Here is a 104,301-nt window from a genome sequence, read left to right on the forward strand (position 1 = left end):
CGAGTAATTTACGCGCAAATACAGTTTACTTCAAGTTTCAGTCGATCGATTAATCAATTTCCCCTCTCTCCGCTACGTTCCCCTTTCGCTGTCGTATTCAAGGTTAATTATACAGATATCTACACGCTTAAATACGTGCGCACAAGGAGACGTATAGGTTTCTCAAACGTCTGTAAATTATAACGAACAGTTTTAGAGTAAACAGTTTTCGATTGAATTTAAACTGGAATTGGAATTCGGATCTAAACGAACGTTATTCGTTTAGTGGGACAAAATAAGAGCTTTCGGTCAGGATTCTTACGGAAAGTCCAATTTTATGTTATTTCTGTATAGATATGTTTCGATTTAAACGATTGTCGATCGCACTTTAATCGGGCTATAGCCAAATATTTTTAAATTTATATTTAACATATAGATAAGAAACAAAACAGTTTTTAGTTTATTTTGAGCTTAACTTGTACGGAAAATAACAAGAAATAAAGCGGTAGAAGTAATATTTTGCTATGAACGGATGTTTCTCTTGGCGATAAATCTTAGATTTCGTCTAATTTGATATATGAAGAAAAATTAGTACTAAAATAATTGTCTAATACGTGTATATGATCCGAATCAAGGAAAATTGAACACCTTGTTCCGAACGAACATACCTTGATATTTTGGTTCTTTATAAATCCCATTTATCGCAGATTGAACATCGTTGTATCGAATGAAAAATAACGATAATAATATTAAAAAACTATTTATACACAGGCTTGTAAAATATACGTATGTCAAAAGATACTTATTATCGTGAGAAGGCATTCGTTTTACGCGGAGATCTCTGAAAAAAAAAAAGAAAAAGTGGAAGAAGAAGAAAAAGAACGTTCTCCTAAAAAATGTCGTGAACGATCGTCGAGTCGCACACGGGATGTTCATTCATTCTCAAAGACCTTTTTATCGCAGGATTATCAAATAAAAGAAAAAGAAAGAAAACTCTAGATCGTCGGTAAATTTCATCGATGATAAAACCTATTAAATCACAACAGTCTTTATTTCTTTTCTCTTACATTCCTTTACACATTTAGATTGTGTTGTAATAAATGTCAAGATTCGTCGATTACATACGCGTACGAAAATGTTTGTCGATTATGTTTGCTAACAGTAAAATTTCTTTTCATCGAACCGAATCATTTTATCTTATTTATCTTATAATTATTCATTTTTATCGCAAGCATTATCCAAGCATTATAATTCCTTGGTCACGTTAAACGCTAAAAAGAACGAAAGTTAGGACTTTTCGTTTAAACAGATCTAAACTTGAAAATTCAGAAACGATGCCACGTTTCTCCACTATTTCGCGCGATTTCGTATGATTTCGTATATGCGCATCGTTAACTACAACGTAAGATCGCGACAAGATTTCACTTTCTGAAAACGAAGCTCGTTGATAAATTGCTCCATCACCTGCTATCGGAGCTTTTACTACGCAAAGTCATCTTTCTCGAACTAGAATCAAGATGTCGGCTGACGCTTCGAAGCAGAAGACACACCGATGCTCAGATACGTTTCAAAGTTTTTTAATCTACACGTTATATTATACGGTTTCTGTGGCGATGTTGGACGGTAAAGAGAAGAAATAGGGAACGTTAATTTAACTTTTCGCGATGACTGGGCATAGAGAATTGTCGAATCACAAAGGATCGTTAAGTAAAGTAATATCAAATAATATTAACTCGACGTATTGGCTTGAAAAGAGAGGATACCTTCCACTCTTTTTCGCTGCATTCCACTATTTGCGACCAGCGTGCAGGAGTGAGAGAGGAGTGAGAAAGTATCTCGGTGTTATTCTCTTTTTGTTTTGATAATAACGAAATTTTGCAATTCTGTGTCGGTATTCTAGACCGTTTGATTCGGGAAAAGAAAAAAATTAAAACAATATAGAAAAGTTTCTTTTCTTCTTGCTTAATTTTTTGTTACCCCTAACCCATAGGGTTATTATCTTTAACGATCGAATTAAATTTAACGAACGTTCTTTCTTTGCTTATATTATTATCATCATCATCGTTATTATTACTATTCTTATTATTATTCTTATTGTTATTATTGTTATTGTATCGAGGACAGATTTTGTCGGAATAAAGCAGTTTTCCGCATTATCCTAAGTCTTCCTCTGTACATTTTCTCCGTTCATTTTGTAGCAACAACGAAAAATAATCTAAAATTAATATTGTGATATTAATACGCTTTTTAATCTCTATGAATCTAGCTGGTACGATCGATATTCGATTCTGATTGACGTTGCGCCAAGTTTCTTTCACGATTTTATCCAAATTATTCTCTAACCTGTTTATCTTATTCGGATATGGGAGTGAAAATAATAAGACAAAGGGCTTGTTCGTCAGAAGATAATAACAATCATCGCAATTGGCCAGTCGAAAACACTTCATCCAACCCCGTCTATCTATTTGTCTACGTAAGATTTGAAACAACCCATTGTTTCTGCTAAACGATCTATGTAGGATTTCGAACAACCGACCGTGAATGTACGAACTAAAAATCTGATCTGAAAAACAACGCGTCGTGCTCTAAATAGACATAGTTGGCGAATATACCGCGGATGAGCAGAAAATATCGGAAATAAAAATATCAACGATGACCGTGTATCTGCGAATAAGAGACGGTATATCGTCAAGCTAACCTTGACCGTTGCAATTTCGCAGGTTCGTTTCATTTCGACCTACGTACACAAACGCATACCCGCACGTACGTTTTCCATGATCTCGTCAAGGGAGCCCAATCACCTTTTTCCATTTCCCTGTTCGAGTCTGGAACTTGATATACAAAGATATAGAAAGTAACGGAATAAAATACAAACGAAATGCGAAATGCCTGCTAGAGAAGATCTACAGAGAGAGAGAGAGAGAGAGAGAGAGAGAGAGAGAGAGAGAGAGGTGGAACAGGGAGAAAGGGAGAAAGGGAGAAAGAGGTCGCGTCCGTGCCCGTTCAAGGGGAACGCCTCAAGCCTTCCTCTCGGTTGCGGTCTCCTCGAGGTCTGGGTCTTCGTTGATGATGGAAATGTCTCGAATCGAGGGTCTGCGTGCTTTCCAGCCCTCGGGAGATGCCGTAGGAACCGTGGTTTTCTTTAGAAGTTTCGGCCCTGTCAGCGAGATAATGATCGCACCGGCTGGAGCGGTGAGGAGAATCGACAGGACGCACATGGTCACCATAGTCTCGGCATAATACACCTGTTCCGGGTCATTCGGGTCCACCTTATCGAGAGTAGTCGGTGCAAGTGCAGCTTGCACGGTTGCCTTCGCCATCCAGGATAAAGCGATGAATACTTTTTCCTTGAGGTTCAGTTTCGAGCCGATTCCGACGAGAATGGTCACCATGATGCGAATTACTATACCTGCTAGCAGGCAGCTTACGCCCAAGTACACCGTTTTCCCCTCCAGTTCGTCGATCTTGATTTGAGCACCCGTTACACCGAACAGAATCGGCTCGCAGATCATCCAAAAGATCTCAAAGGCTGTTGCCACTGGGTTCTGCAAACAGAATGTGCGACGATTAGCGAGGTTCACGCGGTGCGACAGTAGCTAGCGGTAGATATTAGAATAGCTCGTATTCCGTTAATTGTATTTCTACAATTAGATTACAGCAAAGAGCAACAAGTAGATTATAGTAAAGAATAATTGTCGAAGTGGGACACGTAGGGCGAGCCACGATATTTCAGAGATATATTTCCATGGCTCTGTAACGTTTAAAACAGTTCTTTTTCCCGCTTTATGCGTATAAAGACATTGGCGCAGTGAGAAAACAAAATATATATAAGAGCGCGGAAGGAGAGAACCACAAAGAGACAGAGATACAGCATAAAACCGGGCATAGCTCTAACGTAAGAAATACAATAGATATAGAATAAAAGTACGCGTCGTTTTAAAGATATATCGTAAGTTGTATAGTTATCGTACTACGCATATCGCGTAGGTTATCGTTTCAACCAATATACGTATTGCGTGATACGTGATATACGTGATATACGTGACGTACGTGATATACGTGACGTACGTGATATACGTGATATGCGTGATATGCGTGATATACGTGATATACGTGATATACGTATATTAAATCAACAATTTTTCAATCATCGATCGTTTAAAAGCGTACTCGTGGGAAAACCTTTGAATAAAATAACGTAGATCATTTTGAAATTTCAGGGAACGACTAGACGGCTTCGAGTTTGTCGAAATACTCGTGATGTCCGCTGTTGGAGTTTTCGTTACTCGATCAGCGTTCGTTAGGCGTTCGCCGATCGTATCGTGAAAATGCGAATGGGAGAAAGAAAAGTGCGTCGAAAAGGCCAAGAGCTTATAGGAGTATCCTTTTACAGAATTGCGTTGCTCCTTGCGAGTCAGGCCCTTGGACTTTTCTACCATCGTTCCGAAGAACCGCTTTCAACTCGACGTATGTTGGTGGGACAGATTTTAACGAAATCCGCTACAGTCGAAGAGGTATATCAAATTAACGTTAAAAGTAATTTCCCCTTCTGTGATCAACGAGAGAGTCCCTTGATAAAAAATGAACTAGCACGGCAGTGATTCGGGCGTAATTGCGCCATTTGATTTATGTACCTGGTAACGACCCCCGGGATCTTAGCGTGTCGCCAGTTTCTATATTATATCGTATGGACATTGATATTTTTCACAACGCCTTTAAAACTTGCATTAGCCCAGATCCAGCCCCGAAGCTGGATTATCGTTGTCACGAGAGTCGAATATTTCATAAAACCAACAACCGGCCGAAGAGCTTTCCAATCTTATGCGATAATTAAACTTTTACAAGAAACGATACACTTTCTGTAATTTAATACGATGAATAGGATTTTAATATGATGAACGTAATAAACGCGAAATATGTACCTATGCGAGCCAGAACTGATATAGTAGTTGATATATTAGCATAAAGCGGAAAATTATCCTCTCTCTCTCTCTCTACTTTACTCTACTCTTTTCGAATCTTTATACGCTAATTTTACCATGCATATCTTACACACATAATGCGTATAAATATTGGCTCATTTTAATTATTTAAGTCTAAATCGTTGAATTCTAACTACTATTGGGGTATAGTCGTATATATCCCAGCTAAATCATTCGACAAATACGACCGTGATTTGCTAAACAATTGTGACAACCGTGGCACGATTAGTAATAAAGCCAAGTGGAGACGATAACATTAAATATTAAATGTACGTTTAATTTGTAAATATTAGAATATCAGAGTCAGTCGACACAGTTGGAATAATTTACCATATTGTAGTACCGACATCTCCTTGGTTGTAAACGTCCTTAATCGAAGTAAGACTTTTATCGAAGTATTTGGTTATTATCGTCGTAAATCCAATTTTAACAAACATAATGATAACGCACTTTCCTCGCTCGTCTTTCTCAGAGTCATTTTGTTACTTTCACCAATTAGCACGGGGTATCGTGATCAAATTCTTTATCGCGTCTTATATATGGATCGTTAACAGGAGTTTGAAATTTTCACGATAAAAGGAAAGGACAAGTATATATCGCTGGAAAGCTGAGCCCGTTGATAATTAAAGTTTCACGTTACAGGCATTTTCCTCGAGAAATCTCCGGCTAAAATAGGCTTCGAATCTCTCATGAATCACGGCTTCTCGGTACGTGGCATCGCCACGATACAATTAGCTCGGTCTGGCTGGCGTCGTAATTCTTCCATTCTCTGTCATGATAGATCGTCAATATCATTAATATTTCGCCTTGGATATTGCGGCTCTTAATAACGTCGACTTAACGGCTTCGCTCTTTCTCGCTGTAAATCAACATCATTAATACAGCAGCCAACACGCTGTTGGCTTTATCGTCTCACCTCCAGTCCAACCATTAGAACGACTAAATAATTTCTCTGCATCGAATAGCTTCGGTAGAATAGCCGTACGACGTGTAGCGGTGGTTGTTTCCCCGTTGGAAAGTTTCCGTTCAAGTACGTATCGATATTTGTGATTTTCAGCGCGATATTGAAATTTTCGACACGACGCGATCCCAGCCAAGGATCAATTTTGTCGTACGTCATCGATAGAAGTCGACGCGACGCGACGCGATCGTAGTTGATTTCGTGTAATTGAATCGCGTCGCCTGTACGCCCGGTATGCGTTAATTAACGCGGTCCGATCGAATAAGTTAATCAGCGGGTGAGCGTTGCCATCGTCTTACCAACAGCTAGCGTCGCTTTGGCGAGAGGCTTTTGGTATATCGATATATATCGGTATATATATCGGTATATATGGAATAATCGATCGTCGGTGGAAAAAGGCGAACGTCGTTGTATAACCCGTCGCATTCTTTTCATCGCCGATTCAGCGTCGCTTTGCCGTTTCGTCCCTTTTTTTCTTCGTGCGCGCAAAATCGTTCGTTTACTTGAGCTTCGTGGGACAGATAGCCTTCCGTATTCGTAAAACCGATACACACGCGCATTAGAACGTAGTGAGAAATTAGTTGCGCGATCTTTCTTATCTTTCTTATCTTTCTTATCTTTCCTTCAAAGACAGTCCGCTTCGATTTATCGTTTCAAAATCGCAAGCTTTGTCGAGAAAATGTCTCTCCGTGTATTATATACGCGTTGCTCGAACGAGAAATTGCTTTCGCGTACAACCTTGACACACTTGTACCGTACCGTTCGAATACCCATCCACCGAACATGGAGCCAAATCGAGAGCCGAGAACATAACTAAATCCAAGGGCTTCGTCGAACTCTAAAGACAAACCTTCCTCCTGTAAACTACCTTGGAAACCAGCAAACCCATCCGCAATTTCATCTGCTCGACGACAGATACGCCGCAAACCCGTGCGTTTCTCTGCCTTTTACCTTAAACGGAAACAAACTTTGTTACTGCCAACTGCCAGCTGCCGCTGAGTTTAAGCTAACGGAAGGGGAAAGGGTTAGAGGTCGCGGTGCACGGGCAACTGTACGACGCCTGACGTTCCTTCTTGTCGCCAGCTTCCGGTTGGTCATTCCGTAAGTTTGGTCGCGATATTTCTCCCACGCGGACAGGTGATTCGTTTGTTAGCGATCCGCGTCTTTGTTTCCGATCTCTTTTAGAGATCGACGCGTTGGCTCGTTGGACGGAAAGAGGAACCACCGATCGAGGGAAGAGAAGTATTTTCTAGGAGTTGGCAGCGCTTCCTGTCTTCTTTTTAGCGTCGTTGGGCAAAAATTCGATTCAACTGGAGAAACTCGTCGTTGTTTGATCGTCGAGCGCGTGTTTCGGATAACTTTTCTAGTCGGAGCATTTTCTGGTTTAGTGCAACGCGTCGAACGTTAGTCGAGCGTCGGTTGAATCGTTACGAGCCGCAGCTTGGGACAGCGCGTTTTATGGAATACGTTTACGGCGTATTAGCGGATATACGGAGGAACCTGGGACGAAGCTAGGGAGCCACTAGGATAGAGATACGCGCGGACGTACTCGGCGCTAGATTAGCAAGCCGTAGAACATGTTCGCAGAAACACTAAGAGAGATAGAAGTGGCGTAGACGATCGTCGATGCGAAATCGAGGAGTTGCTAGAAAGTTGGAAAATAGCACGTACGAATCCGATGGGAAGCCAGGGAGCTGTTAGGAGGTTGAGAGAAACGAACGAACCTGATGCGAAATCGGAGCGTTAGGCTTTCAAGTAATTCGAGTCGAATTTATATGAGAACGGAAATATGTATATCGTAACGGAAATCGAGTGTACGTATACGATTGTAAGAGTGTAAGATTGTAGACTGATCTTCCTGCGATCTAATGTCTGACCCAACTAACGCCCGTAGAGAGAATAAACGAAGAGATAACGATACGAAAAATTAAATCTCTATAAAGCTGTTTCTCTGTATAAAAGTGAATTCGTCTTGCAAGAATGGAGAATTAAACGAAATTTCGGTTAAATATCGGCGTTAGATCGAGCGCTAGAAGCAGTGGAAAGTTTCAAAGAATTAGAACGTTAGCGATTTTCGCAGCGAAAGGGGCGCGTCGTTCTTTGTTCCGTCGCAGACGAATCAAATTTTCGCTGGCAGCCTTTCTGCCGAAAGCCTCTCACGTTGAGAAAACTTCGAAATGCAGTTTTCCCTCTTGCGTTTTAGCATAGACACCGCGAAGACGACGTTCCGTCCTCTCCAAACGTCGTTTAACGCAACTCGTAATTTTCTCGTCGCTTTTCATCGAGGGACTGGAAACCGTTCAGGACCGTTTGTCCTTTCATTAAGATTTAAGCTGTCGCGAGCGAATCGACGCAAGCTGAAAGCGTTTCGCGGTTCTCAACCGGACTCTTCCACGCGTTTTTGTAGTCGCGATCAACGCGAGGAAATATTATTAAAATGCTCGTCGGACGTCGAACGAGATCCGCGCACGTTGGAATCTTTTTAGTCGAGTTAGTCAAAGTGAGAAGTAACTTAACGAAACGAGAATCTTAGATTGGTTACGAATTAGTTGATAACTGCATGTATTAATATTCATCTTACAACCTGTTATTCTTGTCATATCGCTTCGAATCGCTATAATTATAGAATATTTTATATTACCATATTTTCACCCTGATAGTGCTCGATGCTTATTCGTAATCATGTTACAAGTTTTGCCGACGAAAGACCATGAATTTATCTCGCGTTTTCAAAAATATTTCATTAGTACTAAAAATTCAATTATTTTGTCCAAGAGAGAGAGAGAGAGAATCATTTTCATCCGATACTCGATTCTATACATGTGGTCTGAAGCTTCGCACAATTTTTTCGAAAATCGGGTCGAAAAAAACTGTCAAGTACAGTTTGTGTTACTTCACCGCTCGTCCATCTAATTCAGACAGAAGATTCACAAATCACATTTCCATCGTTTATCGATCTCGTTGCCGCTACGAATCACTGGAGCGTCTTTAACGATCGCGAAATGTCCATGGAATATCGCTGGGATTACCGGAACGTCGTAAAAGCATCACGTCGCTCATAATACCGAGATTGTGCGAAATTAAATTAAATAAATCAATATGCGGCTGTGTTACCGTTAGGTAATCTAGATTGCAGGTAAACAGCGACGGTAAATATCGAGACTGGTGGTGCGACGTGCGAATTCCACGTGCCGTTTGCGAATGTGCATCGACATATTTCCATATTATTTGGATATGGAACGGGAAGAGTACGGGAGGAGTACGGGAGGAGTACGGGAGGAGTACGGGAGGAGTACGGGAGGAATCGGTTACGCGTAATGGTAAAACGGATCACGAAACTATAACTATAGTAGTAGTAGTAGTAGTAGTATTGAACGAGGATCGCGCATCCGCGAGTTGGAAACTTGGATGGATTTCAATTTCCACTCGTACCATTGTAAAATTCGTGTGACTGGAATAAAACAGAAGCGATGTTTGGCGATAAAGGCGACGGTCGCAGTTAACGGCTGACGATTTTCGTGAAAACGTTGTAAACAAACGAGAAAATGTACGAGGTGAATCGCGGTAAATATAAAAGAGGTAAATTTGCTTTATTTTACGAAAGAATAGACGCAGTTGTAGATGGAAACGCGAAAGCGGCGCTAGACGTGGAACCACGCGAGAACACCGATGGATTCGGCATCGACGTGACAGTCCGCGGCAAGAAATCGTGGTATATTCGTCAAGTTGAAATCGCATTTCGGGCTGATGAATTTCGCGATCGGAGGATCAACGTTGACAGAACGGAGACGTAATCTGTGCATAAAGCGAAATCGTATTTCGATATTGACCGTGGGACCGCGACACAGGCTACGTGCCGAGCCTTCGAGTCGAAGGATTTACGAGCAAAGTGTGAAAAATATTAACAGGTTCGCCGTTACGGAATCGCCGGTCAACGGAAACGGATTTTTCCTTCGAGTTATGGGACGTGGCGATAAGCGACAGCGTACTTTTATCACCGTCCCACCCTGCTGCTGAACCGTTGGTGCTATTGAAAATAAAACGATCCGTGTAACGATAAAACTAAGTAAAAAGTAGAATTATCGTTAGCGCGTTATTGTCCGACGTTAAGAATAATTGTTTCAGTGCCGTCGAGGGAATAAAGGCGCGCAGTTGTACGACTGTGTCGATTGCTACACGCATCGGAAATATTTTCTTATTGATCGTTGCGGTTGTTTGAATTTTCTGCCGAATGATCTTGCCTCAACGACGATAGATATGAAAGATCGCACCGGTTAGCAGCGGTGTCCGCTAACAACCAACTTCAACTTGGATTTTCAAGATTCGCCATGGCCGATCCCCAATACAGCGGACGGTATACATATTTAAGAAACAGTTTGAGAGTTTCCGCTTTGAATCGAGAGCATAAAGACGCGATATATTTCGCTACACTTTAGTTTCCAGCAAACTACGTTTCATCGCGATTACCAGTTGCGAATTGTAATACTGTAAATTTCTTATTTCACGAATCAATTATCATAGATGCTCCTTTTCCTACGCGTAAAACCGTTGTCACGTTTTCTCGTTTTCTTCGCTCGTTTTCTTTTTAAGAGTCGCCCGACAAGTAGCAGCCCCTTTCAAACTTTCCAACCCGTCTAGCAGGACGGTAAGTTGGAATCTGCTGAAATTTCTAGAATTTTTAAACAAACGTATCGTTCGCACTGCTTAATTTATACTGCCATTTTGTTTAAGGCCGTATAAAGCCACGTTATTTAGACTCTTGGCTCGTTTGCCTTTTCGATCGCATTTTTCTCAAGTATACGTAACAACAACAATCGTCAAGTACTCACCTACGTATTTACTGTACAGATGTATTCCCTTTCGTTACTTTTACTCTAGTCGACTGGGTTTTTCTCTCGGCTATCCGAATTGTAATAAAAGTTAACATTTAAACTTAAAGTTCTTTCGCGTTCTATACGTTTAGTCTTTTTTGAGTCAGAGTCTTCTCGCATACGTATAACGATTTCCCTGGGCTTTGTCAATACTTTCTTTATTTTATTAATGCCAAATATCTCATTCAGATAGCTAGTAACGAATTAAGAAATCGTAAAAATGTACAGTCATTTACCGATGCGTGGATTCCGAAATTGTGGCGGTTTTGCACGAAATAAAATATAATTCACGAATTCACGAATACAATTCACGAATAATCAGCAATACCGAGAGCCCGATAGGTTGGTCGTGTATACCTTACGAAAAATGTATCAATTGTACGCAAGTGTCCGTCCAAAGGATGGATGCGAGCATCGAGAATCATAATTTTGAAATAATGTAAAACACGAATGTCGTCGTTTTGTCTACTAATTATCGATCTTCCATTACAAGTATTTAGCCCAACCGGCGATCTCGAAAAGCTTTTGCTGCATCCGTAGTTATTAACACGGTATTGTTCCCATGTTAGTCACTTTCCATGCTTTAACCATTTCCACGCAATTTAACGATCGAACGAAAGCTTTCTACTCTACAGGTTGTCAATTGTGCTGAAATCATTTTGTCCCAGATAAATAAAATAATAATATCTTGTTTATGTGATTGACGATCTCTTCCCCGAAGATATCATCGATTTGAGCAAATTTGGGCAAAATGTACGTAAATGTAATATATAATTGCAGAATATTTGTAACGTGCGTAAACACTTGGCAATTACATTTAAAAATTTGCGAAGACAGGAATGAAAATTGTTCCGAAAATTGTTTAGAAACAATCGTCGGTTGTTTTCACGTGATACGAAAAAATGTATGGCGATCGATTTAAAATTATAACGTGTTATCATTGCGCGAAGACGATTGATCATGGATGGTGGCAAAAATGGCGAACATGGCGAAAAGTAACTTTGAAAGAATAACTTAAACGTATAAGAGATTGACCATGCCGTTATTCAACGCCTCGACCTTTAGATCGATACGGTGAAGCCTATCGTGGATGATTGTCTTAAAATCTATCGGCACCGGAATATGACTGTTACAAGGAGAACGTTTATGATCCCGAAGACGTATTTTCGGTGAAAAATCGTGTATTACGATATTCGAAGGACAGTTTTTATCCAGCTGGCATCGGCGTACCGAAAAACGATCGATTTTTAGTCGCGCTAATCGTTCGAAATAAACGACGAGGACAGCATCGGTCATAATGCGCTGGCAATATCTGGCCACAGTCGCGTCACGAAGAATACGTGCCAGCTGGTGAGCGCGACATACCGATGGCTACGTGTCCAGCAACCCCGACGTTCGAAACGAACGCCGGCGCCGTCGGCTTGAATATTTCACGAACGCCAGGGATTATCGCGACCGCCTCGTGAACGCCGACTTCTCGACTTTCCAATCGTTTTGCGATTCTACGACGGTTTTTCGTTTCTTTTCGTAGCGTTCCGAAGTCTGTTTTTAGGTCTAGCCGGTTGCTTGGCCTTTGCTAAGAGTGGAATGGTTGCATTGGATCGGTAAAAAACGTTTCTTCTATTTCGAGGCCGCATCAGGAGAAAATATAACGTTACGATAAAGCAATAATTGAAGTTTAGCAGAATTTAAAGATACATTTTTCACCAAAGTTCTTTCATCCTGACGAATTTTTCCCGTCGATAAAGAAGAACAAATAATCGAGTAGATTGGAAAGTCTCGACTCTTTTTAAACGTATCGTATATGGTATATCGTACGATATAGCAAGCAATATTTTTCTGTAAGATTTACGATACGATATCGAAACACGTTCTTCAAGATATTTTATGTATCTGCTAAAATAAATCTGCGTGGAAGAAATTAATAAAACGAAAAGTTTGACAAGTTTGCAAGAGCATTGGGATCCGCCGTCGCGAAAGAATTTTTCTTGCCTAATTTCTAACATTTCTAAATTGATCAACACCTTTCGCGGTAAAGTCTCGACGTTAGCATTTTTACTTTCGGCGATTTAGAACGATCCAATCGTGGAACGTATTTATTTGATTGTTTTATAGAATCTATTTTCTCGAACGTGATAAAATTCGATCGAATAGAAAATAACAAAAGAAGAAAGAAAAGGATAGATATCCTTAGAAAAAACGACGAAACGTAGTAGTAATGAAAAAGTGGGTAGTTTAGTTTTAATTATCGCAATTATTGCGTCGAAGGTAATTGATTTAACGATGGCTATATCGGTCTGTCGATGCTTCATTTTCATTTAAAGGAGCAGAGGGACATCTATAATATTTAATGAAGCGATTGGTGATAATCGAGTTTACTATTGTAGTTTCGTTACGATTCGATTAAATTGAAAGCAAATAGCACGCGCAAACTGAAATTGTTTTATTTATGAAGACTTCGGGCATACCAATGTATTTCGGAACTGAAACTAGTTCATCCGATATACTTGCATACAAGAACATACTTTTGTATTTTTGTAGGTTTGTCGGAAAATTGATAAAACCAATAAACGTGAACGTATTTTGTGAACGTATTAAGCTATAAAATAGGACTTGGAATCGAATACTGATTTCGATATAACAGTCACGTGTGAAACATTGATTTTCTAAAATTGAAAGTTAATGTATGAAATACGTACGGTAAAAAAGTTCGCTATACGGAAGAAACCATATTTTAAATAAAATAGTCTGTTTTTATGGAATCGTATCGTATCGTATACGTATTGTATCGAGACGCGAAAAAGATTCGCACGAAAGAAAGATTTGGGATAAATTTTACGCGTCACTTCCACCAGCATCTACAGCGTATAAATCCATACTTGCGTTTAAACCTAGCAACAGTATGTTTTAAATCGTAATAAATGTGTAATTATTTTCACAAATTTTTCCAAGTTGTGGATAAAATAATTAAAATTCACGAGTAAACAGAGGGGCAGAAAATAAGCAGATAGAACACACATTTCACACAGATAGAACAAAATTTCGTTGCGTTTCTCTAAATATGCAAAATGTACTAAGAAATTTTGATCGACACGTTTTAGAACATCGTGCGTATTTAAAGAGGAGGGCGCGATTAGAAGCGACACAACACTTGCTGAATTTTCCTTGTAAATATGTAAATGTACTTACGTCGTCAACTTCCCAGCCTTGTGTCTGCCAAAAGTAGCAACTGACGAAGGCCGCTGCGACTACCGCTAAAGGTCCAGCACCTCCTAGCTCGATCGCCTCGCTTCCGAATACTGCCAGTAACCCACCTCCTAATAACATCAGTACTCTCATAGGCACCATGAAAGGCTGAAACATCCCGAACCAGCAGATCGATTAGGACCTTCGATTAGGCCTTCGAAGATAGTTGTTTTCACGTTTCAACTCTCATTAAGTTAGACGAGTTCATTTCTAAAGTTTCCGTACTGCCGATGCGTCAAATCGCGAATATTCGCTTCCGTTTTTTCAACTTGATACTGTGAGAAAAAGAAAAATCGTCGAAGATGCGACGCGTTTGATAGGTCGATAGCCAAATCGATGCTCGCAATCGCACGTTCGAGTATCCGCCGATCGATGACGAACGAAGCCTTCGTTACAACGAGTACTAGAAAATGTCTGGGCAAAATCTAGAGAGTGTCTACTATCGAAAGGTGTTCGATAGTCTTCCCGAGAAGAAGAGGAGAGGTTTGAGCGACCGTCGGCTACCGTATTTGGAGAAAAAGGATAAATTTTGGACAATGCGGGATCAAGGTTTGGTAAGGAACAAAGGGAAACGAGAAAGAAAGCAGGCAACTGTAGAACAGTTTTTTTTTGTCGGACTAAAAAGTAATTTTTATAGCATAGATGCTAAAAAAATCTACAGAAAGTATTGGAATAAATCCAGCCGTATATACCGTATACTCTATGTTGTAAGTACGTTTTACACGACTGATAGATTTTTGCCTGATTTATGTTACTCCTTTTGTTCGGGAATTACTCTGCTCCGGTAAGATTATTCACAGATTCATAGGCACGTACGGAACGAAACGGCCTTTGTTTCGGAAACTTCTAAGAAATTTATCATGTAAATTTTCATCGAATAAACGAACTTTCAAGTTAATTACTTGTACGTAACTAACTTGTACAGAATGTATAAAATTAGTTTTACTGGAACCAGAACCCGATTAATCTCGTCTACCAAACAGATCGAGTCGCGATTCCGTTCGCGTCGACAATTAGATTATTCACCTTGACCTGCTCGAAAGTGCTCCACTCTGTTTCTTACCCACGCTTCTTTTCTCTGCTCGATTCTTTCGAGCTACACTGCCGCTTCATCTCCGGGCAATTTCGTCGGCGACGGTAAATCCGTCCGTTTTTAACGAGCGAGTCGTTAAGGGTAAGCCACAGTTTGCGAAGCTGCACGGAATAAGACGCTAACTCCCCGCCTCCCGTCGTCGCCACCTCTATTCGTTTCGTTCGTTTTTTTTTTTTTTTTTTCACAAACCGTCGAGAGGATCGAAGATCCACTTTCGTTTGGAATTTAATTCAATAACGCCGCGGATTCGTCTCCCTACTGTTCTCGTCGTTGTAGACCTTCACCAAGGTCGTTTCTTTTTCCACGTAGAGAGCGAAATTAAGTTTACTCGTGCTCAATTTTCGTCCGAGTTTCGAACGACGAATATTATTTTTGTCGCGCGTTAGGGGCGGTGTACACGCGAAAGAAGGCGAGGCGAAATGTTTGTTGGAAATTCCATTATGTCACTTTTAATTTACCTCGTGGAAGCTAGACGTTATAAAGCTACCGTCAGAAAAGAATGAAATATCGTTACTCTCGATAGTTGATATTCTGATCCATTTGCGACCGTTGTAAGTCCGAAGAAAGTCTCAGGTATTTGTTCGTACGTTGTCCTTTGAAACATCGATTATTTATGGAGATATAGAGAGAAATATTAGACATAGAGTAGATGCGCGACGATACGCAATTTTGAAAAGAGTATCGGAGCAAAGAGTGATAAACCGCGTCTGCCTACGATGGCGAACTACGACGGTATTGGAAACGGGGTACGGGATTTTGGTGGCACCACGATAAAGCGCATTTATGCCTCTGTGTAGCATCGTTTTTTTTATTTCTACCCAAGGAACGTTACTGGTGAAGTTTGATCGTTGAAGCTTTGGACACCCTATACGGATATACATGTATATGGATGTACACAGATATATACGGTTTTAAAATATCTATTTATACAGATGTTTTTTATTTTTTCATTTAACAAACCCGAACGATTCATGCTACGTACCGATGTCTTATCGACCTTTTACATGGCTGTAAAATATTTTGCTATTGATTCCAATTATTTTCAATTATACGCTGTACGACGTGAATAACGGTATTCTACGATATTTCAAATACGACGTAGTGCTCGACACTTAATAAGTATTTAGTAAAATCTTTCTCTTTAAATCGTTCAAGCTGATTTCGTATTGTAATTTAAAGTTAAAGTTAAAGTTTATCCTAGTGGCTTTTTCCAATTATATTAAATTGTATTAAGCTTAAAAATCTTGAATCGTAAAATCGTAATCGTTCTTGGTCTGAAATAAATTCGCAGAAATTGCACGAAACTCGCTTCCCATTTGGAGCGCTGAAATTTAAGAATATACAGGGAACGAGGCGAACTTTTAAACGGTCGAAAGCAATCTGAAATTTTTAGAAGCGCCCAGCATCCACGGAGAAGCTCGGTATCTGGTATTCGATGGAACCAAGAGTCCCACTACCGTTGCCACCGTGCGAATGAGTTTCACGATACGATGCGACGTCGTCTTCGTTCTTTTTTCTCTCTCTTTTTGTTCCTTTTCCTTCCGTTTTCCCCATTCGCGATCGATCTCCGACAAGAAACGTAGTCAAAAGGATTCGATTCCAATATCTACCAACTATCGTCACGATTTTTCTCGCTGCTATTTTCTATGCATACGATTCTTCTCTCTGTCTCTGTTTTTTATTTTTGTCGAACCAACCTCGTTTCGCGAGTACCGAAAGAATTTATCGGTTCTCCGAGAGAGCGATTAAAGATCGATATTTATATCGACGCGACGTAAAAGGTTATTTTTCTAGAGAAACACGGGGCGAGGATTTCGTACTCATTCGATACTCAACGCTATCGTGGCAAAATATTCTAATTCTTGCGTGTTTCGGTAAGGTTTCGGTAAGGTTTCGGTGTTATGTAAGTAAACGAAACAGGAATCGTTTCTTCGGAACGATATTTCGTTTCCGTACTGACGCGTTCCGAGACGCCGAACCGATAGAAAAGCGAACCAACGTCGTGCCGCTTTATTTCTCCTCGGCCAAATCTATCAAGAGCTTTCGAAACTCTGCGAAAGTACGGATGAGAAACCGAGAACAGATAGGAACGCCGGACAAAGAGAAGAATGGAGAAATCCTTTAAAACGCGAATGTATCCTCGAACAAATCTAACGAACGTCTTTGAAAATACGTTTAAGTACGGTTAAACGCTAAATCGAACAATTAGTCGACAGAGTGGAATTACAGTTTTTATCGATATGGTAAAACCTTGATTGTTCGAACCAAAACACGACACGGCTGTTTCGACAGAGATTCGGACGAGAAGGCGAAAATATTTTTCGCCAACGCCAACAGCGGTGCGAAATATCGGGAAACGCGACAGGGACGTCGGGTTCTCGAAATTGTCGAATCTTGCGATATTCTCCAGCCTCGAAATACTACCAATTTCAAGTTCTCGCACGCCTCTGCTGTTCGAATAATCGAATAATCGAATAATCGAATAATCGAATAATCGAATAATCGAATAATCGAATAATCGAATAACCGTCTTTGTACATAACAAGGTTGCTCATTGTAAAATACGTATGTACGTCGTGTTACGGATGGAGTATATCATATACAGCCTTCGTTCGTACTTTTTCGATTCTTTCGAACGGAAATAGTACCGTCATTGTTTTAAAACGTTTCTCTGAAATCTAAGCAACGAATCTTAGCCGCTGCAGGTATCTGCCAGGATATACCTTATCCGTTGGCAGGTGACACCCGGAAAGTACCGTTGTTCTTGGGAATTTTCAAGCGTTACGTTTTCCGTTTGCGCACGATAAACGTTTGATCTTCTTCTACCACGAAAGTCCATTTTCCATAGTATATAGGCAGCCGAGAAACGAACGGACAGAACTTGCGGCAATTCTTCGAGTTACTCTCAGTGCCTCGTATAGCCAACAACCCGTCGATACGACCAAGCAGTCGTAAACTAAACAGTTTAGACGGTACGCGAAACAAGGAAAAGAAAGAAAAAGGGAAAAAAGAAAAAGAAAAAGAAAAGAAAAGGAAGAGGAAACACGCAGCGGGAAAGGTAGCGGTGGTCTTTGACAAACGGATTGCGAGGGACCACAGTCCTTCAAGCAACAAAGCTATCCAAAGCAATTTCGAACATATACATGTAAATCCAACTCTTTGAATCGATTATTATTCGATCGTCGCTTCGCGACTATCGAGAACGCGTCCTTACGAAGTTCTGCTTTTCTCTTGCAACGTTTCCCATCGTCTACCGTCAGTCCCTTTCACGATTTGCCATCGGAGACCCGTTTTTTCGAGTCTAGAATTGGTCAAGTACGCGATTCAAAGCGGATCGCAGGAAGAAAGAGGTTGATCGCACGGGTGGCGGAAGAGCACGGGAGGCAATGCAGGTGGCGATGCGGCAAGCAAGAGCTGGCCGGCTTTCCGACCGAATCCGTACACAAACGTTTAATTCGCGCGAATCGATAAAACGCCGTTGGCAGCGTCGCTAGCTAACCCTCCGGCTTCGATTCAATTTCGAACCTCTCGCAATCGATATCTCGCGGACAGCGGCGCGTACGCGTCACGCGTGCAAATTGAATATCGTTCCGGAGCCCGATCCTCGGCCGGATACCTTGTTGCGTACGATCGTATTCGTGGACGGGGAAAGGTTCGTTGCACGCGTTTGTTTGCACCTGTCGCGTCTAACCCGACTTCTCGTCGCAGAAATGATTCGTCACGCGACCAACGTTCGCGTATCGCGTATCGCCTTGATTATCTTTCTTTCCGGGGGAAGAATGGGATTTAAAGGTAGCTTTTAATCCTTAACTACGCAATGGTCAATACGGTTACGGTATGGTTTCGCGCCTCTTGCGCACTCCGCTGTTTTCTTCTTTTTGTGCGCACCTCCTATTTATACCATGCAGTTGGTTAGTCGGTACTAATCGAACAACCACTTATTCGACGGACGACTGGGTTGTTGTATTTTTGTTCAACGTTTGCGTAAAATTCGATATTTGGTACGTTGATCGTTTCGTGCGCAAGCCTTAATAATTTTTCTTCCAGCCGATCGAAACGGTTCCAGTAGCAAGTAGTAAAAATCATGGAACGAGTGTCATAGATGGATCGAACGGTCTTCCTCCGATCTGAACGCGATACGATTCGTTTGGAAGGCCCAGTATCTCCTCTGGAACATTAACGAGATACTGTTGTTCTCCAAGTCGGTGTTCGAAGATTTTTGCGCCGCCTTGGCGCGTTTCGATATGAAATGCTACTTGGGGCACACAGAGTCAATGTAACACCGACTCTAGAAAACGATTGAGATTCGATATTTAGATCAAATAGATATTTAAGACTAAACGGCACGTCAAATTTGGACGTAGCAGCGATTAATTTTGCCGATGGATCCTAATTCGTGGAATGTAGGATGTAATTGTCTCGTGAACTTTAGAACCCACTAAACCAACGCTCTTCTCTATCTCTAGCCGATTGGTTACTATTCGTAATTAGCCGTTAACTGGTATAATCTGAAAATGGCCAGAAGTAGAAATAAACGTTGGATACGAGCAGACGATAAAATTGTTTCGTTAGTTGGATAATAAACGAAAAGGGGAGACGTTTTATTCACCACTGAAACGTAAATCACGGCGTATTGGTTGCCGGGGCAAATATAATTACTTATCCCGGTGAACGTTTGACCAAAGCTCGGAGTCGTTCGACCGTGGAATACGTACAAATTTAATCAAGTATCAAAGTTTGCTTAGGTTTAGGCGCGACCGAGGACTTTGCGGCGAGTAGCCTCTTAGGGATCTAAACTATATTCTGCGCGCGTATTAAGTATGAATCGCGTAACTGTCCGCCTACGTAAACCGCATCCCATTCTTGCGAGTAGCAACGATGCGATTCAAATTGAGATTTGAAAAATGGAGCAGAAATTGCTTCCGCTCTAATGGCGACACTGTGCGTTCATGGACATTCCAGATGGCATAATATGTACGCAACTGTACGATAGGTAAGTTGTCCTCGTCGTACAAACAGATTGATTCGTCTAGCTAGCAGGACAGGAACACGTAAATCTGGAACGATTAATTATATCGTACGTAACGGTGGTACGCATCCTTAACGAAGTGACGTTTAATATTCGAAGGACGACTGTTTGTAAAAATCGATCGTGTAATACGAGAACTCGCCGTGTCACGTGTATATGTGTGAGCAGTTTTCGATCGACACAACAAGAAGACGTACAATATTTTTCTTAGTTATTGCTTTTTTTCTTTCCATTTTTGTTAATCGTATCGTTACTTTATCGTAGATATATATATATATTTATATCATTGAAACGCTACACACTATTTAAAATGGTCGTTACGTCGATAGGAAAGGATAATTGTAAACCTTGGAAAATATATAGGTTTGGTAGATAGCTTGTCTATTATAAAGATATGGCAAGGAAAGAAATTAAAACTATCTCACGATTGTAAGAACCTTATACAATGAAAATCAATGGAAGGAACAGAGAAGAGAAGAGAAGAGAAGAGAAGAGAACGAAACATAGATAAACGAACCTGTTTTCCAATTATTCGAGCAAAAGAAAGGATTTATCCAGCCACCTTTGTCTAGCGACAGCTAGCGGATCCTTCGTCAACATCGAGAAACGAACTTTTGCCAAGTCCTACTTAAAATTGGGTCTTCGATCGTTTACTTTTAGTCGGTTCGTAATTTTAGTTGGGATGGCGATTAAAAGTTCCAGAGGGTAGATATCTTCTTAAACTCGTGGTAAATTTTTCGATCAGTTCGTGCGACTGACAAAGTTTCTTCGAACATGCGATCAAACGTAACTCGGTTTCCCGATTATTATATAACGATAAAAACAGTTGGAAAATAGGTATTTGCGGATAATAGGAGCTATTTTGTATTATTTTATGCTCGATAGAGAGAGTTGGACTGGTAGGTCTGCGAACAGTGATATTCGCATTCGTTTTTCCCGTCGTTGAACGAGTCGTGTTCTAAGAAGGAAAAAAGTGTGCGAGAAATCTGCAAAGATAGGGGAGAAAGCCGGTCGGGGTAACGATCGAAAGCAGGCTTACAGATCTAACGGTAGTTGGGACGCGTTCGTTCAGCCTGCTGGAGACAATCGGTCCTGTTGGAAGAGGGATCCAGCCGGTTAAATAGACGTAAAGCAACGTGACTCACGTGCAAACACGAGATACGATCGACATGATTGCGCGATACGATCACGAAAGAAATAGCCAGAAACAGCGTGCTTTTTCTACGAGCTTGTTTTCCACGTACTTTTCTACGTGCTTTCTACCAGCGGATTCAGCTTCGCTCGTGGTTAAGGCCGGATGAAAGCTAAGCGAGAGCATCGCGAATCGGACATCGTGGAAACATTGTTTTCTTCGCGAAGAGCAAGCGATCGATCGGTGTCCTCGCGAGGCACGATCTTTTGCCAAGGGAACTGAAATTTCGATGAGCAACGTTTCGACGAACAATTTCTGTTTTTATTCGATCATATATCGATCGTATCGATCATGTCGATACATTGGTACATCGGTGCGTGGCAATTAACGTTAGTTGGTAACAATAGCAATAAACGGCAGCTCTTTAAGTGGTGCGTTAATAATAGCCGTATAACATCCGTGAGGCGGCCGGATATCGATCCAACGTCTAACCCAACCAACCTACGATTCGTTGATTTATCTATTTTTCATTTATATATGAAAGACGATCGGTATCGGTATAAGTTTGGACTATATATAAGTATAAGTGGACTATATAAAAATGCGGTCATCTATATGCCAGAACCAAGTGTAGCCGTAACATAAATTTAATTGGAGCTTTTGCGAATATCTCGGAAACGAAGGCCGAACGGGGCGGTTACGTGTATTGGAAAAAACATATTTCAAGGTCGTAATATAATGAATTTTGAATTTGTCAAACGAAAAAATTTGCCCTACTTGCCCGCTGAAAGCAACGAACAACCAGTTTCTATCCGCGAGGGTTAATCGAAATAATTTCATTCGTCTCGCCGTCGTATCGGTCTTTTAATTTCTTCTCAAGGTGTCGTCGGAGCTGGAATTCGCTACGACAGATTCCAATCCCGTAGCCTCGTATCAAATCTCGTCGGTGACAGATGGCGGTGACGCGGGTTTTCATAAACTTTGACACCAATCGCGTTATCGACGCCAAATTCAACGGCGGATGTTACTTTAAAATACAGTCACGATATTTTGCCTGATAAATATCCTCGTCACCGTGTCGATTTTCGTTAAAGCTACGCGTTTCTCGTCGGGCAAACATCTTAAGCGACGCGCCTTTCGCTTGCTTCCTTCGATCTTGACGCGTTCCCGATTTCGACGATGTCTAAGTACGCCGCAGAAATTAGCAATCTCGACAACTTTTTCCTACATACGTGTAGGAGATGGCAGGCCAAAGTACCGATTCGTTATTTCCCCGCTATCGATAAACGTCAGCTACGTCTAACCCCTGAAACCGGAAGTTATATAAGCAGTTCTAGCCTTCGTCGTCGGAGAAGTTTCGATTACAAGAGCAACAAAATCTGCCCCAACCTAACCCGATATCCAACGATATCCAACGATATCCAACGATATCCAACGATATCCAACGATATCCAACGATATCCAACGATGGGGAAGTTGACGCGCTACCGTTACGCAAATCAACGCATTCCCAACGAAACATCGAGCCATTGTTCATCGGGACTAGATTAAACGAAACGACTATACCGTCGACTTGTTGTCGGAGAAATCACTGATCCCGCTAATACACCTTTCGCTTTTTAACTTACGTCTTTACCGGATCCAGGCACGCTTTCTTTCTTTCTTTCTTTCCTTCCTTCCTTTCTTCTTTCTATCTGCGCTACATACGTATTATCTGTACACGCGCATGTATATAGACGAAAGCCAAACCTGTAAACAACCTATCGAATCGTTATTTACCGCTACGACGATGAATAAAATTCAACGCGGTAGCAAACAGAGTCGTTTTCGAGTATCGGAGAATTGTATGCTCGGAGAATCGTTGCTCGAGTTCTTACGAGCGTCGCGCGTTCGATTCCTTCAAGATCGTGCAACGTTTCCCCGTACTTGTCCACTGTTACGCTGTTCCGCTGTTGCGCGATAGACCGGCGATCCGCGTCAATGTCGTTTTCGCGAGATCCTGCCCCTCGACACCTTCGTACGCGCCACCGAAAGATGTACACTCGTCGCTTGAGATTCTTGCCACGCGGCGAGACGGCGAGCTCGTCCTTTTCCAATCCATTTCACGCTGCAACGAGCATACCCAGTCGACTAGAGTTTTCTTACGATTGTTCGGGTTTGCGGGATTAAAAGAATTTCAGTTTGTCGTAATTTTATGGCGAATGCATTCGTACGCTATTCTAGGATTTAATTTTAGCGAATTTTATGCACTAGCTGTTTGTTCTTGGAAGTGTAGCTGTTTGACATGTATCTTATGACGTTAGAATTATGACGTTAGAAGAAAATTTGTATTTGTTAATTTAAGCTAAATGGCTGGAAGGGGGGAAGTCTGTACGAGTGCCGCACTCGTATCTGATATATCGGTAGCTCGAATCGTGTCCATAGGCGATTCTATCGATGTCGATAACGATAACGATGTCCACTATTCCCTGTGCAGAAACGTACTCGAACAGAGACACCAGAGACGATCGTGTGCGATTCTGCCGATCGACCTATTGGTCCGTTTCTCGCATTTTCCACTGCTTTCTCTTGGCTTTGCCTCAAAACACCGTTGGAAATCGCATTTCTTACCGGACTATTTGCCCTGCCTTGCCGAGATGAAATTTATAGCAGCACTCGATCTATTCGAATCTTGGTCTGTATTTATCGTTTGTCGCGAATTCTCGTATCGCGTGCTTCGACCCTCGTGAGAATTACGATACACGCGTCCACTATTTTGTCATTATAAATTTACGTTCTGTACGATCGAGCCAATTTTATCTCGTTGCACTTTGATTTCGTTAAAACGGTTTTTGCGGAACGGAACTTTTATCCTACCGGACAAGGGGATCGGCAATTTCCTATTTTTCAACATCACCGTCCAACGAATTGTTTGATCGTAATTTGGAATACCAAGTAGTTGGAGAGAAAGTCGATTTATTTGTAATATCTAATATGTCTAACGTTCGACTATCTCCTCGATGGCCTTGAAATACGTTGTCAAGGTGGTCATTCCCATCAACTTTTTTCCACGTACGTACGTATACGTATAACCGCTTTTTTCATTTCATCGATTCCAGCAACTTGGTGGTTAGCGTCGTGTCTGAACGATTATTTATCGAAACGCTTTTTCTTTCCGTTTGGTTGGATTAAATATCGTAGAGTATCGACGTTCATCGAACGTTCGTCGTGAATTTTCGTTACAACGGGCTCTAATTATTTTCAAGCTGACTCTGTCAGCTGTTTCCAACAACGTCACCAAGTCAAATGTCACGAATTTACCACATAGTAATTGGCAGTGTTTAATTAGTGGCAATTTCAAATATGTCTGACAGCAGTCTCGAATTAAAGCGTGTCTATTCGCGATTAACGAGCGTAATTAATTATTATCGACAAATTCGTTCGCTACGAATCGCTACTGTAATTATAAAATAGTCATGCGTAGTTGTAAAAATTGTATAATTTCCGGATACTGTAAGACGTTTCTTTCTGTCATTGCGTTTACGCTGTATGCCGTTTCTTTTTCTAATAGCCGAAAGGAAGATGTTTCTCTATCTTTGTCTCTAGTCGATAAAATAAACAACAAATATGCGAAATTGTTTCGACTTGTAAAAATAGAAACGAGCAATTATCACCCAATTATTATCCGTTATCCGTTTCAAAGGATCCAGCAGTCTGTGAATTTTAACCAATATTCCATGCTCCGAATTATAGTCTGCGAACTCGTACCGTTGCAGAGGCAAGAGAAGAAGAAAACGTGATCCGTTAGCCGTGTTAGCTGACAGAAACGAAACGACAGAAAGAAAGAAAATTAGCGGTCCTTGGATAAAGACGATCCGAGTGACAAATTACTTGGTCTTGCGTACTCGATAGTTTAATTATAGACTTAATTATAATAATAAATACGTAAGAGATAAAGCGATAAGCCGATTTTTCAGATTTAAGCCGTATCGTCTCGCGGAGGCTGAGACGAATAAGCAGATTTGATGTACGATCGCAAAATGGTTGTACGTGGTATGCCAGGTAGGTTATACGGAGGATGGTACAGGAGGTTACACAGGTTCCTAATCCTGAGAAACTGACCTATAAATCTTCGGGTACGCTTGTCCGTGTCTCGTATCCACTTGGCTTTACGATACGTTAATTGCCATTCGCTGCTATTTGGCTAAGGTAAGGGTTCTCGGAGCGAGTTACTGGGCACCTTTTGGCCATTCGTTGCTTTACCTTGATTACTTTAAAGAATTAACCTTTACCTTTCCGTTTTAGTACATTAAAACTAATTTCTTTTTAAACGTTAATATTCGAATTGGTTTGTACGATCGAGTAGATTTTCCGCTCCAATTTTTATTCAACGTACTTTCTTCTTTTTCGTTACGAACGACGACGAAAGAATATTTAAGAATTTAGGTTAGGTACGCGTGATTCTTTCATCTCAATGTTGTGTCAAACATCCTTTTACACCGTTACGAATTCTTCTTGTTCTCGTTCAACCTTTGCTCGAAACATTCTTCCACCTAAGCACCGAAATACTATCGAAAATATCTCGTCTTATAGCTCTCGGCTCTATACTTATACCTGTATCTATATGTGTAAATTTTATTTGTTTTACTTGCGAACACAGGACAAACAGCGTTACGTTTCTCAAATACAGAAGCGACGAAAGGAAGATCGAAGGTTCGGTGAAATTGTTCCTTCTTCTTTCCTTTAGTAAAGATACTGAAACTCAATCGAGATCCAATACTATGATAATTCGAACGTAGTAGGCGAATTTCCAAGCGAAACATCCTGAATTCCAAAGCCAGCCGCGTTCACGAGGCCAAGTTGTTCTCGGTATCGTCAAATTTGACCAAATTTCTACGTCGTACGATCGAAAACGACAGCGTTGTTCGCGAGAAACCGAGTCGTAAGTCGGAAGCAACTGGTCGAGAATCCAGCTCTGTTCACCTCCCTCGACAAAGTATCCAAACGTAATAAAAAAGAGGCTGAGAACCGCGCTCTTTCCACCGTTAACGAGCCTCCCATCCGCGCAAAAACTTCAATACGAATCAAGCTCTCGAGACGATTCGGCTCTCCGGTTATCATACGTCGAAAGGACTCGGTTCTTATTGGCGAAAGTTGGAAATAAGGAAGAAGAAAGGAGAAAAATCTTTCCGCAGCTTCTTTTGCTTCTTTTGCCGTATAGAGATGGCGCGGGACGAGTATTTCTTGGCGAAACGTTGCCAAAGTTGCGAAAGGGGCAAGAAGAAGGGGCAAGAAGAAGGGGCAAGAAGAAGGGGCAAGAAGAAGGGGCAAGAAGAAGGGGCAAGAAGAAGGGGCAAGAAGGGGCAAGAACGGGCAACATCGGTGAAACGCCGCCTGTTCGTCGATCGACCCAACGGCCCGCTTTTACGTTTCTCCTCTCGCGTTTTTAAATCATCTCCACCTCGGTTCTCTGAAATTCGCGGCGAACGAGCCACTTTGCCGAAGCCGGAAGCAAATTTCAACGACTCGTAGGAAATCGATCTGTTCCTTGTCTACTTCTCTTTCCACCGGTTCGTTCTTTCCTTTCTTTCTCGTTTTGGCTTGTGGCTGCGGAAAAGTTTGTTACCGTTTCCGTTTGTTCAACTCTTAGGAGAAACGGGTCGCTTGGTTCGATAATTTTCGAATACCTTGTACGCGATATCGCTGTTGGTAGACGCAGCAGCGATACCGCATCACGTTTCGTGACATTTATACGCGATGAAAATCGCGCAGCCGATTTTCGGTTGTTGGCTGTTTACTGAGAGGGTTAAACTAATCCAAGCTAAAGATTTGCTTCGCGAGCAAATAAAAGATCATCAAAGGCATGTTTATGATAGAAAACGATGGAACGAACGACTAAAGCGGTCGAAATCAGTGGAAGAAACGGCACAGAATCGTCTAGGTTTCGGAATCAAAGTTAAATGAAATTCCTCAAAATTACATGGCTGATATCTGAGGCTCGTAGACGATACCCGTTATTTCCGAATGATCTGCTTCGATCTTTCACCTCAAAGGTCTAACAATCTCGCTGAACAGCAACGACCAACAGAGCGGAAGATATTACTAGCCAAACGGCAAACGGTAATAATTATCGGTAGGGGAAAGGTAATAAGCGCACGGTGCCTACTTCCGCCACGGAATTGATAATTTAGCCGCGCCGTGGCGGGCCAAGATGGATAACGTGCGCATCGCGTCGGATCGTGCGTCCGCGTGAACAACCAGCGTATATTACGTCGGAACGCGAGGCGAATAATAAATTCTGTCGGCTCCTTCTCGCTGGCTCAGCCCGGTATCTCGCGATATAAGCGATATAAGCGATATAAGCGCGGCTGGTCTGCAGGGAATCGTCAACAACCGCGAACGTGCCACGTATCCGATGAAAAACGGCACCACCGAGCCAGAACTGGCATTAACGAGCGTAAACGCGAGAATGCTTCGTGGCAAGGTCGACGATCTCCCGATGTCGTACCGCGCGAACGAGAATTTCACGCGAATCGTCGCATCGAATCGACGATACGATAGCACACCTAACGAGCGTGCCGATCGAACGTCGTTGCGTTCGATGGAAATCGATCGGCACGCATATTCTTCGCACCAACAGTCACGCTTTAAGCGTCGAAACTCGGTGGAACGTAGCGAGGCCCGAAGAATCCTTGGAATCGTCGAACAAGCACGTCGAGTTGCGCGAGTCGTCTTCGTACCGATCGGTCCTATCGTTTCTTCCATCGTCGGCCAGCCGGAATCGTTTGAATCGTTTGAATCGTCGAACGCTTAAGAATCGCCCGATCGCGAGTAGAAGCAATCAACGTTCCACAGTTTGCTTTGTCGTAACGTCGTTTCGTACGCTCGTCTAAATCGAACCGTACAATAAATAATAAATTATTATTAAATTATTATTAGAAGAGAGAAGGCGTAGAAGAGAGAGGCGATTTTATTTTTCCCGATAAATCATTGTTTTCGATATCGAAGAATACGAATGAAAATTGTATCTTTCGTAGCTTATCGTTAGTGAAATGAAACGGGCTTGAGAAATTACTGCGCGATAGTCGCGCTCGGGCTGACGTTCGTTTACGTGGAATTAAAGTTGGGAAGAAATTCACGCGTCTATCGAAAATTTTGAGCCAACTTTAATATTTCTAACGCTAAACTAATACTTCTAACTAGCTGTTAAATCAAAGAATTTTGGAGTGGAGATAGATAGTCTTACAAAGTGTTTCTACTTTTGCCAACATCGTGAAAAATAAAGCGTATACGGCGAGCAAGTTGGCTTAAAGATACTTGCTCGAAATAAAAGTTATCGTTTCTTAAAATGTCGATCATCGACCGTTAATATTTCGCCTACCACGATATTGCTCGTTCCTTTCCAAGATCGTTACAGCGCATTTTTCCCCCCTGTTAAAAGGGTATTAATCGCGTATATCGAAGATATTCCGACGATAAGTAAAAAAGAAGCAAATCTAATATCGAAACCGTACCGAGCAATTATTATCGCGAAACGATGATATTGGAAAGACGACGTGGCGCGAAATATCACGCCGATGTAGGAATATCGTTTTTCAACCTTAACGCGTTAACAGCACAGCCAAAACTGTCGTTACGCGATGATCTCGGCCATCGATAAGTTTCTAATCTAAAAGATGGACAGATGGTACGTGTTACGAGTAAGCTTCGTATAGATTCGTCGCATCGTCGTCCGCTTTCGGTACTGTGAAAACCACGCGAGATCAAAGAGTCGAGAAATAAAGAATCGGCCGAATTTTCCTCAAGCCGGCCGTGTCTCTAGACCGGCTTTCGTTTGGAGAGAAAAGCGGGGCTCGGCTCGTTGATCCCGTTCCCGTGCAACCAGTTCGCAACGGTCTATCGCCAGCCGTCGTATCCTATCGAGATGGTTCGCGAGGCTCGTTTCGAGCACGGCGTCGCCGTTAAACAGCGGAATCGAGGGTCGCGTGCCAAAGCATCGTCTTTTATTGCACGGGGATCGGGTCAAGCGTTACGGCATCGTGAATCATCCACGCGAATAATCCACGATTCGTAGAATTTGTCGAACGAATGGAAAAGCGATGCGAGGACGCGCTAACGAAATCGTTGTACAGTCTGCGTCGCGATCTAGCGATCCAGCGAAATCGAAATCAGGCGTTTCGATAGGGGCCAGTGTCGATCGGTGTCGGGACCGTACGATCAGATCTTTCATTCGATATATCGTCTATATATCGTTTATATATCGTCTGCGTATACAGCGGGGACGATGTCTGTTTGTCAGGCCTTCGGTACCATGGCCTTGTGTGCCGATCCTTTTAATTTACCACCTGGTTGTGTCGCGTTTGTATCCGTGTATTACCCGTTATAACAGATCGTTCACCGTGATACGTTTGCAGATACGGCAGAGACAAGCGGTCGCGCGCTGTCGTGCGACGTGCTCGAATTTCCTGCGAAACTCTAGAAAACTAGAGTGTGGCCGAACGTGCGGCGGTTGTACGAGTAGAAAAAGAAATGGTTCGGAACGATGGGTTTATGACGTGTTTAAATTTCATGAAAATCGAAGGCGCGGAGCCCCTCTTACGCGCGATCATCAAACTTTTATGCATACGTTGTACGTGTCGTATAAAACCGGCAATGTACCAGTACCTGCGTCGAAGTTACGGTATATTTGTCGCGAACGTATATTTAGAGAAGAGTCGATATACAGCGCGAATAGCGATCTGAAAGATACGGTAAACGTTAAAGACGATCCCACTGATCATCGACCGAGTAGCATTACGATCGACGTAACGAAAGCGAGTAAAATTTAGCGTACTTACATCTCCCTTCTCCGGAACATATTTAGCCAGCCAACCCCATAGGACTCCAAATCCAAGACCTCCGAGAATGGCAATAGGACCCTGGAGGATCTGATACCAGAGCGCATCGTGGGAGAACATGATGCTCTTTATTATCCCGTGGATCGCCACTGATGCTGCGTCATCGATTCCAGACACAGCGATGATCAAAGTTGGAATGCCCTGAAGGGAAACCAATAACGCAGATCGAATAAGTACCTCGATGCAGTGATTATGGACTGTTGATCGAGAAATAAATCAAGCAACGATTAAATTTAAATGTGTAAACGATTTTAGCGATTCGGTGAGACGCGGAAACAACGATTAATACAAATTAACGATTTACGTTGTAAAAGAAAAAGAAATATATATATGATATATATATATATATATATAATGAGCGCAGCTTTGAAAATAACAATAACTCTCGAGTGCAAAACAGCGAATCGTTGTTTCGTAAGAAATCAAGAAAAATAGCGAAACAGAGTGCGACTAAATCTTGTTACCGCGATAATCGGTACCTTTGCTCTGTGATATGCTGGAACGAATATACGAGCGAGAGTCAGAGGGAGAGAGAGAGAGAGAGAATTTAAGCGACTGTCGTCTAATAAATATAAAAGACTGTACGCGGAGTTCCTGGATGCGTCGTTTCAAGCGAATGTTCCTTTAGAATTATTCCTGGACGTTCATGTTCCTCGATGTATCGTTCAAGAGTAACAGCCGCCTATCGTTTGTTCTTCGGCTCTCTTATGCCCGTTCGAGTAGACGCGGTCGCACCAATCAGCGACGAGCGTCGCGCGTCGTGTTATCGATATCAGGGTAAAAGATATCGAATCGTAAATATTAAAATTACAGAAGTAAAATTTAAATTATATCCACGCCAGGAGATAGCGAAATAACGAAGAGAAGGATTATTAGCTATCCCGGAGGAGCAATTTTCTTACCGAGTTCGATGGCACGATGAACAGCATCCCGACAGAAATCGACGGTTTCCGTATTTTTCATCTCCTACCCCCATAACTTTCCTTATTTTCCAACGACGGCTACAACATCCGCGACTCGCGGAAACCTCGTTATCGGCTGCAATCACATTCCATCGCGGTAACTTGGAAAACCATTAAGGAACTTTAAGCCGGAACGTTCGAGGTCAATGAAAATAATCCGCCGTTTGATAGATAGAAGGGAAACGGAGTTGGAGGAATCGGGGAAAATGAAACGAAAGAGAATTAAGAGGAGGAAGAAGAATCTAACGAGATCACGCTCTCGCGATTCCTTCGAAAAGCCATATCTCGTATGGGATTTAAGTTTGACGATCGTTCTGGCGACTTCTTAAATCACGTTGAGTTGCTCCGTCGACAAAGGGATTTCGATTCGTCAGCGATTTCTGCGAAGATTTGTTTCGTTGTACGTTCTTCTTTTGCGCGATCGTTTCGAAGGTTTGGTAGGAGGTTAGATTCGAAGAATCTTTCGTCGCGTTGCTTTTTCTCTTGTTCGACGGTGTGTATATAAACGTTCATCGCGTTCGCGCATTGCCGATCGAATGGTATCTCGGCCCCAGGCTTTTTCGCAGCCCTATCGTGGACCATTGACCCAGCGGAGATCCACTTTGTGGAAAAACAGGGCAAGTGACAAATTATACTTGAAAATTAGTTATCTGTTTTTTCATTTCAGTTGGCACTTGGAAAATTTGTTCGGCTGTTTGGTAAACGTGGATGGTCAGTCAAATGGGGTCATTTTCGAATGGCCAAATCGTATTTCAAGACGTTGATGATTGCGAATTTCCGAATCCGCGAATAAAAATAGCACGAAACGTGGCTTAAACGATCGGCGGCTTCGCGTGTCGCAACCGGTCCGCCATAATTTTCATTAAATTATTTAATTTTAGAGCGCTTCGTTTTAACGTATATTTTATATTTTACACGTAATACGATACGCTGTCAGTGGCGCGTATCACCGGTACCGGTTGAGTACCGGTTAACGAGAAATTTAGAAAATCTGTTTAACACGCGACGAATAATGCACGAAACAGAATATTAATTTAATCGATTAGTTTGCCCTGAGTCTAGCCTTTTAAGCCTGTTACGTTCTCTCCTTAACTAACCCGATCTACGATAAACCTTCGACTTAAATAAAAACTCAATGGCCTCTAATATTCTAAACGACGCTAAAATAGCATTTATACGATCGCGTACGCCAACTATGAGATATCCACCATGCGTCTTGCCTCGTCTCCGCGATTCTAAATTACCTCTATCTGCGCCACATCTTCCGTTAAAACGTTTGAAATTTATTTCCAGAGCGAAATACAGAAATTACGTCCAGAAACACGATTACTTAAAAGTACAACGAACGTGTGTACACGTAGCACACGGGAAAGGGACGAGAGAACGAAGAAAGGGTTCCCTCTCTTTTCTTTGTCTCGACCTCCTCTTTTTGATTCCTCGGGAACCTTTTTGATCTCGCGGTTAATGCGAATTACTCGGCACATTCTCGACAAAGCGTTTAATTTCTTCTCGCTCGTGCGGCTGCTTCCATCGCAAGAGCGACGAATAAACAAAAAGTCTCGCCTAGATTTTTCGACTCATGAATATCACATTGCCAGGAATGGCCTTTGCACTCTTCAAACAGCTTCCACTCCATTTTCTAAACTGAATTATTTAAGTCCTCCCACTGTTTCTCCTATCTGCTTCTCTCTCTCTCTCTCTCTCTCTCTCCTCGTTTGCGCTCTTCTTCATCGTTCAGTTCGTTCTCGCTAATGTTTTTCACATTATCATTTTAAACACGACCGTATCGTTGCGACGCGTCAAATCTTCTGGACGTACCAACTTTTGTCCCTGGACTGTAAACTTCGCATCCGAGCTGTCTTTAATGATTCTGTTTGTTTGCTGTTCGGTGACGGCGATGGCGTTTCGTTGAATTTTTCTTCGTAATATGTACAATCTTGGGGAAAAATAATTCGATGACTTATATATTTGTAAATGACGGATCTATAATTTTAGAAAATGTCTCTATATCGTGTCGCGTAAATTAATCGCGCATTTCTCGTTAAATGTATCCTTCTGTTTCTAATCTTTGTCGAAATCTAATAATTTACTTTCGCTTATAATTCGAACAGTTCGAGTATATATATATATATATCGATACGATAGAAAAAGTCTCGTACTCTCCATAATTTTCTAATCGTAAATTATCAATTAGAGCTTTACTATAGATTCCTGATATTCAAAGTGTCTGATTTCGTGTACAAAGTGTTTCGTACGCGTACGATGGTCCCGGGCAACGGTCATCTCGATTATTTTCAATGATAAAGCAATCTGAAGCGAAATTTGTGAAAGCAAAGTTGCAACGTGGGACAAGTAGTGACGGGGCGTTATGGTCAGACCCCTGCGGTACTGAATTAGCCATTCATGGGAATTCGACGAATACGTCGATTCGTCGATAAGAACGGTTACTGACAGGCCGTTCCCAAGGCAAAGACTACCGTCTGAATATCGATCACTCGGCCATCCGCAAACGATATCTTCGACAACCTTCGTAGCATCTTTCCAAGGATGCACGATCCGCGACAGAAATTGTCTTTCGTGATTATTCGGACGCGTTCCTTCGGCGGTTTTATATCAATGTCTCGAATAACTGGCTGAGTAACGAGCATGTATACGTAGTTACAGTTAATCGAAACTCTTTTCGTATAAATTCTTCGTTTTTCCAATCAGAAATAAATAATCAGGTATAAAATTAGTCTCGGCATCGATGTGCACTTTATGTATCTCTGTTTCAAGCTATTTGGGCTAGCCGGCAGGATTGCTTGTAACTCAAACGAATACGCTAACTACGGATAAATTTCATTTTGATTCGATTTGTTTACGAGATAACGCGTGTAAGTGGACTAGCATAGAACAATTGTTAATCCAAGTTCGACGAAAGCAATCAGTTTCTCGTAATTTCGTCTGTTACGTATCGTGCAATAAGCATTTTATACCGCGGTACTAAGTTTTCAATTTTCATTGTTACCTTGGCGATACCGAGCTACTTTATTTTGCATATTTTTCTTCGATGGCAACTATTGTTACGGAAGTACAACTGACAGGAAAACATAACCTATGTGGTAAATTCCATCGGTAAAGATCCGGCTAAATCCAGCCGCTAGTTTAATCTGCCGCAATTACGGAACGCTGTTGAACCTGTAATCCTATCTGATACGAGGTAAATAGAGATCCTTCGAATTTCAGACCATCCTGCTGCAATCTGCGCAAAAGTACCGCCGCAACGTTGATCTTTTTAATCTAATTAATTTAATAACGTCTTTAATCCCGCATCAGAAGCATTATAGGAGCGGATTAACTATCACGAGTGTTATATAAATTTCTATTTTAACGCGTATTTACGCCTATGTTATTAATTGTATAACATTGATTTTATTAATAAAATGATTCTTTGTATGTAACAATTTTGTCGCAGATTTTGATCGTTCGATCGTCCTTTTCGAACGACAAACGAGAAGAATGATCATTTTTGACGTTTCGATGGAAAAAGTCGAAAAGGTCGGAAAGGTCGAGAAGGTGGAAAAACGAGACGAGAAGTAACGCGAATAACGTGTAATTTCGTATTTTATTCTATTCCGCTGTATTGGGTCCTGCTCCAATCCCGCGTCGAACAGGATCTCGACCATGCAGATTTCACGGCATCTAACGACCACTGTACAATTACAGGCCGGTGCTGTTTCTATCTATGATGAATTTATCGTAATCGGCGATTCTAGGCGTATTCGATTTCCAGCAAACGTTTCTGCTCCCGAAAGTTTAAGTAATCCAACGACGCGAACAGATCACGATACTAAATAGATGTAGCTTGAACGCAGCCGACTGTTCTTCGACTTGCTTTTCGCCTTGGCGTTGAAGAGATACGCGCGTTTGCCGTTGCAAAGATCGTTTATCTATTAATTACGCGCGAGGGCTCTCCAGAGACGATGACGAAATGTATTTATCGAACATTGTCCGCTACAAGAATATCGTGAACGATATCTGAGATTAAACAGGTCGAAACCTGTTGTTACTGGGGAGACAATTTTTTATTAGAACGTTGGCTGCGCTACGGATGGGCTCGCACCGAACCAACAACCGTCCTGAACCTTAGATAATTGCCAAAGACTGACAGAAAATTAATATATCTAGAACGCAATTATGAAATTACAAAGAAATGATAATGTTAAATAGTTGGAAAAAGAATTTGCGTTAATCGGAAGTGCACCGCGTATAGATCAAACGTCGCTTCTTCGTTCTCTCTCACATTCGTCGCTTATATTCAACGATATTTTGCACAAATTGGAATCAACGTGGTTTTATGATCTCTCGAATAGCACGGATGCAACTACAAAAAGTCCTGCTAACCGTACGAAACGCGTTTTTATTCCTCGATTCAGGAAAATTCAATCTACCAAAGAAAATGTAGCTGCAATTTCGCTAGCGCTGACTGTATGTCGCACGGAATCGTATGGGAAAGCTAGCTACGTACATTTGAAATGTATTTCGAAAGAAACTTTCTCGGTTACTTTGAAACAAAGTAGAGTTGGTAGCATCGGTTCGCGAAAAGACTCGTTCGCTCGACCACCGCCACACCACCACCGAGCTAGTTGCGAATTTTTCCCGCGTCTCGTCGTGCGCAATTGCATCGCGAGGAAACGCGAAATTGCAGCGGTGGTGCAGAACCGGTATCCTAAAGAAATTTAATTAGCATTGGACGTGCATTCTGTAAGTTTACGACACACGAGTGTTCCGACCGTATCGCGCTACCGACTAACGGATGCAACTTGGCGGGCATTATCTGTGAACACATCGCGTCTGGCCGACGCATCGCGACGCGGCTAATTCGACGCGCGAAACTCCGCGAAATTGAATTTTCGCTCTTGATCGAACGAAACTGCTTCGACGAATACGGGAAGAACGTTGCGGATTTTTCTCGCTCTTTAAAATGGACCATGCGGCAAGAATTTTCGTATGGTTGCTGATAGAGATGTTAGAAAAAAAAAAAAAAAAAAAAAGATGATTTAATCTCACCTTGGCAACTCCGTAACCTTTGGCACGTAACCTGAAGAGGCAAGGTACTACAACGGCCGGCGAAACAGCAGCTACTACGCTTCCAAGCAAGAAACCCCATATCCAGGGCAAATTAAGAAGATATTTCGTTAGTACAGCTACGACGAGTGCTTCGACCACCCATGGAATTAGACCGAGCTTCGGCACCGTAACTTTCAACCTCTTCAGGGCGTTTGGATCCAAGTCCAAACCGGCTCTCGTAAGGATAATAACTAGAGCGACCTTTCTGTAACAGAAAACACGAGGATTAGCGACCGATTTTTACCGTGAAATACGACGAATTCTTTTCCAAAGGAGTCTCGACGATGTCCTTAAGTTTTCGAAAAAGTCTTTCGTTTAATCAGCACGTTAGCCCTTACGACGTTACCTACTGGTTTATTAATTTACTAATTAAATTCAACCGGACCTTCGATCTCGTCTAAAGTAAAGCAAGCTGACCTGAAACTTAGCCTCGTTCTCGCTCGTACGGTTAACTCGTATTAACAAACTTAACGAATAATACTTCTAAACGTTCGAGATAATCGGGGCCACTCGTCGTTAACGTTATCTAAATTCAGAGCGGTAACTTTAAGCGAAAGAATGTCGCGAAACTTTCGAGAAAACTCGACCGACGATGCGAGTTAAACGGGTTTCGCGCTTTAAAGTCGCGTATCCTCGACTTATTTAACCTCTTAACTACTTTCTAATGGTTTGCTCGCGAACCAACCAAGTTAGAGGAGCTGTTGCGCTTTTCAGCCAGGTCACTCGTGTTTCAGCTTCGAGAACGTATCCCTCGTGAATCCGTCTCGAGGCAGAGGGACAGCTTATCGTTGGAGTTTGCGTCTCCGTTTGCACAGCGCGTCGAAAATTCGACGCGTTTTCTCGAGATTGCCGATGCCTCGCAAAGGCGCTCGTTCGCCAGACCGAAACGCGGCTTCCTTTTCTCCGTTCCTCTTTCGCCGAAGAAACTCGTAATAGGATAAGTTTTGGACGGTCCGACTCCGCAAACTCGCATCTTTAACGTCGGTGGTATCTTTAACTATCCGCGAGACTCGACTTCGCGTCGAGTACGTTCTCCGGCTTTTCGAAATTCGAACAGCCTTGCGTTCTCTGGGCCTCGTGCATTTTCATTTACATAGCGACGAGAATTCGGTTTCCCATTTCGTTGGGAATTCGTAAGGCTTTGATAGTTTTAACGTGGTTATATTCTCTTTTCGATAGAGTTACAATTATCCTTCGTAACGGACTCTTTCTAGGTGCGTTTGTATCACGAAGTAGGCCGTTCAACGGCGTTAGTTCGACAAAAGAAGCTACAGATTAAGTTTTATCGTGACGCGTACGTAAACGTTTGACGTTTGATAGTCGTGTAACGCGAAATGTTAATCGTACGATAATTGAGATCGAACAGAAATTGTTCGATCGTCTACTGATCGTACGTTATCGCTAAAAGAAGTAGTTTTCAAATTTGAATAGATTTTTCGTATTAATTCGAATTTTAATTCGTCAACCATGGATTCGCAAGTGTGTCGAACGCCTGATAATAGTTGAAACTTTGATTTCAGCATCGTATGCCGTTAAGAGGTGATGTTTTTCACGATTATTTTACTCGGAATACCGAGCCCCGCTGAAAAACGTCCATTGCCGGCCTTCAGCCACGCGGTTATCTAAATAGTTGAAAATTCCGACTGAAACACGCGCGGCACAATTCTATTCTTCTTGTTGTGCCAGGTCCGGCCAAGATGCCACACAATGCAACTTGATTTGAACTATCGATCCTTAGTCTGTAGCCATGTTTCACGTAAACGACGATTACAATTAATCCTCTATAGCATCGTGTGACTTTGAAATTACGTACCCGAGTACCGTCGTATGAAAATTTCATTTTATTTATATCCTCGTTGCGATCTGATCTTATTTCTTAGTATATAATTGTATTAGTACGCTCTTCGTATTATTAATTCTTTGATCTGAAATTACCGAAAAAGTTGTTATCCGAATTATAATCTTTTTCCTTCGTAAGCGCATAAAATTCAACTTGTAGAATATCGACTCGACTATCTAAATAACGATGGACGTTAATTTTTCCAAAAGTTGCACGTGCTCTTGGTAATTGCGAAAAAGTAAAGAGGCTCGTTGTTTCTACGGATAACCGACTTTATACGGTTAGAATTCAAGCGAATTACTAAATACGATCGATAAAAAAACGTGTTAAATTTGACGCCATAGCGAACTAAAATGAATTTCGTTTCGATGTCGATTAAAGAGAAGGTATAATCAGGTAAAAAATATAGGAATTTTCATAATCAGAGCTCGTCGTAAACAGAGTTTCAATCAAAATTACTATCGCGTAAATAATTTCACAAAACTGTTACGTTCCTCGAACGTTTCCTACGATTAGCTTTTTCGAGATACGTTTAAATCATTCGGGGATTCGTGCGAAATCTTTCACGAGTTGGCAAAAGGTTAATCTTTTAAGCGACGTATCGATATCGAGAAGAGGTATGTACCTATTTTAGTTTGTAGAAATAAGAATCAAGATATTGGAAGGAAAAAGAAAACGTAATTAAATTAATTGGATTCGATTAAATACTCGTCGTATTTCTTTCTGTCGTTTCATCTAAAGTACGATCAAAGTTTAATATGGAGCGTAGGATTGGCAGTTGGAAAATTTCATTCTTCGGTACGGATTAGATGTTACCGGGCGTCGGAGAGAAGCTGCGAAAGAAAAATTTCCATCGCCTAAAGGAGAAGCTTCTGAGAAAATGTATACTTTGCTATACTATTTATATTTTTTTATTATCACCGGCGCAATTAATCGAAAAGATCGGCTCGACGAAAGCTTAATGAAAACTTTACCCTCTCTCTTGCTCTTTACTGCCTTGCCTCTTCTCCACCTGTCCCTTTCTCTCTGAGGAAAAGAAGATAACCGCGGTATATAAGAGGAAGAAGAGTCGTTGCCAGAGTACAATAGCACGTGGACAAAACGTTGCTTGGCAGCAACTATTATTTGGCGGGCATTCGTTGGCCAGTTCGTTGTTCCGCGGCCAAAATGTGTCGCGCGAAGAACACTTGACCTACATCTATGCCGGGCTACCGGTGAACCAGCGAAACGTGCTCTAATTTGAATTAATGGTTCGCTGTAATGCGCAGAAAACAACAACACCCACCACCAGCCAAACTTTACGCCCCAGTAGATCCAATCGTTCGTTGTTCGGTCGTGGTTGGCCCCGACCTCCTTTTTCCGGGACTAGACTTACAAATCTGTTCTCCGTGTGTTTCACCGATCATCTTCCTCTCGCTACTCGTCGCATCGGTCCGAGCGCGTTATCGTCTTATCGAATTCCAACCATCGGCTACATTTTGCCGAAAATTTCATCAACCCTATGGAACGTACGCTGCACCTAAGAGGCCCGCGTATCCTATATGTTTTGCTTTGACCGTTTGCGCGTGCAACGTGCGCGTGAAAAGACAGACGCGCGTTGTAGCTCGGCGTACGCGTTATCCTATTTCGATTATTATCTCGATCAATTGGTTAGTTACTCCGCGTTTAAACGGAAAAGTTACGTCGAAAAGTATTTTTTTAGACTAAAGCAACGATCTCGAAACGTACGATTCCGACGACCATTTCGAACGAATAGTAATCGATAATGGAATAATCGAAGTCACAACGGCGGCCGCAATGGACTCTAAATTCGCTTTGGACAAGGTGTACGGAGAGCGTGGCAGGCGTTATCGATCGAACCAAGTACGGGTCGCGTACCCTGCATGCATTCGTACGAATTGGCCTTAACGCCTCTAACCCAGAAACGCCAGGATTCCTGGCATGCCGGCGCGACCCTCGATAATCTCGATCCGAGCGATCGATGCCACCCACGTTTCCCGCGTCTGCGATCTGTTCATCCACAAGCTCGCGGACTTGGACCCTGGTCGTGCCACTTAATCGACGATTACGACGAGTCGATTACACGTGCAAACCGCGTGCGTCCGCAATCGCAGCCACTCTTTACTTTTATATCTATTTTTCTCTGCAGGTTATTAATTCGCCTTTGTTAGATGATCGAATGGTATTCCGTTTCGAAGGCCCGACATTTCCTTTCCAAGTCGCGTACGGAGAATTACTTGCTCCGGCTTTTTACAGATGATCAATGTTAAAACTGGTCGAGTTGAAGTGGCAATAAAAATATGGGGCATTCTCTAAACGTTAATATTTTAATCGATTTAAAGGTTTGACTTAAAGAGGAAACGCTCGCTACGTGGTACGTGCAACCAGTCAGCGTGTGTCTGTAATGCGCGTATACACGCGTGTCAGCGACGAAGCCATCTACTATTACGTAACGTTACAAGCTTATTACCGTTTATACAATGGCCGCGAACACCGTTCATCCGCTGCCTTCAGTAAACTATGACGGTCCAAGTTTTCGCGAATCGCGATTAATCGACGAGAGAGACGAGATTTCGTTGTCAGTTATTTGACGTAAGAAATTAAACGAGAACAAAAAATGAATCTCGCACGTTCTATAATTTTCGTGTTTGCAAATTTTCCAATGGTCGTACATGGACGAAGACGGATTTCTGCATTTTCAGGCTCTAAAACTTTCGAACGTTCAAACGCGATAATACACCTCTATTCTATAAAGCTAGAAAATGACAAGTTCGTGTTCGATCTTGGTGCGCACGTAATTCAACAATTTTTCCAACTGACATCGCAGCCAAGTGTATATCGAGATAAGTTTCCCTGTATAATTCACGCTACGTTTTCTATACCGAACCTGTGAATGATAATACCATATACGTACGATTCGCGTGGTCGAACGCGGAAAAATACGAGAAATCTACGAGTGTCATAGACAATGGTATACGACGATTTTTTGGATCTCCTAGTATAATAATCACTTCGATAACATAATCTTCCAGATTACCAACTTCTGTAACCTTTGTTCGTACGCAGCCGATCTAATAAAAAAGGAAGGCATCGTCACTTTTCGCTTTATCGCCAATATACAAGCGATACTTTTACAAACCGAGTTGCAACAATAACATAACGATAAGATACATTTTTTTACGGTAAAATACGAATAGATGCTTAACGCGAAAATTTCTTTCCTCGAAGATGACTTTAAAGGGAAAGAAAATCTCGAAAACTATAGAATATACGTGGAATAAAATTACACAGCCATATGTTTTACGCAAAGTAAGCCTACGAGGAAACTTTCAATCTCAAAGTCGAACGTCGCTTTTGTGTCACGGTTTTAGCAGTGACAAACCTTGCACGCTCTATCGATAGTTACCGATTTACGGCCCCTCTGGACGACCGCAGAGTCGCGGAATTGACCATCGTGGAAGAGCCAAGAAGTCCGTTTAACGAGCATCTTCGACGCGTCATTAGGTCTCGGAGGATGAAAAGAATACCACCGGGATCGAAGGGAATCTGGAAGGACGTGATCTAGGATTTGGTAGTTCGACTTGTTTCGATCGTCTCGCTACGAACGTGCGAACGAGATCGGCGATTCTTCCGTTCACAGAAACTTGACAGAATTTCTGTATTCTCCGTATTATATTGTATTTTTACCGTTATTTGAGCGAATTTTAAAACGCAAGAGATGAAGTCGGGTCTTGACGCGATGTCTCCCGTCACAGGAACCCTGGGAACCTGTAAACTGTAAAAAAAGGTCGCGATGACGTATAAGCGAACGCAGCAACGGCACCGGCGAATCCAGCGTTTCGATTTATCGACTAGCGCGACGCGTCCACGACAATTCGAAATGCCTACCGGTCTGACACGAATTGCTGAAAATATTTAGGCGTTACCAGATCTACGCACACCCATACATGTATATATATATATATAGCGTTGTTGAATTTCTTTTAATCGTTCTGTACGAGCTTCGGTCATCGGTGTGGTGGCTGAAAAATTAAACACAAACTGAATTATATCGTATCGGAAACGAACGAGTAAATGCGGGTACGTTCGAGGGAGAACGCAGGTTTGTATTCGAAAAATCGAGCTTCGCTGTTCGACAGTTCGGCACTCTCGATTCCACGAGATTCTCGACAATCCCTTACTAAAAAAAAAAAAAAAAAAAAAAAAAAAATAGAAAAAATAAATAAAAAAGAACCGATAGCTCGAACCACGTCAACTACCCTCCAACCTGGGCGTAAACATGCCAGGACAACTAGAATACCTTTGCAAACAACCATCCGAGGGAAAGAGTTGGCTCTCCGTGAATCAACGTTTCCGACAACGGAAACTTCGTACACGATGTTTTATTCCACCGTTTCGATTTATTTCCCTCCCTTTTTTTTACACCAACCGACTCTCCACGCGTGTTGTACCGCGTGTTTCGGAGCACCCTTTATTAATATTTCCCCGAGAGGCTATCTGAAAACATCGTTCCACCGCAACACTCCATCGCACAGGTGAGATTTCTTTCTCTCTCTCTCTCTCTCTCTCTCTCTCTCTCTTTCCCTCTTCCCGTCGCGCGTATAGTAAACGAATCTCGATAAAATAACCGATCACCTGATCGACGAAGCCTGCCGATTACCTACCACCCACTACCACCAACGTATCTTCGTCTATTCGTTTACGAGAGGAGAGAGGACTCGTAAAAGAGGAACACGGCGAGACCATCCATGAATACCGAATCCATGAAGTGTAATACACGATGGAGCACAGCCACGAGTTGTTCGATCGCGCATATACGTTTAACGAAATTAACGCTTGCGTTTGTTCAAATTCGTCTACTTTAATGCGCACTCGTTTATTTTCATCGCATCGATCGGATCCTAACGTTTAACGATTAGGTCAGTTTATACGAGTTGTTTATATCTTTTAATATAGATGGGTGGCTCTCTAGCGTCGAGAAAAGAGAGAAAGACGAAGAAGATTGGAAATGGTTCGCTCGAGATAGAAAATGCGGCTTGTGAAACGAGCGACCAGCTAATGAGCTGCTGCGGTATCGGTTAGGCCGTGCAATTTCGAGGTCGGCCATTCCCCGACAGATTTACATCACGGCAACATTTGCGTAGACGTAATAGCTTGGGTCGGACGCGGTGCGGATACCTCGATGCAATATCGAAGCGCAACGCGATTCGGCTTCTGTATTGCTCCACGTTGCGAATCGAACCGCGAACGATTGTCTTTCGGCTTCTCTTGGGACTGCTAGATTCACGTTGAACGTCGTGATATACGAGTTTCAATTGCGACAGTTGCATGGTAATTTAACAGTGGAACGTAGAAGATCGTACAGTCTGTACGAGATAGTCGTTTTTGGCTGTTTTGCTTTAGACAACGCGTTTAGAAACGCACGTAGATGGCGAATTAATTACGCGCAGGAAAGCGTACGTAAAGAACTAAAGTTTCACCGTTTTCTGTATTCAACGTAACAACATTGCCTTCTGTATCGCAATGGCTTTGAAAGTATCAGATCGATTATATTATCGCGAAATTAGTGAACAAATTAGTAAACAAACAACGGCTTAAAAGTATTGCACAATGTTAGAATATCTAGTGGCAATTGTCGTTATCTTTCGCTTAAACTTTTTCCTCGTTTATACGCGTATCTTGTAACATTGTTGAAAACATGACGATTAAAATAATCTTCGACTATGCGTTTGTACGACTGAATGTTTCTTCCTTTCTTCGTATTTCTTCGTCTCTCTATTTTCAACGACCTTTACGCGTGATTTCGATTACGCTTGGCAATACGAACGCACCATCGAGACGAAACAGAAGATTTTACTAAAAACTTTTCTAATTCTCCAGCGTCGATGTCTAACGAAATGTCGTTGTAAATCGTTGTAAAAGTCGTTTCGGATCTTCGAAAGAATTACGTTTATTATACAGAGTGTGGTTGGTAACTGGTGGTACAAGCGGAAAGGGGGTTAAACATTTTTTTTTATTTCTTTTTCTTTTTTTTTAATTTTTCCATCGAGACAACGATCTACAGTGAGATCCGTTATACCGTACTGCACGCGTACCGAGCGAAAATTTAAAGTCGATTTTCTCGAAAACAAAGCTTCGAACGAATAATTTTTATTCTATATTTTCGACTTCTTTTTTCGCGTAGAATCAGCCCCTTTCTGCTTGTACCACCAGTTACCAACCACCCTGTATACAACGATAGTTGTGAAATGTCGGATGTTCACGAAACGTGAACCAAAGCGTTTGTCGTCTAATTCGACTGGAAGAAGGGGAAAGTTGCCGCTCGGTTTCCACGCGATCGGATGTTTTCGTCGATTTCATCACGGTCGATCGACCTTACAGCACGTCGAATACACCTTAGAAGCTCCGAAGCTGTCTTGCCGTGCTTGGACGAAACAAACCCGAGACGCGCGCCGCTACGTACGTAATATCATAAATATGTAAAAGTTGCTTCTACCAGTGCCTTCTTCTAAGATATTTTTCTGCCGATAACACACATGTGTGATTTTAACGTAAATTTGTCATATTATACTAGATAATGTTCAAGAGTAACACCGAGACGATACGTATTCTTACGATACGTGTATTTTCGTCGTTCTTTCGAGGACTACTCGAAGTTCTACGAGTATGTGGTATCGGGCGTAAATCTAGCGTCGCGTGACCAACGCAGAAAAACGCACTACCTTTTAACGTGCTTGGACAAACACAGAGACAACGATCTTTTTCGACTCTGTCCATTCGTCTATCTGTCCTGTCCTGTACGTACGTATAGGTTTTTCTAGCTTTTGCCCCGGGCCATGTAGCTTAAACGTTGTTAATTAAAAGAACTCGTAGACGACGAGTAACTAGACGCTTGATATAACAAAGTAGCCGTAATAACGGAAGACTGGCGAATATCGGAAGAGAAATTTTTGTAAGAAGAATAAACGCACGATTATGAAGCGGATTAACGAAAGAACGAGACAGAGTTCTCGATAGCCAATTTTCTACGGCGTACGACTTGTACGGCATTTGGTAAGGATATTTTCTACGAGAATATCAAACTATAGCCAATGGCTTTTTCATCGGAAGCTTTAAGAATATAAAATTTCCACTCGAATGCTAAAAAGATTTGCACTTGTGCGCACTGAGAGTAACAACGTTGAACGAATTACGCGAATTCTCATCCTCGACCGTTTATTAATTCATCCATATGGGACCATCGACCTAATATGTACATTAACGTGGCCAATGTTCTCCCTTAAACTCGCTGTTAAACCCTCCCTACCCGTGCTTGCCGCTGTTGTTGTTACAAACGTGGCTCGAAGCTTTTGAAAAGAAATGATTTCGAGGAGCGACTTGTGACGAAGCCGACGAAGCCGACGAAGCCGACCAAGCCGACCAAGCCGACGAAGCCGACCAAGCCGACCAAGCCGACCAAGAGACCCTCGAGTGTACGTGTATCGCTCGTAAGTGCGTATACACGTTACATGCTACGTATGGATAAAGTAGCTGAATTTTAAAATGGATTAATACGCGCCAGTTAAACGGGGACAAGTGTTTCGCGGCACGTTGAACCAACTAATACGTGCAACGTGTCCGCCCTGGTTCGGTAGATAGACACCAACTTTTGATACGAAAATTGCGACAATGTTCTAGTGGCTGCTCGACCCTGTTACTTATATCATCGACTCGACAACCGGATCTCCGCGAGGAAATATCCTAAGATCAGAGTGCGCGATAATTAGGTAATTACGCGCTTCTATAGCGATGACCTTTGAACAAAATTTCGATCGTCCTACGTATACAAGTAGCATTCGTTGCTACGTGTGTATACAGAGTTATCGGTATTCTTCGTACGGCTTTTAAACAACGATTCGATCGATTGGTAAAGTGAAGTCATAGGTGAATTTGAGAATGGGAATTTTAAAGGAAACATTAATATATGTACGTATACTTTGAGATTACTTAATTAAAACATTGCACAGTAATGCATTGGTAGAATAAGAAATGGAAGTATACAGAACAAAAGTTTACAATTACCTAGAACTTATTACTTTCGTAGAGAACCGAAGAACTAACAAGCGTAATAAAAAGATTATCTGTTGCTAATCCCTAATGATAAAAGAACAGGTACACCGATACATATGCAGGTGTATTAGACGCTTTTATTTCGATAAAGGAACTGTTGTAGACATTTTTCTAGTTTCTTGCTTCTTATCTTAGATACACGCGATTAAGGGTTCGGCTGACGTCAACGTAAAAATAATTTTATACAACGTAATAAGCGTCGTCGTAAGTCTAGCGTAAGTCAGAAGTGTAAACAAGTAAAATTTCGATATCTCGATCGATGCTAACTGTCGTTTTATTTCAGTTTATATGGCGAAAGCTCGATCGATCGCGCAAATTTGAAAATAGATGCACACTGTACATATTCGGAATACGCGTGATCGCGTCCAGTTATCGCGATATTGTCATTTTCCGAAATATGTTATTCAGCCATCTTTCCGGAGTACTTGCTTCGATAGCGAGTCGTTTGTTCGTATTTTGAGGAATTCGCTCGATGGAAGAATATCGTCGTCGCGTTTCTTTCTTTGTTGTTGCTTCTCGATCTACGTATCGCACAGTTGTAATTGCATAAAATGTACGAGCAAGAAGGATGATGTTCGTAATTTATGCTGATTAATAATCGGTTGAAAGTTGTTCAAAATATGGATTTCTACGACACATTTCTACGAACGGTAGCCAGTCGTTGTACAATTTCGCTCGGATCGAACAGGAGTAAATAATCGACGACAGGTTCTCTCACGTGTAAGAATAAGTCGAAAACGTGGAATAAAATTTGTCGAAAAGAAAATTTATCACACGCGTATACTGGGTCGTTATTGTTCGAAAGTTGGAACGTTGGAATTGGTCGAGGAAGAGGCATCTTCGTGTGGACGACGATGTTGTCAACGAATCGGTGAAAACGAATTCGTTTTCTTCCAGTTTGGAGGCAAAGGTACGGCGACTAGGGAAAATCGAAGCATTTGGGCTTCCTCTTTTACCATAATAAACCCTCCGACCGGATGTTTACGCCGGGTAGAGGATGATAGGTAACGCGGGTAAAGCTGACCAAACACGTAAGCGATTCACCGGGCACGCTCGCTTAGATAGACCAAGCCGCGTTCTATACCTGTGCAATGTGCAAACATCCATCGGCCGATCTGGCAAAGCGGTCGGAACCACGGTCGAACGCTTATCGACTCGAGCGATCGACTTTGTTGCGACGACTCTGAAAGTACGCGTATAGAGTTGGATTCTTCGATGAGAACGCGAAAGCCTCTGTGTCGCGAACTAATCAACTGGATCGCTTTGTCGATGTTTCGTTTCGGCAGCACGGAATTTCAAAGGGTGTATCGCGAATAATCGACGTTGTAACGATTCTGTCGCGTTATGCACGAACGATGAGTATTTCAATGGGTCTCGATCTATAGGCGTATATCTCGATCGTAAGTTTTGTCTTCCATATAGAGTTTCAGACGAACTTTTCAGGTGAACGAAATTTTGGATAACGCAACTTGTACCGTATTTGTACGATCGCAATGTAACGAACAAATCGCCAACAGGCGGCGAGCTGAAACTTAGATTTCCTTGATTCTTCTACATAAAGCGTCTACGTTCTATGCATCGATACCTATCTAAGTAGAAAAGCTTTTTTCGTCGTAGGGATCGTCTAGTGATCTTTCTTCTAGAAATTTTTCCATAGAAATTACGCGCGTATCGATCACCTTTTACGCGTGAAATTAAGTTTCCGTGCTTTACGAAAATAAAAATTAATATTTATCGAATCGATACGAAACGGATAGATTGGTGGTTTTTTTTTCTTGTTAAACAACTGTATATACTCGTCGAATTTGACAGATCCATTCAAATCAATCCTAGCGTCGTTGTCGACTCGAAGTTGAACGCTTGTCGATGTTTAGACGTCTACCGACGATTAAACGTCAAATACAGGCCGATGTTTGCACCAATTTGCAAGACACGCGGTTAAACGTTCGAACACGGAACACAGAGCGAAAGACTATATCGAAGTAATCCGTTTACGCATCTGATTAGAAAAATTATCATATTGTCGCGTATATCGTTTTCCTAATCTTTATGATAAACGGGTAGATTTGTAACGTAAGAACTTTGCCGCGATATGTAATAAATAAATGAATAAATAAATAAATAGAAGATTGCTAGTACATAATCTATTAAGCGATATAATTCCAAGGGAGGATTCTACGAAACAGCACTGTACAATTTTCTAGAATAAATTCCAGGAAACTCGTGCTGATAATAATACGAAGCTAATCTTTCGTTTAAACTCGTGTAACCTATCCGTAATTTATCGTATTTGCAAAAGAAATGTAGTCCAAAATGCATGTAGTCGATTTGAAGGCATTTACCTTTTATTCGGTATTGCTATCGGTGTTCCCTTTCGATATTAGTCGAACACGAGAAACAAACATCGTCCGTAACTTCGTTATACATATAAATAATTGTACGTTTTTCAGAAAATTGGCGGAACAATTGCGAATTAATTTCTCTGATTTCGATTATTCTTCGTAAATTATTCTTAACGATTTTATTAATCGGCTATCTTGCTGGATACGTTAAAAGTTATTCGAGCGGCGAAAGATGCTACTTTAAGAATAAAAAGTGAGAGAAAGAAACGACGCGACGGGAGCAATCGCGTTAAAAAATTGAAGATCGATTTTACAACTATCGAAGGAAAAAGAAGGGAAAGAAATATCGTAAATCACGAGGCTACAAGCTGCACGACACGGTGTAAATGTTTCAGTGACACGTGGCTGGTCGGTGGAGGAATAAAATCGCGAGAAGCCAAACCGGAAGCCGTAGGTTGACGGCTCTATGTCTTCGTCGGCCGCGACATCTTGTCGTCGCAGACCACGTTCCTGTAAAAAGTCCACGAGATAGAAGGAAGCGGATGGGTGTCTCCCGGGTGCGCTCCCGAAGGAATTTTATAGACTGCTGCCGGATGTCGCGTTCTATCCGCTCTGCTACCTACCAGTAACCCCTATGCGTCACGGATCTCGCAAACTCCTTACGCGAGAACGAATTCTGACCAACGGTCGCCGAATTACGGTTACGCCGAATTATCAAATACGATTAATATCGGTTTTCAAATTTACACGTATTTCAAAAGTATGAAAAATATTTTTTCATCGAAGAAATTAATTTCGAGCAACGATTTATCAACGATTCAGATATTTAATAGAAAGCGCTAGAATAGAAATTTTCAAGTGCTTCTATACTTTCTTGTCTTTCGATTCAAATATTTGAATATAATTCTAATTTTACGATTAATTAATCCGTATACCACGATCGCATATTCTACCAATGTGCTTATTCCTGTATTTCCTATTTTCTATTCCCTGTTCCCTTATTCCACGCGAACCGATAAAATATTAATAATCGGGTCGCTAGAGATGTCTTGTGCTCGAAGCAACGCGAACGAAAGCAGGTCGTGAGATGTGCGATATCTCGTGCAAATCGTCAGGAAAGGGTCGTTCGATCATCGAATATCTCGGCTGTAACGCTGCGTAGGAAACAATCGGTCTACGATAATGGTTCGTCCAAGAACGTGGAAAAACTAATCGTAGCTACCAATACGCACACGCGTACATAGTATTCGCGATAGTATCCGTTGCATGTTATATCCAAAACGTACAATTTTCTATCTCAAAGTAGGAGAATTTCATGCAAGATGGTTCGCTCGAAGGACGAGTCAATGTATTATTTGCTCGTAACCTGTTCGCGAAAAGATGTATCGCTTAAAAAAAGTGACGTTTTATCGTCTCAAAGCAATCTGACGGCGATATTTTAAATTCACGTCCTATCTTTCCGGGGTGTTTCGTACGGAAATTCCCGGTGGGTCTCCAGCGTCCTGACAGTTTTCCGAGGATCTGCACGACACGGCTTCCCTTTCGAGCCAACCTGTGTCTTCCATGTACCATACAGAGAAATACATCGAAACTCTCGGTTTTTAGAAAATTTCGATTAAAATTGCGAATCGTGGAGCGCCGCGCTATTTCGATAAAGTTTAAAATCAATAAACGTACTTTGCATTAGATCGTCGATAAAATATATGGAGAGATATCGTTTTCTGGTCGAGAATGCCAACTCTCGAGAGGCTTCGAAAAGTCCGATCGCATTCTTCGTTCCGATCGTTTTCATCGTATTTTGTAAATCTATCGTTTCTAACTTTCACATTTTCCTGTCACACATATTTTTCGTATCAACGAAATTGCAGAATGTCGTGAGGTTTGTGCGCTTAACGCGAATTCAAAATTGTACATACAGAGGTATGTACTTTATTGTCGCTCTAATGGAAATTGTTACGACGAATTTGACGTACAGACAGAGAAAGTGACGTTTGAAAGTCGTGTTTCGTCTTAAAAACGTAGGATAAAAGTCCTGTTGTAAATAGAACTTGGCCGCCACATCGAAGATGCAGTAATTTTCTGTACGGCGATGCAAACGAGTCTATGCCTATGCCTTTGTTAAATATCTTTTCTAATTCGCGCTTGCGAATTCTTCGATACTCGCGTAGGGCGTTAAGAGTGGAAAGACCTACGCGATTGGAACGGAAGAAAAAGGGAAAGTACGACGACGAGGTGCGGCGCGGTGCGGCGCGACGCCCGGCGAGAATTTCCTCGTAACTCCTGGCAAGAGGACGCGACGCCATGTCGTTCGCTGAGATTGCAGCTCGTGAAAACGTCTCGGTCTGCGCTGTTTGCCTTGTCTATGCCTTGGATAATGTGTTCCGGTCTGGCCTGTTATTAATTTCGGTATGAATCATATCACGTGCTTGGCTTATACGTTTGCTTTGTTTTACTTTGTCGTTACGACGTTTCACTGTATGGCGGGACTTTTGTTTTCGATCAAACTACCGAGAATGCGACCAGCCGTGATTTATGACCGGATATAAATCTAAGACCGCTAGATCGCCAATTACATCGCTAAATGACAAAAAGCTGGATTAGAATAACATCGAAGGCGATATCGCTTTCTTTTATTATGCGGCGATTATGCAACGTCTTGATAGTTTAATTCAAAGTAAGAAGAATATCGTCGTTTCTCTTCGCGTTATCTCGTTCTTTAGATAAGAGATTATTTAACCTGTACACTCTTTTATTACGTATTTCAAACTCGATAAGAAATTATTAAGAATACAAAGTTGTAACTTTCTTTACGAGAAAATGTAGAACGTCGAAAGCAAATCGGAAGAAATTGCTACCGATACACTGAAAAGTCTGTATTTTTTTTTTTTTTAGGAAACGTAGTGTCAAAGCAAACGACCGTTATAAAACTACATATTATATTGTCACTTGTGGCACAGGCGTAGCCTGACCGTTATCGTAAATGTCCACCGTAAACGGTGAGAACAAGGTCTGCCGATTATTTATAGTCTGCAGTATATTTTATTTCTCGCTTTTAACAATCGTTCGCATATTAGGTATCTCTTACTCGTGTGGCGAGCTTCTAAGCTTGTAAATAACGAAAGGAAGAAGAAAGGAGAACGGCTGTTTCTTAAAAGTAAGAAAAAAATGATTGCTACCATTAAGGTGAACATCGTTACCGCGACGAAAAGAATGAAAACGCGTAGCTAATGTTAGCGAAACGAAGGCCCGTAACTTTACTATGATCGTAAACGCGTAAGAATTTTGTCTTTTTATTTATCCTTTTATAGCTTCTTTTAGACCTACTTTACTTGAAATTTATATTCGCTCGTCGAGCTGTTACATTTCCTATCTTTCATTCAGTTACGTTTTTCCTACCTTCCGGCTGAAATTTATCGAGATCGCAAGCGATTATTTTCTATTCTTCGACTATCGTACGTCCGCTTGAAATATATGTACTCGCCAATATTAAATCGGACGAATATCGTTGGAAGATATTTCTCAATAATCACTCGAGAAAAATGTATACGTAACCACGGTATTTTCGTATTCTTCGAAATTAAACGAACGAACGAATCAGACGACAAGCGTGAACTGGACGAAAGTCAGGCGCGGCGGACACATCGCTGTCTTTCGAAGAAGAAAAGAAGAAAAGAAGAAGATCGTTTACCGCTTAACACGCTCTATTACATCGTTACATCTGTTATACGTGTATGCTACACGTCGAAGCTTAAAAATACCCTGGATCGTTCGAATTTCCATCGTTGATCATCCCGTTGCAGCGATATTACTGGACAACAGGGGCGATTTCGATTTTTCCACTCTCGTGGACCACGCCCACCGCTGTTATCAGCACTCGCGGATTCTTGTTGCGTTCTGAAATGGTGGTAAGTTTGGGGAAAGGGGCTTGAGAATCACGGCTCGAATATCGATGCGAATATCATCGCGATGCAATCGGATATACGCAGCTAGGTTGCGGTATGTACGTACACAGAAACGCGTAATGCAACGCGTTTCCATATCCAAGCTCTGCCACACGGTGATACAGCAGTGAGGAAGCGATGTACGAATATCACCCATGCGTCAAACATATCCTCGCCGCCCCCGTTTTTGACGGTTAATATTTTACGAATTGTAAAACCTAGAACAGCCTCGTCGTATACGTATTATTGAAAACGTCCGTCATTTGCGCTCTTTTGTCTCTTTCCGCGCGTACTTTGCTTTAAAAATGTATATCTCGTTGCTTGAAATTGTTTTATCGCCAAATGACACATTCGCGAGGAGAATTTGTCGATCGAACCCGATCGCGGTTTAGCTTTTCTTAATCTTTTTCGTCGAACGTCCAATAGCTCGCTATAAACGAACATTCGTCGAACATACGCTAGGTTTTTCTACGGAAGGCCGATTAGCGCACAAACTCGTCTATTAAGGTCCACGTGCAGCCGATTGCTAAAGTTACAACCGGTTTCACTTACGACGCGTAACATCTGCTATTTACATTTAAATTACATATTTTTTCTTCTTTCCTGCTTGATCGTATATCGTCGCTCGTTAAAAAATGTTTCTACATCTATTACTTCTTTGTTTTCTCCCGTTTTTGCCGTGGCCACGATATTTCCATTAAAATCCTGATCTCCTACTGTCGCTAGACATTGTTAGACAATGACTTTCTGCCGCTGAATTTGTCAATCACATGTTCTACGATATCTCGATTATGTCGCGGTATATGTGTGGCATTAGACAGAGTACAGCTGTACACACGTACATACACGCGTACAAATATAATTCAATATGCGTAAACGATGATTTATGATTTATGATTTATGATTTATGATTTATGATTACGAATATGAAATTAGATAGAAAGATAGAGAGATCGTGTTTTGCGACGTACCGTGTTTTAGAAAACTCAGTTGATCAAATGTGTACGAACGATATCGGCAACTTGGACGAATAATTATATCGAGGTATTTGTAAAAATAAGTTGTTCGTAGTCTGGTTAGGCTGCGTCCGGATCGCTGTTGGCGATCAGTGCGGATACTTTAGCGAGTAGCGAACGCTATTCGTTCGAGAGGCGGCATACGAAAGGGTTGGCCAGCGTACGAGCAATAAGTTTCTAACCGTTTAGAAGCTGTTTGCGAGTTGTTGGAGAACCGCGGTGTGGACACGACGCTGTTCCGCCGTTTCTGCTGGTGAGCAGCTCGCGAATAGTTCTAGTCGGTCTGGACAAAGCGTTACGTATCTTGCAATTAGTTAAAATGTGCGTTCAATGTGACGATGCAAAACGTTCATGGTTTTGTTATTACGTGAGACGAATAGCGCGAATGATAAGCACCGACTAACGCCGACTCAGGCTATCCTATGGCGTACGAAAAATAGCGAAAGTTTCTTTTCTCTTTTATTCGTCTCACAGACCTTTCGCTCGTGAGAAAAATGTTAAAAAGTAATGCTCGTAAACGTTCCGTATATACGGCGTAAACGATGAAAATTCGAACAACAACGAACGCGTCTTAGCGTTGATTCGGAATATCGTTGTACATATTTCTCTCATCGATGAAACGGGCAACGACGTAGCGTGCTACTCGTTTCGTGCGAATTTCGCAACATTCGGTTCACGTAATACGTATCGTAGAACGCGTGTGTGCGTATCAGACAAGATATCCTACGTTATTAGACGTGCCTTTAATGACGCCACGCTTCCACGCGCTGTTATTATGTCGTCGGACCGAGCTAGCCGACATTCTGGTCAGTGATGTATCGTTGTGAAACCGGAATGGGGGATACGTAGTTGACGCGAATTATCGTCGCGTTGCACGTTCGGTGGAAAATTTTTCACCGTAGTGGATAATCGAGGTATTTGTAGAACCATTTGTATTACACCGTTAACCGTGTAATAATCGCCCGAGTTCAAGGAATGGATGTTCTTGGAGTCGGATCTCTTTCGAGGATAATTCCGCGGCATATTCGATCGATAGCGAAACATTGCCGCGCACGGCGGCATAAAACCAACAAGCATAGGAGATGGCGGAAGAAATTTTTGGATAGATGCAGATATTCGTAAATCTTGACGGATCTTTAACGCTTCCAATGGATGCGTGAAACAGTTGGACGGTATTTTCCCTTTAGTTTCCCGCTGCTCGATGCTTTTAGTAGAAACAACGAGGACAAACATTTCAAGGATACTTTTGCCAAGCCAAAGTAAGAGAAAAATGAAAAATATATCAATTGCGTCGGAGATTTCGTTTATTGGTCGTTGATATTTCAAAACGAATCGGAATATTTCCGATTATCGGCGAGATTTTCCCTGTGCAAACAAATATACTTGCAACTTAAGCGATGTAGGACACGGTAATTGTCAGACTTAAAGAAGCATGTCCGGCAGTTTAGCTCGTACAAATTGTAGACAAAAAGACTATGACATTCGCTTTCATAAATGGTGCGGAACTTTGTATATACGCGTATACACGCGAGTACTCGCGCATACTCGCGTATACCTGCCTGTGATATACTCGTTAGATAGGACCGAGGCCAGTGAGTACTTTACGCGATTTAAGAAACTGTTTCATCTAGCGATTCTATTCGCGTATTCAACGCTAGCGAACACGAACGTGCACGATCGACGATAAAGGATATAAAGTGGATTCGAACGATAGCCTCGCGTTCAGCCTAATTTTCTTTAAACATCCATGACTCGAAAACTAAAGTATACGTAGAACAGTATATGTTCGTAGGACGTTATTTTCGTTTGTAGACATTTATCGACACGCGTTCCGATCGAATCGGCCCGTGCGAGTACCTGATCCCCGACTCTGGTTACTCTATGTCGTTCCGTGTAATAGCTGGACAGCTATTAACAAACAGCTGGATTAAAAGCGATTTCAATTGGGAATACACCTTGAATCCTCCGTGAACTCCTTCGGAGACCGTGATTACTATGCCGCGCGTGACATTGTCGCGTATGACCGTAACCAATCGCCATTGGTTGGCCTCGACATTAAAAAGGGGCCACCTTATGATCGCGATGAGTCGATGGTTGCTTCGTCGAGTCTCCTGTCTTTCCGCTCTCTATGCGACACACGCGCGAGTGAAAATAACGATCGATCGCGCAATCGTCAAAGAAAATATCGTAATCGGATCGTTCATGGAACAAAGTTAAAGCGGAGTACAGAAGTTACGTCGATCTATCGAGGACAGGATATATCATCGCGAAATCTTAGGAGTTCGACTTACCTGTCTATCTTTTTACGAGAGTTTGTTCAATTTTGTTACGCGCCCCAAAACTTTCGTATAAACATCACGACGAAAGGAAATTACAAACTTGACTATCCACTTGCATGTTTATAGCTGTTAAAGCACTTTAGTGGCTAATTTATTAGTTACAGTAGCGAGAGTATAAGGAGACGCAAATATCGTCGATTATTTAAGTGAAATTGTTTTTTATTTACACAGAGCGCCCGATTTCAATGCATAAATGCGAATTACTGGTAAACTATCTGCTGTATGAAAAAAAAATAAAATAAAAAAAGGTTCAGAGAGGAATCGAATAATTATTTAACTGGAATCGTATAGCTTTTTATACAGTAACCGATTCGTCATAACGTTCTCTATAAAAAATTGTCAACCTATTCGTGTCGAAAGTTTAGTTCGAATTAGTTTAGCAGATATTTTCGCGCTTATTTTGTAAAATTTCCAAGGAAAAGGGAAGAAGTAGAACGAAATAGAAAATAAAATGTACCAATTTTTCTTTGCGGGAAAACTGTGATTTAAAACTTGGATATCGCTCTCGGATGATCGATCTATCGTCACTCTCGCACGAAATAGCCGACGAACTGAAAATCTCTCTGTTATATCTTATCGCGAAATGTTGTGCGCTGGCCAGAATTTCATCCAGTTTCCTTCGTGTTTTTCGCTCGTTCCTCGTGTCTCGTGTCTCGTCTCTCGTCTCTCGTCTCTCGTCTATCTGTGTAATTCCATGTAATTCTATGTAATTCCATATTGCCATTTGTAAAACGCACTCGTTAACTCGATCGTTCCCAGTCTAAATAAATAGCAATAAAAATCAACGGAGGAAGAGAAACTCGGAAGTTTCAGACAATATTGTCAGATGTTATCGCGTCAAGTGCCCCACAGTGTTTGAAATACCGTGAATCGGGTAAAGAGTGGGCCAAAATTGAAAGCACTTTTCGCCCGCTCTCCGCCATTTTCGAACTGAATTTCGCGTCGAACGATACCTCGTGATAGGAAATTAATCGGCACGGATCAACGAAGTAGCTCAAAATTTAGATTATAAATATTTATTCGCAAACAGTGATTATCGAGAAGGTGGAAGTTTTTTTTATTTTATTACTCAAAATCGCGCCAAATAGACGCTTAACGTTGGTTACCGACGAATCGAAGATACTTATCTGTTGGCAGCGAAAGAAAAGAAGAGAGACGCTTCTCGTCGTTTGACACGAAACACGTATTGCAGGTGGTTTTGCTACAGAAGTTAAAATAGCTTGCGTGTACGACGATACGATAAATAACGCGGATACGTATAACGTGTATGTAACATTATGTAGTCCGAAATGTATACTTATTTTTAATCGATCTAAAGATACACTTCCACATCTATTGCCATTTTTTTGCTATTAGGTGGTATTGACAAAATCCGCAATCGCTTAGTTGCCAACCCAATAGCCGTATGGATATATAAAATATCGTACAATGTAACGCGATTGATTGTTCCTTGTGACAGTTTCATCGTTGAATCGCTGTCGACAAATACGATATTTCCTGCTTCGAGATACGATGTAACCTATTGTTAATAGAGTTGCTTACTGTGTACGCTTTGGATGCAAGTCGGCAGATTGCTTTACTGTAATGTCGATTCGGATGCGACTGACGAATCGAAAGCCACGAGATTTAAAAGAGAAACTTTTACAACGCACATAGCCAACGAATTTAGAAAATAAATAAAGCAAATATGTAATTTTGTCCTGTACTTTTGAAATCCTGTTCACACTCCTTTCGATATATCTTTTAAATCTCTTGGTTTCTTTATTTTCCAGGGTAAAATGATCGAAAGCTGCCGGCCGCGTACGTTTATACAGACATACAGCACATTCATCAGCCCGATATAATACATTTCCGACACGGCAGTCATGCTAATAATCGATTCCGGAGAGGCACACACGAGCAGAAGGAACAAATATTATCACATGATGCGGTGGAATAAATTTCAATTACGAAATGATGAAGTTCCATTTACAAATTCAGCCAAAGAAGTAATGTGTGCGTAACAGCACATGATTTTAATCACGTGCTCAGTTAAGTCTAACTGTAGTCACGCGCAACAGCGTAATAATTAACCCCTTAGCTCAGTTGGGTCAACGATGTCGTTCAACCAAGTACAAACATTCCGTCTCGGTGGCTCACACTTGTAAATTGCAACGTTTCATGGCACGCATCGATTCTCTTATCATCCATTATCCCTGCGTTATCGCAGTGCCGCGTCACAGATCGCGTTAAACCTTTCGTATCGGATTTTCGCCAATATCTCCAGATAGAAAAATTTCATTTATTTTTCAGCTTTTATTTTCGTTTCATAAAAAATTCGCTCGCGTACGTTAATTGTGGATAAATAGAACCTTCGTTGTCTAAATGTTCCATATTTCACTGTTTTCTTTTTTTTCTTTTTTCTTTTACATTGAACATACTCGATCCGTTCTCTATCTTTCTACAGTCAGCGTATCATAAAATAGTAGAGTAGATGGTGAAAAACAGGGTAGAAAACAAAGACGTTTTCTCTCGATCTTTTCTCGGACTTATAATCGGTATTTGTATACGCGTATCTTACATATACGTACATAAGAACGTAGGTAGGTCGCAAACAGCCTGACCTAAGAGAATTACAGTTTAAGAACTTGCTTCGAGTATCGTAAATGCGATGGACGCGGACAATCGGGGTTACTTTATATACGATCTCGAAATTTGATCAAAAAATGCATAAATGGTAAATTAACGATTTGAAATAGTTTCAAAGGCAACGTATCTTATTGAATCACATGTTTATATAATTTGTCTTTTTGTCGCCTAAATTTAGAAAGTTCTCGAAAGAACTGGAGATACGCGATTAAGATATTTTATATATCCGTTATTTTAATAGAAACGCGAAAAGCGATTCGGTACGAAAGCCCTAAGCCCTAAGGCGATCGTAATCGCTGTTTCCAGTAACTTTTCGGAAAACGGTTGAAACTAAGAAGGAAGATAAAAGTAAGAAGCAAAGAAAGACTCACCGCAAATTGGAGACAACGGTGACGTAGTTGCCTTCGATGGACACCAGGCCGACATTCTGCAGTATAATACCGGTGATCAACATGCCGATTAGAGCAGGAAGGGTGGTCAAGGAGAATAGCCATCCGCCAAAATGCGCCGCTAAGCAAAGGGTGGCGAGACCGAAAAGCTGACCACCGGGGGCGGCGTCATCTTTTAGTATCGTATACACGATGCCCCAGAGCAGCAGCCCTAACAGGAACAGGCACAATAGTCGAGCGAATTTTCGGTAGGTCGGACAAAACGGTTGCGGACAGGCTTTCCTCCAACCCGTCGGCTCCCATGATGGCGTATCGTCGCGACCGTGGCATCGCGCGCAAAACAGGTACAACCATGATCTGAAAGAAGCATCAAGCCTGAACAAAGTTAAAGTAGAATTATCTTTTTTATGCTTTTGGTTATGTTTGCTTATGACCGAGAATTACGAGAAATTCTCTTTCTCTTTGCTTTCTTATTCGTTTGTTTTAAGATAGCGCAGGCAAGTACCTTGATAGAAAGACAACGACGATGTGATGGTAAGCGTTCTCGTATGGTTGCGATACGTTAGACGTCGATTTTTTTTTTTTTCATTTTCAAAGTTTTACTCGCAGTTTTATGGAGTAGCTATCAGGGGAGTAGCTGGGGCAACAAGTGGAACGGCGAATAGGCGATAAAGGTAATTTCGAAATTAAAATATATATATATTAAATCGGAGCATATTTTTATCCAAATATATAGATAGATAGATTAGCTATCGACGCAAAGATAGATGGACGCTTTGCGTGAATTCTGCTTGCGAAACGCGTTGCGATTCGCGTGTCGATTCCTAAGTACGTTTGACGAAACTTCGTAATCTATGATCGGATGCTGACATATTTTTAAGAACGTCTGGATATCATTATCGACAACGATATTACGGTCTACGCGTTCAAACCTACATCGTTGTTGTTGCTGACCGATTAAGACGGTATACTAATTCCTGTATCGATGAAACCGCAACTAATATCGATATACCGGTACGGTACGGAACCTCGGAGACGATGCATGCATCGCAACCTATGGACGATATGGACAATGCAGCGCTGCTTTAAATAAAGCTTTAATTAAAGAGCGTGGAAACGATTTTGACTGAAATTGCAGATATCAAGGTGCGTACGACTATACAATGACATATTTACGTATTTATCGAAAGTTTCATTTTAGCAAAATCTCGTAATTGTATTTTCGCGATAAGAGCGAAACAAAGCAGGGGACGAACGGATCTCGGTATTTCGTACCGATTTATAAGTTGGAAGTAAAACGCGCTATCGGAAGAGACGGAAGAAGAAGCAAGGGAAGAAAGCGGAATAAGGCCAATGTGGGAGAAGTTTCAGAGCGAAATGCGCACCGCATCTCGATCGTCGACGTCGATGTTGATATTTTACTGTAAGATTCGGTATCTTGAAATACCACCATCTGTAAGTCACGTCTTTTTAAAGAATTATCTGCACCTGTTTGATGGAAACTGCATTCACTTTTAGGATTTTAATCCGTCCGAGATTGGAATTTCGTTATAAAGCCATAAATATTTGTACGTGCGTTTTGAAGTTTTACCACCGAACGATCGATTTCCGAAGTAAACGAACAAATTTGCTTCGCGGTTGATTTCAAGGACGTTAACTCTCTCTGTTGGAAGATACGGTCGCTCGCGAAGTTATACGCGACGGCTTTTCGGCTTTTCGCCGATCCGATCTAATTCTTCGTACTAACTTTGACTCTGTCTCTGACTCGGACTCTGACTCTGACTCTCCTAAAAAAGCTCGTCGAGAATTCAGAAAGCGTTAACAGAAGCAGTGTAGAGTGCAGGCGAACAGACGATGTAGGAAACTTGGCGTAGAGCTTCGTTCAATCTCATTAGACTTTATGATCTTTATGATCTTATCAAGGCGATTGGAAATGACACGCTTTGTAACCGACCGTTACATCACGAACTACGCTTCCTCGATCCGTTACAATTCCCCCGATTAGGATTGCCTGCTACGAATAGTTTTCATTCGTTGCCTCCGTATCGCTTGTACGCGGATCTCGCTCGGGGAAAAACATTGACCAGTAGAATCGCGATGATGGTGCGAACGATGTACAGGTACGCGCGTTAAACGCGCGCGATAGACGGTGCGCGTTGGCGTTTCCAAGTTCCCGACTCTGTTTCTATTTTCTTCCACTCACTTATAACCGATCAGTACGTTTTTACTACGTTAACAGGTATTTCTTATTGTTAATATCGTCTGATATATAAATATTACGCGATATCGCGCGATCGATGATCTTTTAGTATCGGTATTGAAAAATTATGTACGTTTTTTGCTGTAACTACGAAATTACGTCATCGACTTTAATACAATACGTTACAACGTTAAGAAACGAGCACGGTGTTAAGTACGGCGGTTAAGGAATCGACAGCTTAAACAGTTGCGCGAAGAGCGTTTAAAGCTTGGATGCAAGGCGCGAGATGCCATGAAAGGGACGATATTTTTTATCCTCCATTTACCATTACACGCGCGTAAGAGTGTTCAGGTATTACGTTCGTTGAAATTATCGTTGTATTAAAACTAGAAGATGTTTTCTGCGATATTTAGCAAAAAAAATTTAGTAATAAAAAACAAAAAAAAAAAAAAACGTTCCAAGTTTGTTTTGTTCAGGAAAATGTCTTTCGTTTAAACATATTTTCCCCGTGATAGATTTATGCGGATACGTCCTCCTTTTATCGGTCTCTCGAACTGATTTCGCGATATGAAAAATGAAAGAGATACTTGTATTTATCATAGATATTTCTTCTAATCTTATTAAGAAATATAGCACTGTACGACGTTGTCTCATTATCAACGTGCAATACCGGACAGTGCTTATTTTAATAAAATGTCATTAAAAGTCTTATATAACTCGAGCCTTGGAAAGCATGGATTAAAATATTACGTTACCGCGAACTTTGCTTTTAAAAGCTGAACGCGATCTATTTTTTCTAGATTCCCGCGTACTCTGTATGTACGCTATCGCTATATCTATCGCATCGGGTCGTCGTTTTTAAGAGAATGTTTTAGAAAAATCAACATCGATCGTACCTGTGTGTATCAAGGATCGAGATACTTGCGAGATTCGTTATGCCGTCGCGTTTCATATAATAACAAAATACCGATTTTACCAAATACGATCGATCGACGTTTATTAATAATAAGCTCGCGACGAAAATTGATTTCGTTGTTTGTGTATCTACGTGTATTTAAGGAATTTCGATACATTTCGCAAGATAAGGGAAACTGATGTACGCGATTCTTTCGCGCGAATAATATTTACGAACGATCGAACGATCTATAACGCTCGGGTTCAAACTGTCCGACGATTCAACGTGGTCTAATCGAACGCGAAGACTGTTACGGTGAAATTCGCGACAACGCGTTAAGAACAGCTAGAAATCCGACTAAAATCTTCTCTGCCAGCAACGATCGAAGATCGACATCGAGAGGATACGCGTTTGCCCAAACGGACCAAACTACGACATTGTCGGCGTTTCGAAGCTGTGTGAAAATGAACTGTTCGCGTAATTATTAGGAAAAATATCGAAAGAAAAATGGACGGAACGAAGGAATATCGGACAAGGAATTCTTCGAAGTTTAACGCTTTAGAGCGGCTAACGATGGGGAATCGACGCAGATTCGATTCCGATAGAATGATTCTGAAGATTCTTACCGTTCCAACTCCTCCGAGTACTCGAGCTTGTCCCTAATGGAGCTGGTCAAGCTATGCGCCGACTTCTTCCTGTTTCCATTGATCCTGCCGTTCTCGAGATCGAACTTGTGCTGCGGAATATTCTCCGCGCTACCATAGTTACTACTTCCATGTTGCAGTATCGATTTGCCGCGACCCTGATCGGAATTATACTCGGAGCTGGCGCTTATGCGCCGATGATGATCAAAGTTGGGATTATCCATGCCGAGGATCTGATCGCTAATGGAGACGCGTCGCTTGGCTAACTCCTCGGTCGACCTGTTCGTTCTGTTACTCGTGTCGATTTCCATATTGTATTTCGGTGCTCTCGAGAACTAACCAAAACGTGCCCTTTAAGAAACCAATTTCTATATATATATATATGTATATGTATATAGGCGTGCGTGTATACGTATTCGGTGAAATCGGTAAAAGCTATCCGATACGTGGAGTCGTGTCGTTATCGATTCACGATGTTTCGCTCGATCGATTTCGAACAATCTCGATCAACGGAGATTTAAATCGTATGCAGACGAATCGAGCTGTGTTGTCATCGGTTGTCATCGGCCGAATGATCGACTCGCAGTTGGCAAGCTTTCTCGATAGGATAGACACCGGCTATGCGAGCTTCTCGATGTTTCGCAGGACAGAGGCGAAAAGGTCTAGTTTGGCCGTAGGAATCCAACTGACTGTCCCGTTTCTCGTTGGAACACAGGGATATTCTTGATACACCGAGTCTTGAATTCGACAGGAGCAACGCGAATCCATGTACCCAACGTAGAGTTCGAGTTAGATTGGTGGAAAGAGCGTTTAAGAAAGTTTCTAAAAATCTTTGCTATTTGGCCGAACGCGACCGAAATTGTTCGACAGGCTTGAGTGTCGCCAAGCGCAGCTTGGATCACGAGCAAGGAGAAACGAACGAAACGCACCGTATCGCGTTATAGCGAACGCTAGGTAACGCAGTCGTGTTGGTTCGATTCGCGATCGAGAAAAGAACAAAGTTTGCCAAGTGGAGGAAAAAACCGACGGACGATCGTCGGAGGATCGTGTAGAAGAAACGGCTTTCCTCGATCGACTGCCGATGGAGACGACAGCGGTCGACGATCACAGCTCGACGTTCCCCTGTCGACCGTTGACAGTGTACGGAGTCGCGTGACGATGACTCCGAGAAAGTCCAAACACGATGATCCCCGATCGTTGATTAACGATCACGCGCCTGATAGGGGAGCCAGCAGATCGTTAACAGAGTCGCGTGACGCTTTGTTTTTCCAGGGAGACTCGCTAACACCTCGCGCCGATATCTCGACGACCGCTTGTCGTCTTCGACACCTTGACCCGCTTTTACCGTCACGATCCTCTCCACCGACGCTCTACAACGCCAGAGAGCTTCCTTCGTTCACCTCGTTAGACGCGAGATTCAAGGTTCGCGATGCCGGTTCTAACTCGCTTCCCCTTCGTTCCTACTTCCTCTGTTCTTTCCTCGTCGATCGCTTTGTCTCTTGCTCCACCGTGTCCAGCAGCTACACTTTCCAACTAACCGGCTATTATCTTTCAACTTTGCCGATAATTCTCTCGCCCGTTACCAAAGATCGTCGACACGACAGAACGCACGATATACCAAATACACGCGATAAAAGGTAAAACTCGAACGAAGAGGACTCGTCTCGTTCATTTCGTATCACCGCACAGATTCTTCCGTTTCGACGAAACTTTTAACACTCTTCGAACACGCGTTTCCATTAATCTCGTCTGCAAAGTATAGAATACTCGTTAATTAGCCTCGTTGAATCGTGGCAGCTTGGCTGAAAATCTACGTCGATCGTCGCACGAAACGCGAAGCGTGGAAACGAATATGTACTGTGAAACGAGCACGGTTAACTAGCGACTAAACGCCGCAAAGTGTGCACCGCTACGCTATGTTTATACGAATGGTGGGGCTGGTAAAAAGTGCTGGAACACGGCTAAGGAGGGACAACGTTACGGCTGACGGAATAATTGTTACCGCGTTGCACAGGATGGGCACAGCTGGACACCTCATTGACAGTCTATTCGAGCCTAACCCAGCCGACCTGTCGTGCCCCTGATCGCAACCGATTCCTCGACGCGACGCGACGCGACGCGACGCGACGCGACACGACGCCACGCGACGCCACGCCACGCCACTCCACACCACTTCACTCCACTCCGCTCCACTCCACTCCACACCACTTCACTTTACTCCACGCTACGCTACGCCACGCCACGCCACGCCACGCCACGCCATGCCGCGTCGCGTCGCGCCACGCCACGCCACGCCGCGCCACGCCGCGCCACTCGTTGATTTAGCAAGATCGGCGAGAATCGCGAAGGAACGGAGGAACGAACGGCCTCGGAATACGAGAGCAGACCGGTGATTATAAATTTACCGAGCTTCTGGAGCTGCTCCGTCGGAAGCTTCGTAAAATTGTTCATTGTCAGAGTCACTGGGCTTCGCGACAGTTTGGCGTTTTACGCTCTTCCTTGTACAAGGGCGAAGATAAAAGAACGGACTGTCTTAAATGTCCCTTTTAACCACCGAGTACCGATGTTGCGTTAACGCAACTCGCGACTGTCTCTCTCGGTAACGCTTTAACGTCGATGAATTCTCGTTTTCTTGCCGCACTGAGATACGTACTTTTCTTTTTCTACACATATCATTCTCGTTTACTCGTTAAACGTCGTTACGATGTAATACGAATTATTTATTTAAATATACGAATATTTGTATTTTAGTCGCGCCATATAATATCCGCGGATCTGTTTTCTTCTTCGAAGGTTTAAGGGTATCGAGAGCGTTTAACACTTCGAACAGCTAGGAATATTTCAAACGGAACATGGTTATCCAGACGAGTCCCATTAAAATATCTTCTACACCACTTTCAACGACAAACCTTCCGATTGTTGTAATTTCTCGTTCTTGTTTTTCCTTTTTTCTTATTAGATATTAATTATAACGCAATCCGGCGTTATCAGATCGTTTATAAGTAGACGATGGAATACTTTCTCAAGCGTAAAGCGTCTCCCCGATACGTTATCGCTTGTCCTACCGTATACTTCCAAAAGGAAGGATTTTTCTGTGCAAGAAAAAGAAAAGAAAGAAAAAGAAAAAGAAAAAAAAGAAAAATACCGTCGCAAATATCATGTTGCCGCAATTCGAATCTAAAACTATATTATATATATTAATGAAATTTGTTTTTTTTTTTTATTCGTTCGATTTACAATCGATTTAAAAAATTATTTGTCATTTAAGCGTGTCGCTTTCATCTCGTTAATTCAAGAATAAGCGATTTCGTTCTTATCTACGAAATACGTTCGTTTTTCGATAACGATGCGGTTTGACGCGCTGTAAAGTATTTCGTTATTTAACTATCGAACGAGATAATTCCTTGTTTCATTTTTTATTTAAATAAATCGCGTTAGAAATACAGACTTGCTCGCTTCGTACACACGTTAATCGCGTTGAATACACGGTAGAATTTCTTATATACGCAACGAACTTTTCAAACGATTCGAAATTCCCCTCGATGAAAGAATCGTTACGTCGAGTTTATCGTTGACTTATCTTCGATATACACGTCTTATCCATTTATTCCAAAATTCGTCTTTCGAGAGAACAAGTCGTTTGCGCATTGGTAGAGCAACGTGAGTTCGCTAATGCCGTTACAGTGGTATTCGTAATATGAAAATTGTTTGCTGTGCCAGCTTTCAGAGGTAAGTTAGCGCTTGCTTTTCGTTAAAAAGTATAGCCATAAGGTTTTCGCTGGTCGATCGTATAGAAATGTTGTAACGGTCAAGGGTCGGAGACGCAAAAACTGTTTTCTTCGTCGACGAAAATGGCGCTCGAAACGTAACAACCTGGCCGTGGTAGACGCGCGCCTTTTCAAGGACTTCAGCACCAAATACCACGCTCGAATATCGTTTCACACTCACGATATGTACGTATATTGCGAAACGCGTCGTTTCGACAACGGTTCGATCTACTCCGTCCGTGCCACTACTCGTTCGCATACTAAAACTTTGCGTCGAACAAAAGTTCGAATTCATCGTTGACGATACAGTTGTGTCGTTGCTTCTATATTTGTTTACATGTCGCTCGGTTCTGATTCAGGAACACAGCTACCTAAAGCCAGATACCCAAGTACTCGATGTAACAGTCGGCTCGAACCAATTTAAGGTATATCGTTTTAATTTCCACTCATTTAATGGATAAATGAAACGCATGGAACAGAAATTCAAATGTTAACCTATTTACACCGTTATTGACAACGTACTGCCCAATCACGATACCGATCGAGATATTTTGTTTCGATCGTTGATTCGAACGAGAATCATTCGACAGACGCGTAATATGGTTGCTATTGGTCCCGTCGTTTGTTCTTCGTTGATGGAAAAGAAAAGCAGGAAGAGAGAAAGTTGGCAAACTTGTAAAATCGTAACGGTTTGTAAAATCGAATCTCTAAGAAGAAACGATTCGACGATGAGAATTAGCATGCGCAAACGTAAATGCGAAATCGTAATGAGCCGACTCGATGAACCGTGTGTGTGACTCGACTGTCGACCCTTTGTCTCCTCTAGCAATAAACGGCAAGATCGTTTGGAACTCGACCGAACTGGAAGAAAGCTGGAACCGCGTTTCGCTCTAGTCCGCTTCGATCGTATCGATGATCAGCAACTCGATTTCTATCGGTATCGTAATGAGCCAACGATAACCTAGGTCTCTCCAGAGGCAAGTGTATCTCCCACGTCGTTCTGATTAATTGCGTTGATTACGGAGGATAATTATTGAGCAGCGGAATGTTACGCGTGCTGTCGCGTGTGGATTAGTCACGATGCCTGATTCGCTTGTCACGTCGTCGTGTGCTTCCTACTCTCACCGATCGTTCGATCAACATTTTGACGGCCACGCTGAAATCACATGTTTCGCTGAGGAACGCCACACACTGTGTTTTAACACGGTGCACCGTTAGGCGTCACAGGAGAAACCGTGGCCGTAAAAGCGTTAAATCGGGCAAAATCGACGCGTATATTATTTTGGTCCGATCCTTTGCTCGTTCATTCGTCTATTTGATTTCGATTGATTTATTCCTTTCTTTCTTATACGTTATTCGGATTATAATTGGTAATTTTTCCTTTCCCATCCATCCCATTCGAAAAAGAAATTTGTTCGTTCGTTATTTTTATATTATTTTTCCATCATTATTATCTTATATCGGTATTCGCAACTGTTATTTCCGTTTTATTTTAACAAGAAATTTATCTTACCATTGACTTTGTTTTATCATTCCACGACTGACAGGAGACGGAGTAATACCTCGAACAAATTTCAATAAAATTTATCGAACAGACGACTCTGTTTCTCCGTTTTGTCCGACATTTTTTAAATAATTAACGACGACGATTAAACGATTAATGGATTTTCTAGATAATCTGTGAAACAATTTCAGTCTCGATTATCCGGGATTAGCGCATACAAGAGGACAAAATTCCATCGGAACAAGCATCGAAGCGGCGAATTTCTTTATCTTGATTTCACTGCCTTTGCTCGAAATAAGGTTAAAGTACGAAATCGTTTTCATTCGCACGACTGACAAACGGTCATGTGCTTATGGTTTATTGCGTTATCGGAAAGCGCGTGCGATAGATTTTACACAGACTTTGACAAAAATACTTTTTGCAATCGTAGAAAACGTACAATATCGTTGGAGAGATAAAATCCGGAATCAGATAGTCGGCTGCCGCGTATACATTACGATAAGAATTAAATTATTCGAATTTGTAATCGGATCATCTTGAAAAGTTGCGTGACTGTCTGCAAGTTTTTGTCTGTAATACGTACTAAAACCGTAATACGTACTACACGTGTATTCGAAGAGTTGTATAAATCTCGCTGGATGTACGTACTAGTACCACTATGTTCTTCGTAGCTTTTGTCTCTCTCTCGGTAAAAGCTCAGAGGCGTAGAAAATACGATTTTAAAGAATCCGCGTCAGGAATATCGTCTGCACAGGCGATCAGAAATATCGTCGACAACGTCAAGTATGTATCGTCAAGATGATGGCGTTTGAAGGAAATATAAACAAATAATTGCATCGTTCGATCGTATGGTATCGGTTTCTGATTTTTAATCTGTTGATTTAATCGTTGCACGTTCTGTATGACGTTGGAAAAAAAAAGATGATTACAGCGAAGAAGACTCTTTTTGTAGCTCGTACACCGTTCAAAGTTATCCGTTGTTTATTAATTTTAGACCAAATATATGTACGTATAATCCGACTAGGAATGTAATCTACATAAAAAATCGATTCGTCGATCGTATGAAAATGAGCATTACGATATTCTCTCCGTATGTTTTCCCTGTCCTTGGCTTCTCTTATCTTTCACCGCATCTCTTATCCCTATCACGCAATGAACCATTTTGGATATGTTCGGCGATCGAGTTGCTCGCGTCTTCTTCTCTTATTAAATCACCGTATAAACAGCGTGGTTTCGTATGTACGTACGTACATATGTATACTTACACCGGTTGAAAATAAACGATTATCTATCAGAGTATGTAATCGGTAATGTATTTTCTCTTATCTTCCTTTGGAATTCCTATCAACTATAGAACACGTTACGATATAACGAATTCCATAGTCTTTAAGTTTTAGCCCAAAGTGTATCGATCCTCTCCCTCTCCCTTTCCTCGTTCCGTTTCCTCTCTTTTAACCGTTCTCTTAATCGAAAAGTGCCAAGAGGAAGCGATCGTTCGTTCCATGCCGTTATCGATCGATCGATCGATCGATTCGCGCTATTTTTTTTGTTCGTAAGTTTCAGTCTCAAAAACCGAATACCACTCGAAACAGTGTGAAAACAGTCTCGAAATGGATCGATCCGATCTTCGACTTGGATTTGTTCGTTCGTTCGGCAGCGAGCAGCACCGAGGAATTGGAACGATCGTACGATGCGCCGATCGGTGAGTGATTCATAAACGTTAATTCGGTTGTTTCGAATAACGCAAATCGGAAGTACGGAGGCGTCGCGTGTTTGGCCGTGGTTGATCATCTTGCTAAACGCGCCCGTTACGCCAGTGCGATCCTAACGCGACTAAAGCGGCTATCGTTGCCTAAATTCCATGTCTAATTGCCGGAGGGTCGCTAGCAAGTGGCACCTAGTCGACGGACCAGGCCGTAGACCAGGCACAAAAAATGGAAGCGTCGAAAACGACGATGTTCGTGTTGGCAAACGGTCACGACCGATCTAATCCGGTGACGCGATTCATCTTCCCGCCGAACTGGAACGCGATGCGTGTTCACGGCTCGATCGCGCACGATATTACGGTCAGCGTTGAAAATTAATTACTCGTCTTTTGCGCTTGCTGCGTATCTATCGTACAACGAGTCACGAAAGTATTCGCGAACGCTCGCGATTAAAACTTGGCGTTCGTTACCAAAGTTTAATTTTCCCGCGCACAGCACCGCACTTAGGTCCTTTACTTTTTCTATTTGATTCTAACGACGTTTCTAACGTCGCATCGACTTCCGAGTCACTGTTATATATGTAACACGATATACGTCTCTTATCCGATGGTAATCACGTTACGCACAGAATCGTCTTGATACGGAAGGTTCAAGTATGACGTATACCAACTTCTGCACGATAGGATCACGTCGATCGAACAAAGAGTCGAGATTCGGAGCAGTAAATGTACCTACTTACTTGGCGTAGTGGATTAGAGGCGTGAAGAGCGTTGTAAAACAGTGGTTCTCAAACTTTTTTCAGTCACAGCGGACTTTAGAATATGTAGAGCGTAAAATTTACAACAACAGATACAACTGTCGAAAGCAACTAGTTTTATCGCGGGGCGTGATCTTTGGGAATCGCTGGTTTAGAGTATTTACGATTACGTGATCGAAGGATGCAATACGATTCGGGATTTCACGGATTAACGATCACGAGCTTTATTGCTTCGTTAAATCCAAGCTATCATAGCGGAACAATTTTTCGATGACCACGTTAAATTGGCTGGTTCCATTTTTCTTTTGATCCTATAGTTACCGATATCGACGTTACAGCGGAATAAAATGAGCGAAATGCGGCTCAGACGGTGTAGGAGCTCGTTACAATATGCGTTTCGTCGTTGTCACGTTAGGCAGCGGGTACATATGTCTTTTACGCTGTTAAATAGGTAGGCAGCTGCTATAACTATAGATATGCGGCGAAATAAACTTCTTAAATATTTGCAAGTGGCAGAATCGTTGTATCGTCCGAAATATCGTTTCTCTTTCATTCTTTCTTTTTTCAACTTTATCACTCTGTTCGATTCGCACGAATTTTATACGTATAACTGACGAAATAACCGTTGACGAAAAGACCGAACCAACGATTTCATCGAGTCGAATGAAATATTTTGCGTCATAAATCAACCGCTATAATAATACAATATAAATAAATGTACAAATTATCTACAATTTACAAACTAAATATACAAACTATCGCTGGAACGATAAAATTAATAGTAACGCGTAATATGTAATTAATTCTTTGTTTTCGAGCAATTTCTAATTTCAAAGCGTCGATTTCGTTCGTTCGGTAAATTCTATACAGATAGAAATTAATACAGCGTTCGTAGCACTACGTATAACGGAGAATTACGATCATGCTCGTATTGCTTTTGTTTGAAAACTTACTGCATCGAACACTGGATATGGATCGATATAAAAACGCGATAAGTTGAATCATATGACCGCAATAATCATTTCTTTATCGGCTCGAAAAGTTCCTCCGGAGGTACGTCTTACTACGATTGAAATCTCAATTACACGTTTTTCATCGAATCGATAGCCGTCAATGTGCAAACATAGTGAAGTGCCATCGATATCGGGGAATTTAACAAATCTATGACTCTGTAGAAAGTGTTTTCGAAAAAAAATTTGATATATTCGTAGATTACTAACAACAGTAGCGAAAGCTTAAGAGACACTCGTACGACTGCTCGTCGTTTTTCTTTCGTTTTTCCACGACGGTGTAAAAGAGATCCGAGCGATACCTATACATCTTGATCTTTCTTCGCGCATCGAACGAAGTTTCGTCGATTTTTCCTTTTTCGTATCGTTCGTTATTCTCAAAATGAGAGACGTTTCTGCGCCTCTATAGCAACATCGATAGATCCTTAAAAAATACTAAAGATGTTTTCTATAACAGGTTCGAGAACCGGAACGACAATTTTTCCAATTTCCCCGAAACTATGCTTTCTCATTTTTCCACTCCTTTCTACGATCCATATTCCCCGACCGAGACAAACGCATCCCACTTTCAAACGCGTATTTCTCCATCGCTGTCGGATGGAACGAACGTATTTCATCGGGCAACGAGTGCACGCGTCGCGAATCGTCGTTCTCCTAATCATGATTTCGCATACCCGCGCGACTGCAGCTCGCGGAAGTCTCGAATTTTCATTCTTCATTAGCCACGAACACATGCGATCGCTGACGCGTATCATCCGCCGATCGAATATTTTACGTGCATCCTGACGACGTGGATATTCACAGAAGGCAAGTCGAATTTTCTGCACGAGGTTAAGCAGCGATTTTTAATTAACCAACGACTACTTGGCATACGTGTAATTGGACGATAATTGGGAATACCACACAGCGTAGAGGAGGTGATTTTTTCACGCGGTTAAGACGGTCTGCTTCTTCGTTTGCAACATTTTTACGAGTTATTATATACTCGAGAAAGCTATCAGTCGTGTATGTACACGTACGAAACACGTACTTTATTCTACGCTATCTACGATATAGTTTTTTTTCTTTACAAGGAATCGCTTTCTACCTGTCAACGCGATGCTTTCCCATTTTCGGCTTTACCATGTACAGTTGAGAAGTTCATCTTAGAATGGATTATAAATTTACTCGCTGACTCGAGTATTTTTCCCCCTTTACGGCGATGCATACATTCGCGAATTTACGTCACTGTACTTTTTTGCACGATGTTTGAACGAAAGGAAAATAAAGAATTGGGATGTTCCGTGATGAGATTGCGCGAGAAAATATTTTTTATTTTGGGTTACAAAGTCAAAGTGACGAAAACAACGCTGGATTCCGTTTCACGAGTATTGATATCGTTGCTGATAAGTTTCAATAGCAAAGTAATCCGTCGCACTATGCTCGAAGAGAGAATTCTTCGTACTCGTTGAAAAATCCTATTCTCAAGTTGCGTCACTTTCGAGACAAGAACGTTTGGGAAAAACGAAACCGCAGGCAGAAAGTTTATAATATTTTAAATCCGTAATTTCGAGAGCGGATCGTCCCTAAGGTGGCAATAGTTTCCATATAATTCGCTGCATCGTTACAAATTGCTCTACGAAAGATAACGACATACGTAAATTCTACCGGTGTTTAACTTTCACCGAGGGAGAACTTCCGTCAAGTGGTATTGCTGCTTTCGTCGACTCGAGATGTCGTCTGGAAACACTCGGATGTAGAACGTGGGTGCTGTCTGGACAGAGTTCGTTCGATCCACGAACTTGTCAATTGTGGCGGCGGTCCTAAAGAATTAGGCTTCCTGACAGGCCGTCCGTCGTCTCTCGCGTTCGAGCTTCGGCTCGCTAGCAAGCGAATTTTCGTCCTTCGTCGGGCATTCCACAGTCACGACGCCGATAGCCGACGCGGTGCCGCGACGCGACCGTAGCAGTCACGCGAGAATCGCTCGTCGTTCGTCGTACACACGGCCGAACGGATGAACGGATGAACGGATGAACGTGGACGGAAGATGAGACGAGGGTAGGAGAGAGAAAGAGAGGGACGAGGTCGAAGATGGCATTGGAATTGCAAATATCCCTCTCCCACGTTTCTCTCATCTCTGTGATCTATCTTTTCGCTGCTCGTCCGGTCGCTCGGACCGACCCTTCAACGCACATGCGACTCGTATCGCGAATGATCGCGGTCGGAACAATTACCGATACGAGTCGACGAAGTTATACGATGTTGCTTGCGTCGATCGATCGTAATATCGGATGACTTAATCTTGAAAACGAAGCCTCGGATGAAAAAATCCTATTCTACGTTTCCTTCCTTCCTACGTTTTCCCGAATAATCGCCTCGTTCTATCTGCTTCTGTCTGTTATTCGTTCGGACCTTGTATGTAGTTTCCAACACGCGCTACAAAACGGTTTAGAAGGAAAATTTCTTTTTATTCGATCGTTCTCGATGGTACTTTAATCGCGTGTACGATGATTATCCGTTCTTATCCTAAGGAAAATGCGTGAAAATCTCCTTTAAATTATATCTTTGGCGGATTATCCATCTCTCTTGAGCCCGTCTCTAGCAGAATCACGAAAGTCGTCGATAAGAATCGAACGCAGATGCAAATGGAAACAACTCGGTATCGTTTGACGTGAATTATCGACATTTCCGAATTTCTTCGCAGGAAGCATGCTTAGTTTAGTTTGACAAACGCGATCAAATGTTGGGAAACTTTGACTTCGAAACTACGAAACTCTCGTAATACTTTTAGGTGAAACGTATCTTTCTTGCCAGTACTATGCGAAGACGTGAATTTATTTTTCAAAATATTCTTCCGGAATTTCAAATAGCTTCGAACACGGAAAGAAAATGTTTGTCCATGTTTGCGAAATAGTCGTGAAAAGTCTAATGCTCTGATTAAAAACCGAAGAAAACGGAGCGATTTTTACTTTTGAAAATACTTTTAAAGCGAAAGGTTGCATAGAGGGTTGCGAGTGTGACGCGTAGCAACGAATATTACTTGGCACGTGAGAGACGTCCCACTCTAAATAGAACGAAGCTCGTAGATCGAATCTTATTTCGTTACTGTAAACTTTATCGATGCCTGCTTGATCCTCGTCGCCACACAGATGGCTCTATATTTCGAGCTAGCACCGTTATATCGTAAATTTTTGCACAATGCAGTACACGTTTCTTGCAGTTTAAGTATCGACCTTTTCCTCGAGCATTTATAAACTCTTAGCGTCTACGGACGAGACTTACGGTTTTTCTCTTAACGCTCGTTGTAAACGTACTGCTTCCCGTGGAGAAGAAGTCTTCTTCTTGTCACTCATACTCGGAACGAGACGAACCGCGTGAAAAAGATTCGGAAGGTATGCGTGCATTCGTATCCTTACAACTGTCATATAGAATATAACAGTATCTGGACCTATTTTATTATTCTTTTCTTATCCACTTTACTTATCCACTGTAGTGTATTTACACTAACTATGTCTTTTTCAGCGTAGAATCCTGCATCCGTCCAATTTATTCGTAAAACAAAGAATGCTCTTAATAATGGTATTATTAATAATGGTAAAATTTAATCTTCCAACGTTCGCGAACTACGATCTTCAACTTCAATTCTACGAAATCAAACAGACGCGAGTTACAGCGCGATCTAAGGAAATGGAAGAGGGGAGATTTTGCGCGATAAGCGCCAGACAATGCGATTAGGTACGAAATACTGTACAATTATTGCTTTTATAACAGGTTCGGCAACAGAGTTGGAATAGTGACGACTATACTGCCGAGGTCGGTAACTTCATTAAGAGGTGAGCACCTCGACATCGTAGTTGTTGCTAACAAGTTTCAACACCGAGCAACTCATCTGTGAGATTGAAATTGCAGCGAGACTGTAGCCGAGGGAGAGAGAGCTGGTCAATCGAAGACTTTTTCCAACTTCGACTAACTGGCTCTCGTTCGCTCTTCCATAATAATCGATATTCCGACGAGGCTAGATGGCTATTAAAAAAAATGTCCGAATTAAATACTCTTCGGTACGAATGTATAGAATAGTATGTACGTGTGTGTTTTTATTTTTTATGCTAACGGAGAAGAAAATTAAGACACACAAGTATCTCGATACTTAATCGTCTACGTGCCTTTTAACGTTTCGTCAAATCTTTTGGCAATCTAGATTTTTGTAAATTTTCTAACAAATTGTATCAACGTTATGTCGTATCTCGTCGTGTTTCTGTAGAAACGAAAACGATCGAAACTGCTAAAATTTCATCTGCTGCCGCTATTTTTACTTTCCGTCGTACAAATACTTCCGAAATTGGACAGCAACGCCCTTTACACCGTGCGAATGTTCGCGTTATTCGACGAACACCAGCGCGCAAACAAAAATTTAAACACGTAACAGCATTAGCACGCTGTTTATCCGAATACCGAACAATGTGCTAAAACTTGTTCCGATAGTGTTAATTAGAGATCATCGCGATCTTTCAAACATGCGTTTCGCGAGAAACGGATACTGCATATCTCGGCGAAACGCAGAGGACGCCTAGTATCGAATTGGAAGGAAAATGTGCGAGTAAGGCGACGAGAGCGAAGGTGGTCGGCGCAGAGTGCAGTTGCGGTTGGTTCGCCTGGAATTAGCCTAAAAGCCCGGGGCAACGGGCACGCGATAACACCGGTGGAGCGCAGCTCGGCCTCGTATATCACCGAGAGATGAAGGGCTGGCCGGACAGCGACGGAAAGTATAGCGGTTTCGGCGACGACCTTCGCGGATAGCTCGTGTGTGCAGCTGCCGCGCACCACGATCGTTCGGTCTGTTCGCAAGACGGACAACCGAGAAATATTAGGGATGTCGGTCGAACACTCGCCTGCGTACCCGTCCCGTCTCTCTTTATGCTACGGCTACGATCCGGTAAAGGGTCGTACGGCGAGAACGAGCAACCCGAGTTGCCAGCGAAATCACTGTCGTAGATTTCGATGGATTTAGAGTGGAAATGTGTGTATCGATAACGATATACGATTCTCTTTTTCAGGAAATGCCCATGAATTACGAGGCTCGATCATCGTCGCTAGAAATACGTAGATAATCGAATTAAGAAACTTCGATTCGATTCGATAAAAAGTTTAATGTTTTCGAATCGGAACGAGTGGAATTGTTCTCAGGTTTCCTTATATACCCATCGAGTCCGGTAGTATATTCGATACGGTACTGTATCCGACCGAAAGATATAACCACCAATGGCGTAAATAAATAAAAGTTCGAAAACTACCGCAGTTTGATATTTCTCTTCGAGAGAGCGATCGAGTGGCGACACACGATCACCTACCTTCTTTCAGACGTTGCACGAGTAGAACACGTACGCCATCAAAATAATTTTACCCTGAATTTCAAGATGCAGGTGAATTAGGCGCTTTCATAAACACAGGTTTACACAGACCTTGGTCGATTCAGAGACGCAGAGTCACGCTGTAGCGGTGACGGTGGTTCGAGACAAATCATCTTCGAACAGCCAGTAAATTAGAACGAAATAAAAACGATCGAAGTCCGCGAGATAACCGACGAGACGCTTTGGTACGTGATAAATTAAAGTCGCATTATCGTTGTAACGTTACAACATCGTTTTCACAAAAACCCTAAGCGGATATGAAATTATGAAAGTTACGAACCGTGAACTTTTATACAAACTTGGCGTAACGACCATGACGCTTTTATCTACGTCGTAACTTAAATAAATCGTTGCTTTAAACAAGAGACAAGAAATTCATACAATGATTTACATATCGTACAGTGAAATATAGAAACAATTCAGAGTGTCATTCGCACATAGGTAGGTAGGTAGGTAGGCTCTAAGTATTTATTTTTAAATTACTTCAGACGTGTGCAGAAAAAGAAGAAATCTTCATGCAAGATTCATCGTGGACACAGGCAACCGTTTCATGGTCGTTTGCCAGAATTTAAGAGATAGAAGGTTCGACACAGCCGACCGTGTTAATTAAGTTTTCCTTCAAAATTTTATATTTCTTTTCGATCAACCTCTCAGGGAGCGCGCTGCACGCCCAAGTTAAAACGTATTTGCTATTTCCACGATTCGTCCGGTGCCTTGGATTAGTAAGTTTCCAAAGAATACAGTCGATATTATTTTATGTAATCCGTTAGCCACTGGCGTTAATTAATTTCTCGATATTCGTTCGGCCGCTGATTCGAAACGTCGTAGTTTCGTAAGTTCGTGCTAAACCAGGGTGGCTGTTGGATATTTCACTGTTGCAGCTGTTGCGCTGTGTAATTATTCGGCAGATAGGAGAATCGGTAAAAGAGAAAGTACAGTAAGACAGATCGTGGAAAACGGAGCTGGAATTTCTCCTCCGTTTCGTTGCAGGCCGGAGAGGAACATTTGCAATTAGTAAAGTTTGAAATAATTGTCCGGAGAGAAAGCGGTATTTTGTTGCGAGAAAAAGAAAGAATTTTCTTTCTTTCGTTTCTTATTTCTTCGCGTTGAGAATAAAACAATTATAATATGTTACTTACGGCAGATAATTTTGTTTTTTCATTTGTCGATGAAAAATGGCTCGGCTTTTTGTTCTTGTCTTTTTGTTCAAGCGTACGTTACCGCGACTCAAATGCCAAGCATATGCGTATATCGCTTCTCGTAGGCAAGCGTCATAGTGATTTACGCTAGCCAATCGTTTAACGCGTATACAACTTTAGGGTATCTTTACTCGGTAAGTAAAGTGAAGAATTGGGATATTAAAAATTGTTGTTGTCACGGGTTCAGCCCTTTCATCCGTTCAAATCTCTATAAACGCGCGAACGAATGAAAAATGAAAATCGGCAGAATACGCCGAAAGAGGAAAAGAAGAAGGAAGAAGACAGAGAGGAAAGAACAGAAAGGCCAATGCAACGTATTATCCCGTTAATCGACTGTCCGTGGTTCTCGTGACGAGCCGAGCGATTTAACGAGCCACGTCGTTATACACATGGCGGAGCCGCGCACGCGTTCCACCGATAATCATGCCCGGGAATTATTCCTTCTCTCGCGATCGTTCTGTCGCGGACTTCCGCTAACGTCTACTACCAATTATTATTAGTACTCATTATCGCGACCACGAAAATTTTCCCGACAAGAATTATTTTTTACTCGGTCGGATCCGCGCACACGGCCGGCCACACGATTTTTTTTCTTCCTTCCCTCGCCTTTAATAACCTATATTTTTTCCAGCGATAATGCGACGGAAAAATATGCTTGCAATTTATTTGTTGAAGCACGAGCGCCAAGTGGCGGGCAAACATAAGGGTACGAGGAAAAATGGACAAAGAAGACGAAGGGGAAGGAGGAGAGGGATAAGGATGGAATAAAGTATACGAGGAAATATTACGTACTTCAGAAATTCATTCGTAATTATATACACGCGAGAAATGTATAATTACCATGTACGTGATAAACGGCGTGAAAAGATGTTTGAAACAGAGCTACTCGAAACTTGGAGATTTATCGGTAATCGTTGCGTTGATCAGGCCATTTCTGCAGGCAGAAACGAGACTACGGGAACAATGAGTATTTTCTGAACTAATGATTTACGAATAACGATCGAAATAGGAGAAATCAACGCTATTAACGCATACTGAAATTAACGCATAAAGCCATAAGGTGAAAACGCTGTTCGCAACAACGTAATAGAAATAGCGACGTTGCGTTATAGGAAAAACTTGCGAACAAGTAGAATTATCGGTGGACCGAAGAATCCTGCGTAAAAACAGCTATCCAAGGATGATATATCGTAGGAGCAACTAATTCCCTGAACATGTCGCGAAATCGTTTGGATCGTTAGAAAGACGATCGGAGCTTCAAATTTTGAATAAGATCACGTTTCCTTGTCACGTATGGTCGCACGTGGCTATTCGCGCATCGGTTATTATCGGAATTATTATTTGAATACCGGAAAGACGTGGTTGTCGAGTGGCGTGTGTGTGATGTTTTAAATCGAATTAGAAAACATCGCAGTTTGAGTTGTTAGTTAGGAACGTTTCCGATTATGCTAACCAGCTGGCGTTGGTCACGTGGAACGATGATATTGTTTTGAAGAAGATCGTAATGTCATTTGCACGTCAGATTTCGAGAGGAAGAAAAGCGTTTTAGGTACTGGAAAAAACTAGTTTCACGAAGGCCTTGTCACGAGACTACTTAGATCGCGTTAGAAACCCGCATAGTTTGATCTTCTAATTTCGAACGTGTACACTGGTGACACAGGTGGCAACGTGAATCAGAAAGGAACATTTTTAAATAATTAGTAAGAATGTTCGGGAATGGAGTTGTAGCTGGAATATAGAATTGTACGAATGCTGGAAAAAAAAAACGAAAAAGTACGGTGTCTATCGAAGATATTTATTGCTCCAGTTTACAGATATACGACGTAAACAGACGATTACTCGTCGATAACGTCATATAGAAATAAGGATAACATCGTTTAATCGCTGTTTCGATGAAAATTCCATATAGTCGATATTATTAATGTATTCGTTTCATCGTCGTATTCGTTCGAACACATCTTCGTGAACAATGTAAGATAAAAGCATTATATTTTTCTTACATAGTACCTGTTACAAAATAATTAAGTACAATAATGGAGATAATCTCTGTAGCGTTAGACAAAATTGTGTCTACGTAATAAACATTATAGTACATTTACAGCACATTCTTTTAATATTGGCATAATATTTTTAATATTTAATTATTTAATTTAATAATTTTTTAATTCGAACGTAATAGCTACAGAGTTTAATGTTACTTTTTCGGAACGTCGTTAGCACGGTTTGGACATTGGATGTACACGTTGATCGAAACAGCGAAAAGTAATTTTAAGTCAATATCGCGAGCCACCGATTAGATACGTGACAATAACTTCGATTAACGCGGTAAATTCAATCACCGAACCAATTCGGGCAGTCCCCGTCCAAATACGGGCTCGCTTTATGGACGTATATCTTTTTTCTAACCTATCGACGCGTATGCCGGACGCGGGGTCGAGGTTTTTTAACGAGAGTTTTGCGGGAAATTCTGCTGCGCGTTCGAATTTCTTTGCGGCGCTTTCTTCGTAAACGTTACACGTAACCTGCGGTGGAGATTGTTTCCCCTACGAGCCAGGAGATTAAACCCGCTTGATAAAAAAATGACAAAAACGTTCGTCCTTTGGAAGGAAGGTTGCGAGAACGTTGAAGTTTACCGTATTACCGTTTACCGAAAAAAGTTAGAAAAGATTAGAGAAGATTAGAGAAGAAGCAACATGGGTAACTTTCGTTTCAATTTTCCGATTAGAAAGTAACGACTGTGAAAAATATGGTAATTATCTGGAAAAGATATTTACGAAATATATCAGAGAATAATGGAGAGTATCCGATGAAGCGGCGAAGCGGTCGGTATATCGCGATATTTCATATATCAAAACACTGTCGCATCGAAGCGTCTACTCTGACATTCTAGGTGTATACGTAGGTGTACGTATACCGTATACCGTATACACGCGTATTAACGAAGCACTGATATAGTTACATTGTTTATTATAATAGGAATGGCGTATTGTACGATTAATCTATACGTACATATATAGTAATAAGAATTTACACTTTCCAGTATCCGAAGGATTTTCCAAGGATGCTTGTATTATTTAACTCGAACAACGATATAATGAGTCAGCTTTAATCGTCCTCTCCTTCTCTTTCTTTCTCCTTTCCGGAATAGAAATAAATAAGAGTATTCGCTAGTACAAATTTTCCCTAAATACGTCTTCGCTGCAAGACACGCATAAAAGCGTAAAGCGTAAAAGTGAGCGGAGCAATTAATGAATTCTTCGTTAAACGGGCAACGCGTTTAACCTCTTAAACGAGAAATTATGCGAAGCGAGAGGTACGCGCATAGCCGACCTATGCACCCGTTTCATTTTTTTCTTCTTTCGTATTTTGCTCGCGAAACAGTCACCTTGAATGCTCTAAGAACGAAGGAGCGTGCTTGGCAGTTGTACGTACTACTTACTCGTAATGCCGCTCTATTTTATAGGGCCCCGACTTTCTTGTCATTTTTTTGTGACGAGAAAAGAAACAGAGAATAGATACGGAATCTTGGCGTTAAATTAAAAAATGCAAATGATTTTTTTATTCTTCCGATTGCCTCTAAAACCCAAATGGAAAGTTAAACTGTGTGCAGGTATGATATTTCTTTGTTCGCATCTAACGTTACACAGCGTGTCTATAAATTTCTGCCATTCGAAATAGCTGTCAGGCGATAAATGATACTAGAAATGTTTATTGTTTTTTATGTAGATGGCGACGATGCAAGCAAAAATATTCAAGCTTACTTGGAGATCGTTGCGTTGTTTAAGTAGGGTCGTCATATTTTTGTTGATGTGTAAATCACACGATGAAAGAGCAACAAAATACGAATTGAAAATGCTACTTTTCAGTGACATTGAATCGATACAAGGTTGCGATAAAGAAGAGAGGATGAAACTGGACGAAACTGATGGAAATGACGTGTACCCTGTTGCTACATACACTTGGCTAGAAAATCAAAGGATGAGAAAATTTTCGTCAAAAATTGTTAATTTTTGAACTGTTATAGCTTGGTACGGAAAAATCACACGACGATTAATTAATTATTAGTTAATTAAAAATCAAAAACTCTGGTCCGTGATAATTCTTTAAGGCTTGTTTCGAACGCAGAGATGCACGCAACCTAAAGTACACCACCAGTTGGACAACGAGAAGTTGCACGGTTAGACTTGCCTTTCCTATGTATACGTTCAGCATGTATAATCAATGTATGTACCTAACGCGAGCGCGCAAAACATACGCTTCTGGTTCTGTAAAATTTTGGACAAAGAAACTCGTCTTTATCTCGCTGGATACAAATTATGCACCACGCTTCTAAAAAACATGCCTCGAAGAAAGTCAATTCAGCGAGGCGAAATTCCGTGTTTCTCTAACTTTGCTATTTAATACATGTGCTTCGATTTTTGCTTAACGAATTAAATTCTGTTTGTCGTTATAACGCAGAAATACGCGCAACGGACGATATTTTCTTGGAACTATACTTATCGGCGAAAGTTTATAACGTAGGTTGTACGTAATGAGATGCAGCTGCATCTGGAAAATTTTCCATCGAATATTCGATAATGTATACCAGTCGAAGTCTGGTAGAATTCGCACCATACCCATCGTAGAAGCACAAGTGTCATACGGATAATTTCTCGTATAACTTGAAACAACGCATTATCATCGCGTGTATCGTACAGTGTGAAATATCTAGCGCGTGATTCCGATCGATTGCAATTTTTTCACAATTTCTTTTACGCCTTATCCGACAAACCTTGGAAAAGAAATAAAGCGAAATTTATATTTGAGGCTACGCGTATTATTTAACGATTTATTTTACAAATTTGTATTCCGCAAATTATTTCCCTAAATAATTATTTATTCCGTAATAAAGCTTTCGATGACGGTAGGTATAATTTTGTTACATTCTTGACCAAATGGTCATCACTCTTTCACCGATGAGTTAAGCTTAAGTTGGTCTATATAAAAATATCTCCTACCGTAGACCGATTAGCGTGATCTTAACCTAAATTTCATTGAATTTTTTTGCCAATATCTTGGAAATTAAGACGCGGCACGTACGAGAACAAGTTTTTCGGAACATCGAACTTGACGACATATTTCAGGATCGTCGAAATCGACGAGATCGTTCCTATTCCGAATAACTTGATCGGTTTAACGAATTCTTAACAGCGTAAAAAAATTACACGGTAAGAGCTATACCAGGAATTTTTCGCAGCTCTCGGACCTTTCAAAATGTTTCGCTAAAACGGTTTACAACTTGTCACTGGTGCTAAATACACGTAAAACATATAAGAAAGAAATTAACGTTACGCGAGAAAATTGTTAATTGCAATTTTTACGCGAATATCGATACATATTTTAAACGTTGAACGAAACGAACGACCATTGCCGTATACGATATACGTTCGTCCGATTGGCAAAACAAGAAAAATAGTACATTTACCGGACGAATTTCATTGTTAGGTATAGTTAGATATAGTATTATATTAGACCTAAGACTCGACAAAATACGTATCCAAAATACGTATAAATCCATCATACGAGTATAATTCCATATTATTTCGTCATTTTTCTATGTACGTCAACAACGAGAGCATTTAGAAAAAGCATACGATGACGTTTTGCGTTAGCAAGTTCGAAGGACAATTATCGTTCGCTGATTCGCAACGTCGATTTCACACGACGCTGTGCTTGTAATACCGAATAAAGAAGAGATTCGTGACGGAGAGAATCTCGGTTACATTTGTCACAAATGTTATCCCTCCCTTCTTCCGTCAGTGCGTCTCGAGTTCTCTTCTTCCTGTGAGTTACGTCGAAACCGCGATAATGACGACTAATTGACACTGACGAAGGCTATTCGCGGACCAAGTCGAGAATCGTACAAAATCTCTGTGACGCGTTCGTTCGAAGCATTCTTTAACGTATTTGTTCTGTTGAAAAAATGACTTTCGATGAATTTTATCAAGAGTATGCGAAAGATATGAATTATATTCGCATATAATGTATCCAATCATACAGGCGCGTTATACCGTGGACAGGGTGGAAAAAAGTAACTGCAAAAACCATCGCAACGTGATTCTATCTACACGATTTCGGATCCGCGAAGATTTGTAAAAACAGTAGCTTGAAATTCATGGTCGAATCTTTCTTCGTTCCATCGTATTCTACTTGTCGCGAGGATAAAAAGTCCGAAAGGAGACGCGAAACTCGACCGTTCTCTCGAAAAAGAACGATAAAGTTTCAATAATTTGGTGATACGACCCGGCGACGCTCGACCGTCGCGTAGTCATCCGACGAACGTCAAATTTCTTCTGCGTTATCTCGTTCGTCGTTTCTCGCGTAGAAAACAAATTTTTATATATCAACTGCTAGATTATCTCATTTCCCTTGCTATTGCGTACAATACAATGGTTTTGCAATGTGCCGTTGAACGTCGTAGCAAAAAAAAAAAAAAAAAAAAAAAATAAATTATGCAAGTCTGGAAGGTAAAAGATTGATAAATCTACGAAAACTCTTTCTTCGCGTCCGTTTCGGTTTTATTAGGCATCCGTTCGTTAAACTTCGCCGTTGCGATGAAAATGCAAATACAGACCATTAATTTTAATTTTCGGATAATCTTCTACGCACTTTCATTGAGATTTACTCTGCAACGGAGGCGAGGCTGCAACGAATAATCATCTCGCGAAATGCACCGCTGATGCTTCTGAATTTCGATCGACGAAATTCCTGGAAAAATTCATCGTTTTACGCCACACTTACCATTCGTACGTAAGCGAATATTAATAGATTGTTACATAATTTACGGAATTCTACGACAAATTTGATCGAATAACGAATAAAAGATACAAATAACATCGATGAAATCAAAAACGCTTACTTCGATAGAATTCAGAGCCACGGTGTATATGTTTACCTACGACCCTTAACGATCATCAAAAATTACTTTTTAGAAGTACCGTAAACTCCGTATCTCGGAAATTCTAACGTAACGATACAAAAAGTTGGCGGCGAATTGCAGCGATGCAACATAGAAAAAGATCGTGCAACTGCGTTAAAAAAAGCCTACCGTTATATTTCTTGCTATCCGTGGTCCTAGGCTACGTTCGTACGCAGTGCCAATATTACGAGATGAAGTGCAGATACCGTCGAAAAACATCCGATTCGTACGAGATCGTTCGCGTCGCTGACGTTGCAGCCGATAACGCGTTTCGAATTAAAGCGCAACACCCATCGTTTGCAAATCGGTTGGCACGATTATAAACTTCAAATAGATCAGAGATAAATGATCGATTTGGTTGGCATGCACAGATATAGGTGCATATACGTATTGACGCCTTGTACACGCGCATGTATTTACGAACGATAATGGCTGGACGCGTTATTTCGTTTATCCTTCGTATTTATTCGCCGTATATTTTCGTTTACGCGACCATTACACGACGTACTAACGGTGATTTCTCGTGCTTTCGTTAAGAAGATTATGCTAAGAATTAGCCGATTTTTTATCTCGAGTTCATCCTTCGAAAAATAAAGGGGATGGCGAATAGGAAAATCACGCGGAAATACGGAGAAAGTCCCTATCGAACAAATTCACTTCGCGCACTATTTATGGAAACTAGACGTTGATTACGAACTCCACGTTCTCGCGTAGTTCGCTTTCGTGAAAACTAATTATTAAAATCGAAGCTCGATAACTGAAGTCGATGATCGTCGATTGAAACCGAAAGACCACTAATTGCTGGTCGAAGCTCTGTACCACTTCCCCAAAGTTCACTCGAACTTCGTTTAATTTGTAATCAATCGATAAACTAATTGTAAGATCGCGAACTATTTGAATGTAATTTTAATTCTATCTCGGTCTCGTACAAATTTTCAGTTAATTAAAAATCATAACGATTAGCACAAGTATTTTAACGAGCCTGTCGCCAATATCAATGGATAAAATTAAGAAAGGTGATAAAAATAAAAAAAGCATTTAAGACTTAGCGATTACTTATTAGAAAAGGCTGACTCCTATTACGATCGACTAAAATTAATTATTCTTTCGCTAATTACAGAAGTTTCGTCTTCCTCTGCGATTACAAGCATACCGCGACATACGAACAATTAAAACCAGCCATCGATCTATTTTAATTGAAAAATATCTAATAAAATACATTGCTATCGTCAAATTAAATGTATGCGTGTGCGTGTTTACATATTTTTAAAAATAGCCTTCAGTTATTCGAGTTAGGTCCAAGCTGGATGTTTCACAACGGTAAGACCGATCTCGTTTTCTTATATGCGGACGCAACTGAATCCGCACCTGTAATAGGTGATACAAGTAGAAACACGTTATACGTAAAATTTACGCTATAACAGTGTAGACGCAGCTTTAGGCTGTGCGCGCACCAACGACCACCAAAAGTGTCGCTTTGACGTTTATATATGACGTTAGTAGAAAAAGAAGAAGAAATTGAACTTTCGATCGATGAGAGGGAGAGGCAGAGGGAGGGAGAGAGAGAGAGAGAAAGAGCAAAAAATAAAGTCATCCTGCAGTCGCGTCGTCAAATGCGCGCACGTCCATATAAACGAATGGCCTTTCTGTAAGCGACAAATTGTCGCTGGTGCACGGAGAAGCTTGCTATCATTAACGCTTAAATTAAACGCTTAATCCGAATGTCGAAATATCTTATACCAGCAAGCTGTTATTTATCCAGCTCTGTATCTATCGCTAGAGCCATAATGTACACGTTCTTTTCGTCGTACATCGAAGGACGATCGTTTTACTATCAAAAGTAGAAAAGTTAGTCTCTATCTGTCGTTATTCGATTTCCATTTTATTTTCCATATACGCGTCCCGTTGATCGTCGCCCGAAAGCTGATCGTCGGGCAGCGATCAATCACGCGGAATCGCGATTTTTTCAGTTCGTGCGAATTATTGATAGCGTATGCGAATGGTACAGCTGCGGCTTCGGAAACATTTTATCAAGCGTCAGAAAAAAGCCAATACCACGATCGTGGATTAAAACTTGCCGACCAGCTCGCTCTATTTGATTCGGATGGGAATTTTTACTTACAGAAATGATTGCGTTTTAAAACTGATAACCACACTTTTTTTCATTCCCTCCCCAATCAGCGGTCGACGAATTTTATATTACCAATTCTTTAATCTCTGATCTTTTAAACAATTTCTTAATTTCTACTTAGATAAACTCGCAGAGAAGCTACCGGTTATCCGATTTCGACGAGTTTGAAATGTATCGCGGACAGTTTTTAGTCAGCTTAGTTTTTGGCTTAGTTTTTAGCTTAGCTGTTTAGGGTTTAAGCTCGCCCAACCCTCGTTTATACATATATGTGTAGAGGATACACGCTATAAACGTAAGATAAGGTGGCGGCATACACCGCCTACGGAGACGCAACTATACGCAGAATACGTATCTCGGAAGCCAAGGCCGACCGCTGGTTACATGTACAGGGAAAACATGTTAAAGATGGTAAATTTCATAACATATTTCAAAACCACCGAAATCAGAGAGGAGGTAGCTTCTCTGTGCAGTTTCACGAAAATAAGTGTCGATAAATCTTCATTGTTTCCCGACTTGTATATATATAATGTTAGCAGCAATGTCGCGTAATTCTGAGATACGTGTTTCTTTCGCTTCTAGCCCATTTGCCAACAATTTCGTAGTTTTTCTAACTGAAATTTTATATAAAAAAAGGTATTAATTTTTTCCTTATTTTTCTTCCTTATTTTACTTTCTTCTTCCCTATCTCTCGTTTCGTTTCTGTTTTCGACACGAAGCAAATGGGAAACACAAAATATTAGATAGAATTGGATGTTTTTTGGATCGATCGTTAGCACATGGACGAGAATCGCTACCAAAGTGACATTTTTTCCGATTACTTTACATTTCATTAGAATGAATTCTGGCTATAATTGCGTCGGTATTGGTAGCCGGCCGCCTCACGGTGGCCGAATAAAGTAACATTTAGCCCAAATCTAATTCTTATCTTTTGTTTATAGTTGAGGTAAGTTTGCAGTTAGCTTTCGTTTTGTCTGGTTGCCGTGAGACTATCGGAAACCAATACTGACCCATACGCTGCCATAAACGCGCGATTATAGGCACGATTTACTGTAACGGTATCGATAGACTTTTCGTTCGAGTATCTTGGAACTATGGACGTCCGCGCGGTCACTATACGTATAGGAAAAGCTGTTTTTGTTCGAAGCGTTGAACTTTACGACATATTCAAAAATCATGGAAATCAAAGGGGACGCGTGGCGTTGTTACAGTTTCACCAAAGTGTTCGCTATTGGAAAAGTATTTTAAGACAAAATACTTTCTTTTAATTCTCTGCGGACGAGTACCGTGATATCAGAGTAATAGCACTTTTGTGATCTTAGTTTCCATGCTCTTTGCGAACAAAGATAATTCCCTAATCCTCGTTATTATCGGTACAAGATATTACGCGTAATAACGCGTAGTTCTTAGCAATTTCTCATTCGATTCTGACTCAAAGAATTTTTAATCCATCTGGTTTATGCGTTATACGCGATATTGCTCGGAACTGCGTACATACAAAATTAACAGTGGATCAAGAAAAAGACTCGTTCTATAAATATTACTTCGTGAAGATTTTTATTCGTCTCGTATTTTCTGCACGTTACAAGCACCTAAATGCTCTGAATAACCTATTATCCCTATAATTGATCTTGACGATCCCTTGCAGAGTAATCAAGCCCAGTGTCTACCGCCGCTGTACAATGTACCGACCTATTTATCCCGAAACAAACTTAATTGATAATTTCTATATAATTTTCATGACAAGGCCTAAATATCTCTATTCGCGGATAACATATTTTTCTCTTCGTCGTAGAAGAATAGAAGACGTCTCATCGTCTTTTTCAATTATCTATGTATTTTTTTCTTTATATATGTATAATTCGTCGTTAATTCCATAACTATTCCATACGATACATGTACTTGTAATAAATCATCTAAAAAACGGGAACGATATTTTATCAACTTTCTTTGCTTCGAACAACTCGACGAACGAGTGGAATTTACATTTTCAAAATGGACTAGAAAATAGATCGATTTGGAAAAGAGAAAGAGGAAAGGGAGCGCGAAAGCAAGATTTGTCTCAAGAATCAGAATTCTCGTTTAAATATTTTTCGCGATTCTTTTCAGGATATAGAACGCATATTCTCAAATACATAGTTGAGAGTCTTTTCAAGTTTATTCAACCAGATAGCAATTTTTCGTTTTACCGTTACACGAGTGTGCACCACCCTTCCCTTTCGCCCCTGTCACGAGCAAAATGCGGTTATAGCAAAAATACAAGCTATTGCGTGAAATAACATTTCAGTCATCCGTGCTAGGTGAAATACTTCTGCTCGAGACGCAGATATCGCGAATTTGAACGAGATCAAAATCGAAATATTTCGCATCGCTGACTCCGTGTCGTGCAGATGTAGATTTTGGAATTTTTTAATTCTCATTGTCATGTCTCATTCTCAGTGTTATTGTCATTACGTGTACATGTTATTAACCGCACCGTGAGGATCAAATCATGTGATTTGATTTTGTGATTTGAAAACGGCGACAAAACACACCGTTCTCGTTGTGGGAATAATTCATGTAGCAAGTCTAATAATCCCACGACTACATATTTGATTTCTATGAAGGTTCTACGTGACATAGGATTTAATACGCAAATTTCGAACTTCTCAGCTGCGAATTAATTTTTTTGACCGACTTCTCCTCAAAAATTAATTTTTTGGAAACTAAGTTTTCTCTCGAAAATAACATTGTTGTGCACGCTTTGAACGAACGAATGGTTAGACGAATAACGCGAAACATTATTAAGAAAGATACTTAATTTGAAAATACATCTTGTATTTTCGGACAACTTTCTTCAACGTATAAATACTCGGTAGTAACTGCCGGTGCACGACGTAATATTGATTTTACGATAGTCTAGGTCTGAGAGTAATTTATTTACAGAATTCTATCAGCTTTCAACTAGTTCGTCTTATCAAGGGAGCATTGCACGAAGTTAAGGAGGCAATTGTTTGAAAGCTGTCGTCTCAACTTTGGCATTTGACACTGTATTAAAAGTTTGTTCCGAAAAATGGCACCAGATGTAACTTTGCCATATCTATCGCGTTCTTTTCTCTGCGATAATAATAATAACACGCAATGCAAGGAAAGAAAGTCTCTTAGAAAGTTTATTATTAATAAAACTAAAACGATAACGACGAAAACGCTAACGCGAGTAGACTCAAAATAAGTTTGTCATTTCTCCGATTCAGCATCTTTTAGAACTTTAGTTTTACGCAGTTGTTGAAATCATACATCCTATTTTATCCTGACCTATACTCTGTGCTGATCGTTATAACCTATACATATTATATACCTTATTTCGTTGTTATTTCAATGCTTTGGTATCAAATACTATCGTGATAAATAGTCTTTAGCAAACGAAGATTATTATTTGTGTGTTCCTTCGTGTATACACACCGTTATAGGACAATCCTAGCCATCGATTTCAGCTGTTCATTTTTCCGAATGTTCATCTATGCGGTTACGAACAAAACCGCGCGCAATTCCCGCAACCCCAAATCCTCCCTCCCTGTATGCGCGGTAAATGTCGCTTAATATTCGATTCGATACGGATGGCGATTATCGGTATCGGACCAGATATATCTGCAGCGCGTTTAACGAGCCATTCACGGCTACGCAGAGCCGTTCCGCGAGCTTACTACTTTTAGGATCTACGTTTCACCTCAAACATTAGAATCGTTAAAAATATGATTTATATATGACCACCTATCTTTATATGGATAATCATAGAATTAACTCTCTCTCCCTTATTTCTTTGATCGATGTTGACAAGCGTAGCAATCGACATAGGTACACGTGTAAGTTGACGACGTACACGCCCGACGTAAAACCACAGAATGTATTAAATATTGGCAAGTTCTGTCCGAAGCGATTCATTTGGCCTTTTATCGGAAAGAACGATTAAAGATTCAGCGACGATCGATAACCAAGTTAACGTTAACAGTTTCAATGCCACGAATGCAACTTAACTTGAAATTCACTACGCTCGACGAAGGACATGCGATAAACGTTCTGTTCCCTTACGATCTACTCTATCTTTCTATACATATAATCGCCGTTCGGCTTTAATTTTCAAGATATAGAGCAATTTATGTTTAATATATCGTACACGGCGTCTGCGAATTTTTGCCCTTTTAGATAACTGAAACGCAAACGATCGATGATAAGAATATCTTTTATATTAATATCAACGATCTAAATAAGAAATTTTCGAGGTTATTCGAAAGTTGTATATTTAGCATTTTTTAACATGTTTCAACATGTTTAGGATACCGTATGTTTCTTCCTACACGATGAAAGGGCAAAGGAATACGAGTTCGAAACGCTACTCGAATCAGAAACACCGCAATAGAGAAGATATTGTTGGAACAATAGACAATGGACAAGTCTTACTTACTTTTACTTTGTTTATAGACTACATATGTATGTATATGCAAAATTACCACTTTTGCTTACTAAATGCTGTTGTATTCTGTTTAGGAACGACCGGTTCACCGCAAAGGCTGTTTTACCTCTTAATAATGCTTTTTATATATGCGCACAAAAAATTATCCAAAGGTGTCACGTTCTCGTAAGTTCTCGATGTAATCTGGCAGACGAATTTACAGCTTCGCCGTCATTAATAATACCATAGCAATTCGAACGTAATTGTAACGATGTTATCGCGACTGATTGTCGACTGTTGCGACAGACTATTACAGAATATTACCAGATACATGTTCTTGTAATATCGCAATAATGTAAAAAATATTCAGAGTGGTTGTTATAATTTTTAATAAGTAAAACTTCTATTTAGGTTTTATCTTAATTTTGTTTTGTTCATAAAAATGTAAATTCACGCAGATACTCGCAATCTAGTAATAGTAGCAAAGAAACGAAATAACGATGGCAACGCTAGTGCCCAGACGCTTATCAGTCACTTATTATATTTATATATTATATTTGCTGCATCAAATTTAATAAAGGTAAAATGCGTTATAAGTAAATAACACCTAGTACTCACTGTTCCGCCGTCCAAACGAAGACCATAACCTCCCTTCTGTTTGACTCTCGGAGACGCGTACAATGGATCCAAGGTTACCGCAATTTCCGACGAATTCACCGAGAGGTACAGATAAAAATGAGAGCCAAGAAACGTAACGCATTATTTCGATCTCGTGCGAATCGGTAAACCGGCTTTCAAAGCAGAGAATGACGGTACGCGTCCGTCATACTAGCTCGATTTACACTAACGTTGTTTTCACACTATGTAAAGTTCCGACCTATCGCGTCTATCGATTCTCGTGTCTAATGAAATATTTCTACGCGTTAACAACTATCGGACGCGAAACAAACGGTAGCTACGGCCAAATCGTTTGCTTCCGATCTAAAATTTCGCTTAACCGTTTTTCGTGTCTCTCTTAAACGTAAGTGACTTTTAAAATGACAGTCCTCGCGAGAGGACCGCGTTGCTAGTACGGACATACGTATCGAATTACGATAATACCGTTTTGCATGTCCAATTTTATCTTTACGAATTTCTGATTATGGAACAGTCATCGTGTGTACAGGGTTATCCGCTTGACTCGGAACACGCACTCGCGAGGCATAGAGAGTGGCGCACATGCACGCTTACTACTACAAACTAAAATCATATCGTGTCGCGCGCTATCTATGAGCTGTTGCTAGAAGCATAATTAGGTGAGAACACAGAGCGGTTTGATCGAAGTGGTCGAAGCACTTTAAATTTCACGTCGGAATAAGGAGGAAACGATGCTGTGCTCTATAATCTGTCGTTAATCTATTATTAATCTATACCTGACTTATGCGATGAACGAGCCTCGAGTTTTCGCCCGATGATGCTCGCGCTCCCGAAGCTGCGAAGCCACGTTTTCTTTTTTTTTTCTTCTTAATAACTGATATCATCCTGGATATTGGATAATCCTGTAATAATAAAGCGTAATAATTACAATGCAATTTTCTTTCGTTTTTGATCTAAAATCGCGTTCAACTGTCAGAGTTGTCAACCAATTACAATAAAATTATTCACATTCTTACAAACATCGTGACCCCTTTCTCCATTTCATCCGGTAATTTCCATTTTTAACATACGCGTTGATTTAAGATATTTGTCAACGATCACCTTCTAGAAATGTTGCTGTCGTCGAATCTAAGCTGTCGAATCTAAGAATAAGGAACGAGGAAAGCAAGCAATATCGAGACAGACCAATTAAAAAGAATAGAAATTATTTTAACCGTCCTACGACCTAGATACGTAGATCGTTTGCGTTAGAGCGATAAAAAGCCGAACGTATGTCCGAACGACGGATTTAATATCGGTATTCTGTGTGATCGCAGAATTTTCTTGCCGAACAAACTTACGTAATAATATAGGAATCACCGTCTTTCGAGCGTACAGCCATGTTCTTTCCTTTGAACCATTGAAACACGAAATCACTAAAGCCCTTTTTAAAAACATTAGATTCTGCTGTCCATCGATAGGAGGAGATATCGATCGTCGAAGCGCCCGCCAGATTAGCTAGTCTTACGAATTCGCTGTCTAAATCGTTCCAACAGACGCGAGATAGCGCAGTTCCTATCGTCTTACGATTAACTCCACTGTCGCGGACCAACTCCCAAAGAAGCAGATAAAACTGTCGAGAAGTTCGTATCCCATTGAATTTATCGCTGTATTCAGTGGCCTCGAGTCGAAGAAACGAGCGACCCCTCCCTTCTTGGCTGTGGCATTCATCCGCCCGTAAGGACACTCGATCGATGATGTCCCAATTCAACAGGTGCAGGAACGCCGAAGATGCGGGTCATACTAAGCGAATTTCCGGAAATCGCGTCACCATGCCACCGCCGCTGTTAACCGTTGCGGCGGGGTCAATAAAATTCGCGGCGATGCTCGCGAAATTCCGCTGCTAGCCTCGATTCGTTCGATTTCTGGTGCCGTTAGTTCGCCAGGACACGCAATACCCATATATATATATATATATATATATATATATATATATATATATATTAGGTATATATATATATATATATGTATATATATATATGTATGTATATATATGTATATATATATATGTATGTATATATATATATATGTATATATATATATATACGGTCGTTGAAAAAGGAAGGATTCCGAGAAAGAAATGGAACGTAGGAAAGGAGGGGATATGAAAATGACAATTTCCTTGGTAAAAGGAACAGGTTAATTAAATTTACGTGTATTATCAGGCTACTTTTTTGACCGAATATTTTTGTCTTTATCAATCTTCGATGTTTGAACAATTTCGGTAAAGTGAAATAAGGTGAAAAGCCTAAAAAAGACACGGGTAACATTTTCGTGATATTTGCTGATTAAAATAATTCGAGAATTCTGTTGATCACCTTATTGCGTAATAGTACATATATTTTGTTCAAAAGTCTTTAACACCTTACAGATATACGCCGTATCGTTTATCGGCCATGTATCATATCGTCAGCTATTAAATAAGCGAATAAAATACAGCTTTCCCAAGGTTCGATGAAAGGACAGTGAAAAGAAAAGGGAAGAAAAAAGAGGAAATCGAGCGGGATAGAGTTTGGCGATTTCACGTAGAATAGATAAGTTGTCGGGAGTTTTATCGACACCGATGAATCGTGAATTTCGTGGTAAACCAAAATCGATTGTAAGAACTATCTTCTAGCACGTAGCATCTTGTAGGGAGGGAGTTCTCTAAGAAGAATAAAGTCTCGTCCAACGATAAGATTAGATATTTCTCTCGATCAACGAATTACGAATGAGTCGAACAAAGAGATCGGTGAAGGAGTAGAACACACGAACAATTTAAAGAGCAGCGGTAATAAAGTAATAATGGAATAGTACGAAACTCGTTTCCGTTCGACGATACGACCGATAATATACATGGCACGCGTGTAACAATCGCACAAGTGGAATAAGTTTTTCAAGGGAAACGAGCAACTATTTGGAAGCTTAAAGGAATTAATTACTAAACGCACGATGTCGACAACAAGAATAAGCTCTAGGAAACAACGATCGTTTTTAGCTGTTGAAATCCATCATTGACGATTTCGATGTTTCTCTGACACACTCGCTAACACCGTTCCAATTGAATTGTTTCGAGTTGTGACGCTTTTATAATGCGTACACTTTTCTTGTTTGTTCAAACTGGATACATTTTTTATTTTCCTTTTACTCGGCCGTGTCCATTTGTTCCTCCTTTCTTACAATTAGGTCAGTGAGAAAAATTCCGGGGAGACCTATCTGGACGTATATTCGTTAAAAGTTGCTTCGAAAACAAAATTTATTTTCGAAACGTAGCGAGTCCATTTTACTTACGCTTCTATCTTTACCTTCGTCGAACACCAAAATCCTCAAAGTTTTACGAGCTTCTAACTCGAACTAGAAAAATATTTTTTCTACGATTCGAAAGAGATAAACCGATATAGGAGTACAAGTTGATCGTTTTAATCAAATCGAATCAACGGATATACATTGTTCGAATTACAGGCATTGATATTTAAACGAAATCTCTAAAAATAGCGTAAAGGGGAATAGCCAACGGGATTTTCCAATTGTTGAAAATACGTGTATGCAAGAGCTGCATTAATCCGAAAGCTCGCTTTGTCTACGCTTTTATCGAACATTAAAATAAAGGTTTGGCAGATTCTATTGTAAGTCAAATTGAATGAACTACGTTTTTTGGTTTAACGGTATTCCGTAATGCCTAAACCCTCGATAGTGCCTGCTTTATTCTCTTTAATAAAACTTTTTATTCTAAACGTGAACTTTGACAAAAGGAATGTGAAAGAAGAGAGTTCGATGTGAATGCTGGTTTTCTCGTGTCCTGTAAGGATAAACCAAGGAGATAGAAGCAGATAATAAAGAGATAAAAAGATAGAAAGAAGCGTATAAAGTTCGATGTAATCGTATGTGTAAAATTTGTTCCGCAAAGTGTAACTACCGAACGATTAGTTTTCTTTCCTTTACAGATATATGGAGTGCCCGTGAAAGAAGACTGAAAGATAAAGGTGTGATAAAAGATATTCTGCCAGTACGATATTTTACCTAATTTACCTAATTTGGACCTAAATCACCTGAAAAAAAAAAAGATTTGAAACGTTACGGTACGTTCACCCGTCGTTCGTTCGTGCCAACAAGTTACTTCATAAACTATCGATAAAAACATAAACCGTTACTAAACTAAATCATCGAAAACGCCAAACGCATCTGTTGCAATACGTCTCGAACTTTTATTCGTAACGTAATTTGCGTGAACTAAACGTTGCAAGACCGGTAAGCGTAGATAGCCTATGATCTGTGATCTATGATCATTGTATAGAAATGTCTAAACCTACATACCTGACCGGTTAGCTAAAATTTCAAAACGAAGGTGACACCGTCTCGATGTCTTTGCGTCAAACCAGAGTAAACATTCGATAAAAACCAGACATTTGTAAGCTAGAATAGTAACGAGTACTTATATTCGCTATTAATTAAGCGAAACAGTGCGATGTTGGAATATCAGCTAGTAACCACTGCCGACCACTTTATCGACGTTTTCGAAGAATAACGGCGACAGAAGGGAGAAGGCCAACAGAGTTTCCCGTCGGTCGTATTTCAGATTCCATTTGTTTGAAGCGGAGGAGCTGAGAGAAAAAAGGGGAGCGTCCGAGTCATTGGGATTCGGAACAATATTGTCCCCGTTTGACGAATGAAACGTTCCATTCCGGGGACACGCGTTCCACCTGATATATTCCCAGTAATCACTCATTTGTCTGCGTACGTAGGCGCGCGTCCATGGATCGGATGGAATCGATGTTGGTCGAACGATTTAAATGGCCCTCGTCGAATCCAGTTCGGCGGGCCGTGAAAGAACGTAACCGAAAGAGAATTTTCAGTTTTGCGCGATATAAATCCGCCAAGCTTCTGTTATTTCACTCGACGATCGCTTTTTCCCCCCACCGTCTTTTTTTTTCTCTCCTTTTCGCTTTAATTTCCTTTCCCACCGGCCGTTTGACTCGTTATCGACAGAAAAACCTCTCGTACAAGGCGAGTGACTAATTTCATCAACGGCGGGTTTCATTGCTTTCCAATCGCTATTAAGTACAATCGACGTTTTTATTATTTTACGTTTATGCTGTTCCTGGTACGTTGCATTAGAACGTTAATTCTGAAAAATGGTCTCATTGCCTTCCGATCAGCCCATATTGATTTATCAATTACCTAAGACGGTTTTTCGATAGGTCGCATAGATCTTGATAAGCTGTTTACGAACAGAAGATTACGAGAATGTGTGCGCGTGTCTTATTATCATCTCTATTATTTCCTCTTCGAAACATCCTGCTTGAAAATTTTAATTTGATCTCAAAGGCGTCTTAATTGGTATTAACGAATAATTCTATCCGTTACAAGAAATGCGAAACAAATCTATTTGCATCGCCGAAATGAAGGGAAAAAACAATAAAATCAACTCGGGTATCGTTCGATCGAAGAATCGTTTCTCCGATACACGTTCCTGAAAAACACACGCTAATTCTCCCGAAATTTTATTAGAACTTAGAATTAGTCGCGGCAGAACACAGCGACGCAAGACTGAGAACAATTTCCTTGGTAAGTTTGTTCGTTTATTCGGCGGAACGTAGGGGATGGAACAGGGTGGATAGAGCGCCGAGAGCGCCGAGAGCGCCGAGAGCGCCACCAGCCGCGTTAATCCACTTTGTTAGCTGTAACGACGGGCGTGGTTTATACTCTTGGCTTTTATAGAATCGCCCAAGCACCGGCAACGAGCCTCCTTCGCGTTCGCCACTGCCACTTTGCGATTATCTAATTACCTGCTGCACGCGGAATTCATTCGTGAGATTGCTACGGCTGTCTGCACAAAGGTATCGTGAAAAGAAAGACGATTTATTTCGGAAATATTAGAATCGTCGAGGGAAACGGCTAAAACGGAAATCATGCTAAATGAAATTTTATTTGGCACGTAACGCGGGATAACGGACGTGATTCCAAGAAAAAAGTACAAAATATCGTTTGAAACTTTAGGCCACGGAATGGAGAAGGCGGCTACGATGCTCTCTGATAATAGGACTGAGAATTATTCAAATCGCTATAAATTTAAACGTACAATAAACCGTAATACGAATTACTATAAAATAATAAACAAAACGCAAACAACCTACAGAGATTTTTTTCTAAATTATATTTATGAGAAATTTCACTTGGATTTCAGCCCCTATATCCAATAATTTCATACTTATTTTAATATACAATCCTTTCGAATCGTTCAACGTTGTCTTATTTTGTCGATGATTATTTCTTCGCCTTACAAATTGCGCGTAAGTCCGTTAAAAATCGATTTAACTTCCCAACTTCTTTGAAACGTGTAAGATTTTCGTTTCGAAAAGTCAGACACCAGTTCCTTCGAAATCCTAAGTAAAACGAACTTACGACTTAAGCTCCATATTATACTACATCCAACTCGTGAGGTATAAGAAGCTCGCGTCAAAAGCGTTTTTTACATCATCGTAAACAGAGTTTACAGTCTTAGTCCAGTGTTACAGCTCCTTGGTTCTCTCGTTCGCTCTCTCTCTCTTTCTCTCTCTCTCTCTCTCTCTCTCTCCCTCTCTTTGTCTGTGCACTTCATAAAGCAGGAGAGAACATTACCTTCGAGAAAATATTTGCTCTACCTTTCAAACTTTAAGCAACCAAACTCATCGACGTTTATCTCTGCGAATCGTTCGATGCGAGTGTATGTACGCATCTGACTAACCGCCTTAATTGCTAGTTGCTGAAGTCGACTTTTAACACAGAATTAATATTGGTTTTCTTACTTGGTAACTTGGTTTTCTTAAGAAATTTATCTGTCAAGCTGCTATACTTATGAAATTAAACGAGATAAAGATATAGAATTTTGTAGTAATTAGTAAATATAGTATAAAACGTCGGAGGATTTGGACGAAAGGCCGTGACTTTTATTCGTAATACCAGTCGATCGTTCTATTTATTACGGTATAAACGAAATTCGAGTTTCAAAGAACCGTGGAACGAAGCGAGCAAGTATAGGAATCACAATGTACTCTTTAACGACGGTAAAGAGCGTCAGGATTTTATTTCAAAAATGTCTTTCATACGATCATAAAACGGAGTGATATCCATAACGGAGGTGTTATCGCTGCACGCCCAGTATGTTGCTCGTAAACGACCGTCAAATGCTTTAAGCCTTAGCTCGTGTCATGTGCTCGTGTGCCAGCCAAATACTATGTATTGTACTTTCGTCGGAAAGCTCTCCTCCGTGCTATCTTTTTCTTTCTTTTTTCTTTTTCTTTTTTTTTGTTTCGACGCTGCCTTCCAAATCCTCTCTATCTATTTTAACTAAAGAATTTAACTGGCGGTTCAAAAGATGCGCGTACGTAGAATCCAGCGTTTTTCGATTCTGCGCGCTGAAAACTATTGGGCGAAAAAAGAAGAGCAGTTAATAATTTTACGTCCTCTAAAGGTAAAGTTAATCGAAAATGTGTACATCCCGGATCCATAAAATTACGACAAAGGTTGATATTTTTAAATTTACGATACGAATCTGATTAAATATCGTCCAGGATTTCCAATACTCGGTGCTTAACGATATTTATCTTGATGCGATATTTCAGGCCGTCTGTTGCCACCTTTTCACCGATAATCATAATTACTCGTACGTCGAGTACGATAATGGAAGAAGGCGTTCCTGATCGATAGCGCTTTACAGTCGACATACGATCCGTTTATTTGTCGTTTATCTCGCAAAGCTACTGTACGTCAGCGATCAATTAGTACAAACGAGGTCATCGCTCAGTCTTGCAGCAAAGCTCGAACGCTGTACTTTGTTCTTCGTCGAAGCGCATCTCACGAAACGAATCGAATCGAAAGCTCAAAAATGAAAGCGTCCCTCTATCCAGACGATACGACACAACGAGTGAATAGAGAAGAAGTCGGATAATTTCAATGTAACAATTGTAAAGACGGATAAAAGGGAGTTGAAATGTTGCAGCGTGTCTGTTATTTTAAAACTTGGTAAGACGTTCGTATCCTATTCAAGTCGACGATGAAGTTTCGCGAGAAGGAGCGCATGTTCTTCGATTCACCGCCATTCATCGTGCATCCATAGCTGTTCAAGATCGCTGGAAGTTCGAATCAATTAGCTGCACGACTCGGCAAAGGACAGACCATCGTGGCAAGTAAGACAAGTTTGATAGGAGAAAACGGCGAATAGTCAAGTACGGTTTATAGTACGGTTTACAGTACGGTTTACAGTACGATTTACAGTACGGTTGCTTGGCGGCAACACGTTCGTAGTTCGTAGTTGTTGCAATAAAATTACGCGACTTCCGGATACCTGAAATACAATTACGCCGTTGTTCCGGCCACGGTATTTATCGCGAGACCTTTGTAATACAGGTCCCAAGAATTAATAAGAATCAGTAGCCAGCTGCATCCTCCGAAACTGATCGAAATGAACGCAATACCGAATTACGGGATGCCGAATAACTTTCTTTCTTCCTTCTTCGTATCGATTTACGTACTCGCGATTCGACAAAACACTTTATTACCTGGCGAATTAACCTTGGGTAATTTGTTCGCGTCGAAGAGAAGCGGAGCCCCGATAGTGAACCATCGATCGACCAACGAGGAATTCCACGATTCTGTCCGAATGCCGAGAGACTGAGGCCGTCTCTGTATGCCGAGAAGATTCTTTTCGTTCGATCGCTGGAACCTGTGGCGTTTCTACGCGATCGGCGAAAGCTCCGTACGATACGAAAGTTCGGACGATTTTCGAGGACGACGCCTTGAAAGTGACGACGCGGCGTTTGCGGCGCACTGGACTATCGAGAACGCGATCAACATAGGAACGTGGATCGTGTTTGAAAGTTGGTTCAACAGATGGAAAGCTTAGAGGGATCGCGAAAACAGCGAGCCGCCAAGCATAGAGAGAAAGGGCAAAAAGAGCCGAGTATTTATATTTATAGGATGATGGGACTGGACCACTTAAATCATCGCGAATCAATCGGAACAAGCAGGTGCTGCTATTCTCGATCACGACCTGGGAGTAAATGCGACGTGGATCCGCTGTGCGTCTCGAAGCCTGGAAGGATCCTGGATTATCGGCTCGCTGATGAATCCGAGGATGCGGCAATATGGGTAATCCGATCCGCCAAACTGCTACCGTCCATTCGGAGGACTCAAGGGAGAGAATACGTGCTTGCCGCTTTTAACGATCGGGCGGTAGCAAGCTGCTTTCACCGAAAACTAACTCGAACATTATCCGAGAATTCGCGTTTCGAAATTTTTCTCGTAGTCAAATTTCTGTTTATATGGCGATTTTTGGAATTTACCAACTTTTGAACTAGAACTTGGAACGTGAAACCCTTTCGTTACAGAGATTGTTGGCGCGCACGCGGCCACGCGCATTTGCTTTCGAACCGTAGCGGCGTTATAGCCGTAACATGCCCGGTATACATATATCGGTCCGTACACTCGGTCTATGCCACCGACTGTATGGCATGACTAATTATACTTCAGCCCGCGGCAGATCTCGTTGGCTCGGCCCTTAAGAGGCGGCAAGCACCCCATTAAAGCTCGAGCTTCGGCCACCCTCCGCAAGGAAGACCACGAGACGTCGATACGAGCCTCATCGACGTCGCGGTCGTCGTCGGGAGGACGAGAGGATGTGCGCCGTGCCGAAGGAAAAGCGGCGGAAAGGGACGAACGAGAGCCGAACGATGCCTGTTCTTTTTCAACTAATGGCGCCGTGCTTCGGTCGGTCGAATATTTCCAGACACGATCCTTTGCTTCTTGTTTCGAGCGATTACGATCTTCGTAGTCTTGAAACGTTCACCACTTATCCGCTTGTCATTAGCTTATACCATACTCTGACAAGTCCGTTCCATTTCTGTATCCGCATATTTTCGATTTCTCTTATATCGATATAAAATCTTTACGCGTTCTTTTAACCGTCTCGCTAACGATTCGTATCAGTGGTCGAACATCGCCACGTTTCATACAGGACTAGCGATCGTCTTGATATTTACGATCGGAGTTTTATATACTTTACCGTCTCGCGTAAAATAATACAAATTTCGAGCAAACATAATGAAACGTTCAATTCCTTACTTCGCTACAAATTATCAGGAATTTTCTACTCAAAATCATTTCAAGTTCAATGTACATGTTTACATTTAAAGTGGACGAAATAAACGAAACGTCCTGTATACCTGATATTTTGAAAATCTCTTCTTTCATTCGTTTGTCGCTGTACCACTGTGTTTACTACGGATATACCGCGCGTTCTTTTAATCGTAATAATCGTAGTAAATTACTCGTATAGTTGCAGAAGGTTCGATGGAATACGATTAATTCCTTCGTTCTGCATGTACGTACGTGGTTGGAAAAGTTCGATGTTCCAGGCACATTCTGCACACGAAGAAATACAGCACACAAGCGCACGTAGCCACGTACAGTTTCAGATACCGAACTCACACGTAGACGCGGGTTCGTCACACGTGCCACTTTGGCAGGCCAAGGAGGTGCGGTATATAGCCGAGCCAGAAACGATCCTCGAGATTGCTCGTTCTCGAGGAGCCGCGAGGGGACCGGAATTTCCATTACCCTAAAACATCGAGTGTCTCCGTGGTTTTCACGGCAGCTGGCGTCGCCGACGGTGGCGAGAGGATCCTCAAGGAGGAACGGCCTGCTTGCACCGTGATCGAAACGAACCCGGGCGTTTCGCGAGGAAACGGAGCACCGCCTCGGGAGAGAAGAACGAAGACGAGAACGAGGTGTAGGAGAAAGAGGACGTCTGTCCTCTCTGCCACCTCTCCTTTCGCGCACCTTTCACGCGAGACGCCCCGTGTTTTTCGACCTGTCTCCCCCTTGGATTCCGTTTGTTATCTCTTCTCTGAGCTGTTCTTTTTTTTTTGTTTTTTTTTTGCAGCTTGTTTGAGCTCAAAGCAGTCGGACTCTTGGAATTTATTTTCGCAGTTACCGTTTATTCTCATTTTTACCGCCTGTTGTTTCGTCTTTTTCATTTCTTTCTTTCTTTCTTTCTTTCTTTCTTTCTTTCCTTCTTTCCTTCCTTCCTTCCTTCCTTCCTTCTTTCTTCCTTTCTTTCTGTAGGGTGGAATTCAGTTCGTTCAGGTTGAAAGTAGTTCGTTGAATCGTAGGTCGAGATCGAGGAGTAAACTAATTGGCCGCAAGAAAAATGAAGAACGGAGATTCTAAATGGTTTTCAAGATAGGGTTCGTTACGATTTTCGTTGTGGCGTTACGCTTTTCTTACCGATACGTAACGATGGTTTAGCGAAGAATTCAAAGAAACGGTTCGATTTCCTCGCAAATGGAAGTAAACCGGTTTAGAGATACAGGTAAAGTGAATTTTGTCAAATTCCCTACGAGGTTTTCGTCATTGAACTACGTTTTAATTCGTATTCCGAATATCGCGCAGTATGCTTTACGATGTTAAAAGGAAATCAACGTTTGCTGCATGAACTTGTAGCCGAAAGCGTAACGCATAGCTGAAAGTCCTTGTCGAAAATGAACAGTGACGGTGCGGCAAGTAAGAGGAGTTTCCAAGTAATGGCAAACAGAATTTATACCCACTCGTGGATTCCGAGAGGTTAACCGTTGATTCGAAGGAGAGCTTTAGCTCGATCCCACCAAACTGGTAATAGCTAATAGACTCTTGACGAAGGTAATTGCGTTAATCGATTAAACATAATTAATTAAAGAAATTTTCTACCGTACGCGTTTGCGTATGAGAAAAATAATCCGTTCAAGGTTTCTGAGAAACGCTACAACCAATGGATCTTAAAGAAATTTGAAGGAACTTGGTGATTGCGATAGAGGAAGATAGAGGAGTACGTAACGAAAGAACAATTCTATTATTTACATATACTCGTAAGTACATTTCTTTAAACGTGGCAACAATCTCTTTCCAGGCGTTTTTCCCTATATTGTAAGAGCTTCAAACTTTTACCTTTGCTTCTAACTTTTACTTGTGTTGCATAGTGCATCGCTTTAAAATTCTTATTTAACAAAGTCATCGAACGATTTATCGAGGAAAATTTGCAAGATCGATGAGAAACGTTGCTTAACCTTTGCATAGATATTTGAAATGTTCGTTGCAGCCAAATGCTTAATTTCCACGTAAAATAACGATATTATAAAACGAGATTAGCACTTACCTATTCGGATCAGGAGCAAACGATTCGACGTGGTCACGCGTGCTGGCTAGGAA

The 104,301-nt window shown here is 41.3% G+C and overlaps 1 protein-coding gene and 1 long non-coding RNA gene across 3 annotated transcripts; one reads left to right on the forward strand and one right to left on the reverse strand.

Moving 5' to 3' along the window:
* Positions 1 to 1,011: 1,011 nt before the first annotated feature.
* LOC126869401 (sodium/hydrogen exchanger 9B2) lies at positions 1,012 to 92,251 on the reverse strand. 2 transcript variants are annotated; one of them, XM_050625879.1, is made up of 6 exons: positions 92,047 to 92,251; positions 58,827 to 59,201; positions 36,181 to 36,445; positions 30,110 to 30,310; positions 13,983 to 14,147; positions 1,012 to 3,524 (listed from the first exon to the last, which is right to left on the reverse strand). In XM_050625879.1, exons 1-6 carry the CDS (start codon positions 92,070 to 92,072, stop codon positions 2,997 to 2,999), a joined length of 1,560 nt encoding a protein of 519 aa, XP_050481836.1. In that variant the 5' UTR covers positions 92,073 to 92,251; the 3' UTR covers positions 1,012 to 2,996. The 2 variants fall into 2 exon arrangements, with proteins under 2 accessions (XP_050481836.1, XP_050481835.1); XM_050625878.1 differs by lacking the exon at positions 92,047 to 92,251 and adding an exon at positions 62,566 to 64,539.
* Positions 79,699 to 86,446, forward strand: LOC126869411 (uncharacterized). The gene is made up of 2 exons (XR_007690923.1): positions 79,699 to 84,984; positions 85,031 to 86,446. It is a non-coding gene; the product is annotated as an uncharacterized LOC126869411 (long non-coding RNA).
* Positions 92,252 to 104,301: the final 12,050 nt, after the last annotated feature.

The sequence above is a fragment of the Bombus huntii genome, chromosome 9 (assembly GCF_024542735.1).
Source record: "Bombus huntii isolate Logan2020A chromosome 9, iyBomHunt1.1, whole genome shotgun sequence".
Classification (NCBI taxonomy): Eukaryota; Metazoa; Arthropoda; class Insecta; order Hymenoptera; family Apidae; genus Bombus; species Bombus huntii.

Bases quoted from the DNA above. Each gene is read 5' to 3' on its own strand.
- LOC126869401 (XM_050625878.1), bottom strand. From the start codon at position 62,894: ATGGAAATCGACACGAGTAACAGAACGAACAGGTCGACCGAGGAGTTA. The intron at 59,202-62,565 runs GTAAGAATCTTC...TGCTTCTTTCAG, and splicing joins TACTCGGAGGAGTTGGAACG to ATCATGGTTGTACCTGTTTT. The intron at 36,446-58,826 runs GTGAGTCTTTCT...TTTCTGTTACAG, and splicing joins ACCGTTGTCTCCAATTTGCG to AAAGGTCGCTCTAGTTATTA.